The following is a 144,179-nucleotide window of genomic DNA, read 5'->3' as shown; positions in this document are numbered from 1 at the left end:
TCAAGTATGATATTGAGGTCTTTAATCCATTTTGATCTGACTTCTGTCCCTGCTGTTAGAGAGAGGTTTAGACTCATTTTTTTTTGCATGTTGTATGCTGCCCTTTTTTTCATATTATCTTCTCTCCAAATTTCTCAGTCCCTAGACTCATTTGATTTACACTTCACCTCAAGTCACCTAAGGAATCCAAAAATAGCACAGCATTGATCTGTACTTATTCCCATTCTGTGTCTCCATGAAGCCAGTCATAGAATCATAGTGCGTTATTTATAGGCTACCTTTGAGTTTGCAAGAATTAATTGGAATCATTTTTTGAGGATGACAACTATGAGAATTGAAACTGTTTGTATAAATGCAGTTAAAATATTTGTGACCAAGAAATGCCTGCTGAAATTATTTTTATGCACTCAATAAATATCGAACAAATGAGTGAACTATGTGAAATAGAAAATCAGGGTTCAATGTCAGCATAGACCAATATTATGAACAATTTACTAACTGAACAACCTCAAATTAGTCACATTTTTTCTCACCTAGCAAATGAGAATAATAACTATCTTTCGTGATAGTTATATAGAGATGATGACTTGTCATCATGATAGTTATATAGAGATGATGACAGATGATGACTCTGTCAAAATGACTTGAAAGTAGATCAAATATTTAACAAAAATTCATTATTATTAGACTGCTAATTAATGATCAGAGTTGGGTTAATAATCAAGAAACTTGAATACAAAACTTAAAACTCCCTATTGTGTTTGCTTTACAGTGAGCTAATGCATCTGTATAAGAACATGTATTGCCTTTTGGAACACAGCTATGCTTAATTTGAGTCTGTATGAGCTAAGAAAGAAAAAAGTTGAAAAACTGGTCTCACAGTACTGAGTTCTGTTTGAAATATGACTAGCAGGTCTATATGTTAGATATGTTTGGTAAATATTGAATCAAAACCCAGACATATTTTCTGGGTTATAATTTAAAAGGTGTTTTGATAAGTTCAAGGCTTTTATTCTTTAATGTGAGCCATTTTCATAAAAACATCATCCTCCACGAAAAAGCAATCTTCTTTTTCTGAGAAAATCATTCTTTGGAGAAATAATCTATTGGTTTTTAAGTGCTCAAGCCTACTTAAATGATCTGAATGATTATCCACTGGGAGGCTTTTCTAAACTATTTTCTTTTAAATGTGTTTTCATATATTATAGAGTATTTAGACTAAAGGTAGCTTTACCTGGCACAATTTCATTCTGAAGAAACTCACCATTCTAGAAAAAATGTCTTGTCATTGCCAACACATCACAATAGTTCTAGATTGCTGATGCTCAATTAAATTCACATTTATCTTAATTTCTATGAATATGAAAGCTCAATCACACCTTAAAAAATGAAGCAGTAGCATACTGCAGTGATTCGTCGTGATAAGTTATATTTATATTTAATGTCACATGGCAACAAGGTTAGTTAAAAATATATACTGATGTGAAAACAAAATTCACATCTGTGACTAGTCCATAGGAAATAATCAACAGTTGACTCAAACGCTAAGATATTTAAATGCATATTCAGATTTTTCTGAAAACACTTGAAAGTTTCCATGGTTCTCTGTCATCTTTCTCTCTGGCCTCTTTAAGCTTTGGTGAATTCACTTCTACTTGTAGGAACCTGGCTGTTTTTCAAAGACTATCTGAAGAGAAAGGACATTCTTCATTGGATTCTTTTGCTGATTTTATTTTGTTGTGTCCATAATTTTAGCTGGTTCTGTTTTCCCACTGTAGCACAGAGCTAAATTCTGCATCGATGATTGCTGAATCACCTTTCTTCCTGCCTTGGCTGGTTCTTGAAGCTATTATACAATGTCTCTTCACCTTGAATATGCTGAAAAATACAGTCTCTGCTCAGTGCCTCCTTTTTAAAAGCACTGTTGAAGTTGGGGTGTAGACATCACTCTAAATATTACCTGGGCTTTATAGGGCTTTAAGAAATCATCTGTCAGCTTTCCTGTCCCCAAACAAGGCAGTTAAGGTCTGCAGCTGTCTCTTCCCTCTGCTGGACGTGCACATGCCAGGAACATAGTCGGTCGACAAACTCTCAGACACTTTCCAGTGTGACTATTAATTCCTTCCTGATTTGCACCCCAGCCCGCATGGCTTCCAATTCTAGAGTCTCTTAGGGTCTCTGATTTCTCTCTCTCCCATTCTGAGTCTCTGGGCATCTTCCCTTCAAGACTGTTTTTCTGTCTGGTCTTACCTCCTGCACCCCCACCTGTGACCTCAACTCTCTCAGCTCTTTTGAAAAAAAAAATCAAATCTCAAAACTATACCTGAAACTTTGATTTAGTCTTTATCTTTTAGTTTCAAATTGTAGTATCTTAGACTCAGTTTATCCTTCCCAAACCTCTTCCTTGTGAGCTTCTCCTATTTCTATTATAGCTAGATTGATTACTCCAGTTGCTGAAACTTCATACTTGGCGGCTTTGACTAGAATTGTTGGTTGACTTGACTACTGTTCAGCCCATCACCAAGATGTCTTCATCTATCCTTTATTGTGGAAATTGAAACCCTTCTCTCCTTTCAACTTCCCGTTCAATTTCTGATTTTCTGTTTGTCTTTATACCTTGGTCTATATAGCCCTAATTTTCAACCACCCCAACCAAGATAATTCCTACACCCACTGTCATTTGTCTGCAACTGCTCATGGTAACAACAATTAATCCATTTGAGAATTTTTTTAGCCTTTATTGTGATTCTTTATGTATGTATACTGGGGATAGGTAGGGTGCTTGTCTTGCATGCAGATAATCCAGGTTCAATTCCCCCAAAAAAGTCTTCTCAGCACCGTTCAGGGGTGATCCCTGAACACAGAGACCGGACTAAACCCTGAGCCCTCAGGGTATGGCACAAAAACGAACAAAAATGCACATATCACCTCAGTTAACTGTCATGAGAATCCTATGTGGTTGATTCTGTTACTTTGATTCTCTTTTTAAAAGTTGGAAATGAGAGAGAGGGGGGAGAGAGAGAGGAAGAGAGAGAGAGAGAGGGGGGGGAGGGGGAGGGGGGAGCCTGCCATAGAGGCTGGCAGGATGGGGGTGGGAGTGGGGGTGACAGGAGGGAACCTGGGACACTGGTGCTGGGAAATGTGCCCTGGCGGAGGGACGGGTATTGGAGCACCATATGGCTGAAATCGATCATGAACAGCTCTGTAAAGATCTATCTCACCATGATTCAATAATAAAGTCTAAAAAATTTTTTTAAATAAAAGCAGGAAATTAAGACTCAGAGAGGTTAAGCCACTTGGCTGAGTTCACAGAAGGGCAAGTAGCAAAGCTGGAATTCAGAACTGGCCGCCTGCAGCCTGAAACGCAACTGTCAGTAACTGTAAGTCATGGCTCTTTGATTTAAAATATATCATTAATTAAAAAAAAAACACACAGCGATGTCTCTCCGGCCAAAGAGCATGTCTAGAGGCCTGGTGGTGGGGAGCCACCGTCCGTGTGTCCCTAGGCATCGGCTTCAGTGCCCGCCTCTGGCGCGAGAGGCCCCTGCCCACCCAGCCCTGCGCCCCTCTGCAGTGATGAAAGTGGTGGAGCCCAGCCCCTTGTCTTCCTCCTTGCTGACCTATTCTTGGCATTCCCTTCCACCCACTGCCACCACAAACACTCACACACACATCTACACACACACACACACACACACACACACACACATCAAAGAAGTGCCCATATACGACTCAGCTGCTATAAGACCTCAACACTGTCCCCTGGGCAGGTGCCTGCTCCTAGACCTCGGGCCCTGGACATAAGCATGGATGGAACCTTGGTTGTATTTGAAGTGTTTGCTGACAGTAGTACCCCCAAGGCCCGTCTAATGCCCGAGGCTGCTTTGCTGGTCCGGATATTGTTCCAAGCTGAGACAGATTGGCTGTGGCACCACCCGCCCCTCCCGTTTCAATATCCACACTCTCTGCCCCTCCTAGCACAGCCCCAAGCCCTGACTCAGGGCTGCTTTCCTTCCTCCCTTTCTGTTTCTTCCACCTCGGGAAGTACTCATGTTTGGAGCCACACATGGTGGTGCTCAGGGCTTACTCCTGACTCTGTGCTCAGAGTCACTCCTGGAGGGGCGTGGGAGACTCTTTGTGGTGCCAGAGGTCAAACCTTGTGAGCTGAGTGCAAAGCAAGTGCTCTACCCACTGGACCATCGTCTCACTCCAGCACAGCGACCACTTTCCGCAGCCAGCCTTCGTTCTCGGGGTACAGGAGAGATGCAGTGCTCTGCCCACTGGAGGCAGTCCTCTCAATCCTCTCACAGTGGATGGTCAAAAGCTCCACTGGGTCAGAAGCCTCACAGTCACCTGGGAATTATTCAAAACACAGACGACAGGTTTATGCTGAAGTCACACTCAGAGCCACAGACCAAAGATTCTTCAACTCTGCAATAAATAGCCCTTTCACATGATAAGCAATAATGATTCATCATAGCCTGAGTTTTTTATTCTTTAACAAACTCATAAATTATGTACAATAGATTTCTCGGTCCAAAGCCTAGCCATAATAGGTATTCAGAAAATTCTAATTATTTTCCCTGCGAAAATAAAACTCTTTTATTCAGCACAGGTTTTATAGACTTCATTTGTATAGATAAATATTTTAATGGATTTATATTTCTTATATTTACTCCTGTTTTCTCAAAGGTTCCCTAATTTAATTCTATATTCAATAATCTCTTTTAGATTTTACTGTGACATTTTGACTAACAAATTCATTTGTTAGTCTGCATATCTCTCAAATTTATAAAAATATTCAGCAATTTTAAATTTTGTAGTCTTGATTGCTTTTTATTTACATTTTGCTTTTTTTTCTCCCAGGAAATAGTGACATAGGCTTTGAGTAGATCTTGGAGCCATTGGTTTGATATGTTTTTATAATATTTCAATGTTGAATGTTATTGGTAGACTTTAGAGTATATGAAAATAAAAGCTCTCCAGATTATTAAAACAGCCTATAAAGATGTTAAAGATAGGTGAGAGTTTCAAAGAGATGAAATATTATCATTTTACTTGTTTTCATTTTACACATGAAATACCTGAGGCCCATGGGTTAAACAAGTCATCAAGCTCTTATTGCTAAATATTGACAATTTTTTAGGGGTGGGGATAGAGGGAAACAGAGTATGCATAAAAATTAAAATGGTGGGGCTGTGAGTTAAATCAGCAGTAGAATAAATGCCCTGCACGTGTGTACCCTGGATTTGATCTTTAGCATTGGGGAAAAAAAACTTAACAAAAATCTAAATAATACAATGATTTTGACATGTGTACTTCCTACTTCAGGGAGACAAGGAAGCAGTTTCAGTTCCCACTTGAAACCCTATCTGATATTCTTTTAAAATACCAGAGAGGTGGGATTGGAGTGGTAGCACGGCAGGGAGGACCTTGGCCTTGAACGTGGCCAACGGAGTTCGATCCCCAGCATCCCACATGGTCTCTTGATCACTGCCAGGAGTAATTCCTGAGTGTGATCCAAAGAGCCAAAAACAAACAAGCAAGCAAAATACCAGACAGAATTGACGGTTGCAATCGTAAATCTCTAATACCCAGTGATGGGAATGTGTAGCATCTCTGAGAAGTCTATGTGCAGATATATGTACTATAACTGGTACTTGCCAGAGCTTGAGAACTATAACTCTAGCTGCAAGAAAATATTTTCCAAAGAAGTCATGAAATTTGCTTATAAACGGATGGACACAGAAAGTGTCATGCTGAGTGACAGGCTGATTGAGCCTGATTGAAGTCATTTGTGGAATATAAAAAAATAGTAGGAGACTAATACCCAAAGGAAGTAGAAATGAAGAACAGGAGGACCGGTCCATGTTTGGAAGCTTGCAACAGGTGTGTGTGTGTGTGTGTGTGTGTGTGTGTGTGTGTGTGTGTGTGTGTGTGTGTGTAGGGGAGGGCAGTTAGGACAAAGAAGAGACCTCTATGATACTGATAGTTGGAAATGATCACTCTGGACAAGTACTAAGAGCTGAAAGGAGGTAAAGGGATATACAAGGTAACCTTTCAGTACCTATATTACAAATAATAATGTCCAAAAGAAGAGAGAGAGAGAGAGAGAGAGAGAGAGGGAGGGAGGGAGAGAGAGAGGGAGAGAGGGAGAGAGAGAGGGAGAGAGAGAGCGAGCAAGAGAGAGAGAGAGGGAGGGAGGGAGAGAGAGAGGGAGAGAGGAAAGGGAGAGAGAGAGGGAGAGAGAGAGGGAGAGAGAGGGAGAGAGAGCGAGCGAGCGAGAGAGAGAGAGAGGGAGGGAGGGAGAGAGAGAGGGAGAGAGGAAAGGGAGAGAGAGAGGGAGAGAGAGAGGGAGAGAGAGGGAGAGAGAGAGAGCGAGAGAGCGAGCGAACGAGAGAGAGAGAGAGAGGGAGGGAGGGAGAGAGAGAGGGAGAGAGGAAAGGGAGAGAGAGAGAGAGAGAGGGAGAGAGAGAGAGGGAGAGAGAGAGGGAGAGAGAGACAGCGGTGTCTACCATAGAGGCAAGCTGGGGATGGGGGGGGGTTGTGGAAAGGAAACTGGGGATGTTGGTGGTGGGAAATTACACTGCCGGAGGGACGGATGTTGGAACATGGTATGACTGAAACTCAATCATGAACAACTTTGTAACTGCCTGTTTCAGAGTGACTCAACTTAAAAAAATGTATTTTTCTCTTCATTGCCAAGAAAGATATTCGTCCCTCCAACCCCCAATCTACCCGTGACCAGTCACGAAGGGTCCTCCCGACCACTCTTCAGGACAGGTTTTTGTCTGTGACCTGCTGCAGACCTTGAGCCAGTGATGAGGAGCTGGGGCGTAGGGAATCAACAGAGACAGCCTGATGGTACTCAGTGCCCACAGTGCTCCAGGGGTCAGCACCGGAGCTGGGACTGCACTCCCGACTTTGGAGCAATAAGAGATGTCCTTTACCCCTTGACCTATCTCCCCGTCCACTTCATAAATAAGTCACAAACATTGAGGGAGGCTGGGCTGGGGAAATCCCCGGGACCACAGAGGCACCCTTGCACGTACCTGCCTCAGGGTAAGATCCTGGCACGAGATCTCCCTCCCCCACGCTTCCAGAACCATCCTGGCAGTCCTTACCATCCTGTCCCCATGGTCCCCCGGAGCACTGGGCTCAACCCAAGACATGCGAGCAATTTCTCCAAATCAGCACTTGCCTTTTTGCTATAGACTTCATTTCTTTCCTTTCCTTTCCTTTCCTTTCCTTTTCTTTTCTTTTCTTTTCTTTTCTTTTCTTTTCTTTTCTTTTCTTTCCTTTCCTTTCCTTTTCTTTTCTTTTCTTTTTTTTTGGTATAGGAACTCTTTCACTCGATCGTTTATTTCTGCTTCCCCCACCCACCCACCCACCCTTGCCAAAGGTGTTCTGTCATTGAAAACCACTCAGGTCAATATTGTAGAGAATTTTCCTAAGTTTTCTTCAGTTTTTGGTAGACACAGGTTTGATATTAAGGATTTCCATCCAAATTAGTTAACTTTTTTGAAGAGTGTGAGACAGAGGTTTGATTTGCTTTCTTTCTTTTTGCTTTACTTCTTTTGTTTTGTGTTTCGCAGGCAGGGTTCATTCTTCCTGAGGCAGCTGAAGAAGCTCCTCCTGCCCCACTTCATACGACTCGGCCTTTGTCGTAGATTAACTTTCCCTCCGGCTGCAGACTGACTCACGGACTCTCGACTTTACTTCTTTCGTCTGAGAATGCCTTGTCCCGGGACCACACCGTGTTTAGTCCAACAACAAAGATCCAGCAGAGCCTGTGCATTTGTAGTGTGGCAGGCTGCAAAACCAAACTTCAAAGCTTGCCCATCAAGGAGAAGGGCAGCGGGGCGGGAAGAAGCCGGGGACACCGGTAGGGACAGTGACACTGGTGGCGGGGTTGGTGCTGGGACATGACATGCCTAAGTCACTTTGCAACCCACAGTGTCTTAGTAAAAGAAAAAGAAAACAGAAATCCTGTATTCATTAGTCATTGCAGAACTCACTAGTCACACACATTCTTCACTGCTGCATTTTATTTCACTTTATTGTCTCATCGCCTACATATTATGAGGACTATTATTTATATGCTCAAGTCACATGATATCCTGACATAGTTTCCACTTCTAATATTTCCTCTCACATTTTCATTCATATTTTCTTATTAATCCACACATAAATCCGCTCACATTTTATTCACATTTTCTTATTAATCTTATTAATATTCTGAATTACTGTTCAGTAAAAAAAACAACAGGAAAATACATATATTTTTTACTTAAAAATTTTTTTATTTCAATGAATCACCGTGAGAGACAGTTACAGACGTACAAACCTTTGTGATTACATTTCAGTCCTACAGTGTCCGAGCACCCACCCCTCCACCAGGCTCCACCACCCATGTCCCCAGTGTCCCTCCCGCCACCCCCACCCCTTCCAGCCCCTGCCTCTGGGGCAGACACATTCTCTCTTATTCTCTCTCTCCTTTTGGGTGGTATGGTTTGCAATACAGGTACTAAGCGGCCATCAAAAACAGGAAAATATTATTTTAAATGTTATTTTAAATATTATTTTAAAATATTATTTTAAAAACAGGAAAATATAATTTAAAATATTATTTTAAAACACTTAGGTTATTTCATGTAATTAAGTCACCAGTTTCAATGAAATATCTTGTCAAACTGTTCTGAGTATGAGACATTATCATTTTCAGTGAATGGGGAAACTAATGTTTCAGATGTGCTTAGTTGTAAAGACTTCCCCAAGGCATGTACTTATAAATGTTCTAATAGTATCATTTTCCAATATATTTGTTATTTGTATAAATTATAAAAAAGAGAGATTATACCTAACATTTATTTATTTATTTTTTCTCAGTCTGAAATTATGACTATTTTTTAAACAAAATTCACATTTTCACGCCCTCGGCCCAGATAAATCCGGAGCCTCTGAGCGCGAATCGGACCCTCTGCGCCTAAAGACTTTGATTCCAAAGATGTAACACATTTGGGCATCCAGCGCAGCATCCGATAGCGATGCACTGGGACACCGAACTGGGCTACAACTCTGTGCTGCGCTGGACTTTTTTTCCTCCCCACCCTGTCTTCCTGCACGGAAAGCGGCAGGCTGGCGGCACCCATGTGGCAGGCGCCATCTTCTGTGACTCCAAACCCACAGGTATTCGGTTTTTACTTTTGGGGCTCCCAGGAACTCATGGGAAGGGGGCGTAACCGGCACGCCCTCGGCCCAGATAAATCCGGAGCCGCTGAGCGGAATCGGACACTCTGCGCCTAAAGACTTTGAATTCAGAGACTTCTTACAGCAATGCACTGGGACTGTGAGCTGGGCTATGTAATTTCTGGCAGAATTTTCCCTGGACTTTATACAGAAATCCAAAACCTGCTGCTGCGTCCGCGCGACTTAACATTTATAATTGTCAGCAATGTGAAACGGTTCCATTTGAACAGGTCTGACTTGGGGGGGGAAACTCCAAATAATAACAGTAAGTTTTTGTTCAAATATTGAAGGTTTTTAATGTAGCAGCCACCTCTGGACTGTGAACTAAGCAAAAGCCCCACGCTGGCCGACGCGGCGTGGCGTACACCATACTATGAGGTGCAGGAAGGGGGATGAGGGGGAAAAAGAAAAAAAAAGAGAGAGAGAGAGAGAGTTATGTACTTGTAGCAGTGGGGCTACATATCTCTTCATTTCCAGCAATGAAAAACTAATTATCAAATGTAGTAGGTCTGTCTCTCTTGGTTGGAAACTCCAACAACTATAGTGAGTTTTGTGTTGAATTATGGAATGTAATCAAGGTAAAGAAAAAATGAAGTGAAATTCATTAGTTATACAGTAGGGGGTAGGGGGTGGGGGCGGGGGGTATACTGGGGTTTCTGGTGGTGGAATATGGGCACTGGTGAAGGGATGGGTGTTTGAATATTGTATAACTGACATATAAACCTGAGAACTTTGTAACTTTCCACATGGTGATTTAATAAAAATTTAAAAAAAAATTCACATTTTACTTAGGTTGAAGTAAACTATACAAAATTGATTTTCTTCACCAAAAATATAGCAATATTTTCATATCATCCCTGGGAAACCACAAAACAATAATTCTTGTAGGTTTTTCAATTTTTGCTTATGAACCAAGATGAGGCAGTAGATACAGTCATGGAGAAAAGGCAACAAAACAAAATAAATCCATTGTCAATATCCATGGCCTCTGACCTATCTTGACCATGAAATATAAGTGTCCAATAAAAGCTTATGTAGCTCAACACAGGAGTGTAAACAGCAACAACCAGGTAAGGAACAACAATGGCATTCAAATTGTGATTTCTTTGTCCATTCAAACTGTAATTTCTTCCTTTAAACTCATTTGCTAAAGACAAAATCTATGCTGAAAAACTGCGCTTTGACAAGCTTGCTCTCCTCTGGTAATTCTCTTAACAGCCCATTGCAGATTTTTAGCAGTAAAACAAAACTCCTATCAGTCAACGCTCGGCTGTGCATTTCATCGTAACATTTTATAAAATGCACTCCTTCTTCCCACACATCTGCAAAATGAATTTCTTCAAGAAATCGATAGTTCCAATACCCGAAAATTGCATCCACAGTAATAATGTTGTGCCTGAAATAACTTAACTAGAAACAACTCCAAAGTGTCACTAGCAGGTTTCACCCAGGAATGTGATGTGACATCTTCAATGCTCTCTTTTGGAAGACAGTTGGGTCTTCAAGCATGAGTTCCACCCGGAGCCACTGAAACAGGCAAATTCTGAATGAACATACTGGGTGACGACAGATCTGCTGGTCAAGGAAGTGTTGGTGGCCTACAAACATCATAGCTTTCGCTGAGATGTTTCCAATGGAAGAGAAGCCCTATTTTAAAAGTCTCTTAGGTATTTGCAATGGTTTCAGAACCATCTGTAGGAAGCTCCGACTTAGTTGTATAGAGTTTGATATATGTGTCCACCATTAAATCCAAATCATGTTTTATATCAATATTTATATTAAGCCAAGCCAAGTTACTCGACCTTTAGTGTGTTGAAGTGATGCTCGGGTTAAACTTTGAGCTGCTGCTGCCCATTTTCATGGCGTTCCTTCTCAACTTGCATCACAGCAAGAAGACACAGGACCTTGTCTGCATAAACACGGGGAAAATGTGATGTCTGGCAAAAAGAGGGCTTCACAGACGAGAGGAGGAAGTTCTGAGTCTTTCCCTCTGTTTCCACTTGCTTCTCCCACACTGCAGCTCCACTGAGAAGGTGTCAGGATTCACAAATCACCCCTTTCCAGGTCAGCATGGATTGAATTTGAGCTGACCCATGCAAGTCTGAAATTACTATGGAGAATGTTTCGGTAGACCAGAGTTTATATAATTTGTGAAAAATATTCATTTATATAAAAATTTCATTGGTGACCCATGAATCTTTAAATACTGTAAAGAAAACACCGTTCTTTTGAATTTGTATTTTCTTCTTCTTCTTTTTTTTTTCTTTTTGGCTTTTTGAGTCACACCAGTGAAGCTCAAGGGTTAGTCCTGGCTCTGCATTCAGGAATCACTCCTGGTGGTGTTCAGGGGACCATATGGGATTCGGGGGGCGGAACATAGGTCAGCTGTGAACAAGGCAAACACCTTCCCCTCTGAACTATCGCACAGGACCCTGTATTTGTATTTTTTCTAACTGTAATAATGATTTTGTCTTGCTGGACTCACTGTCAGATGAAAAAGAAAGGTCTCTTTCACCAATTTAAGGCACTTTATCATAACGAGATACCACTATTAATAATACTGTAAACCACAGAATCTCAATTTAAAAAATTTAATAGAGGTGTATCATCAAATAACATTGTTTTGCTATAAAACAAGCCTCAGAAATTGCTGCTGAACCTTAACTTAACTTACATGTTCAGTTCAAATACATCAAAGAGACTGCTCCTTTTTCACGTGGCCCACCTGAATTTGAGCCTTAGCCCACAGAGGGTTCCCTGAGCCCACCCAGGAGTGACCCTGAGCACAGCCATGTTTAGCCCCAAAGCAAAAACCAAGAGGTGAATAAATAAATAAATAAATAAATAAAGCAGAATATTCCCCCTGACAGGAAGGTATTCTGCTCGTTGCTTTGCAGATGGGTGAAACCAACACCATGAAACAGGAAAGAGGAGCCTTAGACAACATCCATCTGAGGCTTGGACCCTCTAGGTCATGGAGTTCAAAGGTCGTGGAGTTCAAAGGTCGCTCTGCTCTGCACCAGCTCTGCCACAGTCAACAGTGAATATTGAGATGTACTTCTGTCTTGGACACATACAAATCATTCTGGTAGGATCCAAGTGGATTCATGAAAAATTTCTTATTTCTGTTATCAGTGGAGAGATGATAGAAATGGCACAAGGAGACTTCTGAGCTCATAAGCATAACCTACAATGTTAACTATGGAAGAAAGAAAGAGAAAAATAGATAATTTTTAATTCATGTAGTAATTTTGGGAATATTTTTCTAACCAATGCCAACATTAGTCAGGTTGAATAAATATATTCTTTTTTTATTTTAAAACCTATTTTGATAAATAATGCACCTGTGTTGTGGAAAAAACTGCTGAAATATTAAATGTTCACAGATAACCTGTTAATGCTGAATGTGCTCTCAGAAAAGTCTAAATATTTGATAAGTAAGAATATTGATACTTTGGGCTTCTTGAAATGCTTCTTCATTGTCACATTCAGATTAAAGTATAAAATTATACTTTCCTCATAGTACTGCCTTTATCACAATATTGTCTCGGAATTAAAAAATAGAAGAAAAACAGATAGAACATAAGCATAAAAGATAAAAGCTACATAAGCTCACCTCTAGTTTTGGAAAGCATTTAAAAATTCTTCAGGTTTGGCCCATTTCTCCGCGCCCGCACCCCCAGAATGACTGACGAAGAGGATGGAGCTGCTTGGGACACCGGCAGCCCACCAGCAACCTGCAGTATGTGACTTGAGAGTTTCCGCCAGGTCCCCCAAGCGGGGGCCTGGCGTTTCTCTTTTTTTTTTTCTTTAATCTATCTCTCTTCCCCTCAACCTCTGGGCACAGCACAGCATCTACCCCACTTCTGAGCACAAAATGGAGAGACGCACCCAAGTGCGCGGCGCGGCTGGCGGGGGATCGAGGGCGGGGAAGTACCGGTCTCCGCCCACATCGGACACTTAAAGAGAGTGCAGCCACGTGGGCTTTCCCATTTCTCCGCGCCCGCACCCCCAGAATGACTGACGAAGAGGATGGAGCTGCTTGGGACACCGGCAGCCCACCAGCAACCTGCAGTATGTGACTTGAGAGTTTCCGCCAGGTCCCCCGTGCGGAAATCTCTCTCTCTCTCCTTCAACTTTTTCCCTGGACTTTAGACAGAAACCAAGAACCGCGCGGCCGCTGCCGCGGCCGCTCGACCTAATGTCATCTTAGTATCAGCAGTATGTAATGGTTCCTTCTTAATGGGTCGGACTTTTGTGGGTGATCCTAACAAGAATAGTAAGTATTTTGTTGAAATATTGAAGGCAATCAAAATGGTAGCCATCTCTCTAGACTGAACTAAGCTATATCCCCACGCTGGCTGAGAAGAAATATCCTTCTTTCTCGGGAAGAAACGTGGCGTGGTGTCAAACATAGTGTGATGTACATTAAGCAAACAGACCTGGTGGCATGGGAATGGGAAATAAGGGGAAAAATTAGGTACATGGACCAGCGGGACGCTGGTGGTATCTCGAGCCGGAGCCGATATCAGCGCAAGAGCTTTGGTTCCAGAAACTGCTTCCAGACACTCTACTAGACTATCAACTAAGCCAGAGCCCCACGCCGGCTGATGACGGGAAATAACCATCCTCTTCGGTTTTTTTTCCCTTTGTCAGACAGCGTGGCGATTACTAAACAGGCGTGAACTCGGTGGCGAGGGGCAAGGGGGAAAAAGAAAAGTTATGTAACAAACAGCAGGACTTAATATCTCTATATGCTTAGTAATGGAGAATTATCAAATGCCTCATTGGCAATAGGACTGTCTTTTTCTTTTTGGGGGGAAACCCCAGCAACGGTAGTGAGTTGTGTGTTGAAACATGGAATGTAATCGAGATAAGCGCAAATGAAGTGAAACTTATCACGTATAAGGGTGGGGACTAGGGAGGTGGGAGGGGGCGGCAGATATACTGGGGGGGTTGGGGATGGAAGATGGGCACTGGTGAAGGGAGGAGTGTTTGAATATTGTATAACTGACATAATCCTGAGAACTTTGTAACCCTCCACTTGGTGATTCAATAAAAAAAAAAATAAATAAAAATAAAAAAAAAATTCTTCAGGTTTGGAATGCTTATTTCCACTTTAAAGTTTTCTATTGATATTCTGTGGTTTACAGTGCTATTAATAATGGTTTTTCATACACACGATTCCAATTCCAAAACCATCCTCAACGTATCCCTCCCTCCCCTAAGGACACCCCTCCCAGTCCCCCAACTCAGATGTGGATCAGTTCTCCCATTGTGCTGCCAGTGGACCTTTATTTCCACTTATTACGTTGAGGAGTTCTGATTGAAGTCTTGGGCATGAACATTGCCATCACAGTTAATGTCACTCTTCAAAGTAAAATATTAATATTGCTGTTTTGTATTGTCAGTGTTACTACACCATGATGACCACAAAATACTCATTTTTTTGGACATTTTCCAGAGTTCCTTTATGTCCCTGGCTTCCTCACATCACCCTTCCACTGACCTATCTCATCCTTTATTTTAAAGGAAGGTCTTAGAAAAATATTTTGCAAAAAGTCTAACATATAAAAGATAGTCCTTCAAGAGACAATTTGAAATAAGTTTCTATATTATTAAAAGAAAATGAACCATGAACTTTTTTTTTTTTGCTTTTTTGGGTCACACCTGGCAATGCACAGGGGTTACTCCTGGCTCTGCACTCAGGAATTACCCCTGGCCGTGCTCAGGGGACCATATGGGATGCTGGGATTTGAACCCGGGTCGGCCGCGTGCAAGGCAAACGCCCTACCCGCTGTGCTATCTCTCCAGCCCCAAGAACCATGAACTTTTAAAAAAAGATTATTTAAATTAGCCAGAGGCAAAAAATCTATGCCTTTATAAACAAACCATGATGCCTATGAGTTGATTTTTTTTAATAAAAAGATCCAAAAAGTTATTCACAGATACTAGGTTCTCTGTTTCCAGAAGTTTATGTCTCTACCATTTGATCAACTAAGCAAGTTACATGTAAACTTAAATATTTCCAAATTAGCTCAGAGGAAAATGCTAGTACAAGAGTGGTTAGATTCTAGAACATACTCCCAAATTATTCATGTGATCAAATTACCTGACACCATCTGTTGGGAAATGAAGCAATATATTTAGGTAACATGAGGGAACTTGAAGTTACCTTGACTTCATCAACTAATATTTTCTCAAACATATGTTTAATTTATCTTTTTAGATTTGAGACTTAAATATTAATGATAGAAATGAATCTTCTTTAAAATATCAACGTGCTGGCAGTTAATGAGAAACTCTCAGGACAAAGTGAAGGTAAGAGAATCCAAATAGTTGAAAAATTGATTTGAGATAGAATTACTATCTCAAAAGGGGTAGAAAAATTAGTCTGAGGTGGTCCGCAGTGGGGAAAAATGTATAATTCTGTTAATGAAGCTGAGATTCAAAGAAGCTTTTTCAGCAAAATGAAATTGAACATGGAATAAGCTGTCTCTTATCTTGCAAGTTCAGTTCATGCTATCTATGTGATTTAAGAAATCTCAATCATAATCTTAAACAAGATCGGATACAGCAGAATTGAATTGAGATCGTTTTCAAAAGAAAAGTGATATTACTTAAATAAACCTTCATGTTCCATCTAGAAATTATATTCAACACTCATTAAAAAGGATATGCAAGGTTACATTTAGAGAAACTGAGGGAAACAGCTGGTAAAAACAAACCCACTAAGATTCAAGATATTGCAATCACTAGACAACAAACTAAGGGAACTTGCTGTGCTTGCATATATATAAGCAATACCCACAAGAGAATATTCACACAAGACAATAAAAAAATTGAAAATTATTTTCTTAAAACTTGATTAATAAAATGCTAGATTACAAATTAGATAACCAAGTTAAAGTTTAGTTGCTGTATAAAGCTAATCATGGGGCTGGAGCGATAGCACAGTGGGTAGGGCATTTGCCTTGCACTCAGCTGACCCGGGTTCTATTCCCAACATCCCATATGGTCCCCTGAGCACCTCGAGAAGTAATTCCTGAATGCATGAGCCAGGAGTAACCCCTGTGCATTGCCGGGTATAAACCAAAATGCAAAAAAAAAAAAAAGCTAATCATATACATATGACAAATAGTTTTTATTTCCTTATACAGGTTAAAAATCATATAGAAATAAAAAATTGACTTTTAGTGATTTATTTTCTGATCATTCTACGTTCCATTTCTTTAAGTTTTGCTCCAGACTGCTCATAATTTCTAAGAGTAATAACTTTTTACTCTAGACAAAGAGAACACCAAAAAGTATAATTTTTGAACTCCAAACACAAAGGATATTTTTCTACTAGAGACATAAAAAGTGAGGTTGAAGCTATAGTATAGCAGGTAGGGCATTTGCTTTGCACGCGGTCCACCTGGGTTTGATCCCCAGCATCCCATGTGGTCCCCCGGGCACCGCCAGGAGTGATTCGTGAGTGCAAAGCCAGGAATAACCCCTGTGCATCACTGGGTGTGGCCCAAAAAGCAAAAAAAAAGAAAAGAAAAAAAGTTAATAATATAAGATTCTTGGATTTTATGGAGATACAAACTACAAGTTAAGCCACTTTACCAAGCACCAAACAGAGGGGCCCATTTTCTTTCATTTTTTCTACACTTGACCTGTCCTGAAGTGTAGATTTGTTATTATTGTACATGCATCGACATATATAACAATATTATTACTATTTATTTGCTGATTAAAGGGAACGGGCTCTTTGTTAAGTATTTTGAATGTTAAATATTATGTAGGCTGTATAGGAAATTGACAGTAACAAATGTTCTTACTCCACAAATAATACAAATAAAAATACTAATATTTTCAACTTAAGTATTCCAATAAAATATTCAGTTAAAATAAGTCAAGATTGGTCCCAATATATCTTTCTCTCAATATCTGACTTTATTTTTTAATTACAATGAATGGATAATATGTAAAGTCCAGTCCACTTAATGTCTTGGCTTTACTTTCTTATACATTAACTATACTAAAACATTCATGCCAGTATTCTATTTATTTTTCAGCTGATATATATACAACATTTTTATTATCATATGTAATGGAGTCAGTTTTAGTAAGACTCAATTGAGATAGGCCAATGGAGCTAAAATTTTATCATCTACTATAAATCTTGTATAGAAATATTTATATTGTTTGCTACAGGCTTGCTGACATACTTTGCTTCTTCCATTTTCAGTTTATAACCTTGGGAAGGGTAAGATTAAGTTTAGGCAAGGACACTTATGAAGGATGCCTCCTCATTCTAGTCTAGCTCAGATGAAGAAGGAACATTTTCCAGTGCTTGTAGACTTCCAATAGATTAGATCAACTAAGTTGTGAAACAAGAATAGTAGATTTTTTTCATGGATACTTCAACTCAGACCTCCACTATGTGAAGCAATGACCAAGGTACGAGGCTAGAGGGGGAGTTTCTTCCACACAAAAGGAAGGCTGGAACTTTCTTTTTATCAGCCACCACATGCCATACCTCCACGAGAAAGCTCTTAAAGATGTGTTCATGGGCCATCTTTGCCTCAGGGTAATCCAAGAGTCTGTTTGGATTACTGAATCCCCCCAAAAAAATCATTCACTGGACAATTCACGGACAACAGAAACTTATTTGCCACCATTCTGGAAATCCAGCATGAGTGTCCTCTCTGATCCCAATCAGAGAAGCCTTCTGACTCACAGATACTGACTGATACTGACCCCCGTCACATAGCAGGGGCTGGCACGTCTGGGTCTCTTGTAAGGACAACTGATTTCAGCCATGGTACACTTTTCTCGTGAATAAATCACCACCCAAAGGCCCTACGTGCCATCGTCTGCAGTATCTAGCATTTTGACCTCTGAACAGGGACAGGCATAGACATTCTGTGTGAAAAAGTTGAGAACTTCCCCTTGGGAGAGTCACTGATGCTCATTTCTCTACTTCTGCTCCTACTCTTCAGTTGAGGTTTGTTTCCGCTGTCCCACTGGACCTGCTTTCAGTAGGGTCGACAATTGATTGTCATACCACCCGTGCCTCAGTCCTCTTAGCATTTCTCGATTCATCCTTCATCGGTATTTGACTGCTGCTTCCTTATTAACTTTTTCTTCCCTGCTCTTCCAAGTCTGTCTCTGTCCTGTGTGTCTCCCTTTTTCCTACATAGAAACCTTTCGGTCTCCTCTTTTGTTAGAAAAATGAAGCAAATGAGGCATGAGTCTATTGAATCCGCTGTTGTTACCTCTGCCCAACAGGCAAGGATTGAACACTCACTGGTATTCGTCTCAAATTCTTATACATTAAGTTGCTCTCAATGCAACCCAAATCTGTTTTGGTTATTTTTTAGCCACGTAGAATTTCTCTGTTTTGCAGAGCCTGCAAAATTGCACCCTGCATCTGCTAACTATAGATGAAACGACTCCCAGGGCTACACGTGGCCTTCAGCCTTGCTGTCCTTCCTAGCCCTGACACAGACTCACTGCAGGGCACAAGCGCGCCAGCCATCTGCTCCCAGAGAGCCTCCCCGCTCCGCCCCTGCAACCGCATCCTGCATCTCCTGCATCACTGGCCTGGACAGGCTCCTGCTGAGAGCTCGGTCTCCACTTCTGCAACTAGGCCCAGAGCACCCTTACAGTGTGTTGTGTGTCCCTGTGTGTCCCTGTTGGGTCCTGCCTTGTCACTGGCTGGCCTCGGAATCCTCAGAGTCACTGTCTGTCTTCCCCTTCCCACCTGTGCTCCTCCTCCTCCCACCCTGCTCATGACAGACGTCTCAAGGTTCTCTTTCTTTAGGTAGTGCAATCAGGGCCTTTGGATCTGCTTATTTGCTTTGGGGTTCCAGGCCATACCTGGTGCTGCTCAGAGCTTACTCCCTGCTCTGCACTCAGCGATGACCCAGACAGTGTTCAGATGGGGGAGGGGGTTGAAACAGCCTGCCCCTAGCCTATTTCTTCAGCCCCATTGGCTAAAACTTAATTCTTCCCTGGGATCTGGCAGCTGAATCACACATTACTTCCCATCACTGTCTTCCTGAATTCAGGACACTTCTTCCAGGCTCTCCTCTCCTCCAGGCTTGTATTTACCTCACAATCTTTATGGTTCTGACATCTTGATAGAATATTCTTCACCCCGATAGTCCTAAGTCTCATTCCTTTTCAGCATTTCACCTTTTCCAAGAGGCATTTCCCATTGCCTTCTGAAACACCAGGCCTTTCTGTTTTAACGTTGCTCTACCCTTCTCTCTTTTTATCATTTAACAACTCACTTTCCAGATTTATCTATTGGTTCATTAGTAAGCTAAAGAACTGGATGTGAATCCCACAAAAGGTGGTCCCGACCTGTCTTCAATGTTCCCGTATCCACGGTCCTAAGGCAGGAGGCCCAGGGAACAGTGGTCACCAGGATGCCCATGTTAGCCTGTCCTCCTTATTTCTTTGGAAAGACCCATTTGTTTATTTCTGGGGGCTGCTGTAACCACTACAAACTGTCACTGTCACTATCATCCTGTTGTTCATCGATTGCTCGAGTGGGCACCAGTAGCATCTCCATTCGTCCCTGTTGCGTGCTAGTGTAGCCCAATGGTGTCTGCTCACTCCAGGAACATGAAGAGCACGTTATTGTTACTGGTTTTGGCATATCAAATATGTCACAGGTAGCTTGCCAGGCTCTGCCATGCGGGCGGAATATCCTCGGTAGCTTGCCAGATTCTCCAAGAGGTATGGAAAATGAGTCGGGAGTGTCTGATGATTCGCGGCTGTGCGGTCCAGGAATATGTTCACTCATACGCAAAGCTCAGCCCTAGCGTGTGGGAAGCGTCTGGAGTGTGGCGGCGGTTGGGTTGTGGAGATCGGCTGCTGGGGCTGGGTCTCTTGGGGTGAGGAGGCCTCTCACCCAACCCCCTCTGAGTGACACCCGGAGTGAAAGCAGCCTGGCACAGAGTCCGGTGGCATGGCTATGGGGGCCTCATTTTATGCTCCCTTCCTGGAGAAGCAGCCGTGAGTCTGGAGAAATAATCTCCTCATTGACCACCGTCCAGAACTCACTTCCAGAACTATCAGCAGTAAGAGCTAACATGAAAAAAATGTGTTGTCTCATAGTTCTGAAAGCAGAAGCCTGACAATCAGGTGCCAACAGAGGTAGGGCCCAAACAACCCGCAGGGAAGGTCTTTCCCGCCCTCTTCCAACGGCCTCAGCAGCCCCTTCACTCGGGGAAACATGATTCCAATCATCCATGAGTCGTTGTTGTTGCTGTTGTTGTTGTTATTTGGGGGCCATGCCCAGTAGTGCTTGGGGCTTACTCCTGGCTCAGTTCTCAGGGATCACTTTTGGTGAGCTGGGGGGGACCACATGGGCGCGAAGAATCAAAATAGGAACTGCCATCGCTTGTATCACTTGTGGTCCCGTTGATCTTCGATTTGCTCGAGCGGGCACCAGTAACATCTCCATTTGTCTCTGTTGTGTGCTAGTGCAGCCCACTGATATCTGCTCGCTCCAGGAACAGGAAGAGCCTCAAATCGTTCATTCAGGGATTTGACGAAGAAATCTGACCATCTCGTTGGTAGGCGGCCACAAGGTCTTCTGATGTCCCGTGGAATCCAGTCGGTAACAGCTCTAGTCCAGCGGTCGTCTCTGAATCGCATTACATGACCGGCCCATCTGATTTTTGATGCCTGGGCAAACGAGACAGCGTCCCTGATTTTTGACCGTTGACGGAGGTCAGAACTCCCAGGAACTGCCATGTGCAAGGCAAATGCCCTCGCTGTATCATCGCTCTGGCTCTGTTCGCCCTTTGCACTGTCACACAGACCTCACTCTGCGCACCATGCGTCTAAATTTCCCCCTTTTTGAAAGACAATACACACCAACACACACATTAGGGATAATGCCAATGAGCTAGTTTTACTTTCCTGACCTCAGTAAAAATTAGTTCCGAGTTTTAACTCTATTCTGAGGTGCTGGGGTTTATTAGTTCAAGAAATATTTACAAGGAAATAATGCACACCGAAAGATTCCAGTAACAGGTAATGGCAATCGTGTTTGGGTTACTCAAGTTTCATGTAGAATTTAGCCCTTTTTCAGCTGCTCTCTGTTAGCAGGGCTTGGAAAAATTAAGCGCAAATTAAAGTGGGACCCCAGACTTCCATAGTTTGGGTGACTAATCAGCCTCTCTCTTATCCCCTCATTTCTTTGTTCTCTAGTCAGGTTTCTAAGAGTCCCTTCCGAGTCCCGGGAAGACGGTGTGTGCTGTGTCTGTAATGCAGCTCTGCACTGCGGAGACCCATCGCTCAGGGCTGTTTACCGTCCCTGTGCTCACCGATGGCTCCCCAAACAATCCGTCAGGGAGGAAGTCTTTCCGGTGACATTTACAGCCAGGGACCATCTGACTTTTAATTACACTGTAATTGGTATTGTGGAAGCTTCAAGCTGCTTGGAAATTTTAATTTAAATTAAAAAGTAACATGTTTACCCTTTTCTCTGCATTCTAATCAGCATGTTGGAAACAGAGTCAAATAAAATCATATGTTTTAATGTCTAACATGCCCACATGGTCATTATATATGTTTTAAAATATATTTTTAATTTATATTTTATATATCACATTGAAGATCATTTTAATCCTGGCAAATATTCTACAGTAATTAGTTCAGAAATCATTCCGTAGACGACAGACCTCAGGACAGGATTCAGGTCATTAAATCTAATTTTTTCCCCTGCCTTTGAGTTGAATCATTCTAGGCAAAGTCTATTACCATGACTAATATTTTTAAGGTCAAAATGCAAAAACAAATTGCGTGGGTAATGGACACGTCTGAAGCAACGGGTTAGTCATCTGCATGCTCCGAGGAGCCCTTCCTCAGAAAGGTGTCCCCATTAGCTGGGAAATAACAGACTGATTTGGGGCTGGAAACAGTGCTTCTTAGAAGAAAGATTTTTTTAATGTATTTTTTACTATAATGCTTTGTTTAATTAAGAGCAATGATTTGCAAAGTTGGTGATGTTAAATTTAGGCATAAAATATTTTAACAACTACCACCAGTTTCCACTTCCCTCCAGCCATGTGCCCATACTTTATCTCCACCCCCACCCCTCCCTGCCCTCTCCCTGGCCCTGCCTGTCCCCTCCCTGCCCTGGCCCTGGCCCTGGCTGTCCCCTCCACAGGTACAGGACAAACTCCCGGCAGTTGCAGCTGTGACCTCGTGCTTGAGCGCTGCCGTGTTTGTGTTCTGGGCATGGGGCTACTATATCACTCTCCCCATCACCGGATGACGGGAGCCCAGGTCCTGTTCCCCTGCTTCTTCCCTTTCTCTTCTGGCCCCCTTGGTTTCTCCCCTTTTCTGTCTTCCCTAAACTCTGGCCTCAAGGGTGATCTAGCCTTGCCACCTTTGCTTAGAAGAAAGATCTTAGTGCTTATTCCTTCAGACCTGTCTCTGGCTACTAAGGAGGGAACCAAAGGACACAATTTCAGAAGTTGTGTTGTTCTGTATTGCAGAAACACTCTTGGACTGGCCTTACACAGTCAGGAAGACTCAGAAGGGCTGTAATAGCGAGAGTGGCTTTACGTAACATGGCAGCTTCCGAAGCACTTTGCTCTACATTATCTCTTTTGGTCCGCAGCCATTTTCCTGTGCAGTAGTAGGAGAATGTTGTCATGCTCAATTTGTAAGAGAGAACACTGTGTCTCGTGCAACCTAAGCATAGTTTTGAAGGTTGAGAAGAATTAGAGTTGGAACTCAATTCCTGTAGTCGTTCTAAAGGCTCAATTCCATTCAGCTTAGTTCTCTTCAACATTGCTTGGATACATTTTCATTTCATAATATGTCAAATTCAATTGAGTACTAAATTCAACAGGATGAATGAGATGAATAATTAAGATCAATCCCCAGAATCTAGAACATTTACTTGCCATTAAGAAGATACCCAACAAACAGTCCTTTAATAATGAATAGGTGGATTAAAGAGAAGTATTAAGTACTTGACCTATGGCTCAGTAAATAGTAGTTATTAATCACTGTATCACTGTATCACTGTTGTCCCATTGTTCATTGATTTGTTCAAGCGGATGCCAGTAACATTTCCATTTGTCCCAGTCCTGAGATTTTAGCAGCCTCTCCTTACCCACCTTTCCCAACGGTGCTGTATTGGAGGTTCTTTCAAGGTCTGGGGAATGAGACCTGTTATTGTTATTGTTTTTGGCATTTAGAATACGCCACAGGAAGCTTGCCAGGCTCTGCCGTGTGGGCCACATACTCTCAGTAGCTTGCTGGGCTCTCCAAGAGGGACGAAAAATGTACTTTACATTCATTCTCGAAACATATAGGCATGAAATTTAATCATGAACAACGTTGCAACTCATAGAAATCCACCCAAAAAAACTAAAAATAAGACCCCAAAATCTAATTTTAGAGAGTATTTTCTGGTATCTAACAATTATCTCATTCCTCTGGTGCTCTATAGTATCAGGGGTAAAAATAATTGAATCCAGTCCACTTATTGGATTCTGTTCATTTGTGCAGTGGGTAGGGCCACACCCTGCTGTTCCCAACACTGGCACCCTGTCCAGTGTGAGTCTGAGAACTGAGAACAGATTCCTGTTCCGATAGTTTGTGTCCTGAGGCTCTCCCCACCCTCTCCCTCGACAACAAGAGCCCTTTCAAGCATTTGACAGGGGTAAGGTCCTTCAGTGATGACCCCCAAGAGCAGGGCTCTGAGTTTCATGGTGACCTTCTGGGTGGGGAGTCACACACAGGACAGAGCAGGCTCAGGTGCTTCTGTGCAGGCCGAGCACACCAGGGCATCTGGGAAGAAGCTCTTCCCTGTCCCAACACAGACTCTTCCCCAGGGAGCACTCACGAGTCTTCCGCTCAAGGGCCTTGCATGTTTCAGTGAAGCAGTGACAAGTGAAAGAATTTCCATCAAAGGTGAGTCTGTGAATAAACTGCTGTGAATTTTATCCACTATGGATTGGACTTCACTCTGTCTGAATTGCCTGAACAAATGACAATGGCCGTTTGCCCCAAGTTTTGAGTTACAGAGGGAGACTATTTGAGAACACACAGGGACACGGAGGGGCAGGGGCCTGTCTATGGGGTAGAGGCCCAGGCGGGGCTGGGTTTGGTCATCAGGAACCTGAGACACCGGGACTCTCCTCCCCAGCTGCCGTTTCCCCCTCAGCAATTCCTGTGTCCTGAGACTCCTCAGCACATTTCCTGTGCTGGAGGAAGAAGCCCGGCTCTGACAGGGCCCGAGGGACTGGCCTGAGTGCTCTGAGCACAGTCAGCACCTCCTCCCAGGGAGCCCACACACCAGCTTCCCCTGGGTCCCCTCCTTTCTCTACAGAGGCTCCCCCATGCAAATCTGCTCTCGGGACCCAGGGTTAAAAGCACGTTCACACTCACTCCAACTCGGGCTCCCTCTCCCCCTGACACGGTGTCTGAGATCATGGACCTCATGGGCAGGAAGGTGCATCAGCGCTGGTTCCTCTTCTTTCTGGTGGCAGCTCCCGGATGTGAGTATCTCCTGGACAGAGGCTCCAAGGTGGGCATGGGGCCTCTGAGCCCGTGACTCACTGTGGGTCTCTGTCCCCAGGGGTCCTGTCCCAGGTACAGCTGCAGAAGTCAGGACCAGGCCTGGTGATGCCCCGCAGACGCTGTCTCTCACCTTCTCTGTCTCTGGATTCTCCAGCTCTGCAGTGCACTGGGTCCATCGGGCCCTGAAAAGGGGTTGGATTGGGTTGGTGCTATAGGGTATGATGGAGTCACAAACTCCAACCCAGGTCTTCAGCTGCGACTCAGCATCTCCAGGGACACCTCCAAGAATCGAGTTTACTTTAAACTGGGCAACTCAGTAACTGAGGACACAGTCGTGTATTATTGTGCAACAGAGACACAGTGAGGGCATATGAACAAACGATGTACTGCTATCTAAAAGAGATCTGATTCTTCTTTTTTATAGATATTTTTAGAAGATGAAAGTTTGTATTTGGTTGGAAAATTATTGCAACTTAATAATATGATTTTTTAATTTAAGTAATGTTGACTTTTTTCTCCAACCAAGAAGAGCATGTAGGTGCTTTAGTCATTTCATATTTAGTTGCTGCATCCTACAGGTGAGCCCCTGAAGGGAAAGAAGGGAAATGATCCTAACAGTGGCAGTTAAATAGGATTCAATTTCACAGAGAGTTCACAGGGATACAAACTGTGAGACTCACAATTATTTGATTTTTTATAGTTAAGAAATCCAGCATAGCAGCGGCATAAAAATGGAGAGATGATTCTTAGCCAGAGTGCCACAAGCGAGGCATCTGCAGAATACAGAAAGGTGAGCACGGAACAGCCTCAACATAGGGCTAGACCAGGACGCACTGGCACGTGCCCCGGACACCTCAAATCCAGGAAGTCTATGATTGAGACGTCACAGGGGTTTGACTCTTTGTGGGCATTTTGGTCCATTCCTGCTGTGTTACTGGTCCCAACTCACAGTTTTAGGAATGTCACTGAAACTCACCTTACTGATAAGCAATGCTCCCAGTCAGTACACATTACCTTACACTTGTTTCAGACTCAAGGCCATAGAGCTCTGTTCTCAATCAGCAGATTCTACACCTTGACCACAGTTCGTGTAATTCTTACTTTAGAACATTTCGGATCCTACAGAGCTGCGAGAATGAGCTCCTCTTGTAACATCTCCTTGACTCATGCTCACAGTCTGCTCACCACAAAACAATCCCATTGTTCAAACTCAGTGATCAGCTTTGCAAGTATGTATCATAAAATAGACAAAAAATACATAAATTCCAAACATCTGATTTATTTTTAATTATGCATTTTGTGGTGCTAGGGATTGAAACATTCCAAACATTTTACATGGCCTGTTAATGTTTGCTGCATTTTATTTATTTATTTTTTTAAATTTTATTTTATTAAATCACCGTGTGGAAGATTACAATGCTTTCAGGCTTAGGTCTCAGTTATACAATGCTGAAACAACCATCCCTTCACCAGTGCCCATATACCACCACCAAAAAAAAAAAAAAAAACCCACACAGTACACCTCCCATCCCGCCCCACCACCCCCTACCTTGTAACTGATAAGTTTCATTTTACATTCTGTTTACTTTGGTTACATTCAATATTTCAACACAAACCTCACTATTGTTGTTAGGAGTACCCCACTAGATTCAGACCTACTGTGAAGACAAATAAGGTCGCGCGGCCACTACTGCCAATTTCTGTACTTTGAATTTCTGTACTTTGAATTTCTGTACTTTAACAAGAAGTCCAGGGAGATTTCTTCCAGATATTAGATAATTGCAGGCTTGAAAACCCAATCTGTGGTCGTCTTAATATGGCAGCCACCGCGCCCTTCATCCCCGGAGAGAAAGAGGCGAGAGAGAGAAATACCTTTCCCCTCCTGGGCGGGCACGGGGCCGAGGCTTAGTTCTCAGGCTGGAGACATTCTGCGAGGAGTTGCCCATGCCGAAAGAGGTTTTGCTGGGTCTGGATTCATGCTTGTGCAGCTGCGGAGAGGCCGCACATGCGTGCGGCCCCCGGGATCACATCTCGGCGGTGGGGTGTTTGCTGCATTTTAAAATGGGCTGCTATAATTCTTTAATAATAGCAGTGGGAATTTTCTTGAGTTTTTTATATCTTATTTATAATTATTTTCCCTCCTAGTCTATGGTATTCCAGACTTTCATATATCTGGTGAGTGATAGAACTGCGGTGGATTTATCATTAATCAAGATAAAAATAAACCTTGGAGAATTACTCTCCAAAGAGGTAATACTCCAAAGGGACTGTGATTGACCTATCAAAGTATTTGACCATGGACATCAACACTGTTTGATTTTTTTTAGCTACAATGTTAAATTGAACTATGATTCTCATAGTGTTCCTTATAACAGTATCACACAGAATTGGATGGATATAGGAGATAATATTAGCCAGATTTGACTACACTTATCTTACTACTTACTACTTATCTTATTACTCTCAACAGGGTCTACCTCCTCTCAACTGCAGTGTTACTCCTGAGAAGAGGATGGGTTGATATCACATCTCTGTTTCAGGATTTCAACCCTTTGGAGGACACAGAGAAATTCTTTCCCAGAGAATATGTGATTTAGCACAATGATAATTCTCAGAGGTAGTCCATGAAAGACTCATCCGTTTTCCACAAAGAACTCTTCTCCTGCGTTCAGTGCACAGGAGTTATCACTTGTCACTTGTCATCCCGTTGTTCGTCGATTTGTTCGAGCGGGCGCCAGTAACATCTTCATTCGTCCCTGTTGTGTGCTAGTGTGGTCCAGCGGCATCTGCTTGCTCCAGGAACATGAAGAGCCTCAAACCGTTCATTCAGGATCTTGATGAAGAAGTCTGACCATCTCAGGGGCTGGAGCAATAGCACAGTGGGTAGGGAGCTTGCCTTGCACCAGGCTGACCCAGGCTGACCCAGGTTCAATTCCCAGCATCCCATATGGTCCCTTGAGCACCGTCAGGGGTAATTCCTGAGTGCAGAGCCAGGAGTAACCCCTGTGCATCGCCGGGTGGGACCCAAAAAGCAAAAAAAAAGAAGTCTGACCATCTTGTAAGTGGACAACCACGCGGTCTTTTGACATCCCGTGGAATCCAGTCCATAACAGCTCTAGTCCAGCGGTCATCTCTAAATTGCACTATGTGTCCAGCCCATCTGAGTTTTGAAGCCTTGGCAAACGAGACAGCATCCCTGATTCTTGATCATCGATGGAGGTTGGAAATCCAGATTCCGTTTCTCACTTGAGTGAAATGTGATATTCCAAGTACAGCATTTTTGATTCCTCTTTGGGAGACCCGAATAGCGTTCTCATCCTGTTTGCGTAGGGCCCAGGTCTCTGAGGTGTATGTTAGTGCAAGAAGAATGGTGGAGTCAAAAAGATGTGCCCAGAGCCGGAGGTCCTTCATCCTCTTAACCACTTCTTCGACACTATTGAAGGCATTCCATACCGCTCTCTTCCTCCTGTGCAGCTCAGGTGCCAGGTCATTCATCATGTTCAGTTCTCGACCTAGGTATACATAACTGCTACATTCAGAACATCAGGAACTAGTCCATTTCTCATGAACATTGTCTTTGTGAGATTCAGCTGCAGTCCGACCTTTCCACACTTGCGGTTGAAGTCGGCCAGCATTGGTGCCACTTGGCTGATATTTGGTGTTATTAGAATGATGTCGTCCGTGAAGCAGAGGCGGTATAGTTACCAACTGTCTATCTTCACTCCCATCCCTTCCCATTCCAGTCGTCGCATGACGTTCTCGAGGGTGGCACTAAAGAGTTTCGGTGAAATGGTGTCGCCCTGCCAAACCCCTCTCTTTACATCAATGATCACTTCCTTGTAGAAATGTGAGATCTTGGTAATACATAATATAGCTCAAGGAGGATCCTGATTATTGAATTTGAACACCCTGTTTGGCTAGGGCTTCCATGACCACTTCAGTCTCAACAGAATCAAAGGTCTTCTTTAAATCGATGAACATTAGACACAGTGGTATCTTGAACTCTTGCGAAACCTCAATGAGCTTGGTCACTGTGTGGATATAGTTGATCATGCTGAATCCTTTTTGGAACCCAGCTTACTCACATGGTTGTCCTTCGTCCAGTGTTCTGCCAATTTTATTCAGGATGACTCGAGTGAATAACTTGTAGACAATGGACAACAGGCAGATTGGGCGATAGTTGCCAATGCCATGGATGTCTCCCTTCTTGTACAACAGAATGGTCCTGCTGGTTTTCCAGTGGGACAGAACCTTGCATTCAGACAGGTAGCATGTGAGGAGCTGAGCCAGTGTATTGATGAGTACTGGCAGCAGATTCTCCAGGTGTTTGGGTCTGACATTGTCTGGACCAGGTGCTGTATGCGTCTTTACTGATGAAATGGCGTGTTGGATTTCGGAAGGGAGAATGCTAGGAACGACATATTCATCCTACAAAATTTGGTATGTGGGCGGATGGACATGGCTCTCAAAGAGATCTGAGCAGAAGTTGTGGATAACCTTTTCCATTGCCCTTCTGGAAGATGTGATAGATACATCAGGACATTAGAGGGCAGTCATCTTGGTCCTATAGTTGGCGAAGGACAGGCGGGTGTTGTGAATACCTTTCCCAGCTTCTGCCACATCAGCCAACACTGCTGCTCTTCTCTCTTTGAGGTCTTCCTTTATCACTTCTCTGCACAGCTTTGCAAGCTCAGACATTAGATTGTGATTGCCTGAGGCTCGTGCTAGACCATGTTGGTGAATGAGCTCGAGAGTTTCCGAAGACAGGCGACTTTTTGTGGCTTTGTCTCTCTCTGCATTCCTTGAGCAATCATGGAGGTGCTAAACTAATTGATCATATTCCTCGTCGATGTTTTCAACAACAGCATCTTCCCATATTGCTGTAATCTTGCCAAAGAGCTCCCAGTTGGTCGTTCTGGGAGTTCTCCTCTTAAACTTTGCAGCTCTTTCTCCCCGCTCTGTGAAGTAGAATTTTGCATGAAGGAGATGGTGGTCTGATCCTGTTTGGAATTTTGGAACAACAGAAACATGGGTCAGGCAAAACCATCAGTTGAATATGATGTGGTTAATTTTGTTGTGGAGGTGTCCACCGGGAGACTCCCATGTCCAGCGTTTATATTCGGCCTTCTGGAACTGCGAGTTACCATGGATGTTCTTGGTCAACATGATGAACTCAGACAGTCTCTCACCCTGTTCATTCCATTCTAGGCCATGGGTCCTGATGTGCAGTTCTTCGGGCAACCTCCTAGGTCCTATCTTGGTGTTAAAATCACCGACAATGACCTTGTAGAAGGTGTGGTCTTCTTTATAAAACTTCTCCAGCTCCATGTAGAACTTCTCAATTTCTTCCTCCTCATAGATGGATGATGGTGTGTAGATAACTAAGATAAAAACTGCCGGCAACGAGCCACATCTGTTGAAACGTAATAGTCTGATTCGGGTTGTTAGGTATTCGAATGAATCAATGCTCATGGCCAAGTTTGTGTTGATAAGGACACCGACACGACCGACGCCTCTGTTGTACAGGCGTTGTACCATCCTGGACAACAGGAGTTGTACCATCGGGGAAAGGCTAGCCTTCCGTCACAGAAGCTGCTGAATGGAGCTCCAGTAACTTGCATCTCGTGTGATAATCTGGACCAGGGGACTCCTCTGGTCTGCGGCTGTGGCCCCAGTGTGCTCTCAGGGTTGGAGATGTGCAGATGTACTGGTGAATGGTGCTCGGCCGTAGAGGATCAGTGGTCACAAATAGCCCCAAATCTTTTGGTCTTGCTGTAGTGAAGGTATTGTTCTGGCTTATAACATTGTCAACGTGGCCAAGGAGACCCTGGCACTCCTCCTACCAGCTACCTGATTTTATTTCACCGCTCAGTGAAGAAACCCTCAGTGATTTACTCTCTCAAGCTACCTAAGGGCCTATTCCAGACTCAAGGTTACAACAAGGCAAATGTGAGTATGTGTGTTTAACGTCCTATGAGTTAGCAGAAAATTGAAATGTATTTCTCCTATTTCTAATTTAAACTGATTAATGGATTATATCATTCTATGGTTGCTATTGCACAACTAAATAAAGAAGCATAAAGAATTCCTTATTTCTTATTGAGTGATAATACTTATCTAATATAGTACAAGGAAGCCATAAATGTGTATATATATATATATATATATAATGCTCTCTCATTTACTTTGGAATAACAATATCTGTACAATACTCTTAAGAAGAAAATTATAGAGAAAATAAGTTTATTTCTGTTAAAAGCTTTTTATTTATCATATTTGAAGCTGAACACAGAACAGAGAAATTCTCTTTATTATCTTTATCATGTGTAATTCATTATAGTTGGCAACTACAAGTAATGTTTTTATTCACATAAAAGAACTTTTACTTGATGCTAAATGCTTAACATTTCAAAATATCTCACAGTCCTCAATCAATAAATTAAAATCTTTCATGTCGTATTCATTCTCTACTTTTGATTAGAGAGAAATCATGTCAACACAAGTATACAAATACCATCAAATGTGTTCTGTCACTTTTGTCTCTCATTCTTCACTAAAAATAAGACTAAAAAAAACCTCCTCCCCAAACATGAAGCACAATATCACACTTATCATAAATATAAGAATATCCAGCTTCGAAAGTAGATAAAGGACCAAACATGATAACCTCTCAGTATCTGTATTGCAAACCATAATACCTAAAAGTAGAGAGTATGGGGGAAAATGTCTGTCAGGAGGCAGGGGGAGGGTGGGAAAGGGGGGGTATACTGGGGACATTGGTGGTAGGGAATGTGCACTGGTGGAGGGATGGGTGTTTGATCATTGTGTGAGTGTAACTCAAACATAAAAGCTTGTAATTGTGTTTCATGGTGTTTCAACGAAGAAAGAAAGAAAGAAAGAAAGAAAGAAAGAAAGAAAGAAAGAAAGAAAGAAAGAAAGAAAGAAAGAAAGAAAGAAAGAAAGAAAGAAAGGAAGGAAGGAAGGAAGGAAGGAAGGAAGGAAGGAAGGAAGAAGGAAGGAAGGAAGGAAGGAAGGAAGGAAGAAAAGAAAGAGAAAGAAAGAAAGAAAGAAAGAAAGAAAGAAAGAAAGAAAGAAAGAAAGAAAGAAAGAAAGAAAGAAAGAAAGAAAGAAAGAAAGAAAAAGGAAGAGAGAAAGGAAGAGAGAAAGAGAGAAAGGGAGAAAGAAAGAGAGAGAGAAAGAAAGAGAGAAAGAGAGAGAGAAAGGGAGAAAGAAAGAGAAAGAAAGAGAAAGAGAGAAAGAAAGAAAGAGAGAGAGAGAAAAAGAAAGAAAGAAAGAAAGAAAGAAAGAAAGAAAGAAAGAAAGAAAGAAAGAAAGAAAGAAAGAAAGAAAGAAAGAGAAAGAAAGCGAGAAAGAAAAAAAAGATAAGGAAAGTTAAAAAAAAAAAAAACAAAGAACACCCAGCTTCAAAGTGGTTAGTGTTTAGTTGACAGCCTCCTGCCAAGTCTCCTATCTGTGTCCCAGGGCATGAGCGTGTTCCTGTAATTGGCCTCAGCGAGGCGCTGGGCGGCTGAGAAGAGCACACACAGACCCTGAAGACACTCTGGGCCTGCTCAGACCCAGTTCCCGCGCTGGGTCTCTCCTGAGTCTCACCCCGGCTCCCTCCTCGCTCTGACCTCGAGAGGTCTCTGCTTTCCTTGTCTTGGGATCACAATTCCTTGACATGTCTGTGTGGCACTTGGCCATAAGACTTCCACTATTCTGGTCGGAATCATTTCCACAAACTGCTATTTCCAAAATAGTATTTTGGAGCAATTTTATTCTAAAAGAATCACTTGCCAAAGACGACCACCCCACCCCACCCCCAACCCGCCAAATCAGCAACAAATACTAAATTTGCGACTCTTCCGATTTCTCTGTCCCCCACTGCTTGGACGACCAGGTGCTTGCCAGCACCCTCCACTCTGCTCTTCCCACTTTCTCCCTGATCTCCTTCAGCGTTTGCTAGCTTGAAAACACCCTAACCCACCAAGAGCCCCATTCAACATTAAAGACAGAATTGCAATTATGGCTTAGAATGTGACGAGTTTCTGATTAACTGCATCTCAGGGAAACTTCGTTATTAATCCCTATCTCAAAATATTATATTGTATAAACCGAAAGTTATTTTAAAGCAAGTGACTCACAGCAATTACAGGGACTTGTAGGCTGATACAGGAAACGCAAAGCGTTCCAAATGTAAACATATAAATCAATAAATCTAATTACAACGTGAAAACACGTGGTAATCCAAAGTAATGTGAGTCAAAGGAGATGAACTGTGAGAGGCAGCACAAGGAAAACGGAAGTTCACTTATACAAGATCCCCCGGAATATTCAGACAGGATCTCAATGAAAACACTGCAGGCCAGAGGGGATCAGGGACCCACAGTCCTGACGGGCAATAGCCCTGAGCAAGAATGCTTTACCTGCCATCTTATCACTTAGATTCAAAGCAGTGATAAGAGTATCTGGGGGGCAAGATAGATAGCACAGTGTGTCCTTGCTTGTGAGGGACCTGGGTTTGATACCCAGCGCGTTATGCAGTCTCTCACACACGGCCGGGAGTGCCCAGCAGACAGCAAAGGCAGACACTAGCTCCGACGAGAGGAATCTGGCTTCCAGGCACCAACTTCTGCCTATGCGGTATACACCACGTTTATCTCTAGAATCTCAACATCAAGGTCTTTTTCCCACCAAAGATTATTTTGGAAAATCAGATCATGGAATTAGTACTTGTACACAAAAGTTTATCCAATACTGAAGAAAAGGAAACCTCATTACTTTGCTCTGTTTTGTTTGGGAGGGTCACACCTGACAGTGCTCAGGGGATACTCCTGGCTCTGTGCTCAGGGATTGCTCTGGGCCGGACTCAGGGACTTTATGGGGTCCCAGATGTCGACACTGTTGATGGCTCGGAAGGCAAACACCTCACCCGCTGTACTGTCCCTCCACCCGGAGTCCTCATTCCTAAGAGATGATTAAGCTGCGACAGAATATGAGTTAGAGGACAGAAGGTTTGGACCCGCAGTGATGAGGCACTCGGGGTCTCTCAGGATGGGGGTGAGACCCTTTCCTTCCCCCGTCCCAGTGAGACCCCGAGTCGCTGCCCACGGCTCCTCTGGCTCCTGACCAAGTTGCCTAACGACCATGATCCCAGAGACTCAGAGACTCTCGTGATCCCAGAGACTCAGAAACAAATCTCAAAACCCAGTGCTTTGCGCAGAAATCCCTCCAGATTTAATTATTAAAATTCCAGAATTCCAAAATTGTGCACACGACATCATATGCTATTCCTAATCAGCAATAGAAAACAAAGTGTCTGATGTTGCCTTTTTCGGCAGATCTATGTCTTGGGGAAGAAATCTCAAATAACAATGGTGGGTCCTGTGTCAAAATATTAAATGTAATCAAAGTAGAGCGAGAGTAATGTGGAAATCGTCTGCCACACAGGCAGGGGAGGGTGTGGGACGGGGGCATACTGGGGTTTTTGGTGGTGGAAGTGTGCACCGGTGAAGGGACGGTTGTTTCATCATTGTACGACCGAGACTTAAACCCCAAAAAGCTTTGTTAACTGCTCTCACGGTGATTCAACAAATAAATTTTTTTTTAAAAAATGTGACTTTCTCTATTGATTTCTAAACATGTTAAGTTATATTAGTTATGTAGCTAATGTTAAATAATAATAGCCTAATTAAATATTTTATAGTAAATATGTATTGTAAAAAAACAAAAGAATGAGTTAGAGGGTAAAAACGCCATTTCTCAGCAAGAATGATTGAATAGTTAGGACCTGAAAAAGGAGTTTTGCCTTTACATAACAAAAATAAAGACTAACTTGAGGAAATACTTTATAGTCGGATTTCAGAATATGTAACTTAGACAGATGTTCGCAAATTAAGGAAGCCTGCGTTCCATCCCTCAGGTGAGCCATTTCAAGTGCTCTATCTACAAAGAAAGGCAAAAAAGGAAAAACCCTCTTTCTCTTTCATGGACTTCCCAAACTATATTCTATTCAGTCAGAAGGTGGAATACGTAGAATTTTGTAGGCTAGAAGAAATTAAAAACACCCAGAGCCATGTGACTGGAAGCCATGTGAGCTGTTGACATTTACCTTGATTCACTTAACAATTACCTTGATTCAAATTTGAAGCAGGCAGAAAATAAACTATTCCATTCCTTGAGCAATCATTTTTATAGCTTTCTGTGTTCAAGTCACTCTGACAATAAATCTATACAAATATAGAAACTTTAGTGTGGAAAAATTATACAATTCATAAATGTGAACTTTCAAATTTTACTGAATGTCAGTGTAATATATTTAAATTGTAAGTATTGGTGTAATTTTTTCTTGCACAAGAAAATGTGTATTTCAACATTTGTTTGAGGGCATTGTTTTATGAACATAACCAACATAAAGGTCTTGCTTTTTTGTTAATTTAAAGTCTGGAAGAAAAACATTTTCTTCATTATAAATAGAATGAAGTTGGTGATAAAATGCTACATTTCTTACCTCATGTTTTTTCTAGATAGAATATGTAAGTAGAAGTTACACAAGGATAATTAAAGGCATATGGTAAAAGTTGACTTTTCAGGGAACCAGATATGCTGAGGAATTAAGTATTCATAGAGCAGATGTTGTGAAGGAAAAGATAAGCAAAGCATGCTTTGATATTAGAAATTGCAGCTTTGTTTTCCCATTCATGAAAGGCAGTTAAATGAATGGTGGTTTCTTGTATGCATTCTGCTTTTAATATTTATCCTCTTTTGCTTGTCTTCTTTCTATACACAAGACTAGCAGGAATTATTGGACTTCCGTAAATATATATATATATATATATATAAAACAATAATAAACTTATTTTAAACAAATTTTGAAGTACATTTATACTAACTGAACTGGAGACCATGTGTTCATTTAATAAATTATGTATATGTTAACAGTATTGTGCCCAAGCAGGATTTTTTAAAAGTTTTTAAAATACTGCCTCTGTATTTCAGCTTTCATACACACACACAAAATTATTGCCTTATAGTTTTTATAAATTTCTATCTTTTGTTATATTCATGATTATTCTGGGCAGGTTGACTTGAACCACAGAGAAATTTCACTCAGTTTTATTGACTGTGAAAACAATCAAGAATCCTGATTGAGTTTCTCAGGGTTTTATTAAATAACTCGTCATTCCATCTTTTCAAAGCATTGCTAATACATAAAAATTATGAGATAAAGTAGATAAAATCTGTTAAAAATAAAGATATAATATTATTTTATGAACTCAAAATTTGAAATTGGGAATTTTATAAGTTAGATCCAATATCAATCAAAATTTACTTTTTCCAATATCAATGTCAAATATATTATTATTTTTGTTTTAATTTAAAACAATTTGAATCAGCTACAAAGCAAATTATGAAGCCAGTAACTATTACATACTTCTAATTTAATTATTTTGGTTTTGATTTTGGGTCACACCAGTAGTGCTGAGGCGTTACTCCTGGCTTTGTGCTCAGTGATCACTCCTGGCAGTGTTCGGGGGACCACGTGTGGGCAGGGATAGAAGCTAGGTGTTTGTACAAAGGACAAGCATGTTACCACTATTCCATCTCTCGGACCCTGAGTCTTAAGCCTTAAGGTGGGAGTCTTGTGTAAGAAAGACTTTTTGTAGCAGATAAGATTATATTCTGTTGAGCAATTTGATTAATATTCTGGCCAGAGGATTGGGAATAGGTCTTTTTTTAAAGATTTAGGGAAACCAATAAAACCATCAGGGCCTGAGGTTTTTGTTTTGCTTTGTTTTGCTTTTTTTAAAAATTATTATTAGTGTATCACCATAAGGTACAGTTACAAACTTATGAACTTTCATGTTTGCATTTCAGTCATACAGTGGTCGTTTACATCCCTCCACCAGTGCCCGTTCTCCTCCACCAATGATCCCAGTATCCCTCCCCCATCCCCACCCCCACCCCCACCCCCACCCCCACCCCCCCACCCTGCCTCTGCGGCAGGGCATTCCCTTTTGTTCTCTCTCCTGTTGGGTGTTGTAGTTTGCAGTAGAGGTATTGAGTGGCCATCATGTTCGGTCTATAGTCTACTTTCATCACGCAGCTTTCAACCCGAGTGGGTCCTCCCAACATCCTCTACTTGGTGTTCCCTTCTCTATCTGAGCTGCCTTTGCTTTGCTTTTTATTGAATTACTGTGAGGTAGATCCTTACAGAGCTGTTCATGATGAGGTTTCAGTCATACAGTGTTCCAACACACAGCCCTCCACCAGTGCCTGAATTTTTTAATTGGGAAATTTTTTATTAGAATTTCACTTTTCTTGATAGTAATTGATCTCTCTCTCTCATTTTTTTTTTCTTTTTGGGTCACATCCGGCGATGCACAGGGGCTAACTCCTGGCTCTTCACTCAGGAATACCTCTTGGCGGTGCTCGGGGGACCATGTGGGATGCTGGAAATCGAACCCGGGTTGGCCACATGCCAGTCAAACGTCCTACCCACTGTGTTATCACTCCAGACCCAGTAATTGATCTCTCCTGATGCTCTATTTCCTCTTTTTTTAGCCTTGGAAAGTTATAAGGGTATCAAAAATCTATTTTTTCTAGGTTCTCAATTTCCTGGCATAGCAAACTTTATAGTAATCTCTGATTATGCTTTGAATTTTTGTGGTTGGTTTTGTGACTCCCCTTCCACTTCTGAGTCAGTGCATTAGTCTTACTTTATTTCTTTGTAGTCTAGTTGATGTTTGTTAATCTTATTTACTCTTTCAAAGAATCATTTCTTGCTTTACCAATCTCTAGAATTGCTATATTTTGTTTCCAATTCATTGATTTTTTCCTTCTGCTTGCTTTTGGGTGACATAATTTATTAATCAAAATTTTATTAAATAATATACTTGGATAATAAAATAAATCAATCATAAATGTGTTTACTGAATTTATGTTTTTGTAAATATATTAACGATACAAAAGTTTAAGTCTAGAGTATCAGTTACCAGTGAGACCAAAATAATTTCCAATATTTAATTTTTAGATCAAAGTGTTAAAATTTTATTGCCTCTGAAATAGAAAATTTTATTTTGTAGTGTATATTGTGTCTACCTATAATCAATACAACTTAAATTAATATCCTTATTCCTCAGATATTTTCTTCTAATCACCACCTGTATCAAACATCAAATGATTAGACTTATTAGTTGTTTTATTTGCATTTTTATGAATAGGTTTTCTCGCCAATAACGATTTGTTAATCTAATAAAAAGGTTCAGAGTTTTTAAGTGTCCTTTTTATCCAGGGAGCTATCAACAGCTTTTATAGGTTTAGTAATGGGAAATTGCCTTGGTAACATCTCTGGGAATTTAGGTTAAGTTCATTGGTGTCCTTAAAACACTCATTATTATTAGGAAGAGCACAGAATATCACAACCAAATATTTGGGCCTTATTTTGTGTCCTATAGTCTGTTCCCTTAATGAGGAAAATGGAAAATATTTTAAAATGTACCTTTTTTCTTTTTTGTTGACGATAGACTGGTGAAAAACATTTAAAATAATAAAATGGCATTTTAACTATCTATACTTGTGGCAATTATATGGATATTTATATACTTTCATGGTTTCAGCCCCAAGACCTCTAATCATTCGCTTTACCATATAAAACTGCGTGGGTGGTCGTGCAAGAGTGCCGGCTACCATAGTGGACTGCAATGATAGAATAGTGGTAGGGCATTTGCCTTGCACGTGGCGGACCCAGGTTCAATTCCTCTGTTCTTCTCGGAGAGCCAAGCAAGCTACCGAGAGTATCCCACCCGCACAGCAGAGACTGGCAAGCTACCCGTGGCTTATTCGATATGCCAAAAACAGTAACAAGTCTCACAATGGAGACGTTATTGGTGCCCGCTCAAGCAAACTGATGAACAACCAGACAACAGTGCTACCATGCTACTTTCATAGTACTGACATACTATGCTTTATTTTTAACACTTTTAAAGATAAGTGCCTACTACCAAGCAATTAATTATATATTCAAATGATGCTTACGATTTCTTCATGAATTGCCTTCTTGTCTTGGAAAAATAAAGCAAGAAGCTGTCTTAAAACAAAAAAAAAAAACAACTAAAAAAAAGACACACAAACGAATCTCGGATCCGAGCAACTTGTGGCCGAGAATGGCCCAGGACTTTGCAGTGAGCCTTCTCCGCCGGGCTGCTCCAGACGGGGGCAGGTGCCGTCCCTCCGCCTGCCCTCTAGGGACACCTCTAGAAGCCAGAGAGAAGCCCCAGTACCAGTCTTGGTGACAGCAAATCCCAAGTCTCGTGGGACAGGGGAGGAGTGGCCCTCTTCCTTCCCCCGCCCCACGGGACTCTGAGATGACGCCACATCCGCTCTCTGTCTACTTAAGCTCCCACACGGCCAGGATCCAGAGACACACAAAAGAATCTCGGACCCGAGCAACTTGCTGCAGCCATTTCTTCAGACCCCAGCTATTAAAATCTTAGAATTCCTAGAGCAAGGGGGGGGGGGCACGCAACATTATATTATATCCATAATAAGCAGGACAAAACACATTGTCCAGCACTACATTCTCGGCAGGTACGAGGGGTGGTAGGACTGGTCTCCAAATATCAAAGGTAACCAAAGTAGATAGAGGGTTTTGTGAAAATTGTCTGCCACACAGGCATGGGGAGGTGTGGAATGGGGAGGGGGATATAGGGGATTTTGGTGTTGGAAAACGTGCACTGGTGAAGGGGTGTTTGATGACCGTATGATTGAAGTTCAAACATAAAATTTATGTTACTGTACCTCACGGTGAATTAATAAAAAAACAAATTAGAAAAAAAAACTAGAAAATACTTGAAAGTTTGCAAAACATATTTTCTGCAGGTTCTAATCTGGAAAAGAGGTGATCAGAGCACAACTGTGTCATAGACTTCAGAACAAAAGTGTTAAATCTGTGGGAAGAAAATTCTAAATATTCCCAGGGCTGGAGCAATAGCACAGCGGGTAGGGTGTTTGCCTTGCACACGGCCGACCCAGGTTCAATTCCCAACATCCCATATGGTCCCCTGAGCACCGCCAGGGGTAATTCCTGAGTGCAGAGCCAGGAGTAACCCCTGAGCATCGCCAGGTGTGACCCAAAAATGAAAAAAAAAAGTTCTGTTTAAAAACTCTAAATATTCCTAAGAGACAAAAACAGAAGTCAGCGAATAAAGAGGTAAAGTGTGTTCCTGGAGAGAAGGACTCGCTCACTATAATTTGCCCTAACTGATGTATGGAATCTTGGGTCGGACCCAGTTCCCTGGAGACTCCAGTCTCTGTGTGCAAGGAGCTGCTACTACTTTTGGTTGCCTGGCCCGGGGGCTCAAGCTCTCTTGAGAACCAGGGCGAGGAGCAGAGAGGATGCTGCTGAGAAGTCCCAGGAAGAGTAGAGCGTTTAGTGCTCTGAGGGTCCCAAGCTACAGCCCTAACCGGCATCACTGTCCTGTTGAAGGGAACTTCAGACTCACACAGGAAGGAAACGGAACACCAAATCCCCCTTCCACGGCAGGACAGTGGACGGGCAGCCCCAGCCGACCCACAGAGACGCAAGCCACGAGAGATCCTTCCCTCTCTTAACTCACATCTGAAAACCTACGGAATAAAAAAAAAATGTCCTGTAAGTGACTTCAGTTTTGAGAAAAGAGACTCAGAACCAAAAAAATAAAAAGCACTGGTGGGCCTGAGGATAGTACAGTGGGTAGAGCATTTATTTGCCTTGCACGTGGCCAACCTGGGTTCGATGGGTTCGATATCCAGCACCCCATGTGGTCCCCCAAGCACTGCTGAGAGTAATTCCTGAGTGCAAAGCCAGGAGTAACCCCTGAGCACCGCCGGATGTGAACCGCACCCTCCCCCACAAAAAAAAAAAAAGTCAAATAAGTAAAAACCTCAGTTAAGGCTCAAGACAACTCATGGTACAACTTAATTTATAAATTCATTTAAACTCAAAATAGGGAAACTAGGGACATTGGTGGTGGAAAATGTTCACTGGTAAAGGGATAGGTGTTGAAACATTGTATGACTGAAACCAAATCATTAACAACTTTGGACTGTGTATCTCCATGCTACAATTAAAAAAAAACCTTAAAATATGAGTAAGGCATTCAGAAAAAAATATCAAATAAATATTAAGTTTCTACTTGATATGAATTCCCAACTCAGCTATACAAATTATGTACTCAACACTTAAGCACTATTGACTAATATAAATTTAGATCATTAAATATTAAAATATACCAGGGGGATAATGGTTGACTGGAAAGATTCTTATTTTATTTTCTAACCTGTACTTTTACCAGTTTCATCATATTTAAAACCATATCTCACTATAAAGCCATAAACTGTATCTCACAGTGATCTAATTAAAAACATTTTTAAAAAACAAACAAACAAAAAAAGGGACTCAGAACTAAACACATCTTCTCTAAATCAGGAAGGATTTTCTAAGTATGACTGAAATGCCATAAACATAACAGAAAATGTTCATTTGTCTAATCTCAGAAAATAATAAAAATAACTGAGGGGATGCCATATTTGAAAACCTTTTAGTGGGACATGTTTTAAGCTGTGAAAAATATTTATGCTTGTATTTTAATGAAAAGGACCTTATTTTTAAATTTAGGTCATTGTAGGTTTTAGGGAAAAAATAAATTAAGACTAGTAACCCAAATAAAAATACAGAAATAATGAGCAATTTCATACTAAAGATTAAAAATGTCTCTCCCAGATCCTGGCTATAAAAAAAAATTCTCCAATGAAACCAGGTACGCATATGTCCTTTCACTTTAGTGTCCTTTGTGTTCTTGGAGGATACACCCAGGAGTGGAACTGTAGTGTCAAATGGAAGATCCATACTTAACTTTTTGGAGAAGACGCCAAACTGTTTTCGAAAGAGCAACAACAATCCCACCAAGAGTTAATACGAGTTCCCTACTGACACGTCCTCACCAGGACTTACTGTAGACAGACGTCTCTGCATCAACCATTCTCAGCGGTGTTCGATGCCATTTTAATTGGCATTTTTGGCATTTTAACTGGCGTTTTGGGTATTTCATTGGCATTTTAGTATTATAATTGCATCTGTATGATAATCAGTGATGAGGGGTACTTTCTGGTATCGTTGTGGGCTATCTTCATGCCATTTTTGAGGAAGTGTCTGTTTGATCTCATCTCCCCATCACTTGATGGGTTGTTTAAGCTTAAAAATGCTTATATATCTTGGATGGTAACACTTTGATGGGCGTATGCAAATATTTTCTTCTAACCTATGGAATGTCTTTTTATTGTAGGCCTCATTTCTTTCTCAGTGTAGAAGCTTTTTAGTTTGATGCACAATAGCCAAGATCTGGAACCAATCAAGCACTAAACAAAAGATGAGTGGATCAAGAAATTGCGGTCAGTATACACAATGGGATACTACACAGTTATGAGAACAGATGAAAATTTGTAGTTTGCTTTAACTTGGATGGTATTAGACAATGTCATGATAAATAGAGTGGGGCAGAAAGAAAAATACAAACACCAGATCATCTCGCTCATCTGCCATAATCACCAGGAATCCTATATACCAGGAGTATAAAGAAATGAAAGGAGGGACGAGAAGGCCGGGTGGAAGCCACTGTGGGATTCAGTCACTAGGGCTGTGACCTCAGGCCACCTCCTCAGCCGCCCCGTGTTCACTCACCTGCCAGCCCTGCTCTTCCAATTCCTGACTAAAACCCTGAGGAGATACAAGTCAAGAAGCTAAAATGTGTGGAAACACAGTGCCTGTGGCTGAGGAGTCGCGGTGCTCTCGGGAGAAGGAGAGGGTGAGTAGCCGCCTTGCCACAGGCCCCACAGCCACACCCAACTGCAGCCGCGCCAGGGGTTCAGCTCCACCAATCAGGATTATTCTCTGCAGAGATGCCAGAGCACACAGAATGTCGGACGCCCTCAGCCCAGGCTGAGGACTCTGGCGTCTTCTCAGAGTCGAGGAGGGCAGGCTTTCCCAACCCTCACCTCTGAAAACCCGACAGCGTGCCCAGCTCCGTGTCTGCTGCCACATCACCTCATTGGCCCAGGCCCTGTGCCCTGAAGTCTCTGGACACCTCCTAAGTCCTCAGTAGGTGGACTTCCAGTAGGACTGCAGCAAATTAGATGGGAGAGTAACATAGAAGCTCGACAAACAAAAGCAATAGCACAGAAGACTTGATGAGAAACAAAAAGCTTAGTAAATTTTAGACAAGGACATAGCAACCCCAGAAACAGGTATAACAATTTTCACCTAAAATTTTGATTTTTTAAGATAATTATTGATTTTAATATTAGAACTTTGTTAACTGATCAATTTCAACTCTAGAATTCTATCAACAGTTGTGGCTTTTGCCTACATTAAAATAGATTGAAAAATTAAAAAGAAACAAAGACAATAACCCGGAAACCTCAACTAACAGCCAACAGCTGAGTAAATTCTTAGGCAAGGACTTCACAAACCCTGTGATGAGAAGCGAGAAATAATAATTTTCTCATCAAAAATATCTTTTTATACTTATCGATTTTACTGTTGGAGCTTGTTATCTAATCAATTTCAACTCCAGAATTGCACAATTGTGGCTTGTGCAATTTTATTGTCAACATTAAAATAAAATTTTAAAAAAGAACTGTGATCTCTGGGTTTGGAGGGGGGCGTGGAGGACTCAGGATGGTGGTGGTGGAATCCTGACACCCCAACGTTGAGCGCACTCCCAGAGCACTGTGTTATAATGCTGCAATAATATTGTGTTGCTGTTTAAAGAAAGAAAGAAAAAGACAAAACCAAAGGTTTGTTTCAAATTGCTCTGAAATAGCACTGGGGGTGGTGGTGGTGGGAGAGGACCTACATTTTGTTTTCTACAGCCCTATTTGAATTTTCCCTTTGTTCATCATCATCATCATCATCATCATCATCATCATCATCCCGTTGATTGTCGAATTTCTTTTTTTTTTTTTTTGCTTTTTGGGTCACACCCAGCGATGCTCAGGGGTTACTCCTGGCTTTGCACTCAGGAATTGCTCCTGGCAGTGCTCGGGGGACCATATGGGATGCCGGGGATCGAACCCGGGTCGGCCGCGTGGCAAGGCAAACGCCCTACCCGCTGTGCTATCGATCCGGCCCCTGATTGTCGAATTTCTTGAGCGGTCTCAGTAACATCTCCATTCGTCCTGTCCCTGAGATTTTAGCAGCCTCTCTCTACTCGGCCTTCCCAACAATGCCGCATTGGAGGCTCTTTCAGAGTCAGGGGAATGAGACCCAGCTTGTTACTGGTTTTAGCATATGAATACACCATGGAGAGTTTGCAAGGCTCTCCCATGTGGGCAGGAAACTCTTGGTCACTTGCCAGGTTCTCCCAGAGGGAGAAGTAGGCTATAAGATATTGAGTGGCCGCTTTGCGCCGGGGCACTTCCGGGAGCTCCCTTTTAAGTCTCTGGATGTGGGCTGTTGATGGGATTCCATGGTGCTGGCGGCAGGCCCCGGGTGTGACCGCCTAGCTACTGGAAAGTGGAAGAGGCCCAGTCTCGATTCGAGCAGGTTTGGAGGTCTCAACCCGATGTCCCACACACTTGGGTTCCTCTGCCGGTTCCTTCACGAGTGAGGCTCGTCCGAACATGTGGAGAGGGGCCTTGAGCATGGCTGTGGCTGGGCTCCGGAGGTCTTTGGCCACCAGGAGTGCTGCTCAGGGCGGGGAGGGAAGCTGGAGCCCACCCCCTCCGAGGGGCCCCGGGGAAGACAGCCAGGCGCTTTGTTAACAACGGCATTACTAGGTTAAACAACAATAAAACAATAAAATGTTTTAGTAAAGAAATAAGATTCTGCTGGGTCTGGAGAAGGCGCAGTGGAGGAACACACGCTCAGCATTTGCAGAGCCCTGAGCCTGGTGCCTCAGCACTGCTGGGCCACGAGCACTGTTGGGTATGCCCCGGCCTCCTGGAATCACCAACCCGGTTATGGAAAAACTCACTTTAATGTGTGGGACAATGTGCACTTTGTTGTTTATAAGATGAATGGGTGAAAACTGTCTTGGTACTATTTTATACATTTCAAATAGAAAAGAACAAGTACACGATCAATACTTTAAGTGAAATCAAACTGTGGACTTGAGTCTTCCCTTACTGAGTGATCAATGTGCAGAAAATAGTGTTAGATCCTTTTGGCAGGTTTATTGATAATTGTCGGTCATTTCATTCTAGTACTTGTCTTTTTGCAGTCAGAACCATGTCATAGCTAACAACCATCCTAAATATTTTGATACTATTATGTGGGGGACTCGTTCATAATCACAAGTTCTTTCAACCGTGAGTGTAAGTGGCTTCATCATCCTCAGCAGAATCACAGTGCTCTGCTGGCAACAAGCTCACCAGGAATCCTATTTGTGCATTTGAATGCGTGCTGGGAGGCAGTTAAATCTATTCATATATTCATTGTCTATACAGCCCATGATAGGCAGTGGCAAGTGCTCCCAGATACCGCACGAGAGATTATCTTCCATCAACTCCCCCTCACAGTCATCTGTACATACTGGGGTCATTGGTTCCCTGTAGGATATCACTGGTATGTCCTGTTCCCCTTGCCACAGGAAGCTTAGGCTTATCAGAGTGCTCCTGAGGCACTTCCATTCCACTGTATTTATCTGTAAACTCCTCTCTATGCTCTCTTCCCCAACCGGTCTGTCACCTTTCCCCCCTAATCATACTCTGTTAACTTTTAAGGTCAGATTCCTCAGAAATCTATGGTTTTATATGTATGAGTGAAATACTACCTTTCTCCTTTCTTTATGTCTTTTGAATAGTTTACTTTAGAGCAATGTCCTTTTTGTATGGACAAAGGAAGACAGTTAATACTATGCTTTTGTAACTTGGGAGTTAAGACTCTGAATAATATTCCTTCCCGGGCATCTGCTTTCTTGACTTAAGCCTCAATTGCCCTTAGTTCCTAGCACCCCAAAGACAGGGTCCCGACAGGGGACTGAATGGACCCAGGGCAAGCTGTGAGTTACCCTGGCATTGAAATGGGCCAGGGCAAATCCCCATGATTCTTAACTATAAGTTAAGAGCTTGATCATGGACAAATGCTGTCATAATTCAAAAGTAACGATGAGACTAGGACCCTGCTAGGGATAGGAAAGACTAATCTGGCCTGAGCACTGTAGTCTAAGATCAAGATGACCTCAGGAGAGCAATTCTATAAGCTTAATGAATCTCTTATTGTGTCCATGCAAAATGACTAATATCATGAATGTATGCTTGTTGGACTAAGGAAAGGAGAAAGGCACCCCTAGATGGCATTTCACCCTTAGGCAGGTCATCTTGCTGTATGAGAATCTGTCCTAGAAGCAGCATCCCCTGGGGGAAAGAACTTTAACCCTACTGATTGTGACCAGACCTATGTGTAAGCCCCAATCTCTCATGCTTGGGATTTAACTAGGCTTGTAAGTAACAAATAGATCAAATTCAAACTACAAATATCAGCATGCATGAACATAAACAAAATTGAAAAACAATGCAGACTGCATGAGGTTAGCTGTGTATCCAGTGCTAACATCTGGGGCAGGAATTTTGGTACATCTGCCCAATGAGAAACCTGAACCTAGATGATCATTTCTCTTGTATCACTTGTCATCCCATTGATCTTCGGTTTGCTCGAGCAGGCTCCACTAACGTCTCCATTTGTCCCTGTCATGTGCTAATGTAGTCCACTGGTATCTGCTTGCTCCAGGAACATGAAGAGCCTCAAACCGTTCATTCAGGATTTTGATGAAGAAGTCTGACCATCTCGTAGGTGGGCAGCCACTGATCATTTAGGAGAACAAGATATAAGCATGACTTTTTGGTTTTAAAGTAGAACTGAATATAAATCTTGAATATATTTACTCAGTAAAGGAATGATTCTAAAGTTTTATTGTAATAATTGCCTCTGTTTTTTTAAACTATATAAATCATCTATAAAAGCAGTTGAAGACCTCTGGAACCCAGCCACAGCCATGCTCAAGGCCCCTCTCCACACGTTCGGCCTCATGCATGAAGGAACCAACAGAGGAACCCAGGTGTGCGGGACCTGGGGCTGAGATCTCCAAGGCTGCTTGGATCAGGTCTAGGTCTTTTCCACCCAGATTCTCCATTACCCAGTAGCTAGGTGGTCACACCCAGAAACTGCCCCGGCACCACGTAATCCCATCAATGGCCAACATCCAGAGACTATAAAACCAAGCCTCCAAAAGCCATGTACCCATGTGACATCTGATAGCCCAGTTCTCCCTCTTGGAGAGCCTGGCAAGAGAGTTTACTGCCCACACGGGAGAGCCTGGCAAGCTCCCCATGGCATATTCATATGCCAAATACAGTCTCATTGAGATCCAAATGATGGGTCTCATTCCCCTGACCCTGAAGAGCCTATAATGTGGCACCTTTGGGAAGGACAAGTAAAGAGAGGCTGCTAGAGTCTTAGGGCTAGGACGAATGGAGACATTACTGAGCTCGAGCAAATCGATGATCAATGGGATGACAGTGATACAGTGATACAGTGAAAAAATCATATTGCTACATTGAGCACTAGTTAGAAAAAACAGAATTTCTTTGTGATTATGTTAAACTTCCCAAAGCAAAAATTTTGACTTGCATACTCCACATAATCTTATTCTCAAAAGAACACTAACCATAGCACAGGAAGGAAGAATTGATGATTCATAAAATTCTGCGATCTTAATGGGCATAAAAGTTGAAATATCAGGTAGATGACTAGAAAGCCAACAATTTCTAATTTTCCCTTCTGAGAAATAGCTTTTTTTAAAAAACTTACAGCAACAATCCCCTTGAAGATACCAAACTAATAATATTTACCAGAAATATTTTAAGATAATTTTTTTGTTGTTGTTTGGGGAACACAACCAGCTGTATTCAAGCTTAGTCCTGGCTCTGCGCTCAGGGATCACTTCTGGCAGTGCTCAGGAACCATGTGCAGTTCTGGGGATTGAATCTGAGTCAGTTTCATGCAAAGCTAATGCCTTACCCACTCAACTGTCTTTCTGGAACCTGGTTTCTAACTTTTTAATATAATTTTAAATTATAGGAGAATATAGAACTGAGATTCTATATTCAGTTCACTATTTTGTGTGTGACTTTGATAAAGTCATTTTGAATGTCATTATTTTTATTATTCTAGCTTAGATAACATGTAGACAGTGGTATTGTTTATGGTACTGATGTTCAGAGTTAACATGTCTCATGACTGGCACGGTGCCCACGTTTCTCCACAGAAGACCTAATCTTATTTCTAGTCCACTTCATAACCCCTCTCTCAACAATTACCTTTCACGTGTCAATCTCAGTTTTGTAATATAAAGCCAAGATTTTTCAACACTTGATACTGTCTATCCCCATTTTTATCTCCTTATATATCACATCGCATGGCAGAGCCAGGCAAGCTCTCTGTGGCGTATTCAATATGCCAAAAACAGTAACAACAAGTCTCACAATGGAGACACTACTGGTGCCCACTCAAGCAAATCAATGACCAACAGGGTGACAGTGCTACAGTGCTATATATCACAGACCAGTGAGGTCATCTGATATTTTTCCTTCTTCCTCTGATTTATTTTGTTTAGCATATTACCTCCAGTTCTATCCATATTATAGTCAACTCCATGATTTCATATATTCTTTTGGCTGTCTAATATTCTGTTGTGAATATATCATGACTTTGTTCATTCATCTATTATTGGACATTTGGGCTAGTTTCATCACTGTATCACTGTCATCCCGTTGTTCGTCAATTCACTTGAGCGGGCACCAGCCCTGAGATTTTAACAGCCTCTCCTTAGCAGCCTCATCTTTCCCAACGATTGGAGGCTCTTTCAGGATCAGGGGAATGAAACCTGTTGTTACTGTTTTTGGCATATAGAATACGCCATGGGTAGCTTGCCAGGCTCTGCCCATGTGGGCGGTATACTTTTGGTAGCTTGCCGGGCTCTCTCTATGATTTGTTGCCTACTGTCTGAACTCCATCAAGTATGGTGTGGTAATTTTGGAAAAGGGGTGTCTTATAATATATTGGTCTGGAAAGGGGCCTGGAGCATGGCAGCGGTTGGGTAGTGGAGGTCGGCTGCCGGGGCTGGGTCCCTTGGGGCGGGGAGGGTTCTTACCTGCCCCCCTCTGGGGAGCCCTGAGTGAAAACAGCCTGGCGCGCCGGGCTAGTTCCATATCCTGGCTATTGTTTCAAGTATTACAATGACTATAAGTCTTTATTTTTTGAATTAATGTTTTGTTTGTTTTCAAGGTAGATTTCAAGAAGTGGAATCTATAAGTCATAATGGAAGCTCTAGTTTCACTTTTTAAAAACAATATAGACATTCCCACCAATAGTAAATGGGGTTCCTTTTCACCACATCCTCAGCAACACAGTTTCCAGCCTTTGTATGATACATGCAATTCTCACTGTGTGAGATGATTTCATGTTACAGGAATATAGAATGATCTCAAAAATACATTTTAAAAAATCAAATAGAAATAAATCAACATCACTCCCATTAAAAAATGTACAGCAATTCCTGCATATCAATAATATCCCAAAAGTCAATGAACTAAAGTATCTTACCAAAAAACAGTGTGGCTGGATGAATCAGGAAACAAAATTCAATATTCTGCTGCTTCCAAGAGACACATTTGAACACTTAGACTAACCTCAGCATGAAGGTTGTAAAGTAATCACACAGGTTAACAGTAGACTAAAAAAATTCAGGGATGGCCATACATATGGTCAGGCCAAATAGTATTCATGCTAAAGAAAGTAATAAGACATAGATATTAATATTATGTAATGGTCTAAGGGATCAGTAAATTAAGAGGACTTAATTTGTCAGCACAGATGAACCAAATGAAGATGTAGCAGATCCTGAGAACAGACAGGGGAAAGAGAAGCATCAAGGGCAATATTCTAACCACTAGACATAGCAAATAGGCTTCCTTAGTGATGAATTAGAGTAACAAATTAATAAACATGTATAAGACCATCTGCTCTTCCCAAAGCCAAATATATATTCTTCCCTAGTACACATGGTACATGTTTCAGGATAGATCACATGCAGGGACACAATTTAAATGTCAAAAATATCATGAAGGTAGAAATCATAACAAGTATTTTTTCAGACCATAATGCCATGAAAGTAGAAATTAACTATTCAAAAAGGTTCAGGAAAGCTACAATATTTGAAATTGATCAACATACTATTAAATAACTATTGGACCAAAGAGGAAATCAAAGAATAAATTAAAAATGATTCCTCAAAATAAATAAAAAAAGAGATTCAAACAATCTTTAAGAAACAGCAAAAGAAAAAAAAAACAGCAAAAAAATATTGAGGAAGAAGTTCATAGCAACAGAGACTTACATTAGGAAACCAGAGAAAACAACTAAATAACCTATCCTCACAGCTTGAAAAACTAGAAAAGAAAGAAAAACAACAAATATATCCTAAAGTAAGTAGAAAGAAAGAGATAATAAAAATCGTTTTTTATTGTTAACTGGACAAAAAAGAAATTGTAAAACATTAATATTAATACATTTCCTCTATAATATGAATTATGATCACACACACACACACATACATCCCACCATGAGGGTAATATAAGAAACAGGAAGAAATACCACAAAGAGTTCTTCTTTCTTATGGTGGCCAGTTGTTACAGAAAGAGCTTTCTAATTTTTACATACTGATTTCTCAGCTCTGAACTTTATTTGATCTGTTAGTAATGCTCGAGGGACTTCATTTCATTGTGTTACTCAGGCCCTGCAGAGATTATGTATGAAGTTTCAGGTTTTATTATTCCTATGTACTGAAGGTCATAAAAGATTGATAATAAATTGGAGTAGCTGTTCGTAGCCGCCATGTGCTCTGCGTCTATCCCCCAGGGCAGCCCGTCTCTTGAGCAGTGAGGACAGTGGCTCTATCATTGAAAACTTGCTCAATGAGTAGGAAATAAAGCAAATGTAATAGGGACAGCTTTGAAACAACCACTAACATTACACACAAAAATGAATTCAAAATGACTTAAGACTTGAGTGCCTAAAATTATAAAATAGGAGAAAACAAGGTTATATAATTCTTAAGAGATCTCTTTGTGTATATTCTAACAGCAGGGAAACAAAATTAAAAATAAATAAGTGGTACCACATCAAACCAAAAAGCTTTTGCACATATGTGCAAGCACATATCATAGTTAATATGTTCAGATGATACAAAATATATAAATACATATTTACTTATCTTAGAAAAACAGAAAATATAATCCTACATGATTTTTGGTTGATTGCTTTTTTGGGGTCACTCCCGGCAGTGTGGAGAGAATACTCCTGGGTCTACACTCAGGAATCTCTCCAGGACTGACTTGAAGAACCGTCTGATGCCTGATAATGAACCTAGGTCAGTCCTCTACAGTGTTCCTTTGTGTGTGTTTCTCCCTCTCCTACTCAGAGAAAGAGCTGGATCTTTGAGCTCCGTTTCCCAGTAGAAAGAGCTCTCCCGTTAGCGTAGCAAGCTTCAAGCTTCTCTAAGCTTCTCTCCAGCCCCCGGGCTAACCTGGTGCTGCGGGATGCACTGCAATTACAGTTTGGGATTGCAGTGTGCCTGATCAAGGGACACAGGGAGTCCAGTTCCTGTCGTTTGCCTTGCTAATGTCATCTGGACTCTTGAAGTTGGAAAATAATTTACCATTTGCAAAATGACCATGGGCAGCACAAATAATAAATAATTTTCAAAGCATCATTCTGAAAGTATCAATCCAGTTCAGTTAAGATTAACACTGTGTCAAAAAGGCCTTAGTAGAATGAGATCATAACATGCTCCACTGTTCCTTGTTAAATGAAGTTTATGAAAGCCAAAACAAATTGAATTTGGTCTAGTATTTCCACATTGCTGAGTAAATTATACAGCAAGAATCTATGAATCCAGGACTGTGTGTCTTAGTCAGTTTACAGGTGATTTAGAGCAAAGCCTTGTAAAGAATGGGAAAAGGATGAGATGGTCAAGAAAACAGAACTCTGAAAAAGAATACTGTAACTATGTTAATATAATCAGAGAAATTTGCAGCTAGCACACCCTGAGAAGTCTTGAAAGGTTTTACTCTTGAGAGTTTAAGTACAGCAAATTTTTTTGGAGAAAAAAAATGTGAAGGCCCCATTCACTTGTAATGTTTCATTCGGCCACTATGCAAGTGGATTTTCTGACAGTATCTCACAAAAAAATCGTCCCTGTAAAAAGTGCCTCATGGCTACGTAACTCTTGGCCTTGCCCGGCAGAATCCACCGTCCTGCCAGCAACCACTCCGTTCCCTTGGGTTCTAATGCCATCTCATCTAGCATTCTGCTGTGATTAATTTTGCTCAAGTGGCCTAAACTTAATAATTTAGGTTTTTACCTAAATTACCAACACATGTGGACACTTTCCTAGGTCTAGGAAAATCCTCCTATAATAAGGAAATAGTGAGAAGGGCTGTTTTTATTTTTTTTTTGCCAAGTTTCAAATTTTATTTCTTAAAACTTGCATGTATATTTTATTGTAGTGATACGGATTTTATCTTAATATAAACTTCATAATGTTTCAGAGAAACCACAGTTACGACATTCTTTAGTTGGTAAGAATCGCTGATTCCTGTATGATTGAAACCCAATTATGAACAACTTTGTAACTGTGTAACTCCCTGTGTTTCCATTTCAAAAATTCATTAATTTTTTTTAATGGTCAAATCATTCTATGATAAAACTTAGAATTTCAGTGCATGTTTGGTCTAGATTTCCATTCTGCCTTGCAGTAGGAGCAAAAGGCAGTGACTCAGTGAAGGAGGGATGGCATTCCTGAGACGGGGACATCCCACAGAACCTGGTGGAGACAGCGGCTTTCAACAGGGACGCGGTAAGTACAGATTTTTGAGAAGTGAACGCTTTAAAAAATGGGTTTTCAACTGTTTTAAGGAATTTTAATAACCCATAATCTTCATTTGCAGTTAAATAAAGAACCTTTCACCTCAGCCGCGTCTACAAAGCCCCAGACTGGCTCCCACACTCCTGTATACTCCTTACCGGGCCCTGTGGTTCCACTTAAAATGTATCTGTATTTTCTATATGCCAGACAATTCATTTATTCATTATGCTATTTCTTTATTTCTCTACTAGAATATAAATGCCACAAAAATAAGTTACTCATTCAAAAAATTGTTTCATATGTATGTTTAGGCCCATATACATATATATATATATAAAACAATGTTTTGAATATATATATACCCGGCAAGCTACCGAGAGTATCCTGCCTACATGGCAGAGCCTGGCAAGCTACCTGTGGCATATTCAATATGACAAGAATAGTAACAAGAAGTCTCACAATGAAGACATTACTGGTGCCCGCTTGAGCAAATCGATGAACAACCGGATGACAGTGATACAGTGAGTGATATATACATACATACACATATATACATATATATATATCACTTTAACTGAGGAAGAAGTATATATATATATATATATATATATATATATATATATGGGCCTAAAATATAGTACCATGGTTAAGGCACTTGCCTTGAACACCGATGACTTGGATTCACTCTCAGGCACCACATATGGTTCTCCAAGCCCTGGCAGAAATGATCCCTGAGCACAGAGCCAGGAGTAAGCCCTAAGCAGCACTGGGTGTAGTCCAAAAATAATTGTCTTGTGTACATCATATTTCTAGAAAAATGCAAATGATATAGTAGGCATGTGATACATAGGATTGAATCCATGAATATATTTTAACCTCTAAAAGATAGATTTTTATTTTTGATCTTGTAGTCATTTGGGAGAAGGAGCATAGGAATTTTGTAGGCTTTGAATTATAAAAATAACAGATAAGATTGAGGTAGCCTCCTTTTAATAAATTGCTCAATTAATCAATCAGCAAGCATTGATTGAATACTCCAGAATAATCACTGTTACAAGTTCTTTATAAAAGGATCCAGAAAAAAAAAATTAAACAAGCTACTTGTAATCTAGCTAAGGGTAGCACTGTAGTGCTGTTGTTCATCGATTTGCTCGAGCGGGCACCAGTAACCTCTCTATTGTGAGACTTGTTACTGTTTTTGGCATATTGAATACGCCACTGCAAGCTTGCCAGGCTCTGCCATGAGGGCGGGATACTCTCGGTAGCTTGCCGGGCTCTCGGAGAGGGACGGAGCCCTGTGCAAGGCCAACATCCTACCCACTGTGCTATGGCTCCAGTCCCTAGCTAAGGGTGCAAAAGCAAAATAAAATAAAATAAAATGAGTAGTGCACATTGCCAACCCTAATATAATTGTCTCAAAGCGTATTGATTGAATCCAGGGAATAATAAGGTCAATTACTGAGCACGCAAGTAGGAGCGGAAGCTCCGTGAAGACTTGAGACTTGATTTGATACTGTTGCTGTCCACACGCAGGTCACCGGGCTGGCCCAGAGGCCGGGGGTCAGCGCTTCTCCCTCCGGCCTTGCACAGGGAGGGAGGAGGCCAGCAGCCTCAGAGAGGGCGAGGACGCAGAGGCGCCAGGGCCCTAGAGAGACAGCCCACCTCCTGCCCACCCCCTGCAAGCGGGCGCCCGCACACCCCACAGGGGCGGGAAGCCACCGTCTGGGGGGGCTCAGGGCGGGCCTGCACACAGCAGAGAGCACCCTGCACCCAGGAAGAGCCAAGCAAGGCAAGGCGCGGGGTCCTCTGGGCCGGACCCTGTGCCAACGGTCCCCTGGCGCTGTTCCACAGAGCTCACGCTCACCCCAGGGGAGGGGACCCCAGGGGAGGAGACTCCGGATGGGAAGCAAGAAAAGAGCTTGGGGGAAGGGTCATCTCGGGGCTTGACCCTCACCCCCAGCTGCCCCCAACTGTGCCTCCCAGCGTGTCCCACAGAGTACAAGCAGAATTTGAATTAACCCTCAATCTTCACTGTGCTTTTACGTGGTAGGTATTGCTCCCTGCCATGAACACGTATAAAATCAAAGAAGATAGATAAGCGATCCGAGACTACACAAATACTGATGAAGTCGGGATCTGAGTTTGTGTGCCGCACAATGAATGAACACACAACGCGGAATACTACATTACAACACAATATAGGGCAGTATGATTTGTAAGTTTAATACAAGACTGCATCTGAGTGACATCAGAGTCAGTTGAGAAATATGGACACAAGTATGTTTTTAAGTGGAGGCTTCCTAGCAAAACTTAGGAAATTGCACTTGACCTTAACAAGCAAGGATGAGGACCCTGAACTCTCCATGAAGTCACATATCTGAGTATAATTTTTCATTCCCCTACTGCTTAAAGACTAAGAGCCTGCTATAAATCAGAAGATAAATGGCAGATTAGCAAATATTTTATTTCTATGGCATACATAGTGTTCTTACAACCAAGTAGGGGGAAAAATGCATTTACAGAACTAGACTGCATTTGTCAATAGAAAAAGTTGATTCTGTTTTCAAGGTTACTCACATGAATAGAGGTGAGGTTAGGATGACTAAACGGGGAAAAACTTGCGTTTACCTCCTCCAACGATCATAGCAAATCTACTCCAAAAACATAGATTAATCTCCACAGCAGCTAATCTGAAGCTGCCCTGAACAAAGCTTCACAGCAAGGTACAAAAGGAAGACCTCCTGATGGAGTTAAGACAGAGACCCTCCTTAAGAAAGAAAGCCCAGCGGGGTAATAAGGAAGAAATGAGATGCAGGGAGAAGTAGTGCACCAGATGCCTAATATAATTATCCTATGGCCTATTTCCCACAATACTGAATAGTATAGAAAAAAAATCTATATGACACACCAAGAGTTAGAGTCACTGGGAGGCGTCATCTTGCCAACCTCCCCCCAACTTTTCAAAAGCACCCCTGGTGGACACCAGTGGAAATTCGGTCTTATACTCCATCCACAGTCGTAGACTCTGACGGTACATCGCCAGGAACTCCGCACACCCTCCCCCAAGCTGAGCAACTAGGTGTGGGAGGAGCACTATTCAGCGTGCATTCTCCCGCACAGACACACCTGTACTCGGAAAGCCACATTCCACTGAGCGCATACAAGCCATACCCCTGTAGAGAAAGCCCCCTGCACTTGTCCCAAAGCACAGGCACTTAGCAGGGGGCTCAGTGGCCTCTCTGCTCCCCAGTGGGTGCTCGGATAGCCAGACTCTGCTCTCTGCTAGTCTTGAGATTTACAATGTGTCACCAGTTGGGACAGAGGCTCACACTTTCTCTGACACCTATACAGTTCTCCAGCTATCAGCCAGGCCTGTGTGACCAAGTCTGGGGTCTGCTGGACTCGGGTGGCCACCAACTGACAGCTACCCAGGCCTGCTCAAACAAGTGTCACAGCAGGGGGACGGAATCCCTGCTTGACCCTGAGGAAGCTTGACCTTTGGGCTGCAACCGTCCTCACAACCACAGCTGCACGTACACTGCCCAGGAGTCAGACTCAGGGTCACAGTCCGGGCCAGCCACTGGTGACTGCAAACTGCCCAGTCAAAGCCACGAAAACTCACACACCGATTCTCAGTCCTCCCCAGGCCTGTGGAGGGCGTCGGCATGGTGGGGAAATGGAGTAACGCACCTACACGGAAGATACAGATTATAGAAGACGCAAGGATGGCCGCGCTGGGCAACCCCCCGTGGAAGATGTTAGAACAGCAGCTCTAGAGATGCTCGGTGAAATGAGAGCAACAAAGTGAGCCTCAGTGAAGGGAAAATAGGAGGCAAGTTTTGAGAAGTCTAAAGAGAAAATTCACAGAACTAAAGAATGTAGTAGCTACACTAAAAAAGTAAAATGGGGGATCAGGGGGTGCTTCACAGCAGAATGAAAGGAGCCAAAACTCTTATCAGTAAGTTTGAAAGCAAAGTAGTGGAAACCGTGTAAAAGTATGGCAGGAAGAGGGGAAAAATCCCTCCACCATTATGGCCATCATGATCTCGTTTGAGTCTGCGTTATCACCACCACCACCACCACCACCACCATCATCATCATCATCATTTGGAAAAAGTCCAGCTGCAGTGATGCAAGTTAGTGAACAGTGTGAAGCTGTACCTTCTCAAAAAGAGAACAGGGGATTCAAGAACAAAAACATCTTGGAACTGTGAAATAACAAAAAATGATTTTTCTTAATTTTATTTGGAACCTCATGCATGAGTGAAGAAGGCCCACAGAACTAGGTAAAGCAGAACTTTGTGACCTTGGACTCCAGGCTCAATGAGACCCGGAAACAAGATCCTCTGTCTGGTATAGGTAAACCTCTCGGAGAGCCCTGCAAGCTACTGGGAGTATCCCGCCTGTACGGGCAGAGCCTGGCAAGCTCCCCATGGCATATACGATATGCCAAAAATAGTAACGATAGGTCTCATTCCCTTGACCCTGAAAGAGCCTCCAATCATTGGGAAAGACGAGTAAGGAGAGGCTGCTAAAATCTCAGGGCTGGGACCAATGGACACATTATTGGTGTCCACTCAAGTAAATCAACGAACAACGGGATAACAGTGGTACAGTGATATGATACTTTATTTGGAAATAGTAGAGAAATAAGGATTAAAACATATACTTAAGGGTTGCTTATTAGTCTTTCATGAAGAAATTAAATTGTATAATTTATAAATTGTAAAATCTTGCAAGATGTGACCGGGGTTTCTCTTATCATGGGTCTTTTCAGGAATTTTTTTCTCTCTGACTCATAGAGGTGGTGGGGGGTGGTCAAGATCTTTGCTCAGTTTGGAGTCCACCCTCTGCTAAATTTTAATCCCCTCCCTGGATTCTGAAAATTCTTTCACTCCTCTGTTCCCATGAGACTAAAGGAAAATGAACATAATTCAACTAGTGCATGGCGTGGCTATGTTTGCTTGGCACGTCCAACTGGCATGGTGAAACCGGTGGCTAATGAATTCCCTTAGCTTCTTCTCTTTTCCAAATTGTTGTGTAGGTATTTCAGATGTGAATTGCACTCCAATTGTTATAGAAAAAGTTACAACAAAACCAGCAGAAATACTTTCTGTTCTTTTATAGTGTTAGGTCACTCTGTAATTAAAGTACCTTCCGTTATTTTTCTAATGATAAGACACAAACTCGTTTTCTAATCATGAGGATTTAAACACACAATTGCTGCCTTATCTAATGATTACATAACTTTCAGATTACAAAGGAAACATAACCTCCATGAATCTCTAGTCTCTTGATTAACTGTCTATCATTCTATTACAGGCTAGAGGGGGGTGGGGCTTCCCACACTGCAATCAGTGTATCTAATTATGAGTAGCCTTTGGGGCAAAGTTATGAACTTGCTTGGCTGTCAGGCAGAGTAGTCATTATAGAGAGGTTGCTAAATAAAATTCATCCTTCTGGCTGCAGTGATAGTAGGCAACAGCATCGAGTTATAGCTAAATCCAACTTTGACTTTATGATATGTTTTTCAAAAAGCTAGTATCTGTTATATAAATAGTCTCAGTATAATTCTCTGTGGTTGCAAAGAAGTTACCTCATTTTCTATTAAATGGATACAAGGAAAACTGCAACAGGAAATTTCCATATTTTTCGACAGGCTTCCCATTGGATCAGTGATTATACCAGTGGTAAATTTCTTGTCCTTAAATATTATTTTTTTATTTTATTTTGCTTTTTGGGTCACACCTGGCAATGCACAGGGGTTACTCCTGGCTCTGCACTCAGGAACTACCCCTGACGGTGCTCAGGGGACCATATGGGATGCTGGGAATCGATCCCGGGTCAGCTGCATGCAAGGCAAGTGCCCTACCCTCTATGCTGTTGCTCCAGCCCCAAATGTTATTTGTTGAGGGGGCTGGAGAGATAGTACGGCAGGTAGGGCACTAGACTTGCACAAGGCCAAGCTTGGTTTGAACCCTGGCTCTGAGCCCTGCTGGGAGTGAGTCCTGAGATCAGAGTCAGGAGTTAGCTCTTAGAACACCCTGGTGTGGCTCAAACACCTCCAACACAAACAGCAACAACAGAAAATCACATAAAAAGTATTTTATCAGGACTGAATGAAATTGATTTATTCTGTATTATATAAATTAGAGGTGGGAACACAGTATGCCTGGAACCCTGTTATAAATCACAGTGTCTAGATAAAATTTAACTTAAAAAGTATCACTACCGGGGCCAGAGCGATAGCACAGCGGGTAGGGCGTTTGCCTTGCACGCGGCCGACCCAGGTTCGATCCCTGGCATCCCATATGGTCCCCCAAGCACTACCAGGAGTAATTCCTGAGTGCAAAGCCAGGAGTAACCCCTGAGCATTGCTGGGTGTGACCCAAAAAGCAAAAAAAAAAAAGTATCACTACCAGGGCTGGAGCTACAGCACAGCGGGTAGGGTGCTTGCCTTTACACGAGGCCGACCTGGGTTCGATTCCCAGCATCCCATATGGTCCCCCCAGCACTGACAGGACTAATTCCTGAGTGTAGAGTCAGGAGAAACCCCTGAGCATCACTGGGTGTGACTCAAAAACAAAACAAAAAGAATAAAATAAGTTTGTTACTAGGTATATGCTTTCACTAGATGTAATGTTTCATTATTCCAAAATAAAAAGCTTTTTAATATTTTACTTATTCCTAAAGTACTTCTAAAGGAATTATATAGGGTAAAGTTTTCCAGTTAGCTTCTCAAAGATCTTTCATGACAAGTGAACTTAAAAAATCATTGCTCAAAATCTTCCCTGGTTAATTTAAAGATTCCTAGGGGTCTCAATGCTGTCCCTATTCATATAGATGAAATCACGATCTTGCCACAACCAGCAGTGAAGAATCTGGGCCATTCCAGCAGCACTGCAAGCTGGAAATTGCTCCGGACCCCAGACTGGGCCAACAACACCAGGGTGCAGACGGAGAAAGTACAGCCAGCACGCCTTCTCCAGATGGAGCCCCGGTGACACTGAGCTTCTACTAACACGGCTCCAGTATGCAGGACTGGGACATCTCCAAACCACGCAGCCACTTATGTGGCAGCACGACCTCTCCTGATATACAAAATACATGCTCAGGAATGGCTCCACCACCCCTGAGTGTCCATTATCCCAGAGGCACAGAAACCAATCTCAGAATGCAGCAGCTGCTGGCAGTTATACTCCTGGACTCTGAAATAAGATATGGCCTCATGAAGTTCTGGGAGGGGAGGGGTTTCTGTCCCTTGGCCTTTTCCTCCCTGGTCAGCATGGCGATCACCACCGTTCAGAACCAATTGGACAGAGAGGTAGGAGTTTGCAGTGATGGTACGGGATGCATGGGGAATCTTGCAATGGGGGAGGCAGAACCGGCCCTGCCTCCTGCCCAAATGAGACCCCGAGCAGTTGCCCATGTACAGCTCCTCCACTCCAGAACAGTCATGATCCCAGCACACAGAAACCAATCTCGGAATGCAGCGGTGCTGGCAGAAATACCTCTGGACTTAATACCAGAATTCCAAATCCAGGCGGCCACTTTCGAGACCGTGCAACATCATATGCTCTTTGTTACCAACAATAGAAAACATACAATCTAATGATGCCATTCCGACGGGTCTGACTGCTGGGGGAAAAAACTCCAAATAACGATAGTGAGTTTCCTGTCGAAAATTGAATGCAATCAAAGTAAGGAGAGAGTAAAGTGAAAATCATCTGCCACACAGGCAGAGGAGGAGAAGGAGGGGGGGTATGCTGGGGTTATTGGTGGTGGAACGTGCACTGGTGAAGGGATGGGTGTTTGAGCATAGTATGACTGAGACTCGATCCTAAAAGCCCTGTAACCGCTCTCATGGTGACTCAATTAAAAAATAAAAATAAAAAAAAGAAATCACTGCATTGCTTTAATTGTGTTCTACACTACCTGAACAGGTACATGTTTGAAACATTGATTTTTGTACAATTCATAGCACATGGAGAATGGACAAACATGGAGATTCTAAATGAGAAACTAGTCATATCTCATCATTAAGAGTTTGAAATTTTCATGTGATCTTACCAAGTATTCCTGCCATTAGAATTTAGCACTTAGTTTTTTCAAGACTATTTGGATTACCTTGGAAATAGATTTTTCGGCTGACTTTTGCATTAAAAGGGATTCGTGAAAGTGAGGTTTGTGAAAGTTGCAAATAAAAGAAAACATGATTAAAACAAATTATCACAAAGGCCCAAAGAGGCTTGAAGAAAGTGAAGAACTTGTGTGGAGTGCTCAGGTGTACTGTTAGTGGGAGGTTCCTATCGGTAGGAGCAGGGGAGAGAGTGGCAGGGCAGCAATGTCCCTCTGACCCTACAGTTGGTCTTCAGTTGCAGAGGCAGCTCTTGCTAACCACAGACCATTAGCATGGAGCCAAGTGAATACACCTTGACTTTTTTCGTTTTGGCCCTTGATCTATCCATGCCCTGCCCCCCTCCCGAAACAAAGCAAAACAAGGATATAGAATGCAAGAGCATAAAAGGAAGCTGAGAGCTTCTTAAGGAGGAGAAAAGGATAAAGATGGTGATCGCTAAACATAGGCAAGCCATCTTGGAGAGTGTTCAGAACAGTCTTCTCCTGTGGCCCCTCTCCACATTTCTTCAGGAAGTCAAGAGCTCTTGCGTTACAGGGGGAAGCATGGCGTGTCTCAGTGAAGGGTCATGCAGATTCCTGTATCACCTGAAACGAGACGAAAGAAGATTAAGTTAAGTCAGACTCTTTTCTGAAACCTCAAATGTTACCAACAGTCAATCAAATGCATAAAATAAGGAGGGGAGGAGAGCAACAGTAATTAAACAAGAATTCACTTCTCTGGTTTCTAAATTAGTAGTTGATCATCAACTCTAGTTTGAAATCATAGCTGCAAATATTCACAGTTGATTATCTTCATGTTTCTCTCGCTTAGCTAGAAATTGGCTGAAAAATAAGGATGCCCAAACTGATCCAAATTTTTATTAGTACAGGCCTGAGTCCTTGGAGGTCTGATCTGTCTTTACTGGGTTACGACATTTTTCATTAAGTACAGTTATTTCTCAGGGGATCGTGGCCACCCTGGGAAGTCTCTTGGCTCCCTGACATAGTCTTTTCTGGTTTGGGATCTACAGCCTAATTTTAAATTTTCTCCTGAGTATAAAAATCTCCATGCACTTTGGCTGCTTAATGGGAATAACTCCACGTGGCAGGGAACCAGGCTCCCTTTCCAACTTAACAGAACCAGAATTGAGTCCTGCTAGAAGCTTTCTTTCCTAATACTTGAATCTGCAAGACTATTTAACCCAAAGTAGTGGAAACAGAAAAAATACATTCTTATGTGGGTTATTAGACTTTATAATTATTAAAGTCATTCTTTCATCTGCTCCTTTCCTCATTTCTTAAATCAGAATATTCTGGATGGAGATGCAATGAAACCATAAATTAGTTTCTAATGGAAAGCACACACTACATTAGTCTCTAATTGAAAGCATATACTACATCCTGTAAAAAAGTGCTCCAAATTCACAGGTTTTATATCTTAGATAATAAGGTAAGTGAATGTCTATTGATAATTCCACCATCTCATCAATCTAGCTTTGTGAGGGTGATTGTACAGTAAATATACATTAAATCTGGAAAAAAATATAATTTGATCAAGACACATTTTTTATTGCAGTATGGTGTTGATTAAGAACGCGTTCTGCCAATGAGACAGAGGAAAGGGACATGAAAAAAGCAATCCCGTTCACAATTGTGCCCCAGAAAATCAAATACCTTGGAATCAGCTTAACTAAAGAAGCAAAGGACCTCTACAAAGAAAACTATAAAACGCTACTCTATGAAATAAAAGAGGACATGAGGAAATGGAAACATATCCCCTGCTCATGGATAGGGAGAATAAACATGGTCAAAATGGCAATACTCCCAAAAGCATTATACAGATTTAATGCGATCCCTATAGGGATACCCATGGCATTCTTCAAAGAAACGGAGCAAGCAATCCTGAAATTTATATGGAACAATAAACGCCCACGGATAGCTAAAACAATTCTTGGGAAAAAGATGATGGGAGGCATCACCCTCCCCAACCTTAAACTCTACTACAAAGCGGTAACAACTAAAACAGCATGGTACTGGAACAAAGGCAGAACTGCAGACCAATGGAACAGGGTGGAATATCCCCACACACAACCTCAAATGTATGATCATCTAATCTTTGATAAAGGTGCAAGAGATGTGAAGTGGAGCAAGGAAAGTCTCTTTAACAAATGGTGCTGGCACAACTGGACAAGCACATGCAAAAAAATGGGCTTAGAACTCGACCTGACACCATGCACAAAAGTCAGATCAAAATGGATTAAAGACCTCAACATCAGACCACAAACCATAAGGTACATTGAAGACAAGGTAGGCAAAACCCTCCACGATATTGAAGATAAAGGTATCTTCAAGGATGACACGGAACTAAGCAATCTAGTAAAAACAGAGATCAACAAATGGGACTACATTAAACTAAAAAGCTTCTGCACTGCAAAAGATACAGTGACCAGAATACAAAGACTATCTACAGAATGGAAAAGGATATTTACACAATACCCATCAGATAAGGGGTTGATATCAATGGTATATAAAGCACTGGTTGAACTCTACAAGAAGAAAACATACAACCCCATCAAAAAATGGGGCGAAGAAATGAACAGAAACTTTCCCAAGGAAGAGATACGAATGGCCAAAAGGCACATGAAAAAGTGCTCTACATCACTAATCATCAGAGAGATGCAGATCAAAACAACCATGAGATACCACCTCACACCACAGAGGCTAGCACACATCCAAAAGAACAAAAGCAACCGCTGTTGGAGAGGATGTGGGGAGAAAGGGACCCTTCTACACTGCTGGTGGGAATGCCGGCTACTTCAGCCCTTTTGGAAAACAATATGGACGATTCTCAAAAAACTAGAGGTCGAGCTCCCATTTGACCCAGCAATACCACTGCTGGGAATATATCCCAGAAAAGCCAAAAAGTATAGTCGAAATGACATCTGCACTTACATGTTCATTGCAGCACTGTTTACAATAGCCAGAATCTGGAAACAACCCGAGTGCCCTAGAACAGATGACTGGTTGAAGAAACTCTGGTACATCTATACAATGGAATACTATGCAGCTGTTAGAAAGAATGAGGTCATGACGTTTGCATATAAGTGGATCAACATGGAAAGTATTATGCTAAGTGAAATGAGTCAGAAAGAGAGAGACAGACATAGAAAGATTGCACTCATCTGTGGAATATAGAATAATAGACTATAAGACTAACACCCAAGAATAGTAGAAATAAGTACCAGGAGGTTGTCTCCATGGCTTGGAGGCTGGTCTCTCATTCTGGGCAACTCAGAGAAGCGAACACCAAGTAAAATGTGGTTGGAGGTCATGTGGGGGAAAGATGATGTGGGCCGAATATAGACTAGAGACTGAACATAATGGCCACTCAACACCTTTATTGCAAACCACAACACCTAATCAGAGAGAGAGAACAAAAGGGAATACCCTGCCATAGTGGCAGTGTGGGGTGGGGGGAGACAGGACTGGGGAGGGGGGGAGGGATGTTGAGTTTACTGGTGGTGGAGAATGGGCACTGGTGAAGGGATGGGTTATCAAACTTTGTAAGGGAGAAACATGAGCACAAAAATGTATAAATCTGCAACTGTACCCTCACGTTGGCTCACTAATTAAAAATAAACTATTAATTAAAAAAATAAAATAAAAAATAAAATAAAATAAAATACAGGAAAAAAAAAAAGATCGCGTTCTGCTCATGAGCTGTGCTACAGACAAGAAGGGTAAGTCAAACCTGAGGTATGCCAATAACCCATTTGCAACCAGCCCATCGGTTTTGAAGATTGAGAAGTTTCTGTGGACAGGAAACTTTAGGAGACATGGCTGTCAGGTTAATACTGGGGAGAGAGTTTTTGCTGCTTGTTTGCCAGATGCACGAGCTCCGTCCCTGTTACTGAGTCTTCTTCATGAGTGAAGCCAGAGAGCGCACAAGAGGGCGACAGAAAAGGAATGTGTCATCATTCTATTTCTTTTTTTTTTTTTTTTGGTTTTTGGGTCACACCTGGCGATGAACAGGGGTTACTCCTGGCTCTGCACTCAGGAACCACTCCTGGCGGTGCTCAGGGGACCATATGGGATGCTGGGATTTGAACCCGGGTCGGCCACGTGCAAGGCAAACGCCCTACCCGCTATGCTATCACTCCAGCCCCAATTACTCTATTTCTTGACCCTCTGGCTCTGTCTGCAGGGCAATCTTTTCTGGTGGGCACTGTTTACTATCAGTTTGTACAGCATTGATTTCAAGAAAATGTGACCCAAGTATTCTCCCTAATGTCCTTGCTCATCTCAAATCACTGCTTTGCTGAAGAACTTACTGTCCTTAAATTTCTGTGGAGCGTTCGCTTAGATCATCTCTTCTATGTAGGATAGTCAACCATGTATATCGCCCATCGCTCTGCCCCCGGGGGCCATTCCCTTTGAGGTCTTCATTTCGGAATCCCTTTAAAATGGGACTGTGAAGACGGGGCCATCCCCATCGGGCTGGGGTCAGGAAATGTTACATCTTCATGCATAAATATGCCCTACTCTCTCCTGTTAGTCTCATAGGAACTTTCCTTGAGATTACAGGCATGAATTGAGGGAGAAATTCCAAAGCATAAGAGATTAGTCAGAGAGTGGATGGTGTTGGGCTCATTATTGAGAGGGCAGTCTCATCCAGCCAGGGAGGAGGTTGGAGCATAAAGACTCCGCAATCTCTCTTTTTTTTGCGGGAGGGGGGCACAGCTGGCAATGCTCAGGGGTTACTCCTGGCTTTGTATTCAGGAATTACTCCTGGTGGTGCTCGGGGGACCATATGGGATGCTGGGAATCGAATCCGGGTCGGCCGCGTGCAAGGCAAATGCCCTACCCACTGTGCTATTGCTCCAGCCCCTGCAATCTCTCTTTAAGGTACATCAATATTTCATATTGACTCACCAAGTCCTAGTCCATGGAAGCAAATGAGATTAATGCCATGTTATAGATACGAATATGTAGACTAGATAGTGGACATTCAGGGACTGCTGAGAAATATTTAGAACAAAGTTCTACATTTGAATATGTTCTTATTTGCTTTCTTCCACTTTTTATCTTCTCTTTCTCAGTCTCCCTTTCTCTCTCTCTGTCTGTCTCTCTCTCCACACACACACACACACACACACACATACACACACACACTCATACATACAACACACAGAGAGCAAATTCATGCATGCATGAGCACTGAAATAATCTTGTTAATTTATAAGATGAATGTAATTTGTTTCCCTCTGCAACTGCAGATGGGCTTTATGGATCATTTATGGTGCCCTATAACGTGGCTCATCTGAAAATTATGTAGAACTTCTGGCTGTCTAAAAGCTTTTTATAACATTGCACTTTGGAAAAGTCAGAGTCTGAGCACAGTGTCTCCGTCTAGTGATTTGAAATGCCCCTAAGGAAACATTTATTTTAGGTGGCAGACATTCCTTTGACAGCTTGTCTCATGGGGAAGGATGAAAATCATCAACATATTTTAAAATCCTGGTGCCATTTACATTTATTTTAGTCTCTTAATTGAATAATAAATGATTCTGAGGTATCAGACTGAGGGCTGAGTTGACTCCAGAGATGATCAATTTTCTACAAAACTAATCACAGAGAGCTTGGAAATTTGTTCTGTGTTAATTAATCTAAGCCAGAAAACAGAAAAATGACCTCGAAGGATGGTCTCAAAGAACATATAACAAGAGGCCAGGGAGAGAACAGCAGGAGGTGCCTGCTCTGCACGCAGGTCCAATCCCAGCATCCCCCATGGCCCCTGAGCCCACCAGGAGTGACCCCCGAGACAGAACCAGGAGTCACCCCTGAGCATTGCTGGTGTGTGACCCCCAAACAAACAAAAAACAAATGAAACAAAAGGAAATCAAACTCGGGAGTAATTGCCAAATTTATGAAAAAGACCCCCAACATTCAAATGATTTTATTCATAGAAAGCAAATATAGCAGAAGCAAGTGCAAATGTAAGCCCATGGTTTAATCAAATGTTTTTCTTCAAAGCAGCTTACAGGGCCAGGAGCGCTCGAAGGGCTGGAGTGCAGACTTTGCATTGGGTACTGGAGGCTGGGTCCCCTACTCAGCACCACGGGGGGCTCTGCTTCTGGGAGTGACCTCTGAGCACAGGACTAGGAGTGAGCACTAGGAGTGTTGTAGGTGTGGCCCAAACGACAAACAAAATTGCTCTTTGTTATTTAGATAAACATACAGGAACTTACACATTGTGCTTCTTTCATAGTTACTTCTACCGAAATAACTAAAGGACACTCATACATTCATAAATAGGAAACTATTAAGATGTTAAATCTACCAAGATCACTAACTATTCCCCTGGAAATGTGGCCTTCACTTGTCAATAGGGAATTTTCGAGTCAGTACTAATGATGTTGTTTTTTCATTCCCCACGGAAGATAAGATAATCTGCTGCAGGATCTTTATCTGTTTTCCAGGGGCTGCTTATTTAAGCCTGAAATAATTTCCTCTTTCTTTGTTGATTCCTCTTATCTGTACAAATATTTTGTTTTTTACAACTTTTGGAAGCATCTTTTTTCTTACTAGATGGAATGGTTCCAAAATCATGAAATTTTGAATAAAACAAGTAGATCTGGACCAAAAATCACAGCACAGCAGGTAGGATACTGGCCTTACAAACAGTAGGCCTGGGTGTGACCCCCAGCATGCCATACAGACCTCCAAGCACTGCCAGGAGCAATTCCTGAGTGCAGAGCCAGGAATAAACCCTGAGCATCCCTGGGTATGGCCCAAAAAGTTTAAAAAAAAAATCTTTAAATACTAACTTGGTTGGATTTTTGCTATTTAACCCTATAACATCACAAAAGTAAGCTTTAGTTTTGTGACATTATAGAAGGCTGAATATATGGTTCTAAGTGAAGTTGTGGATCTCTTTTGGTGAATTTTACGTTCACCTGTTGGTCCATAAACTCTCACTTAACTTTTAAGGCTGAAAGATGTGACTGTCAGTATTGCATTCAGCACCCTTGGATGACAACTTCCTTGAGCTGCTAAAGCTCACCACATTCAAAGAATTGGGGGGCTGGAGCAATAGCACAGTAGGTAGAGCGATTGCCTGGCATGCAGTTGGCCTGGGTTCGATTCCCAGCATCCCATATGGTCCCCCGAGCACCGCCAGAAGTTATTCCTGAGTGCATGAGTCAGGAATAACCTCTGTGCATCGCCGAGTGTGATGCAAAAAGAAAAAGAATTGGGTTTTTCCTCACCAACATCTAAGAACCAGACCTTGACCTTCCTTTCTTGGAACATTTACTAAAAAGAGTTTACAACTGGGAGTCCTCCCGCTGTCCCTGCGAGCATGTAAGTATCTTCTGCTATGTGGGAATGTCCTTATCAAGCTTCTAAAGCCTTTCTCTGAAAGGGTAATCATCATCTTCATCATCGGTAACAACAGGGCTTCTGATTCCCGTCTGCAAGAGAATAGAAATTCAACTCTCCTAAGCACCTGCCAATACTCAGCTGCCCTAATCACACTTTGCAACTTTTGTCTTCCTCATCACCCAGCCAGCCCTCTCCCAACTCTCCGCTTTGTTAAATCAAGGTCATCTCTGCACAAATCACACTGAATCTCAGTTCTATGGTTAGCAGTCATCAAGGTAAGTGGTTTCACTGCTTTAATGTTCGGCTTTCCTCTTTTACAGACCAAACCTCTTCTGGGTAACAGGGGAGAGGACCCTTGTGCAATCTGAAGTCACAATCCTTGCCCCTCAAGGAGTTTCTATCTCCTATTCTTTCCAGTTTATCGCATCTCAGAAGCAAAAACTTTAAAATGATTTTAAAGTCAGAGCTTAAAATCTTCCCAGAGAGAGGAGTGAGTATGTTTTATAATTATTTGCACCCAATAATTCATAGTCAGTTTGCAAAATAAATGTCCTTTTTAGTCACTCAGTTTATTTGGAGGAAGTAGAACCTGTCTTTGGAACTAGTAGTTGAGAGCCACAAGCATGTCAATGAGAAAAAGCTGGCGTGTCTTGCTCTCCCTTGACTCTCGTGAACGACGCATTCTCCTGATTCTCTTGAGATTTTAAGGCGAGTTTTCAGTCACAGTCAAATGTAGAAACCATCAACTCATTTACTAGAAATAAAATGGTATGTAGTAAAAATGGAGAGAGAGTGATTAAAAAAACTGGATTTAAATTATCATTTAAAGGCTCTAGAGAGCTTTGGCAAATGCAACCAAACATTTTTAATCTTTTCCATCTGCTAAATTGAAAAAGGAGCTATGATATGGAATGAGAAAATACTTTTTTCTTAAACATCACATAGTGTCATTTACCTGCAAAATTTTTAGTTAACAGTGTCATCTTTATTTGCAATAATAAAAGCTTTTCACGATGTAAATTCAGATTAACTCAAAATATGTTTAGGCTAATTATAGTGTAAAACATAGGTATAAATTCTGTGTTAAGCAATGTTTAATTAGATATTGTTTAGAATAGCTTATTTTTAAAATGAAATATCAGGTAAGGCACTTGGTTTGCACGGTCACCTGGGTTCCATCTCTGGCACTAAGTATGGGCCTCGGAAAACTGTCAGGAGTAATCCCTGAGTGTGGAGCCAGGAGTAAGCCCTGAGAAGAGCTCAGAGTATGGGAGAGAAGAAAGAAAGAAGGAAAGAATGAAGGGAGGAGAGAAAGGAAGGAAGAAGAAACAAGAGGAAGGAAGGAAGGAAGGAAGGAAGGAAGGAAGGAAGGAAGGAAGGAAGGAAGGAAGGAAGGAAGGAAGAAGAAACAAGAGGAAGGAAGGAAGGAAGGAAGGAAGGAAGGAAGGAAGGAAGGAAGGAAGGAAGGAAGGAAGGAAGGAAGGAAGGAAGGAAGGAAGGAAGGAAGAAGAAACAAGAGGAAGGAAGGAAGGGGCTGGTCCTGTAGCTGAAGTCAGGTTGGTTCTCTTTTTCCCAGAAGTCTCTGCTTTCAGTCCGTGAAGCACTAGGGACCAATGTCTCTGCATCTACTGACTCTCAGATACTTTCTGCTAAAAATAACATGATGTCCAAAAAGTTCTATCTGTGGAGGGCATGCTTTGATTTCCTAAGAGTGTGGACTCTGGCATTGGGCCTACTGCTAACCCAGTACTAATTGTGACTCTATACACTAATATTTATGTTAACTTACTTATGCTTATTTACCTTCTACTTCTCAGAACAAAAAACTTTCTGCGTAGGGCTCTCTTGAAAGTTGTATTGTCAACCAAAGAGTTTAAAAGTAGATCTACACTACAATAATAATGTGGCATTTGCAAACTCTGTTGACATAAGTCCAGAGTGTTGAAACCACTCTTGCATACAGGCTGCACCTTTACTGGAAGGGGTTGTGGCCTCCTGGTGTGAAAGGAGAAGTACGGGAGAGTTTACAGCCTTTTACAGAGCTACAAAAATGCTGCGCCTTAATGTGTCCCTTGCTGTTAAAACTATCTTTTTTTTTAACTTCTTTTATTTATTTATTTTTTAAAAAAAATTTATTATTGAATCACTGTGAGGTACAGTTACAAGCTTATGAACTTTCATGTTTGCATTTCAGTCATACAGTGATCGTTTACCCATCCCTCCGCCAGTGCCCATTCTCCTCCACCAATGGTCCCAGTATCCCTCCCACCACCCCCACCCCATCCCCCACCGCCCCACACCGCCTCTGTGGGGACCCGCACCAACCTCACGCATTAGTTCACTGACCTGCTTATCCTCTCTAGGTTTTCTCTCCTTGGAAGCGAAAATATTCTCCTGTGCCTTGTCACTTCATTACAAATTATTTTTTGTCATGAGGCTAATAAGCTTCGATTCTAACCGTGCGTGGAACTCCTCATCACTCAGTCTCTCCTGCTTATACTGCACACATCTCTTTACACACACAAAACTCCTGTTTGGTTTCCTACCTTTAATCTGTCTTTTGTCAAACTAATTTTCAGTAGGGTAAAAGGAAAAAAACAAGGCTCATCCCTAGCATACTCTAATCATTGAAGAGTTTGATTTTGCAAAATAATTTCTTGATTTGTTTATTTTTAATTATTTTTTCTTTGAACTTCCAAGTTGATCCCTTCAGTATACTTATCAGCCAGGATTTTTGTTTTAAAAATAGCTTTTATCATGCTATTATGAAATATTCTGACATCTGGATATTTTTGCTATTTTAATCTTTCATTCTATGTCAGCCAGCATGTTCTGGCACTGCAATTATACCTTTTGGACTTGTTTTATCTCCTCTATTGAATAACACATCAGAAAAACATCTCATAGCATCCCTAGCTGGTTTGACAGCCAACTCCAGAAACATGAATCTTTTCAACGGAAATTAGTTCCAATGTTTCTATAAATATCAGTTCCACAAATTGATAGCTTGCATAGATCTGAATAATTCCTGTGAACTCATTCCATATCCTCATTAAAATATTCAAACAATAATTCTTAAACATGAATAAAATAAAGCAGAATCAATTATTTCATGATTTTATTTTAAAAGTACTTTTTTTTATTCGATATTTGAGAACCATGCCAGTTGGTACTCAAAAAGTACTCTTTTTGGTTAGGAAATTGACACTGTTTAATCAATAAAATTTGTAAAGTAAGCTGATTTTTTAAAATTTCATTTAAATTTACATTGCAAGATAGTTTAATTATACATTATGTAAAGTTATTAATTTGCTACAATGAAATCTTTACTCATTAGAAAATTTATATCTCACACATAGCAAAAATTTAGCGACAAATTCAGACATCTGCATAGTATTCACATATAATTCGTAATGTTAAACCATTACAAATAGTGTTGCAATAACAATTTACCCATCCCTTTACTCTTATCTGTTATCTTTACCTCATTTTATTTGATCTACTATGATTTATCATGTTAATGATAGTTTTATGCAACCATTATTTTACCTTCACACCCACCATCAGAGTATCTCTTTCTTCTATCAAGCCTTGGACCCTGACCTTCTCTTCCTCCAGGTAAGCTCAGTTCTGTAGACCCACTCTCCACTCACAGTGTCTTTGGCCATTTGTTGCTTTCTTACTATGACCTTTATATCCTATGATTTTTATTTTTTCTTTTCATTGAGTGGTATTAACATGCATGTTTAATTTAACATGTTTTATATAAATATAAAAATGCATTCTAAATGAATGTTTATTTCAGCCACAAGCATAAAAGATAATAGGAAAAAACTGATATCTTTGTTATTTATGGTGGTTTTGATTATTTATTTTTTAAAACCCTGACTTTATATTATAAAATCCAGCTCCTTTGCATACTTGGTAATTTTAGATAAAATTCCAGACACAGTTACTGTTATGGTTTGCAGTGTTGTAATTTGTTTTGACTATTTTAGAGTACTATGGGCTGGAGCGATAGCGCAGTGGGTATAGCGTTCGCCTTGCACGCAGTGGACCCGAGTTCAATTCCTCTGTCCCTCTCGGAGAGCCCGGCAAGCTACCGAGAGTATCTCGCCCACACGGCAAAGCCTGGCAAGCTACCCGTGGCGTATTCGATATGGAGTATTCAACAGTGGAGACGTTACTGGTGCCCGCTTGAGCAAATCGATGAACAACGGGATGACAGTGACAGTGATTTTAGAGTACTAAAATGTATTCTGACATAGAATAGCTTTTCAGTCTTAAAAAAAAAGACACTGTGGCACTGTTCTCCCATTGTTCATCAATTTGCTCGAGTGGGCACTAGTCACATCTCTGTTGTGAGACTTGTTACTGTTTTTGGCATACCGAATACAACCGGGAAGCTTGCCAGGCTCTGCCATGTGGGAGGGATACTCTCAGTAGCTTGCTGGGTTCTCTGAGAGGAATGGAGGAATCGAACCCAGGTCGGCCTCATGAAAGGCAAATGCCCTACTGCTGTGCTATAACTCCAGTGCAAAATTTTTTTAAAAGATACTGCTTTTTAAAATTCTGTAAATAGACAGAGTTTGTACACTGTTCAGCTCCTACCCAGTAAAGATCTTGGTCAAAGCAGGTATCAGAACCCCATTATCTCTGACCTCGAAGAGGCTGAGGGTTTGTGTCATACCGTGTAGCTGTCTGTTTGCCCTTCTAAGCATGTGTATAATCTCTGATTAAAAAAAAAAAATCAAAGACTGTCATTATCCAAACACGGTCCTGTGTGAAATGTACAGCTGTCCTCAATGGAACCATGGTGTCATTATGCATCACAAGTCAGTGTGTGTGGGGAATTTCCAAAAAGGGGAAATGTCGAATTGACATTTGGGTAGCCATCTGCCTCCTACTCTCAGCGAAGCCTCTGGCATTTCCTGAGAAGGCGAGGTGCGCTATCTGCCCATCTCATGTCGGCTGCAACATGATTCACACTTGTCTCCACATTAGCCAAACCCTTGCAAGATCATGTGAGGCACTTTTATGTTTGGACCACATAAGGTAACTCTGATAAAGACTAGCAGGAGAAATATATTATACTGGTTTTGTAATTTTAAAAGCACTCCTTTTTTAAACTAATTCTTCAAATCCAGTAATTTTTCAAATTCTTTTAATAAAAACCATCTTTTATTTTATTTTAAGCACCGTGGTTTACAAAACTGTTAAGGCGGGGTTTTGTGTGTAAACCATTCCAGCACCACACCCCCCACGCAGGAGGGTAACTACTCCCCTCCACCACCACCCGGGGCCCCTCGGACCCTCCTGGCAGCTCCCTACTGAAGACCAGTTCTCAATCTCTGTCGCCTTTGAACGTTTGTTATTCCCCGCCTATATTTCTTATTATCCTGCGTGTGACATATGAGGGAGATGATTTTGTGTGTGTGTGTGTGTATGTCTCTCTCTCCAAATGACCTGAGAGACTAACTTCTGACTAAATTCACTTAGCATGATGTTTTCCAGATCCATCCACATAAGAGCAAATTGCATGGATCAATTCTTCTAACTCTCTGGATGAGGCTTGCTGAGTTGGAGAGACACTGGCATGGGGGTGATGGTTTTGACTTGTCCAAAGCTCACTGTATCTTGAGGAGATGTACAGAAAACATTTTATCTTCAAGAAAACGAAATGAACCAATGTCCTGAAGGGCCCATTCTGAAACCCAATATTTATTTTTATTTATTTTTTGTCTTGGGGGGGCCACAGCCGGTGGTGCTCAGGATTTACTCCTTGTTCTGTGCTCAGGGATGTTTCTTGGCAGGCTCTCGGGATCGAATGTGATGCCAGAGATCAAAGCTAGGTTGGCCACAGGCAAGGTACACACCTTACCCAGGGTACCATCTCTCCAGCCTACTGGACACAATTTTAAATGGAGTTGCTTTTCACATTTCTCTCTCCTTCGTATAATTATTTGCTTATAGAAATTCGACCAATCGTTATGTATCAATTAAGTAGGCTACTCCTTTTTGCAACTGTCTTGGAGCTTTGTAGAAGACTCTTTGGGGTCTTCAAGTATATTCTCTTTTTGTTTTGTTTTGTTTTTTGTTTTTTTAAAAAGGGACATCAGAGTCGAGAGGCAGGGCAGTGGTACTGGCCTTGCAGGCACATGACCCCACCTCCCCACCCCAACTTTATTTTATTTTATTTTGGGGTCACACCCAGTAATACACAGGGGTTACTCCTGGTTTTGCACTCAGGAATATTCCTGGCAGTGCTCAGAGAACCATATGGGATGCTGGGAACCAAACCCAGGTTGGCCTCGTGCAAAGCAAACACCCTCCCCGCTGTGCTATTGCTCTAGCCCTTCAAGTATATTATCATGTCATCTGTAAGTATTGATAGTTTTTATTTTTGGAAAAGTTTTTCTTTTTCAATTTTGATCCCATTGACTTTATTTCTTGCCTGATTCTTGTAGCAAGGACTTCCAAGACTATATTGAATCATAGTAGAGGAAGTGGACTCTCTTGCTTACCCTGATCTCAGAGGGAAGGCTCTTGGCTTTTTATCATTGAGCATGATACCGGCTATGGATTTGTTATAAATGGCCATAACTAATATGAAGTATGATCATTTTGTCTTTACTTGATTGAGGGATTTTTACATGAGTGGATGTTAAATCTTGTGAACTATCCTGGATAATATTCCATGAGCACGAGAGAATAATGAATATTTGGCTTTGGAGTGGAGGGGGAACTTAGACTCTTTTATATGTCTGTTAATCCTAGGTTTTCTAGTTTCTCACTTAGGGTCTTCTTTCCTTATTGATGGTCTATTTGATGATCTTTCCAATGACACAAGTGGTACGTTAAGATCTCCCACTACTATTATATTTGCATTGATGTATTTCTTCAGATTTATTACCATTTACTTCGTAAAACTTTTTTGCACCTTCATTTGGTATATGTTGACAAGAATTAAATCCTCTTGATCTATATATCCCTTAACCAGTATAGTATGACCTTCTCGATACTGTGACTATTTTTAGGTTGAACACTACTACTTTTGATACAACTATAATCGCCCCGCCTTTCTCAAAACTATTATTGTATTTTTATATTTGTTTTTCATCTTTTATCCAAAGCCTGTGTTTATCATGCAAATTCAAAAGTATATCTCTATTTTGGCTCTTTACATTTTTATCACAATGCATCTTGGTGCTATTCTGTTTGACTTAATTTTATTTCTCTCTCTCTGTTGGCCTTATGAACAGTGCCTTAGTTTACCTCCTCAGACTGAGAAGTCCTTGGCTATTCTCTCTTCCACCAATTATTCTTCCCCTTTCTCCTTTTCCTTTTCATCTGGGATTCCCATAATTCCGTGGTTGGTCCTCCTGTCCACCAAAGATATTAAAATGTTCTTTTTATTTTTCTTCTTTAAAAAATTTCTTTTTGTTTTAGCAGTTACACCAGGGCTTACTCCTGGCTCTATGCTCAGTTACCACTTCTAATATGTGGTTACCAGGAATCAAACATGGGTCAATTATATACAAGTCAAGTGCCTTAACTTCTGCACCATTTTTTTACTCCAAAATCTCTTCTTCTTTAAAAATTCTTTTGTTCTCCTATCTCTAGTTCATTGACTATGCTATGTGCTTGTCTTGCAGTCACTGGTTAATTTTTGGTTTCTTCTATTCTAATTGTTGAGTCCTGCTAATTTTGCATTAGCTCCTTCAATTCTATTTCAATGAGTTTTTCATCTTTTTCCATCAGTGTTTCTTTAGCTTCTTGAGTATTTCTTCAAATGATTTCCTCTGCTCATTTATCTTGAGCACCCCCCACTGCTGTGACACTCAATGGGATTTCTAGATGGGTTCAGCTCTCTGGGATAAAAATCAGTTCCACTTAATTTAACCAATGATCAGACTCTGATAGAGGAGAGTATTCACCTACTCCTGTGAACCCTTGAGGCCGAAAATTCCTTTTAAGAAAAACTAGATTTCACTCTTCTCTTCTAAAAGTTAAGTAATGTGTCTTTTTTCAGAAGGCTAGCAGAAATAATATCTAACACTCTCTTTTATATGAAACTCATCAAAATAAAAAAGAAATGAACAAAAGTTTATACTGTGGCTTTTTTTACTTCCTGAAACACTCCCTGGTCTAGGGAAGATTTTCTTTTCCAGGGCTTACTTTATTTTTTAATTATCTAATATATACATTTTTTCTTTCAGATTGATAACACCTAAACTCCCCAAATCATCACATGGGCCCCTTTAATAATAAGAGAGCGTGAAATTTAATTTTACAGGCTAGCAGGAAATAACTATGGAAGATGGAGCTTCACCCATGTACCTGCTTATCTTTTCAGTTTAGGCACCATAGTTTACAAACCTATTAATGCAGGATTTCATCAATAAAACATTCCAACAACCCCGTCTCCACCCAAGTGTTTGCTCCCCTTCACCAGTGTCCTGGGGTCCTGCCCCACTCCCTCTCCTAGGGTAAGCTTCCTCCTGACAACCGTTTCTGTTGCCTTTGAACATCATTTATCCCCCCTCCCTGTTTCTTTATATCCCGTGTGTGAGAGAAATCCTGCTATATCTGTCCCTCTCCTTCTGACTAGCTTCACTCAGCATGACAATCCACGCATGTCTGAAGATTAAAGGGAGTGAAATCTCTGGAGGAGAATGTTGAAGACAGATAGATAGGAGATACTTAAGATTAGACTCTTCCCTCTTAGTTTTATTATTTCTCCTTTCCAGTGTTTCAAACAAAACAATTCCCTACTTTACACCTCTAGAGAATCCCATGTTTTCTCTTGAACACGTATTCCTCACTTTTTTATTTGTCTCCCTTCTAATTTTTCTGTAAAAATTTTTAAATAAAACTATTTTGTTTCACTAAAAAAGAAGCAAATAATGCTTTTGAGTAATAATCAAAGTGTTTCTGCCTTCCATTGAGGTTGCACAGTTGACAGTCCCACCAACTGTGAATGAGGATTTCTTTTTTCCACATCCCTGCCAGCATTTGGTTATTTCTAGTCTTTTTGATATATCCCATTTATACTGGTATGAGATGATATCTCATTCTTGCTTTGATTTGCATTTCCCTAATTATAAGTAAAGATAAAAATATTTTTCATATTCCTATTAGCCACCCATATGTCCTCTTCATGGAAGTGCCCATTCATCTCATCATTTTTGATGGGATTATGAGTGTTTACTTGCTGATTAACCAGACATATTATCTGTATAATTTGCCCCCACACCTGACTGTCTTCACTGGGGCCCCTCGGAGGGGGGGCAGGTTGAGTTTCCCTCCCCAACCTGAGCAGAGCCCCGACAGCCGAAGACCTCCAGAACCCAGCCACAGCCATGCTCAAGGCCACTCTCCACATGCTCAGACAAGCCTCGTGCATGAAGGAAGCGGCAGAGGAACCCAGGTGTGTGGGACCTGGGGCTGAGATCTCCAAGCCTGCTCGGATTGGGACTGGGCCTCCCCCACCCAGGCCCCCCATTTTCCAGTAGCTTGGCAGTCACACCCACAAACTGCCTCCGGCGCCGTGTAATCCCTTCAACAGCTAATATCCAAAGACTATAAAACAAAGCACCCGGAAGCGACCTCTTATTGTCTAGTTCTCTCTCTCAGAGAACCTGGCAAGCTACTGAGATGTCCTGCCTGCACAGCAGAGCCTGGCAAGCTCCCCGCGGCATATTCGATATGCCAAACACAGTAACAATGATAGGTCTTATGACCCTGAAAGAGGCTCCAATGAGGCACCATTGGGAAGGATGAGTAAAGAGAGGCTGCTAAAATCTTAGGGCTAGGACAAATGGAGACATTACTGGTGCCCACTCAAGCAAATCAATGAACAATGGGATGACATTGATACTTGCTGATTACTGTAAAGATCATATTTAGCATAATAATCCTCTATTCATTGTATTGTGAGCAAATATTTTCTCCCATTCAAAAGTATATCTTTTAATTTTAGCCAGAGTTTCTTTTGCTATGCAAAACCTTTTAAATTTGATGCAGTACCTTTTCTTGGGCTGGAGCGATAGCACAGCGGTAGGGCGTTCACCTTTCACGTGGCTGACCCGTGTTCGATTCCTCCGCCCCTCTCGGAGAGCCCGGCAAGCTACCGAGAGTGTCCCGATCACATGGCAGAGCCTGGCAATCTACCCATGGCATATTGGATATGCCAAAAACAGTAAGAATAAGTCTCACAATGAGAGACATTTCTGGTGCCCACTCGAACAAATTGATGAGCAACGGGATGACAGTGATACAGTGATACTTTTTCTTATAAGTATCACAATAGAGACGTTACTGGTGCCTGCTCGAGCAAATCGATGAACAACGGGACGACAGTGCTATAGTGCTACTGTTTCTTAATACTTGTTTTTTTTTCTTTGTCTATTGAGTCAAATATTTAAAGACATCTCTGAAGTCCGTATACTGGAGAGCTCTGTACACTATGTTTTCTTCAGTGTATTTTATGACCTCTGGTCAAATCTTGAGGTCTTTAATACACTTTGAATTCTTTCATGAATACTCCAAGATACAAATTCAGTTTCACTTTTTTTTATGTAGTTATCTAGTTTTCCCAGTACCATTTGTTGAATAGTCTTGCCTTGTTCCACTACAGTTGTTAGTCTTATATCATCTTTGGGCAGGTAGGGCATTTGCCTTGCACGTAGCCAACCCAGATTCGATTCTTCCGCCTCTCCTAGAGAGCCTGGCAAGCTACTGAGGGTATCTCACCCACAGGGCAGAGCCTGGCAAGCTCCCCGTGGCATATTCGATATGCCAAAAACAGTAACAAATCTCACAATGGAGACATTACTGGTGCCCGCTCGAGCAAATAAATGAATAACAGGATGACAGTGACAGTATATCATCTTTGGGCATTGCTGAAATTCAGGCAAAGTACATCGGCTTTTTCGATGTACCTAAGGACTTATCAAAACTTCTGCCCCATCAATTGAATCAACCAAATTGCTTCATTTTTCATCATCCCTGGTTCACTTTGGGTACTAGAATGGAACTCTGAATCCCCAGGGATATGAGCATGAATTATTCTCATAATATAAAGGGAGTACTTGTGACCACTAATTTTTGGCAACCACAGTTGCCTGGTGAAGATTTCTTGGCAGGGACAGGACTGGCTGTGAAGAAGTTAGCTCCCAAGCTCTAATTAGGTGTTGTTTGGGGATTGGTCTCTGGTATTTCAAGAGCTTGGGGGATCACAGCAGGTCAGGGAATGAGCAAGCAGAGAGGAGTAGAGAAAGAGCCCTAAGACACGTTGACCCGAGACCAGACAGGGAGTGGTCCAAGGAGGTACAGGAGGAGGTAGGAATACCCAGCTGCTAGCTCCATAGAGCAGGGCACACCAAGGACCTGGCTACATGTTGAATTTTCTTCATTTCAATTGATTGTGTGCTCCAGTGGACTTTGAACCTCACACTCTCACCTCTGGTGGTACTCAGGTCTGGAACACACGAGCTCCTTCAGAAGAGCACAGCAAGCTTCCAAGCATCGTGTATGACTTTGAGCTAAGACGGAAATAGATCAAAGATAGAAAGGGGTGCAAGGTTAAAGGACAGTGTGGGATAATTGATGCTCCTTATATGGACACAAAGGTGTGTGTACGTGGGTAAGCAATCTTTCCTGCCAGTCGGATATTGAAAGTCTCATTGTCACACAACACAAGCAGACAAACCAAGACAGCTGAAAAGAGGAACATTTTCCCTCTCACGTGCTGGAGACAGACCACATAGCTTCACAGGGATAATGTGGTCCACGGCCAGATAGACCCCCTCCCCCCCACCCCACTAAGCCTTAAGAAAAGAGTGAGGCAGTGGCTAAGTTTTGCAATGTCCTCACAAAAGAATATTTCCATGAGAAAGAGTCTTCTGGTCCTTTCCCTACTGAGCACAGTTGTTTACCACATTGGCAGAGCCATTCTCTTGTCTCTACCACCTTTACTCATGCATTTCCATTTTTGTTTCATTAGCATTTTTCTCTTCTAATGTGCATTTAATGGACCTCATTAATTTTACTCCCAATGATTATTCAAACTTCATTGTCTTTCAGACTTCCATTTCCATGTAATTGCCACTAGTTTCTGAGAATGTTCTCTTATTCATTCTGTCACAGGATTCAACCTTTGGGGGCGTTTGCTTTTTTTTTTTTTCAAAGCAGAATTGCGATTCTAATTTTTTAAATATCTGTTTTGATTTTCAGGAATTCAGGTATGCAGCAGGGAGCTGGTCGGAAAGACAGAATGAGAGTGAAATATTGGTATCCCTCTATTCTCAAGACCAGAGTTGTCTTCTCCCCAGGATCAGGAATGGTGGTCTCCAGTCTCACCCTGAGGTCCAACCTCAGGTCTCTGCTCTCAGTACAGCCTACTCTGGAGACTAGGTTCTGTGAATTTCTCAGTCTTCCTCTTTAATACAGATCTCCTTCAGGGGGGCCCAAGGTGCAGGGTGGGTTTCTTTATCAGCAGCTATGGCGGCATCAATGGTTCATTGATGGTGCTAAGGTGTCAGCAGGTGAGGTGGGCACATGGGGCGGGAGTAGTTTTGTTTGCATGCTATGTCTGCTACCTTTGCTAGGACTTTATGTCTTGTTACAGCATTCAGCTTGATGTGCTTGTGTGACTCCGTCTCTCTCCCTGAAGCTTACTGGTGCCGTGAAGATTTGCCTGTCCGAAAGTCCAATGCTCACCCCTGCTTGGACCATAATCCAGACAATCACAGTATCTTCACTCCAGGTCCATCTGGGCTGCAGAGGAATTTTCTAGAGTATAGTGGAGGTGTCACTGAAGCCTGGAACTATAGCAGGGACATCCCAGAGACTCCGCTGAGACCCCGACACCACCCTGCCTCATCGTCTGCAATTCATGTTCCTGCAGTTCACAGCTCCCCACTTTGATGAGACATTGGTGGAACCCCTCTTTACACTTCCCACCAATACTATTAAATTTTGACCACTTAACTTCAAAATGTGACTGCTTCGATGGATTGATAAACTAATCAATGCAATTTGTATGAGATACAGTATTTCTCATTGTTTTTTATTTTATTTTATTGAATCACTGGGAGATAGTTACAAGCTTTCATGTTTGGGTTACAATCACACAATGATCAAACACCCATCCCTCCACCAGTGCACATTCCCCACTACCAATATCCCCTTTCCCACCTTTCCCACCCTCCCCCTGCCTCCATAGCAGACAAGATTCCCCATACTCTCTCTCTACTTTGGGGCATTATCTCATTGTGTTTTTTTTTTTAAGTAAATAGATTTTATTTAGAGGTTTCTGAGGGAAGGAGGAAGGGATAAGTGGGAGAGAGAAATAGTAAGAATAACGCGCTCAAGGGAGAACGCAGGCTTCTCTGAGGGTGGAGGAAGCCCCTACACATAACCGAGCTTTAGACACAAAAGTATGAAAGCATAAAAGTACACATCTCAAGAGGGGAGATGCGGGCGACACATGTGCTCGGCCACGTGGGCGCAAGCAGCACAAGGCTCAGGCAGCATATGCGCGCCTATCTCATTGTGTTTTAAAGGATCTTTCCCTGAAGCAATGTATTCTGCTGTGATTTATGAGCATGTCTTCAAACTTTCTATGTCCTCAAGTTAAAATCATTACTAAGGTGATGGGCATTTATAAATTGGGAGTGTTTGCTATTCAGGTTCTCAAGCAAGTCTCTGAATGTCTGCTTAAAAAAGTCATCATAAATCATAAGAAAGACAGTATACACTGGATAGTGTTTTAAATAATTATTTGAGCAATCATGTAATTCAAGCTCCAAATATATTTCCCATGAAATATCAACAGTAAGTCAACAAGACCATTTAGCGACTGAATGTTTCAAAACACTCAAGATTCTGTCCAAATCTGAAATAAATTGTGGGCATTTCCAGATTTATTTCTTCAAGAATATTGTAGCCTGGTGGTGAGAATGACAATCGCTTGTCATTAAAATAAAATGCATACGAAAAAATTGTTGAAGACTGTGCTTCTGGGGTGGGGGTGGGGGAAGTATTTCAAACTAGGCTATTAGAAACAGTGCATATGGCAAGGCACGTGTCCTGCATATAGTCAGCCTGGGGTGGATTTTGAGCACTATATGTTCCCTCGGCACTCCGGAGTGTAACCCGCAGGGCCCTGAGCAGCACCCACCTGACTAAGAATTGCCAAGGGCAATCTCCACATCTCCGGGGCACCACTTGGGAAGCACCCAAAAGAGGACTTTTAGAGATGAATATGTGCCCGTACTGTCAGACTCAAAAACATCACCTTATTTCTCCCACTGGACTATATTCAGTAATCATAAATTCATTTTTTTCTGATACAGAAACTGCCTCATTCATCAGAGAGCTCCATGGAATGCCAGCAATTGTTCCTTCCTTTGCTTCTATTACCTCTTTAAAATAGACAGCAAGTAGACGTTTCCTAACTGTCTCAGGGGACCGGGGTGCTGAGGATTCATCTACACCCATCATTTAGTTTCTTGAAACTTCTTGAATAAGAGTTCTAAATCTTTATGGTTCTTAATATACCAAAGACATTGCATGACACATTAACTATTTGCGTAATGATTGACTTATAATTAAAGATGTTCCCATATCATTACAACTTATCTATAAAAATGAAAGTGATAGATTGTATTAATATTTTCCAGCATTTTCCAAGTTCTACACATAGCCTGAAGCTACTCGGCATATCTAATATTCTTAATAATCACTGTAGCTCATGGCAGGATGAAAACTGAAGATAAGATTTGAAGGATTCCACTAATGTTTCGTAGATCTATAACAAAATTCCAGAGGAAGTTATAGCTTTGCAAAAGTTCATAATTAAATTTATTCCTTAATTTGACATTTGTTCTGTGTAGAAATTTCAGTCGGTCAGATAGAAATGAATTTGAATCTTGAAGTTCTCTTAAATGTTCATTATTGCAATATTTTGTAAGCTTAGCAATCTGGTGAAACGGTGACTTAAAAGTATTTTTATAAAATTTCACATTCCTTATCATTTCTTTCTGAGAATATCTATGTAGAAAATGTAACAGGTAGAATCTTCCAGATAACTTAAATATTTATGTAGCTTCCCTAATGACAAGGTATTTTGTTTACTTTATAGAGTCTGGCTTTCTCTAAGAAATTTTTTTCAATATTTATTTATTATTTATTTATTCAGGTCATTTATCTGTTCTCTATTTAATTTTGGTTTTCACTAAACTAATATGTCACATGTTTCTCTCATGGCTGTGAGATAGAATCCAGGGTCACTGGGAGAAAAATCTCCCGTCTCATTCTTCTCAGTATCCCCAACAGTACGAATATGCTGTGAACAGGTGCCGTAAGCCAAAGAAACAAGAGGATACTGGCAAATGCATTCTCTATGCAACTCTATGCATTCCTGGAAAGGTGCTGATAAATACCATTGCCATTTCAAATCAGAAATACCGGTTTTGAATTTGTTGTGGTATTCCAAGAACATAAAAAAATGTCCTGTCCAAGGAAATGTCCAAGGAAAATAAATATGAACTGAGGGAAGGAGACAAATAGAAAAAAAAATTCAGAAAAGTTCCTTTGTATGAACACAAAGAACTATTTGTATGGCATGAAGCAATTCAGATATTTCAACAATTTTATTAAATCTGTTTAACACAAAACATCTGTTTAATACAAAACATGTTTAATACAAAACATGATGCTTTAGTGTAATAATTTAAGGAGAGTCTTTTGACTGTTTGGCTTCAGCTAAACTTTATAGTGCCTCGTCAGATGACAGTGGGGGTTATGGTTATTAAATATGAAGATAAGTAGCCAATGTGAGTATTTTTAAAAGACAATAAATTGTCTATTGGCATGAATTGAACATAAAGCAATAACTCAATGGAATGACTTATCAGCATGCTTTTAAAATTTCCCACTAAAGGTAAGACTAAGATATGTTATATGGTTAAATTTGTCAATTATGAAATAGTGTAATAAAAGAACAAAATGACTAGTTTCATCTGTAATTTGATGAGTCATCCCTTCTGAAAGATCAAGCACTAGAAAATATCCCAAAACCTTTGTGAACCATCGCGGTGTCCCATTTACTATAAAAGGTCACATACCTAGGACACCGCCGGCCTTGGGTTATCAACAGCTGCTTCTGAGGAACTCTCTCTCGGAGAATCACCAAAATCAGAGGTTGTCTTTGTCTTAGGAACTCAAAAATGATATATTTGGCCAGGGAGATGACCCCAGAGCACTCTGGGTGCCCCCTCCCTCCCGCCAGTACAGACTGCTATATTTCCTTTATCTCCCTTTGCTGGGAAAACATCAGGAGAATGAAGCACCAGAGTTTAGGTATTTTGGGACTCAGGGGCCGTGAAGGCTCAGAGAATATGCAAAGGTGAATTCTGCCTTTCCTCCTGCCTCCCTCCCTTATGGTCAGCAAGTTCTGGACCAAAGAGGACTGGTATGCGAGCAGTATGCCTCCATCCTTCTCTCGCTTCTATATTACCCAGGAAAATCTTCTGGCTCCAAAGAATACATTCCACACTGTGAGATGAATTATATAGCATTCATGTGGAAGGCTCTTTCCCGTAAGAGTGCTAATCTTCATTACAACCCAATTCTAAAAATAATGTAATTATCCCACTTTTTCAGATGTGTAAAATAAGACCAGAGATCACAAATTTAATAAGTAGCAGCATTAGTCTTTAAATACAGCATGCTAGCTTCTATACTAATTGAATAGGTATTTCCTGCCACACGTTAATTACCAAACATGCTTTTGTTTCAGATCAGTATAATTTTATATTTTCTAAAAACCAACTATGAGTAAGCATTTCCCAGCTGAACAAAAGGTAACAAGAAAAAAATTACTGTTTTCCCCTGGCAAATGACAAGCACTTAAAGTAACTAAAGAAATAAAAGAATATATTAATAAGGATCCACAGCTCGTTTTTCAGTTTTGATTTAGTAGTTTCCTCTCATACTTGAAGTTCCTATCAATCATTCCAGTGAAGATGATTGTACTCAGAAACGTGTATTAGACTATTCTCAGGTTTAATTCTATGATCATATTTCTCTCCCAATTCGGGGAACCAATGTTCTCAAGCTTTGGTTGATAAACTTTCTAGCATGTCATTGTATTTAGAAAGGTCAGTTGAAATATGTGAACTCATTAAAATTTTAGCCAATGAGCCTTATCTTAGGTACAATTACTGCTAATGAAAATTTATCAATAAAATGGTTTTGTCAAGAAAAAGATTCATCTGAAGACCTTGAACGTGTTCTTGTAGAAAGTGTCTGGAGGACAGGGGAAAGTAGCGTCAGCAAAGCTAGGACCACCGCAGCAGAAAGCTCTGTCTTCTCGGCGGTCATGGGGAAGGTCCCTAGGGAGATGCGTGGAATTACCCACCTGGATTCACTTTCAACTCTGGGTCGACCCCGTCTTTACAGAAGCCCTTGGCAAACAAAAATGCTGGGCAATGTTAGGGGGATACTAGGAGGCTCACTTCCAAGTGTCACCCCTGGGAGCCAGCTCCCCTCTGCCCCACCACACCATGGAATACTACTAGAACTCATTCTTTGCCTCTGTCATTTCTTTCCTTTAGAAGTCAGGTAAAGGGACCCCACTGGCAATGAGTTTGGGGGTGATAAAACTAACCTATGGCTACACAGTCACAAGCCCTTTTGTCAGCCCCAAGGCATAAAGACTGGACCTCCTTGGAGATGATTCCATAGGGACAGAGGCTAGATACGATTCTGAGTGAAGTCAATAAGCACCTTCAAAGAGGAGAAACTTGGGTAGAAATGCGAAGACTGAGAAAAACACCACCCAAAGTCTAAAGTCCTAGTTCCTTGGCAACACGCTACCAAGGGCTCTTATCCAGCCAGTGCAATTTGGGGGAAAAACCTGTAAAACCAGCTTTGAAAATTGCATGTGGCAAGTGATTCCAATTCTGGAGTCAACCACATCCCAGATTGGGGTGTGCAGTTCGTTCTTTCTACTTTACGGGCTCTCCTCTTCTTTTCCTTTCTCATGCTTCCTAAATAAAGTTTACTTGGTTCGTTATTTGTTTTTCCTATAAAATGTTTTGCTGTGAGAATAAACAATTAATCTGGGAAACCTGGGATCAAGGTTTTAGAGTAGTGCTTTTACAGATTTTTGCCAGTCCTGGTCTGATCTCCATAGGTGCAATGTGCAACGTCTCTCTCTCTCTCTCTCTCTCTCTCTCTCTCTCTCTCTCTCTCTCTCTCTCTCTCTCTCTCAGTTTCTCATGCTCCCAAAAGCAACACTTTTATAAACTAGCACTAATTTTAGATTCAGTAAAACTTATTATTGGTATAGAATTTTAAGTATGTGGTATTTTATAGATTTTGTTCTGATCTCAAGGTCTTTGATCCATTTTGAATTGGTTTCTATGTGAGGTGAGAGATATGTATCTGACCTCATCATTTTTTTACATGTGCCCATCAAATTTTCCAAACACCACTTGTTTAAGAGGCTATCTGTACTCTACTTCATGTACCCATCTATTTTGCTGAAAAATAGCTAGAAAAAAAAGCTGAGGTTTGTCCTTAGGAAATTGATTCTAGTCCATTAGTTAGAAGATATAGTCTTACCTCAGTACCATGCTGTTTTGATCACTATAGCTTTGTAGTACTTTCACTATAATATCGTTTGAATTAAGAACCTTAGTATTTTTATGGTACCTTAAACAAACAATTGTCTTGGTTGACAACCTTTTTTTTTAAAAAAAATGCTCTTGATTACTTTAAAATGTGACCATTGGTTGGAGAAATAGTATAGCAAGTAGGGTGCTTATCTTGATCACGATCAAACCAGATCCAACTCCCAGAATCCCAGATGGCCCCCTGAATCTTCCAAGAATGATTCCTCAACACAGAGCTAGGAGTAAGCACAGAGCAATGCTAGGGGATGGCCTCAAAATTCAACAAAACAACGATTTTTTTATTAAAATCGCTTTTAATAAAAGCGATTAAGTTTAAGTCTCAGTCATCTAATGCTCAAAACCCCATCCCTTCACCAGTGCACATGTTCCACCACCAAGAGCCCCAAATATACCCCCCTCCCACACCCACCCTTCTACCTGAGTGGCTAATGATCTTCACTTTATTCTCTCTATACTTTGAATACATTCAATATTTCAACAGAGAACTGACTATTATTATTTGGAATTTTCCCCCAACAGTCAAACCTGCTGAAAAGGCATCATTTGATAATTTGTTTTCCATTGCTGAGAATGAAGATTATATGAGTTTTAGATTTCTGATATTTTAGCTCAGCTCACAGTCTAGATACATTTCTATCAGAAGCCGCAGGGTGCCCAAATGGGTTAGTATGGGTTAGTAGACCTCCCGGATCATAGTCTTTGAGGAGCAGAGGGTCTGTTTCGTGCGCAGCTGCTCCGGATCTCATCTGGGCGGAGAACATGCTGGAAACACCCCCACCCCATGGTCTCCTGCGCACCACGTCACTGCAAGCTCATACCTCTGGGTTGTGAGTTCTAGAAGATAGCAGATGCCATGTGGGCACCACTGTTGCTGCTGCCATCTCCCCGCAGAAAGAAAGGGTTCACTTAAACTCTACTACAAAGCAGTAACAATTAAAACAGCATGGTACTGGAACAAAAGCAGAACTGCAGACCAATGGAACAGGGTTGAATATCCCCACACACAACCTCAAATGTATGATCATCTAATCTTTGATAAAGGTGCAAGAGATGTGAAGTGGAGCAAGGAAAGTCTCTTTAACAAATGGTGCTGGCACAACTGGACAACCACATGCAAAAAAGTGGGCTTAGACCTTGACCTGACACCATGCACAAAAGTCAGATCAAAATGGATTAAAGATCTCAACATCAGACCACAAACCATAAGGTACACTGAAGACAACGTAGGCAAAACCCTCCACGATATTGAAGATAAAGGTATCTTCAAAGATGACACGGAACTAAGCAATCTAATAAAAACAGAGATCAACAAATGGGACTACATTAAACTAAAAAGCTTCTGCACTGCAAAAGATACAGTGACCAGAATACAAAGACTATCTACAGAATGGGAAAGGATATTTACACAATACCCATCAGATAAGGGGTTGATATCAATGGTATATAAAGCACTGGTTGAACTCTACAAGAAGAAAACATCCAACCCCATCAAAAAATGGGGCGAAGAAATGAACAGAAACTTTCCCAAGGAAGAGATATGAATGGCCAAAAGGCACATGAAAAAGCGCTCTACATCACTAATCATCAGAGAGATGCAGATCAAAACAACCATGAGATACCACCTCACACCACAGAGGCTAGCACACATCCAAAAGAACAAAAGCAACCGCTGTTGGAGAGGATGTGGGGAGAAAGGGACCCTTCTACACTGCTGGTGGGAATGCCGACTAGTTCAGCCCTTTTGGAAAACAATATGGACGATTCTCAAAAAACTAGAGGTCGAGCTCCCATTTGACCCAGCAATACCACTGCTGGGAATATATCCCAGAAAAGCCAAAAAGTATAGTCGAAATGACATCTGCACTTATATGTTCATCGCAGCACTGTTTACAATAGCCAGAATCTGGAAAAATCCCGAGTGCCCTAGAACAGATGACTGGTTGAAGAAACTCTGGTACATCTATACAATGGAATACTATGCAGCTGTTAGGAAGAATGAGGTCATGACGTTTGCATATAAGTGGATCAGCATGCTAAGTGAAATGAGTCAGAAAGAGAGAGACAGACATAGAAAGATTACACTCATCTGTGGAATATAGAATAATAGACTATAAGACTAACACCCAAGAATAGTAGAAATAAGTACCAGGAGGTTGTCTCCATGGCTTGGAGGCTGGTCTCTCATTCTGGGCAACTCAGAGAAGGGAACACCAAGTAAAATGTGGTTGGAGGTCATGTGGGGGAAAGATGATGCGGGCCGAATATAGACTAGAGACTGAACACAATGGCCACTCAACACCTTTATTGCAAACCACAACACCTAATCAGAGAGAGAGAACAAAAGGGAATACCCTGCCATAGTGGCAGTGTGGGGTAGGGGGAGATGGGACTGGGGATGGGGGGAGGGATGTTGGGTTTACTGGTGGTGGAGAATGGGCACTGGTGAAGGGATGGGTTATCAAACTTTGTAAGGGAGAAACATGAGCACAAAAATGTATAAATCTATAACTGTACCCTCACGTTGACTCACTAATTAAAAATAAACTATTAATTAAAAAAAAAGATATTTTGGTGAATGTACCTTGAAAAAAAAATAAAGAAAGAAAGGGTTGAGAGAGAGGGAAAGCTTTGTAACTTTTTTCATGGTGATTCAATAAAATAAGAATTTTTTAAAAAAAGAAAAAGAAAAAATAAGTTACAGCGATCAAGGTGGAAATAAATGATATTGGTAAGAGGATAGGAGGGGAAATGTTGCAAAATTTAATTCTTTTGCTCAAGGGCAACAGGAAATTGTGGTTCCCCTCCCCAACAGTAAGATGTGACGGCCAAGGCAACAATGAGTTTACATGTGTAATCGCACCTAGTCCTCTCTGTAAATGCTCAATCAGAATAAGGCATTTAACTACCATTTTCTTCTATGACTTAACAAAAAACAGTTTCTACAATAACGTAGATTCTAGACCAGACATTCTGTTTTCAAACCAGCAATTACGCTAGTCTCCTGCTTATTAAGGAAAGTATTATGGCCTTTCATTTCCAGATCTATGCCAGACTTTAAGAAACCAAAAACTGGAACAGGGGACATATCAAATTTTACAATAATTTTATCTTAAAGTAGGATGTATATATAAAATAAGCATACATTATATCAGATTTTCAATTTCAAAAAACATATTAGTCCCTCTCCCCAGATACTCTAGTCTATAAATCACTTAGTAGATGAACAGCACGTAAGTGGCCATGGCATACTCCCTGGTTTTACATGTTCAAATTGAAAGGATGAGAGATTAGAAAAGTATATGATTCTGTGAACAAATGGAAACATCTTAAGGTCAATGTTGCTGACTTGAAAAACGCCAGGGGTAAAAAAGAGGTCTTAGGAATAGTAATATGAATATCAATTAATTTGAGTAGGGAAGATTAAGGAAGACTCGTGGCTCATGTCATAAGAAAAACCTCTCAGAGCAAACATAGGGCGTGTACGGTCTGAGTGAGTGATAGAGTTCTAGGGATTGGAGCGAGGAGAGAGTCGCTTCTCACATCCTGGGCACTTGGCAGTTGAGTAAGAAGCGACAAGTATCGGGGCTGAAGAGGTAGGAGGGCCAGGCGTGGGCCTTGTGTGCACCGCCCCAGATTCCGTCTCCCAGGCCTGAGCAGGGATAATCTCTGAGGACAGATCCATGTACGCCCTGAGCACCGCCAGATGTGGCCCAATGCTTCCCCCCAAGTAAGGGGCAATCAGCAACGTGCAAAAGTCTGAGAGCACTGGTGTATGGGCTCAGAGGCTAAGGTGAATCTCTCTCATGCCTCCGGCTGCGAGCCCCAGTCCCAAATGGTAACGACAGCATCTCAACGGAGAGTTGTGAAGAAAGGAACTTTCTTGTTTAAGTATCTACAGATCCTATGTACTTCTCACAGTGTGTTTCCCACGTAACTGATGAAATATAGCACTGTAGCACTGTCATCCCATTGCTCATCGATTTGTTCGAGTGGGCACCAGTAATGACTCCATTGTGAGACTTGTTGTTTCTGTTTTTGGCATATCAAGTAAGCCACGGGTAGCTTGCCAGGCTCTGCCATGCGGGCGGGATACTCTCGGTAGCTTGCCAGGCTCTCTGAGAGGGACGAAGGAATCGAGCCCAAGTCGGCTGCATGCAAGGCAAACGCCTTATCCGCTGTGCTATGGCTCCAGTCCTTATGGAATATATGCTCCATAAAGCTAAGTTTCTCAGTCAGAGAAATGTATCAGAAGTTTGTATTTGATATTTCAGTTTTAGCAGTGGAGATCAGATTCGGTGAACTGTTTGCCAGTTTCCAGACCATGAAAACTCAAGAATTTAATAAGACTCACTCCCTTCTCGCCAGACTTAGAAGTTATGGATAGGAGTTGTGTTTCAAGGGCAATGAGCCCTCATGGAAATATTTCACACAGCTCTGCCAAGGCATCGTGAGCAAAGAAATGGACTCTTTCAACCCAGTCTGCTTATATAATAGTAGAGATTTATAAACAGGGACAATATATTTCACTGGCAGTCTTTTAAGATTTATTTTCTTAAAAGCTTAACCTAAAAGTCATTGGTATAAGACATAGTATAGTTGTTTTTAGAATGAATAACTTTAAGGAGTATTTCTCAAACGAATATAAAAACTCCTTTTCCTTAAATGAAACAAAGCAGTGAAGGGAAATGACACAGGAAATAATTAGGCAGAGGGGAAGTAGTCAGGGTAAAATTAGAGGGGAAAAATCTATTTACCCTGAGAATAAAGGTAAACGGATGCCATGAGTCGGGGCTGGTGATACCAAGGGCCAGGAGAGGGCGCTCTACCCTCTGCGGCTGTCCTTGCCTTCACACCAAGGGCGGAGAGGTCGGAACACCAGCCAGCATCCAGGCAGAGGAGAAAATCCTGAAAAATTGCTGGTCTTCTGCCCAGTTAGAGAATTGTGAAAAGAAACAGCCTCTCGGGTATGATCGTTCACTCCTGGGAGACCCTGCCACAGTCTGACTTCTTTGTTTCCCCATTTTTCTCCTTTTAAATTTTTTTCTTTAATTTTCCCCCCCTTTCTTTCTTCCATCTTTATTTCTTACCTTTTCTTTCTTCTCTTCTCCTTCCTTCCCCTCTTTGCTTCCTTCATTCTTTTTTTCCTTCTTTCCTTCCTTTCTTTCTCTTTCTTTTATTCTTTCTTTCTTTTATTTTCTCTCTTCCTCCTTCCCCCACTCTTCCTCCTCTTCCTCTCTTTTTCTTTCTCTCTATCCTTCCTCCTTCCTTCCCACCTTCCTTCCTCCTTCCTTCCTCCTTCCTTCCTTCCTTCCTTCCTTTTTATCTTCCTTCCTTCTTATCTTCCTTCCTTCCTTCCTTCCTTCCTTCCTTCCTTCCTTCCTTCCTTTTCTTCTTTCTTTCCTCCTTTCTTCTTTCCCTCTTTCACATTTACAACAAAAACTTCTTGAGTTCAGCCAATTTTATTTACCACAGTGGCTAGAAACAAGAGTCTGAACAGAATAGCAGCAAAGGGAGGGAAAAAAGAATAGCAATGTTATACAGTTGAAAATAATGATAATGCGTGTGCTATAAGTAATTTTCATTTGTCATAACTCTTATTTAGAAATGTTAAAGGATCAATAAACTGATCTTTAAGGATTCAGCAAAACGTCGTTAATGCAGGGGCTGGAGTGATAGCACAGCGGGTAGGGCGTTTGCCTTGCATGAGGCCGACTCGGGATCGATTCCCAGCATCCATATGGTCCCCCAAGCACCGCCAGGAGTAATTCCTGAGTGCATGAGCCAGGAGTGACCCCTGTGCATCGCCTCGCCGGGTGTGACCCAAAAACCAAAAAAAAAAAAAAAAAAAAAAACACGTCATTAATGCAAGCAACATAAATGTTTAAGAACACTATCTGAGTGTGAGTAGCCACTGCATGGTGCTTGCTTTGTAGGAAGCCAACCTAGGTTCAACCCGCACCACCACATATGGTCACCAGAGCACTGCCAGGAATTGCTACTTATCTTATGATCTCCTTCCTTGTACAAAGTAAGCTCTTCTCTCATTAATCTGCCTGGGTTTTGGAGGGTTTTTTGGGGGTTTTTGTTTGTTTGTTTGTTTTTGGGTCACACCCGGCGATGCACAGGGGTTACTCCTGGCTCATGCACTCAGGAATTACTCCTGGCGGTGCTCGGGGGACCATATGGGATGCTGAGATTCGAACCCGGGTCGGCCGCGTGCAAAGCAAACGCCCTACCCGCTGTGCTATTGCTCCAGCCCCCAATCTGCCTGTTTTTAATTGAGTTTGTTGACCCCATATGTGAATGGAAGATCATTAAGTAAAACTGTTTCTCTCCCCAACAAAGGCAAGGAACTGGATGCACATCTGTAGGTGGGGGTCGCAGGCCCGTGAGCACTGCTTGAGGACCCCACTCCCCTGGTGAAAACTGTCCCATGAATTTAATTTGTATTTGTTTCCTAAAATTCAAAAAAGAAAAGGCCTATCTGGACCAGAGAGGTGGGACTGGGGTAAGGCACCCGCCCTGCACACAGCTGGCCCTGGTTAGATACCAGCATCTCACATGGGCCCCGAGCACTGCCGGGAGTGCTCCCTGAGCAGAGAAGGAATGAGCCCTGAAAATGGCCAGGTGTCTCCGTCCTCCCAAAAATAAATAAACAAAGGAGAATAAAAAAAAATAAAGAAAAATTCTTGACCTTCTTTCAAGTTTATTAGATTATTATGGTTCACTTCCAGGCATCTAGTTTCCAAATTTCACTGTGATTCCAATAACGAGCAGTAGCTTGAGTTTCTGGAAAGCATGAAACGCTGTAGCTGGCATTTAGCAAACCTCCATGGAAGCACAGCATGCGCCTCTGCTGCGGCTCCCCCCAGCTCCTCCTCAGACCCACCCTGGCCCCTGCTGCTGGTAAACTTGACGACATGTGCCTACAAGTGTTTATCCCTCCCCCATCATCAACGCTTGGGAGTCGCAATCAAGCTTCACATCTTCAGGCTTTCATCATCCCTTAAAGCACATTTGAAAAACTCTATTTCTGCCCTGTCATTCAACAAATTTGTCTTTCTTAAAATGTCTCTTTCCAGTTTAGCTTTCCACTCTCATTTTCATTAACCCAAGATCATAGACTCATATTTATAATTTTATTAGATATCATTGATGTGCAACATTCCAAAATTTAAGGAATATAGCGGAACACCTCTATATATGTATAAAATTCACTGAAATTGTTACCAATATTCCACTGTCATCCTAGGAGCAGAAAGACAGTTCTAGGGCTATAGAGGTAGTACAGCACTTAAGGTGCTTGTCAAGAAAGCAAGCAAGAAAGCAAGCAAGCTTGGTGGTCCCTTCCCTGAGTTACCCAGAATGAGAGACCAGCCTCCAAGCCATGGAGACAACCTCCTGGTACTTATTTCTACTATTCCTGGGCGTTAGTCTTATAGTCTATTATTCTATATTCCACAGATGAGTGCAATCTTTCTATGTCTGTCTCTCTCTTTCTGACTCATTTCACTTAGCATGATACTTTCCATGCTGATCCACTTATATGCAAACGTCATGACCTCATTTTTTCTAACAGCTGCATAGTATTCCATTGTATAGATGTACCAGAGTTTCTTCAACCAGTCATCTGTTCTAGGGCACTCGGGTTTTTTCCAGATTCTGGCTATTGTAAACAGTGCTGCGGTGAACATATAAGTGCATATGTCACTTCGACTATACTTTTTGGCTTTTCTGGGATATATTCCCAGCAGTGGTCAGAGGTCATGTGGGGGAAGGGTGATGCGGGCCGAATACAGACTAGAGACTGAACACAATGGCCACTCAACACCTTTATTGCAAACCACAACACCTAATCAGAGAGAGATAACAAAAGGGAATACCCTGCCATAGTGGCAGGGTGAGGTGGGGGGAGACGGGACTGGGGAGGGGGGGAGGGATGTTGGGTTTACTGGTGGTGGAGAATGGGCACTGGTGAAGGGATGGGTTATCAAACTTTGTATGGGGGAAACATGAGCACAAAGATGTATGGATCTGTAACTGTACCCTCACGATGACTCTCTAATTAAAAATAAACTAATAAAAAAAAGAAAGAAAGAAAGAAAGAAAGAAAGAAAGAAAGAAAGAAAGAAAGAAAGAGAGAGAGAGAAAGAAAGAAAGAGAGAGAGAGAGAAAGAAAGAAAGAAAGAAAGAAAGAAGGAAGGAAGGAAGGAAGGAAGGAAGGAAGGAAGGAAGGAAGGAAGGAAGGAAGGAAGGAAGGAAGGAAGGAAGGAAGGAAGGAAGGAAGGAAGGAAGATAAAGAGGAGAGAAGCACAGAAATAAATGGTGATTCTACTCATTTCTCCCACCTCCTCTTTCCCTCCAGTGTCTTGGTTTGTTTGGGGCTCGGGGTCACACGGTGGTGCTAAGGGACCACTCCGGGCCCTCTCCGGGCAGCAGCAGGATGGGGTCAGATGGCAGGAGGGTGGCAAGCGCCCCCTGGGTGCTATGTGTCCTGCTCTGAGGAGCTGGTTTAGGCATTTTGTCAGTTTGTTCGCTGTAGCTATTTACATACCACATGTAAGTGTGTGTGTGTGTGTGTGTGTGTGTGTGTGTGTGTCTGTGTGTGTGTGTCTGTGTGTGTGTGTGTGTCTGTGTTGGGGGACGTGTGCTCTGGGGAATGAAACAAGGGCAAAGCATGACCTGGAGAAGCACAAGATGCCCGAGTGAGGAGGCAGCTCCCGGCACCCCTGCCCTCCCCGGGCGCAGGCGCTGGCCGCCTGCACACCTGAGGGCACACCTGGACGCCGGGGGCCGCACCTGCAGAAGCTGCCGCTGGGGCGGGACCCTACGAAACAGTGCGGGGCGGGGATTGGTGAATTCATTCAGTTGTTTCAGCTGCTTTATTGGTTGAGTCTCTGATTGGTGCTATTGCTAATAAAGGTTTCCCGGGCACGTCACTCCGACGCACAGCCTCTCCAGGGTACCCAGGTGGTTTTTCCCCGCTGAGGGCTGGCTCCTGGCTCCGCACTCCAGAATCACCCCTGGCAGCCTCAGGGGACCGTCTGGGGTGCTGGGGGTCCAACCTAGGTCAGCTACATGCAAGGAAGATGCCCTACCTGCCGTACGACCACTCTGCCCCCACCCAGATAGTTTTAAAAGGAAGTATAAAATCTTAATTCTGAAAATAAAACATTGATTTTTAAGTTAAAAAATTTAATTTATTATTTTTTGAGGTTTTTATTTTTTACCTTTTTGAAACATGTTTTAGCTTTAATTTTTATTTGTTTATATTTATTTTCCTTACTTACTTTATATGTACAAGAAAGAAACAGCTCAGGTAACCAGTCCGGGCATCAGGCTAGAATAAACAAGCACCATCTGCGTCATCCATGACTGACAGAAGAGCAATAGCCCCAAAAAAACCCATGTTTATAGATGGAAACACTTCACACTACTCAAATGACGTGTTAACCTATAAATGTAATGTAGTCCCTCTCAGAGCCAGACCTGCTTCTTTTCAAAAATTAACAAGTGATCATAATTTTGAAACAGAAACTGTGAGGCTCTACTCCCCCGACAGTGCTCAGCCCTTTCGGAAAAGCACAGCTTTGGCCAGTAACTTTCAGTGGAACCAGGTAACACCCCTTATGGGAACCAGCCGAAAGGACAGAGCTTCTCCCACCCACTTCTGGGGACAGCTAAAAAAAAAAAGCAGAATTACCCCTGCATGAAGTCACTGGAGATAACCACGGAGCCACTCAAGGAAAAGCTCACCGGGGGGCGCCACAAAGCCCCTTGTGACTGTAGAGTACGAAAGGACCCTGGAAACAAGGGGAGGGGCCACTCTCCCACGGGCGGGGTCGGCCCTGTGCGCTCAGCTTTCTAAACTCCATACTTGCAGGTAAAATCTCACACTGCTGAGCTCACTGCACTGGGTGGCCTCTCGGACCCCAGGCCCTAATGTAAATCCCAGGCATTCCTGTAGCTAAAACAACATGGAAAAGGAAGCACAAGGTTGAGGCACTTAACTTCCTCCTTACGAAGCCCACTAGCAATAATAAACAATATCTGAAATAAGGAACAGACAAGTAGATCAAAAGCATGATTAGAGGTAAGAAATATGCCCACCCCTACATTTACAATAAGCTGACTTACAATATTCTGGCAGAAAAAAAAGTGAAAAAATAGTCTTTTTAACAAATTCCTCTAGAACAACTGAATAAAAAGATTTGAGCTCAATGCCCACTTTATACTATATCAAAAGTTAATAACTCAAAAAATTATTAATGTAAGCAGTAGGACTGAGTGCTAGTGGGTAGGGTACTTGCCTTGAATTATATTGACCCTGGTTTGATCCCAGGCACCATATTTGGTCCCCCAGAGCCCTGTCAGAAGAGATCCCTGAGCACAAAGTCAGGAGTGAGCCCTGAGCATGGGGCCGGGAGTGAGCCTTGAGCACAGAGCCAGGAGTCAACCCTGAGCACAGAGCCAGGAGTGAGCCTTAAGCACCACTGGGAGTGAGCCCTGAGCACAGAGCCAGGAGTCAGCCCTGAGCACCACTGGGAGTGGCCCAAAACAGCAACCACTACCAAGAAAGAAATGTAAGCAACTCTCTTCTAACTCTCTTGAGACTGAATATGGACTGTCTAAGGCTCATGGGTTGAGGGGTCGTGATGAAAGCACTAAGATTTACTGTGATTTTTTTCAATGTAAAGTAAGTGAAAATGTCAAAATTATGAATTGTCTGATACATAGATTATATCTAAAATATCTTAAAGTCTTTTCAAAAACTTTAAGGATAAAAGGATTAGAAAAATATTAAATATTTAAAGTGTTTCAATTTCTCTCATCTCGTGAATTTTAAAAAGAGTAAAAATAAAGATATTGAAGATAGAAAAATTAATAAGAAGGATAAACTAAGTTTTTTATGGTTATAACAATAAATCAATACCAAAAGACTGTATTTGTTCCATACATGAAAAAGAAGAATTTTGCAAATGATATTTTTGTTGGCTTTTTTATAATGCCAATAGTCTCTGGTTAAAATGCATATTTGAGAAAACTATCTCAATGTTTTAGAAAAGAATATTGCTAAATTTTTTACAAATGCAATAAGATTATAAAATAAATTCCTAAAATAAGGTTAAGAAAAACAGAGCTTATTAAAAATCTACACCGGGGTCCCATTTCCAGGAAGAAGAATGCACACAAATCTGTTTCCTTCTAACCATTTCCTCTCCTGTAATATAATTCCAAAGCTCATTTTGTCATATCTCCTCCTCTCTGAGCAGCAAACCGTGGTCCTCTCCTGACAGCTCAGCTAAATCTTGTCTGTGCAGACGTAATCACCACCCCGAAAACGGCCCAACGCTTTGATGAAAACAGAGGCTATGGTACCCTCCCTGAACACTGGACTGACTGATGAATAGCAGCTAATTTACCAAAGTATACTAGTACTTGTCCACGGTACTCCCTGAGAACGGGTCCATCAGACGCAGGCATCCCCGAGGGGCCTGGACAGAGTCTGCTGGTGCACACACACACACACACACACACACACACACACACACACACACACACGCCAGCCAACATCTCCAATCCAGTCCTTGTCGACGCGGTGGGACATGGGAGGGAGGGAGGCCAAGAGTGTTGCAAGGAAACGGTGTGGGAGCCTCCTGCAAGCATGGACACGGAGAGTGGACACGGGCAGAGCTGGGGCTGAGGGGCAGGGAGGGAAATCAGAGACCAGAGGGAAAGGGACTGGCGACCCAGTGCCCGTGGAGGAGACCAGCGTGAGACGGGAGTGTGCAGAGCGTGAAGGTCCGTACCCTCCAGCTTCACACTGGCCCTCTCTGAAGGGGACCCTTGTGGGCGGGGGGGAGGTCTTGAGGCTCCCAGCACCCTGGGGTACGCTGGATGCAGCCATTCCCCAGCTGAGCTCCGCCCAACAGAGTTGCATTCCAGACTACAGCCACCAGGACCAAACCTCAGCGCCCCCTCTACGGCTTCAGGGATGCAGTGACAAGTGACAAGTTGGTGGCTTCCGCCAGCTCAGAACTCAGAACGCAGAACGGGCGCAGCAGACTGACTCTCTCGCCCAAGATGCGAGGCACCCTGTGATGCAGGCTCCACAGGAACTCGCTGGGTGCCTGCCCCCACTACATCACTGACAGGACCCAGCACGGACAGGGTGCAGGACAGCCCAAGAGCTGCGGGGGGCATCGGTTCTTCAGAGCACAGATGGCACCAGGCACCCTGGAGGCGAGTTCTTCCCGCAGACCCTGCCTCAGGGCAGCCGTGACCTCGCTGTCTGGCACACTCACCACGAAGGCCGGCTACCCAACAGCCAGGCCTGGGGACACGAGCCACAACCTTTAGCCATCGCTCAAGTCGGTCACACCCATCAGCAACTATGAGCCCTGGGCCAGGGCCCAGCCTGGGTGCTCCAGCTGTGAACCGGAATCTCCTGTCGTCACCCTGCTACACACCACTCAGAGTCACCAGCACCAGCCCCCTTTATCGGACATTAAAACGATACAAAGAAAGAAAACTCACAAGACATCCGTGGATGCCGGAAGTAAGAAGAGTCATGGGGATATTGCGGACGAGAGCACAGGATGCTGCTGGGATTAGCTCGATCAGGAGCAAGGAGTCACACATGCAGACACATCAGATATATGAAATCTCTAAGCAAGAAGATAACTTAATAAAGTATTAAATAAATATCCAACCAAGAATCCTTTACATTAAAAATCATACTTGAAGGAGTAATAAAAACATACTCATACAAAAAAACTCCTGAGGGATCTGTTACATCTAAACAAGATCTGCAATGGATACTGACTAGCTTCCAATAAATGTCAAGGAGCAAAAATAACCAAAATTATCATTTTAAATGACAACAAATTCCTTCACATCAATATCTCCAAATGTCAATGGTCTGAACTATTTTCCAAAACTTCACAGAATGGCTGGATGGGTGAGGAAACAAAATACAACTTTGTGTTGTTTCTACAAGACACATTTAAACACTCATAATAAAAATAGGTTCAGGGTAAAAGGTTGAAATAAATAAAAATATTCCTTAAAACAACTGAGATTGATGACACAAATTATCAGACCTCTGAGACACAACAAAAGGAATGCTAAGGTAGAAGATTATACAGACTTGTCAGGAAATAAGAAAAACTCTATCTAAATAACCTAACCTCCCTACTTGAGAAAATAGAAGTAAACCAACAAAGGAACTTCAAAATAAGTATGAAGAAAAGCAAGAATAGAAATGAGAACAGAAATCAATGATACAGAAACCCAAAAGATAGTAATCAATGAATAGGGCCAATGAATCCAAGAGCTAGTTTTTCAAAAGAGTAAACTCTACCAGCAAGCACTATCTGGACTCCTGAAGAAAAAAGAGAAAAAACGGAAGTTACTAGAGGTGCCCCAGAAGAAAATGACAGGCTACTCTAAACAGCTTGATGCCATTAAGCTGGGGAACTTAAAAGAAAAGGATGAAATCAGGAAAGTAAGAAACCTTAAAAGTACAATCATGGGGCTGGAGAGATAGCACAGCGGGTAGGGCGTTTGCCTTGCACCTGGCCGACCCGGGTTCAAATCCCAGCATCCCACATGGTCCCCTGAGCACGGCCAGGGGTAATTCCTGAGTGCAGAGCCAGGACTAACCCCTGTGCATCGCCAGGTGTGACCCAAAAAGCAAAAAAAAAAAAAAAAAAAGTACAATCACGAATGAGCAAACTGAAACAGTAATTTAAAGACAAGAAAAAACCTCCAAGCCCACCAAAAAATGGGGAGAAGAAATTAACAGAGACTTTCTCAAAGAAGAGATTTGAATGGCCAAAGGCATATGAAAAAAAAAATGTTCTTCATCACTAATCATGAGGAAGATGCAAATCAAAACGACAGTGAGAGAGCAGCTCACACTACAGAGACTGGCACGCGTCCAAAGGAATGAGAGCAACCAGAGCTGGCAAATGTGGAGAGGAAGAGACTCTCCTTTATTGTTGATGGGAATGCCAACTGGCCCAGCCTTTTTGGAAAACAATCAGGGCACTCCTCAAAAAAACTAGAAATTGAGCTCCCATATGACCCAGCAATGCCCAAAAACACACAACAGAAAAACCATCTGCACTACTGTGTTCATTGAGGCACTATTCACCATAGCCAGAATCTGGAAACAACCTGAGTGCCCAGGAACAGACTAATGAATAAAGAAACTATGGCACATCTGCACAATGGAATACTATGCAGCTGATAAGGGAAAACAGGGCCTAGGAGGACTGGTCAGCGGTTGGAATCAACCACAAGAGCGTGTGTGGTGGAAGACGGGTACAATAGGGAAGGGGCAGGGATGACTGTAATAGCAGGAAATGATCACTCTGGATAAGAACTGAGTGCTGAAAGTAGGTAAAAGGACATACTAGGTAACTTTTCAGTATCTATATTGCAAACCGCAATGCGGAGCGAGAGAGTGAGAGGGAGGGAAAGAAAGAGAGAGAGAGAAGAAAGGCATCTGCCCTAGAGGCAGGCTGGGGTGTGGGTGATGGGAGGGAAGCCGGGGACACTAACAGAGGGATGGGGGTGTCGGAACACTGTGTAACTGAAGCCTAATTGTGAACAGCTTTGTAAGGGTCTATCTCACAGTGATTCAATGATAAAATCTTTAAAAAAAATAATAGGTCAAAGCAATATTATTTCTACAAAGCTCAGCTTGTTACTGATAAAAAATGATTATTGATATCAATACTTTAAAAAACAGAACCACCAAGGTAGTCGCAAGTTGGAAGATCCTAAACAGAAAAAGGCCATGTACTTAACAAGAAAAGAGCACTCAGAAACCCTGTGCACTGTTCAGCTTGTGGGCGCGGCCTCGGGGCCCAGGACAGCCCAGCCTTGCAGTCTCACTTGGCTCTCCCTTGTCCTGTCAGGGCCCGTGGCCCGAGGAACCGGACAGAGTCAGAAGTGCAGCAAAGAAGCGCTTCATTCGCGCCAAGCACCCAAACTGGCCGGCCAGGTGCCCTGCCCAGAGGGCGCCCCGTCCCCCTGCGAGCGTCTCTTTCCTCCCCTTACCCGGCTCAGACCTTCCTGCCTTGGCGGGGTCCCTCCTGGGTCCCCAGAGTCCTGTCTCTCCTTGACCGGCTTCTCCCTTCCTTGCCGCCTCCCCTGCGGGCTTAGATCACCCCGTGGACTCCCTTTCCCCTTGCCATGCTGCAGCCTGCCCCTTTTCCTCCCAGCCCTGCACCCGCACGGCTTCTCCCGCCTTCCCAGAACTGATGCAGTGACTGTTAGCGCAGCCAAAGACTAGCCTGGGTACCCTGTCCTACACCTGCTCAGCGTTAAGTCGTTACAATGTGGCTGATATGGATCCCTCCTGTTAGTCCTTGCAGCCCTCCTCAGCCACTTAGCTCGCTTCCATCCCTGCTCGGCCTCCCCTGGGGAACAGCGTGAGAGGTTGTAACAGTATTAAAGGCATCCCAACCCTGGGGAGCAACAGTGAGAGGTGGTAACAGTATTAAAGGCATCCCAAAGGGACCGGCCTCAGCTCCTGTTTCCTTAAAGGCTCCGTCCTCCCGAAGAGCTTTTCTGCTCCAGGACCTAGTAGTTCTTTTTTAAAAGTGTTTGTCTAATTTGTCTGATTTCTGGTTTGTCGATCTGTCTGATAGCTCTGGAGTCCAGTTGGACCATTCCGTAGCCCCTTCGTGTTGCAGGCGGATAGGGGCGTTCTGGTAAGGAGCGTCTGGGAAATCAGCACCATCATCATCCCATTGATCGTCAATTTTCTTGAGCAGTCTCAGTATCGTCTCCATTCGTCCTAGCCCTGAGAGTTTAGCAGCCTCTCTTGACTCGTCCTTCCCAACAGTGCAGCACTGGAGGCTCTTTCAGGGTCAGGGGAATGAGACTCAGCATTGTTACTGGTTTTGAGACATGAATATGCCACGAGGAGCTTGCCAGGCTCTGCCATGCGGGCAGGAAACTCTCGGTAGCTTGCCAGGTTCTCTGAGAGGGAGAACTAGGCTGCAAGATGTCTCATGGCCGAGAAGCGCTTCCAGGAGCTTGGCTTTATAGTCTCTGGATGTTGGCCATTGATGGGATTACACGGCGCCGGGGGCAGTTTCTGGGTGTGACCGCCTAGCTACTGGAAAATACTGGGAAATAATAAAACTTAGAAAGATTTCTGGGTGGCCAGAGAGATCCAGAGTGGGGCACTTGTTTTGCTGACCACAGTTTCTGCAGGCCCCACAGGGTCCCCGGACACTACCAGGAGTGACCTTGACTCAGAGGCAGGAGGAAGTCTTGAGCACTGCCGGGTGAGGTTCAAACACAAAAAGAAAAAGAAATTGCCTGGCCCTGGAGGGCAAGAGATAGCACAGTGGGTAAAGTGCTTGCCTGGCACGTAGCCTACCCAGGTTTGATCCCCGGCACCCCATAGGGTCCCCTGAGAAACCGCCAGGAGGAATCCCTGAGCACAGAGCTAGGAGTCAGCCCTGAGCACTGCTGGGGTGTGCACTCTCCGGTAAAAACAAAAACAAGATACAGAAACCAAGTGCCCAGCAGGAGGAAGCAGACCCCTCAGAAAAGGCCCGTGCTCTTTCTTGAACACTCTCTCTCTCATCCCTTCCCTTTAAGTTTCTCTCAGTAAATTTCCTTTTAGCAAAGTTTTTAAAAAAGACTGTTACTTGCTGCCGTGGAGAACATCAGACGCCGACCCTGCTTCTGAAAGAGAAAGACTCAGTTCCCCTTGCCAGCTGCTGGAGCAGTCCCGCTGTGACCGCGCCTCTTACATTTCTGACTTTTTGCAAATTCCTGGGCGCGTTCTGATGAACAGGAAGGCAGCAACTGGCCATCCTAAGCCTCTCCCGGGAGCTTAGGCTCACCTGGAGCTGAGACAGGGCAACACCTAGGCAGACGGACAGACAAGGACGTCTGCGGGTCCCTGCCTTCTCTCCAACTCTCCATCAGTTGATGAGAACCTACCAGAACTACTTTCCACTCCAAGGGCCGACACAGCCAACCCTTCTCTCTGCCCACACAGCCCCAAAAGCCAGCGTCAGCTCAGTGCTACGCTAAGTCCCTCCCCACCGGGAGCGCCTTTTCCTTTCTCTCCTACTTTCCAATAAACTTTTCTACTTTCAGCTCTGAGTCTGAGCATCTTTATTCTCAGTATCTTCATTCTGAAAATATTGAAGAACTTGGGAATCGCGAGCAAGCAGAGCCCCGCTGTGTGGAAGCTCCCGGCCCCGGGAACACTCCTGGGTGCAGCCCCTCAGCTCCAAGCCATGGGGCCTGAGGCCGGGCAGGAAGCGCAGCCCTGCATCTGGGATCTTGCCTGATGCCCAGGCCAGCAGCCTGAGGACCAGGCCGGCCTCCTGGGCAGGACTGGGGAGCCCCTCCACCTCCTCAAACAAACCAACGTGATGAGCCAATTTCTCATCTCTGGATTGTCTTCAGAGAAAATTATTATTCACAACAGCAACCAAACTCTGAAACTTGGGTATAAATTATTTAAAATTATAATAAATTGAAGTGAATGAACGGAATTAACAGTAATAATTAGGAAAGGCCAAAAAGAAAACATGAATAATTCATGAGATAGTATTAAGTTCATAAAATTTTTATAAAATTTTGCAGAAATAAATTCTAAAATTCTATGAAATATTAAGCTCTAAGAATATTTAAGATAGCTGAGTAGAGTATTTTAGTTGGAGAAATCATACGTCGGGAAAGGTGCTTGCCTTGCACACTCCTGGTCTGGGTTTAATCCCAGGCACAGCTTATGGTACCCCAAGTCCTGACAGGAGTGATCCCTGAGTGCAAAACCAAGGGTAAGTCTTGAGCAAAACCTCCCCCAAAAAAGACAAAAGAAAACTATTTGAAGCTGTCCTGTCTCCGAGATGATTCTGAGCAGGCTGGGGCACATGTCTGCATGCAAGATTCCCAGATCCAGTCTCCAACTCTCTCCAAAAACACTAAGCTCAGAGAAGTCCCAGGGCTTGACCCAGAAACAAACCCTCCCCACCAACATCGTACCTGACAAAAGGAATCATTTTCAAAGTATTTAAGTAATAAAATGCAAAGTAGAATGTAGGATAACATAGCCTCAGGTAGTTTAGGTTTATTGGGTTACTCCCGCTACAGTGCTCCCACTCCTCTGTGTTTATTTGTAACTTCTTTCTTAGTGTTCTGTTGACTTGCAAATACTGTTTTTCTCTTCTCCTTGAGTCCTTTGCATAGTTTATTCAGAGCAATGTCCTTTTTGTATGGACACAGGAAGACTTAGCAAATGCTATGCTTTTGTAACCTGGGAGTCATTTGACTCTACATGATATTTTCCTCCTGGGCATCTGTTCTCTAGACCTAAGCCTCAGCTGCCTTTACTTCCTAGCACCCCCAAAAGCAGGGTCCCGCCGAGGGACGAGACTGACCCAGGGCAAGCGCGGTGAGCTATGTGCTACCCTGGCATCGAGATGGGCCTGGCCAAAGTGCCTAATGCTTAACTATAAGTTAAGAGCTTGATCATGAACAAATGCTGTCATGATCCAAACAGTGATAACTAGATTCGGACCCTGCTAGGGTGAGGAATGATTAATCTGGCCTGAGTTCTGTGCTCTGAGCCTGTGACAAGATGTTGCCAGGAGAGCTGCCTTGCAAGCCTCAATGTATCTCTTACTATGTCCATACAAAAATAACTAGTATTAAGATGTTAATAAGTGTTTGGACTAAGGAAAGAAAAAAACCATAAGAGTCAGGAAAGGCTTTGGAATGCCCTGCCCTCAGGAAGGGCTTTCTTATGTTGATTTTGCTACCTGGCTGGGTGTAGCCTAGAGAGCAAGGTGGGAGAGACAAGTAGGAGGAGAGGAGAGAAGCCAGAGAGGCTGGAGTAGATCCAGAGAGAGGACGGAGCTGGGAGTGCGGGAGATGAGAAAGATGGAAGATTGAATAAACGGTACTAATCAGCAACCAGCTTGGTCCTCGTTCTTCCTTCGCCTGTCCTTGGCCAACGGCCGTCCCGATCCAGCCCATACACAGCAGTTCCAGAGCACCGAACTCGGGTGGTGAGACAGAGCCGCCCGGAGAGCCCGAGAGTGCAACACGCCCGTCGGCGAGCTTTAGTTTTATACAGTAGAAGAAAAACATAGAATTTTTGAAAGATGGGTAAGGGCTGGAGAAAGAGCACAGTAGTTTGGGTGCTTGCCTTGCACACGGCTGAGCAGAGTTTGATCCCTGGCACCACACATGGTCACCTGAGTACTTCCAGGAGTGTTCCCTCAGTGAAAGGTCAGGAGCAAACTGCCAGATCTGGAACAAACTGCCACCCACCCCCAAAAGAAAATTCCCAAAAAAGGGGGTTAAAAAAAATAGGCAAGAAAAGTCCATTTTCAGCTAATGAAATAAGCTGAATGTTAGAGATGGTAAATAGATATAATAAATTTATAGACAGCCAATGATAGGATGTAAATAGATATAATAAACTTATAGACAGATAAAACAAAAAAGTTGAATTTTAAATATTCATGTCAAATTTATTTATGTTCTCCAGAGAAAAGGAACAGAAATAGGTTTGGAATTATAAGGATATTTGTGGGCTATTTAATATTTTTCTTCTATTCTTTAAGCTTAAAGAATTTTACAAAATACTGACAGAAATTGACAAAGTGTTGGCATTTGTCAATTTTCTATTAGTGTATCTATGACAGTATTTAAAAATATTTTTTCAACAAAAAGTCATAGTTCCAGAAGTGAAAAAAGAATCTTCATTAAAAGACATCTAGCTTGTGTTAACAGCCTTAGAAAAATGAAGAAATTGATTTTTGTTCTTAAAGAATCAGAAGTAAACAGAACCACTAAACCATTCAAGAAGATAGAGGTAAATATCAAAAATAGAAAATCCTATATAAATAATCATGACAAGGTAGTAGAATATAAGTAATATTAACTAGAAAAGAAGCAGTGCCGTCATGAAGACAACAAACTATAATACATATGATTTGGGCTATTCTAGAACTTCTGTAGATGTTTTTAATGGCCAACACACTATACGCTAAACTGCCTTTAGATAATGACTGATGGCTCCACAGCCCCCAAAATCCCTGCCATGCTGAAATTTAGAACAGACACATCAGAAGAAATAAAGCTTAAAGGACTCGTTTGGAAGAACATTTTCCCCTGATAAAAAGAATGTACAGTTTGATCATAAAAGGAATTTTCACATCCCTCTTCTCAAAACTCACAGAACTAAGAACAAATAAAAACAATCCATGATGAAACAAAATGGGAATGCATTCATCAATAACACCACTCCAGCCAACACTATTGCTGTGTGTAAATTGTTTTCAATTAATCTTTGCCCATAATGGGTCAGCATTGTTGAATTCTTCATATCTTCACATCAAAAATTAAGTGATTCTTCGGGGCTGGAGCAATAGTACAGCAGGTAGGGCATTTGCGGCCAACCTGGCATCCCATGAGCCAGGAACAGTTCCTGAGTGCAAAGCCAGGAATAACCCCTGTGCGTTGCCGGGTGTGACCCAAAAAGCAAAAAAAGAAAGAAAGAAAGAAAGAAAGAAAGAAAGAAAGAAAGAAAGAAAGAAAGAAAGAAAGAAAGAAAGAAAGAAAGAAAGAAGGAAAGAAAGAAAGAATTAGATGATTTTTATCAATTTAAAGTATATTTAAGACTGTGTTCCATGAAAGATTACCCAAGATCATTTAAGTCAGAAGTATAGCACATAAAAATTTCAAGTGTCAGAAGCCCTAACATGTAAAATAAATAGAGGTGGTAGGATAAGAATGTTTTCCTGATAATTCATAACTAATTATCAGAGAAATTTTGCAGAGAAATTGACGGTATGAACCTCAGTGAGAAAGGGAAGGAAGGCAAAGACGCCATCACACAGCTATCCAACCTTGGTAAGAGAGGAGATTCACTTTGCGCTGGAGACCAGCAAAGCATGCAGACAAGCAAGAGGTAGGAGACAGTTAAAACATAGCTCCCCAATATATTCTGAACTTAGGACTTATACATATTATGAGCTTAACCAATACATTTAATGATTATAAATAGAGAGGACTGGAGCGATAGCACAGCGAGTAAGGTGTTTGCCTTGCACAGGGCCAACCTGGGTTCAGTTTCTCCGTCTCTCTCAGAGAGCCCAGCAAGCTACCAAGAGTATCTCGTCCGCACAAGAGAGCATGGCAAGCTACTGGTGGCGTATTGGATATGCCAAAAACAGCAACAACAAGTCTCACAATGAAGACATTACTGGTGCCCGCTCAAACAAATCGATGAGGAACGGGATGACAGTGCTACAGCGATAAATAGAGAAGAATTTAAGAGAAAAGCAGAACTCAAGGTTTTTGACCCAATTAGAGAGTTAGAGTCCCCATTTATTAAGTTGGAGAATATTCACAAAGAAGATTTGAAGGAAATGTCATTAAAGTTAAAATGTCTACTAGATTTCTAATGTCTGAAATGTCATGTGTGCAAATGAAAATATGCATGTGTATGAAATGATATGGAAATGAGGGAGTGGACTATACATGTTTTCATAAACATGTATAAATCATAAACATTTATATGAATTAAATAGCACTTAAGTCATGAGGCTAGTTGAGATCATCTAAGAGCAAATGGAATATGGAAATACATGAGATCTAAGAATAGAGCTCTCAAAAATTCTAAATTTTTATATTGTAGAAATGAAAGGCAACTAGCAAAAAAATCAAAATGTTATTGGTCACCATTGCTTTTTGGTAATGGAGAGGTATGGTAACTGTACACCAAAACCATCAATGTAAACACTGTTGGAATCACATAACTGAAAGTATAATAAATGTTAAGGAAAACAAAAACAAGCCAGATAAGTAGGGAATAGGAGCTTGCCTGTAATGCACCGGAGTGTGTTTGACCCCTGGCACTGCCCGCGGTCCCCCATGTGCCACCAGGAGTGACCCCTGAGCACAGCCCGTGGGGTCCAACCCCGCCTGCCAAAATAAAGAAAAAAATCAGTGCCTTTGAGCCAAATTAAGAATACCTCAAAAAATTAACTGTGCCAAAATGATTACAATAGACCAAGTAAGATAAAAATGAGAAAATAATCATTGACTTTTTTTGCCACATTTTTTTTCACTACTCACTGAAGCAACAATTACTGGGTTGGCAATTCAGAGTGAAAGCCTTGCTTGTGTTGGTGTTGGTCATGAGGGAATACAACACTTCTTTTTCTGGCAAAGTTTCTCTTCTTCCAATTCCCATTAGAACTAGTAAATAAATAAATATAAATATGTAAATGTATAAAAATATACTCGTTTATTTACTAGTTCTGCTTGAGCGATAGCACAGCGGTTGGGCTTTCGCCTTTCATGTGGCCGACCAGAGTTCGATTCCTCTGCCGCTCTCAGAGAGCCTGGCAAGCTACCGAGAGCATCGAGCCCATGCGGCAGAGCCTGGCAAGCTACCCGTGCGTATTGGATATGCCAAAAGCAGTAACAATAAGTCTCTCAATGAGAGACGTTACTGGTGCCTGCTCGAACAAATCGATGAGCAATGGGATGACAGTGACAGTGACAGTGATTTACTAGTTCTAATGGGAACAGAAGAACAGAAGGAAGAGAATCTGGCATATATACATATATATGCCAGAAAATATATATACATATATTCTTTTTAAAATGACAAATGTCAACCATCCAATGAGTCCAAAAGATAGAATAAAAGTGGCAGTTTATTCACACAGTGACTTGAAAGATAATTTGGCACTAGGTACCTAATTGTCTTATCCCTTCATGCGTTCACCTCATATACCACCTCATACATTACATCCATACAAGGTCATACATTATGTCCGTACAGCACCAATGAAATGGATAAGAAAAACTGAGAAAAAAAAACTGAAAAAAGGTCAAAAGGGTTAACAACACTTCTGGCATTACCTAGCCTACTTCAGTCAGGCATGAATAGCAAAACTGAAACTGAAGTGCTTCCTCATGCCTCCACCCCTGAGGTTGCTGTAGGTGTAAGCTCTGGGCTGACTTACATCTCGCCCTCCTGCCCCAGAGACACAAAGGGCAGTGCTCTGGGCTCTGGTCTGCGGGGTGGGTGGAGTTACTGCACTCATTTGTGGCATGCAATGAAAATCGTAACATGAGACTGATACCCAAGGGCGGTAGAAATAAGGGCCAGGAGGACTGGTCCACGTTGGGAAGCCTGCCTCAAGTTGGGGGGCGGGTGGGAGAGGCGGGGAGGGCAGTTGGGATAGAGAAGGGACCACTTTGACCAAGATAGCTGGAAACCATCACTCTGGGTAAGAGCTGTGTGCTGAGAATAGGCAAGGGAACGACAGGAGGACCTCTCGGTGTCTGTTTGCAAAAACTGTAATGTCCAAACAGGAGAAAGAGAGAGAGAGGGAGAGATGGACAGAGAGAGAGAGGGAGAGATGGACAGAGAGAGAGGGGGGGGGGGAGAGGTGGACAGAGAGAGAGAGGGAGAGATGGACAGAGAGAGAGGGAGAGATGGACAGAGAGAGATGGACAGAGAGAGAGAGGGAGAGATGGACAGAGAGAGAGAGAGGGAGAGATAGACAGAGAGAGATGGACAGAGAGAGAGAGGGAGAGATGGACAGAGAGAGAGAGGGAGGGAGAGATGGACAGAGAGAGAGGGAGAGATGGACAGAGAGAGAGAGATGGACAGAGAGAGAGAGGGAGAGATAGACAGAGAGAGAGGGAGGGAGAGATGGACAGAGAGAGGGAGGGAGAGATGGACAGAGAGAGAGAGAGAGAGAGAGAGAGGGAGAGAGAAAAGGAAAGTGCCTGCCGCAGGGAGACGGGCTGGGGGAGGCAGCCGGTGGCGGGAGGGGAGGGGGCACCGGTGGTGGGGAATGTGCACTGGAGGAGGGACGGGTGTTGGAACATTGTATGACTGGAACCCGAGCATGAACGGCTTTGTGATTCTCCATCCCACAGTGATTCTAATTTAAAAACCATTCTTTTAAGAGAGAGCTGTTTGTCTGGCATCTCCCAGCTGACAGGTGCAGGCAGCACGTGGGTCCCCGAGGCCCAGTGGGTTACAGGCAGTGCTGTGACTGCACAGTCGGGCAGCCCCGCCAGCAGAGAGCACGAGACCAGCTGCCTGCCCAGCCCACAGCACAAGGCTCGAAAGCACCCAAGACAGGCCGAACGCCAGAGACTGCAGCTCCCCTACGCGATGAGGACAGGCCAGCAGGCGAGGCTGCCGCTCCCACCAGACAGCAGAGACCGACAGAGATGCTGACGCAGGAGGGCTTCTGGGATTCTGCTGTTCTGTTCCTGCCAAGGGTGCATCAGCGAAGAGCTTCCCGTTCAGCAAGAGAGTAGGTTGGGGATGGATCGATAGCACAGCGTGTAGGGCGCTTGCCTTGCACGCGGCTGACCCAGGTTCGATTCCCAGCATCCCATATGGTCCCCTGAGCACTGCCAGGAGTAATTCCTGAGTGCAGAGCCAGGAGTGACCCCTGTGCATCGCTGGGTGTGACCCAAAAAGCAAAAAAAAAAAAAAAAAGACTGAGTAGGTTGGTTGCGGCGCTTGGATGGTCTCCCCTGCAGGGTACGGCAGGAAAGCGGGGCTTCCCCGCCACCGGCCACACAGCAGGCTAGAGAAATCCCCCTCCTCTCCCGCCTGTCCCCCGGAGGCCTCACTGACACTGGGCTCTCCACTTACCCAACCCCCCTCGTAGGGGCAATTTCAGACGGGGAGAACGAGTTTCTGTGCCCCAACAGAGATGCAGACTAGAGCCTTACTTTCCCCAGGACTAAGGGAAAAACAGAAATTTTGTCCCAATTATCTGAAGCAAGGCAGGCTGGTTCAGTCTGTGTCTTGCCATAATAGTCTCCACAAGTCCACCAGGAAGGTAAACACACAGAACTATCAAACACTTTGTGCTACACATCAACAGGAAGGGCGCCTGTTGGAAAACGATTAAGCAGGATTCGGAGACTCATGATATAATATCCAAAAAGTCCAGGATACAATCAAAATCTATTTTCATTCCAAGAATGAGTAAAATTATGACCTAATGAGAAAACATCATAAACAAAGAGCATCACCAATATGAAGCAGATGTTAGAATTATTTGGAAAGTAGATTAAAGTATCAGTTATAAGACTGCATCGATAAGCAATTGCATCTCCTCATGAAACAAATATAGACGGATTTGAGAACAACAAAATCACTAACATTTGTTTTATCGGAGTCCTAGAAGGAGATGACAGAGAGCATGGGGAATGTAAAAGTGAACAAATAACGACAGAAAACTTGACCAATCTGGCAAAATACACAAACCTGCAACATTAGGAAACCGAATGAATCACAAACAAGTCTACCTCAATGCATGTGATAAAACAAAACTCCGACCTTCTCAAGGTTGGGACGGCCAACCCCCACCACCTCCCTGACTTCTAGATGTTCCAGAAACCACACCTGCATTCCACCACGGCCACTATCTAAATTCACTGTCCAGAAAAGATTCTGGATTTTTCTGAAGCAACATCTCCAAACTCTACAACTCTAACATCCCATAGGAGCACCGCAAGATTGGATGGGAATGTAACACAGAAGTCAAGTAAGCTCACTGTCACTGTCACTGTCATCCCGTTGCTCATCGATCTGTTCGAGCGGGCACCAGTAACGCCTCTCATTGTGGGACTTAATCAATTAAGAAAAGACAGTAACACAGAAGGCTCAAGCAGCAGCAGCAGCTTAGGAAACCCTTCAGACAAAGACTTAATGTCCCCATGGGGAGAGAGAAAAATTTTCACAAATTTTATTTTACTAGACTCTTATTTTATAATTTCACTAGTTATTTGGTGGTAACAAACAATGTAAAATAAATTATTTTAGCCTGCTAAGGGCTTGAGGGGTGGTTGGGAAAGTGGGGACAGTGGTGGCGGGATGGGGGTTGGAATATCAACTTCCTGTAGCAAATAAATAAGGAACAACCCTGCAAACCATAGTGTTTGAATAGAGTGAAAAAATAAATACTATATTTAGAGCTACAGTGGGCTGGAACGCTAGTACAGCGGGTAGGGCATTTGCCTTGCTTGTGGCCAACCCAGATTAGATTCCTCTGCCCCTCTCGGAGAGCCCAGCAAGCTACTGAGAGTATCTTGCCCACACGCCAGAGCCTAGCAAGCTCCTTGTGGTGTATTCAATATGCCACAGACAGTAAGAGTAAGTCTTACAATGGAGATGTTACCGGTGTCCACTCGAGCAAATTGATGAGCAATGGGATGACAGTGATACAGTGATAAAGCTATAGTAATCAATACTGATGCTAAAATATAGACTCTCAGAACAGCAGAAGAGAATGGAGACCCCAGGGATAAGCCCTCAGATATGTAAACAGTTCATCTCTGACAAAGTGAAGCAAAGAAAATATGTTTCACACCATTCACAAAAAAAAAAAAAATTCAAAGTGGATGGAACACCACCCTCCGTTGCTGAACGCCAATGATCCCAGAGGCCAACTACCTACTTTTGGCACCAGCGGCTTCTTGCAGAAACGTCTCTAGACTGTGAACTAAGCTAGAGCCCCATGCCACCCTGGGAGGGGAAAGGTTTTCCTCTCTCGGATTTTCCTTTCCCTGGTGGCGGCGTGGCAACTGCCATCTTCTAAGGCCCACTAAACAGAGGTACAAGCTTTTAATGATGTGATTTCTGGCAGAAATTTATCTGGACTTAGTTACTAAAATACCAGAAATCCAAAACCACGTGGCCACTGCACGACCTCATATGCTCTTCATTCTCAGCAATTACTGTCACTGTCACTGTCATCCCATTGCTCATTGATTTGTTCGAGCAGGCACCAGTAACGTCTCTCATTGAGAGACTTATTATTACTGTTTTGGGCATATCCAATACGCATGGGTAGCTTGTCAGGTTCTGCCGTGCGGGCGCGATACTCTCGGTAGCTTGCTGGGCTCTCCGAGAGGGGCGGAGGAATCGAACTCCGGTCGGCCTTGTGAAAGGCAAACGCCCAACCCCTGTGCTATTGAATGGAAAACAAATTATCAAATGATGCCTTTTTGGCAGGTCTGATTGTTGGGGGAAAATTTCAAATAATAATAAAGAGTTTTCTGTTGAAATATTGAATGTAATCAAAGTAAAGAGAAAGTAAAGTGAAAACCATCAGCCACACAGGTGGGGGGTAGGGGTCGGATGGGAGGCATACTGGGGTTCTTGGTGGTGGAACATGTGCACTGGTGAAGGGATGAGTGTTGGATCATTGTGTGACTGAGACTTAAACCTGAGAGCTTTGTAACTTTTCACATGGTGATTCAATAAAAAAATTAAAAAATAAATAAATAAAATTTAAAAATAAAATACAAAAAAAAGTGGATGGAACACCTTGAGATTAGACTAGAATCTATAAAATACATTGAGAAAAATATGAGTCTTCTCTGAAGGAAGTAAAGTTCATAAGTGACTTGATTTTCATTTGCAAAATCAAACAAAAAAGTGGTAAACCAGAGAAATAGTACAGCAGGTAGGGCTTTTGTCTGAACTTCTTAAAGACAGGAGCTGTGTATATAACATTTTGTGTATAATATCAACACTTTCATATTTAAATATTAACATTTTATTGATAAGGTGTATTCCACAAACTGATTTGTGGAATCAAATATATATTGATGACATATCAATATATATTATTGATATAATATATCACTACATTGAGTAAAATATAGGCTAAATACTACTGAATCTGAACCTCAAAGATGTTTTCAATTACATGATTCCATTGGCAAAGATAAAAGAAATAAAAATAAACATATTGCTCAACATCAAACAGTAAAACCTTTTCATAGTAAAGAAGACTAAAGCAAAATATTGTAAGACGCTCAAGTAAATGGGAGAAGATGTTTGTATGCAGTACATCTGATAGAGGTCTAAGATAGGCAAAGCTCTCACAAAACTCAGCAACAATGAAAACAATAAGACCATAAAAAAATGGAAAGAGGAGGTGAACATATACTTCCCAGAGGGGACATACAAAAACTTGTTCATCATCATTTACTAGTAGGATAATTCAAATCGTAGCAACAATTAAATGTTATTATCTCACCAGTGAGAATGATATGTATACCTTAAAAATAAACAAGCAATGTTGGTTGGGGTGTGGTAAAAAAAATATGTATGTGGGGCTACAGAACCCTCAGCCCTAACCCACAGAAATGTCTCTGAGTCCTGGCAGTAACACCTGATGTTAAGCCTGTGACAGCTGGTAAGACACAGCTCCTGCCTTTAAGACACTCAAAAATGTTATCACTATTGTAACCATGTTACCAAAACTACAATAGTGTTTTTAAAAGACAGAGCAGGAATTATAATTAATAAGCAAGATGCTAAGTGCTACGATGTGATGATATCAGGGTTCAAGAGATAAGTATTGGATTCAATTTGCAGCATCAAAGAGGCTTTGTAAAGGGATGTCTTCACAACTCCAAAATGATTTAATCTGGTAATTATTTCAATTTAATGATCATTTATTTCTAACACTCATCAAATCTACATAATTAAATCCCAAATTGCAAGCAATTGCCAGTGTGTCACCTTTATTTCTTCCTGAATGGAACAGAAAATAGTAAATGCCAAAAAAACGTGAGCAACTTACCTGTGTCTGTTAAACAATAATTATATTCACAGTGTGCTAAAAAAACCTTTTTATTTTTCATGTAGAAGTTTATCATTATAGTATTTTAAACTTAAACCCAATATACTTTGTAAATTGTTAAATATTTTATATATGGTAGTACCAGCTATCATAGTAGACTGGAGTGATACCCCAATTGGTAGGGCATTTGCCTACATGGCCAACCCGGGTTTGATTCCTCCATCCCTCTCGAAGAGCCCAGCAAGCCACCGAGAGTTTCTCTTGCCCACATGGCAGAGCCTAGCAAGCTACCCGTGGCGTATTGGATACGCCAAAAACAGTAACAACAAGTCTCACAACGGAGACTGAAATTTGCCTGCTTGAGCAAATTGATGAACAATGGGACGACGATGCTATATTAATCTGCATTTCAAAATATAGAACAATTAGCAGATAATTAAAAAGATACATCAATTGAGAAGTCATATTTAGCCCTAATGCAAGCACTCTGTGAGACCTAATCTTTGTAAACTGTAATGCTTTCAGTTTGAACTTCCACTGGGATCCTTTTAGTAATCTCTTGGTAATAAGATGGCAGTTATACCTTCCTTGACTCTTATAAAGTACATGACTTCTGCAGGTCTCACTCTATAACTGACCTGTTTCTGCCATCTAGTGAAAGTTTATGAAGCATCAGTAGAGAACAAAATCTAAGGAGTTTTTTTGTTACAGACCTATGACTTAATATTTAAATCGTAAAATATTTTCCTAAAACTAACTCATGTTTATTTCTACAGAATAAGTATTAAGTGCCTTTCTGTAAAATTCATAGTCTGAAAAATAAAGGTTTCATAAAACTAAAATAGAAAATACCTGTGAAATAGGACTAAGGGTTTTCATTTTTATGAAAGAGACTTTCCATTGTATTTTACATTTTTTCTTTTTTTCCTAAAATCTAATTTTATGAAAGCACCGTGAATCAGATAGTCATGTTTTACTTTTTTCCTAAAGTATTTCCTTAATAGTCACAGTCTGAGGGTGGGGCCAACATGAAAAACCTAAGATAAAATTATGTTTATCTAAGTTCCTAGGACCACAGAAAATCTACCACATATTTGGATTAATCCATACATAAATTGACCCTATTCTGAATGAACAAAGCTTTCGGAACAAGGGGCAGAGGGTCCAACCCAGATGAACTGAAGGCAGGGAATTCCCTGCCAAGTCCTGCTGTGGAATAACAAGCTGCAGTCAGAAGGAACGTCTACGGGGAGAGCTTTCCCCTGGGACCGGCCGCTGTGCTGGTACACGCAGCACCCAGCACCCCGATTCTATAATCCGATACTCAGATAATCCGATAATCAGAACTGGAAGGCAATGAGTGAGACTCTAAGGTGCACCCATGAATCAAAATTACTGCAGGTTCTGGACAACCTCTGTGGTGTTCCCTGTTTTCACTTTCCGAGGTAAGAGAGGCTAGAGCGTACACCCCCTGCCTCACTGGCAAATCTCTAACCTAGCTCGGAATGAGACCCACTTACCGAGACTGTGCTCATCCAGCTGACAGATGCTCACTCTCAGCCTGGATCAACGTCCTCCAGGCTAGACAAGAATTCAAATGCAAAATGAGAAAAAGTAGAGGTAGAATTGAACCACAAAAGTGTGTTTTCTTTTTTTTTTTTCTTTTTTCCCCTTTTAATGGAATCACTGTGAGATACAGTTACAGAGCTTTCGTGTTTGAGCTTCGATCATGCAATCATCGAACACCCATCCATTCACCAGTGTACATTTTCCACCACCCAAACCCCCAGTATTCCCCCCCTCTCACCCCTCCCCCTGCCTGTGTGGCAGACAATCTGCACATACACTCTCTCTACTTTGGGTACATTCAGCATTCGACACCAGTCCCAGCACCACTCACACCTGCCAAAAAGGCAGTGCTAAATGGTTTGTTTTCTATTGCTTGTTCTGCATAGAATATAGAGCTGCACGCTCTAGGGATTCTAAAATTTTAATAACTAGGGTCTGGAGAGGGCTGGAGCGATAGCACAGCAGGTAGGGAGTTTGCCTTGCACACGGCCGACAGGGGTTCGATTCCTCCATCCCTCTCGGAGAGCCCGGCAAGCTACCGAGAGCATCTCGCCCGCATGGCAGAGCCTGGCAAGTTCCCCGTGGTGTATTCGATATGCCAAAAACAGTAACAACAAGTCTCACAATGGAGACATTACTGGTATCCACTTGAGCAAATCAATGAGCAATGGGATGACAGTGATGGTGACAGTGACAGGGTCTGGAGAGATCTCTACAGGGAGCCATTCAGTTTCGAGATTCCTGTGTGTGTCTCTGGATCATGGCTGTGTGGGAGCGTAAGTAGCTTGAGGTAGTTTGTGGGCGTCATCTCAAAGTCCCAGGGGACGGGGTGGGGGGGAAGGAAAAGGGCCGGCTCCTCCGCTGTGCTGTGAGGCCAGGCGTTTGCCGCCACTGCCACCACATAAAGGTGCGTTTTCAATGATATGATTCCACTGACAAAGACAACAGCAACAAAAATAAATAAATAAGTGGGACAGAATCAGATTAAAAGCTTCTGCGTGCCAAAAGAGACTTCGGATAAAATTAAGAGAACCTACTGACTGGCAGAAAGGTTTGCACACAGTGCACCAGTTAGTATCCAAGGCATATAACACTCACAGATATTCAACAAGAACAAATTCAGTAATCCCATTTTTAAAAAAATGGGGTGAGAAGATGAAAATCACACTGGTGGCCAATAGGCATATGAAAAAGTGCTCAGTGGCACTTATTATCAGGGAAATCCCAATACAGACCCAACGAGAGGCCATTTCACACCATCTCACACATATCAAAACAGCTGGATACAACCTCTGTTGGCAGGTGCCGGGGACCAGGCCTGGGTGGACGGATCCGAGTCAGGGGCACCACAAGGACTGAAAAACAAGACAGAAGAGAGAAAAAGATGGCATCAGGGACTCACAGTTTCTTAGACTGAGAACCCCAATTCTTTGTCAGACTCTTTATTTGTTCTCCTAGACCAACAATGACGAAAGAGCAAGGACGAGCATTTACAGGCGTTGCCCACCTGTGATGATCTGACGAGGTTAAGATTTTACATATCACAGTGAGTGATGGCATAGAAGTCTCTAAAGTGCATTGATCTCACCTCTGTAACAAACTACAACACCCAAAAGGAGAGAGCAAGCAAATGGGAATGCCCTGCCACAGAGGCAGGGTGGGGTGAAGGGGACAGGGTCGGGGTGGTGGGAGGGATGCAGGGACCATTGGTGGTGGAAAATGGGCACTGGTGGAGGGATGGGTACTTGATCATTGTATGACTGAAACGTAAGCATGAAAACCTGTAAGTCTGTAACTCTGTCTCACGGTGATTCACTAATAAAATAAAATAAAAAAGAAGTGCATTGATCTCAAAGGAATCTTCCCTGGAGAGGCAACAGGGCTCAGAGGGGTCCTAGGACCCCCCCAGGACTCCCCCTGTGGGGCTGGCTGCTCAGAAAGTCCTGTTCCATGAAGCACTCTGAGCATCCCTCCTCAACCTCCTAGCCAGCCTTTTTAAACTAAACGTAGCCGTGTTTGTCTGTGAGTGTGCGGTGCATCCCGCAGGGGGGACGCTGTGAGAGGGGAACTCCTCCACTGCTGGGCGAACTCGTCTGGATCAGCCCCAGTGGGAACCAGAGCGGAGAATCCCCAAAAGTGTAACAAAGAGAGACAGTGACAGCTGCTTGAGGCTCTCGGATCTCCGTCATCCCATGGGCCATCCCGAGGGTCTCCCACTCCCGAGGGCTCCTGGACGCACCCTGGGGGCCTGGCCACTGAGACGGAGAATGCTGTGAACCCTCCAAGTTAGCTCCTCAGATACCACGGCAGACCCCACAAAAGCACACAGCAGAAACACCACCTGCGCTTCTATGTTCACAGAAGCCAGAAACTTGAAACAACCCAAGTGCCTGAGAACAGGTGCCTGGATAAAGAAACTATGGTACATCTACACAGTGGAATACTAAACAGCGGTTAGAAAAATTAAAGAAAAAAAAAAGGAAAATTTGAAGTCATGAAATTTACTTATAAAGGATAAACATGGGGAGTATCATGCCGAGTGAAAGGAGTTAGAAGGAGAACAGACATAGAAAGTCTGCACTCATTTGTGGGATATCAGAAACATACTATGAGACTGACACCCAAAGACAGTGGACACAAGGGCCAGGAGCACTGGTCCATGATTGAAGCCTGCCCTGTTTTATCTGACCTTGGATATTAGTCTCATACTATTATTTTTTAATTATCACCAATGGTAACATTTTTGATGGAGATGACAGCAGTATGGGTCCTTCTTGACTCTTGGTTTTAACCAGAGGCCAAGCCAGAGGAAATAAACTTTCTCTATTAGCAGTTGCAAGCCAGCCAGCCCGTCCTGATGAGGAAACTGTAGCTGGATGTCACTAACAAGAAAAAATATCAAAGAGAAATCTCACAAAACCAGTAGATTTAAACTCAACATTAGAAAAACCTATGTGTAAACATACATATATATATACTTGTACTTGGACATACCAACATATGTATGTATGTAGTTATACGCACTAAAACACATTATAAGTATACACACACAAAAAATGTCATATCACCTGGCCATACTTTCTATGCAATGTTTCCTATATACTTCTCTCATCTAAAATATAACTTCCATGTGTATTCGGTCTTGTCTGTCCCATTAGTTTATTTCCAGTGTTCAGAACAGAATTGTGATATAGTTTATAGTAGCTGTTTGTTGAGTAAATCAACACGCACAATAGTCTCCCACTGTTCTCCAAATAAAACAGAGTTTAAAAAATATTCAGATCCAAAAAAAATTATTGAGATGTCCGTAATGTGAAGAGAAAGAACAGTGGTGAGATTAGCGTGGTGAAAACAGGATAACCAATGTAAGGGACTTCATACTAGAAGCAGAGCATGCAGCAAAGGAATGCATCCAATTTCTGGTATGAGAAGCTGCATGTGATTCTACCAAAACCAAAGAGGACCACTGAGAACTGAGACTGAATTATCAATTCATTTCCATAATTTAATGAAAATTGCAAAAAAGAAGATCATGAGAGGCAAGTAGAAAGAGCTGAGGTTAGAGTCTTATTTATGCCATTTTTATTGAGGTGTATAATTTATATTACTGTTAATTATACTTTTTTTGTTGAATCACCGTGAGAACAGTTACAAGCGTTCAGGTTTAAGTCTCAGTCATACAATGATCAAACACCCATCCCTTCACCAGTGCACATGTTCCACCACCAAGAACCCCAGTAAACCCCCCTCCCACTCCCCACCCTGCATGTGTGGCAGATGATTTTCACTCTACTCTCTCTTTACTTTGATTACATTAAATTTTCAACAGAAAACCCACTATTATTATTTGGGATTTTCCCCAAACAATCAGACCTGTCGAAAAGGCATCATTAGATAATTTGTTCTCTATTGCTGATAATGAAGAGCATATGGTTTTGGGATTCTGGTATTTTAGTAATTAAGTCCAAAGGTATTTCTGCCAGCAGCCACTGCATCCTGAGGTTGGTTTGTGTGCCTCTGGGATCATGGCCATTCAGGGGCGGAAGAAAGGGTGTATATCAGGAAAGGTTGCACGGCCACATAAGCAGCCACGTGGTTTGGAGAAATAGTCCTGGTCCCCACATACCGGAGCCATGTTTGTAGAAGCTCAGTGTCGCCAGGATTCCATCTGAAGAAGGTGGGAATAATTATACTTTACATGTATGCATCATTCCAACACCACACATATCACCAGAGAGCCACACCCCACTCCCCACCCTGCCCAGCCACACCCCTCTTCCCACCTGTAGAATTTGTCTTAATTCTATAGACAAAGTCTCCATTTCCGAAGACTTTGACCTTTTGTTGTTCCCTTATTATGTTTCTTTAAGAATTGATTTATTTTTTGAGAGTAGAGGAAGACTTCCCTCTCCCTAATAATACTTTTAAAACTATAATTATCAATTGTAGAGTCTCTTGCCGAAGACCTCCAGAACCCAGCCACAGCCTTGCTCAAAGCCCCTCTCCACATGTTCGGACGAGCCTCATGCATGAAGGAACCAGCAGAGGAACCCAAGTGTGTGGGGCCCAGGGTTGAGATTTCCAAGCCTGCTCGGGTCAGGACTGGGCCTCTTCCGCCCAGATTCCCCATTTTCAGTAGCTAGGCGGTCACACCCAGAAACTGCCCCCAGTGCCGTGTAATCCCATCAAAGCGACCACGTGACATCTAATAGCCTAATTCTCCCCTTTGGAGAAACTGGCAAGCTACCAAGAGTTTCCTGCCCACATGGGAGAGCCTGGCAAGCTCCCCATGGCGTATTCATATGCCAAAACCAGTTAACAATGATGGGTCTCATTCCCCTGACCCTGAAAGAGCCTCCAATGTGGCACCATTGTGAAAGATGAGTAAAGAGAGGCTTCTAAAATCTCAGGGCTAGGACGAATGGAGACGATACTGAGATCGCTCAAGAAAATGTACGATCAATGGGATGATGATGAAGAGGATGATGACTGAGGGTTAACCCAGGAAGACCATCTAAAGTCAGATGGGCCGTGCAATCCCGGCCAAGATGCTCTGGGTCCTTGTAAGTGTGCCATGCTGGGGGCGGCAGTTGTCTCAGATAGGGATCAAAACCAGGGCCTCGGATGGCATCAGCTGACATTGTAACTTCTGTAAACTGCTGACCTCCAGACTACAAGAGAGAAATTTCATTCCTGACCAAAAGATTCCTTATATGAAGATGAATTTACTTGGGTATTAATTAAAGGAGGTTATATTTACATTGCATTTAGAGAAATGCAAATGCTTGAGAGAAGATAAAAATAACATACAAATAGGGCAGTTGATAAACAAAGGTCCTGGTGCTCCAAAGAGACCTGAACCTTCTCAGCCGCATCCCCTTTTCAGAAAAACATAACAGTCACTCCGCAGGTTAGATATCCTTGACACCTGCCCTTCCAGCCCTGGAGGTCGAGCCTCTCTAGCGCCCCCATCACTGCCCTGTCAGCCCAGTGTCCCCGGTGAGCACTGCTAGGTGTACATTTAGGATCAAAATTAAAATTTCCCAACAGTTACATCCAATCGTGTTGTCGAATACTGAGCAATACACAAATGTTGACGTGACTCTTAGCTTTGTGAGAGCTTGTATCTTAATGGTATGAATCTAGGGAAGACCTTGAGTACCAAAGGGATAAGACCCTTGCCTTGAGTGTCGCTGACCCTAGTTTAAACTCCCCCCAGCTCCTCTGAGCCCACCAGGAGTGATCCCTGAGCACAGAGCCAGGAGCAAGCCCTGAGCATCAGGGCAATGACTCAGCCCCTACCCCCAAAGTATCAACCTGCCTGGCTATTTTTGCTTTACCACATCAGGCATGGTTACTGAGTCATACATACAAAAAGGAATCCGGGTCTGAAAAAGCGCGGTGCAGTTCTGTGAGAGACTGCGGGCCTCAGGAACTCTGGGCGGTGGGGGTTTCCCTCCAAACGTGATCCCAGGGCTCCCTCTGGTGTTCCTCTCAAAAACAGACTTTTTGTTTGCTCCCAAAAGTAAGCCTTCTGCTACTCTCATTGAGACGTCTTAAATTTCCATTTTCTATGGTAATTTAACTTGACCACCTTTTATTTTAAAAAATGAAAGAAGCTAATATTTATGTTGTAGGAGTACATTTTCTTTTCTTCTTTTAAATTTAATTTAATTTGTTTAAGTTGTTGGCAATAATTTATTCAGAGTTCCAACGCCAATCCCACCACCATTACACCTTCCCACCACCTAAGAATATTTTGAATTTTCCCACCAACGCCCAAGCCTGTCCCAAAAGCAGGTCCTAAATAACTTATTTTGTATTGCTTGTTATGAATAATCTGCTAATAATAATCAAAAAAAGTTTCCTTCAAGAAAAGTGTGTGAAGATTGTTTATCTCACCCTGGTGCCATTAAGCCCTTGTATAAGAGATCACGAACATGTTGTTACAGGCAGCACTGTAGCACTGTAGCACTGTCGTCCTGTTGTTCATCAATTTGCTCGAGCGGGCACCAGTAACTTCTCCATTGTGAGACTTACTGTTACTGTTTTGGCATATCAAATACGCCGCCACCGGGAGCTTGCCAGGCTCTGCCGTGCGGGGTTGTTACAGCTACTAATATATATTATATAATATAATGGGTAAATATTATATCATTTATGATCACACATAAATGATTATATATAATCAATATATCCATATATATATCAGGATGAGATAGGTTGTCTTCTAGTGTACATTGCAAAGTACAGCTCAGTGGGTGTGCACACATGTGTTGCCGTGTCCGCCACCCACACGGCAGCGCCTCTCCGGCTGCAAGCCATCGGCACGAGTCCATCCTTGAATCCCCTCCCTGACCGCCTTTGTTAATTTTATTTCTATTTGCTTCTTCCTTATTTTTATTTTCCATTCGCTTATCACTAAGATTACTCTTAAGTGAGTAAATATTACTTTCTTGCATTTCTCTTTCTCTAGTTCTTTAAGTATGGGAATGCAAGAGATCTTTGCGTGTTGCTTTGCGGGCTGCCACGTGACCGCATGGTCAACTGTCCCTGAGAGCCCTTGGTGCTTTCATGCACACGCTCAGCCCCTCTGCAAACAATAGTACTTCTTTCCCAGATTGAAGTTCTTTTATTTCCTTTTCTTTCTTTTTTAATTTTTTTTCTTTTTGGGTCACACCCAGCAGTGCTCAGGGGGTTCTCCTGGCTCTGCACTCAGGAATTACTCCTGGTGGTGCTCAGGGGACCATATGGGATGCTGGGAATTGAACTTGGGTCGGCCGCATGCAAGGCAAACGCCCTACCCAATGTGCTATCACTTTAACCCCTTATTTCCTTTGTTTGCCTAGTTACTTCAGTTAGGGTTTCCAATATAATGTTGTATCACACTGATGAGAGTGGGTAGCCTTGTTTGTACTTGGTATCAAAAGAAAACCTTTCAGTCTTTCACCATTAGCTGTGGGCTCATCATATATGGCCTTTATTGTGCTGAGATATATCCCTTTTATTCACATTTTAGTGCAAATTTCTATGATAAATGTCATAAATATTGTTGATCCTTCTTTTCAAACATTTACATAATGAGATTTTTTATCTTTCCTGTTGATGTGGCATATTTCATTTTTTCAATTGAATCACCATGAGAAAAGTTACAAAGCTTTCAGGTTTAAGTCTCAGTCATACAATGATCAAACACCCATCCCTTCACCAGTGCACATGTTCCACCACCAAGAACCCCAGTATACCCCCGATCCCAACCCCACCCCCCCCACCTGTGTGGTTGAGGATTTTCACTTTACTCTCTCTTTACTTTGATTACATTCAATATTTCAACAGAAAACTCACTATCATTATTTGGAATTTGCCCCAACAATCAGACCTACCAAAAGGGCATCATTTGATAGTTTGTTTTCCATTGCTGGGAATGAAGAGCATATGAGGTTGCGCAGTTTTGGATTTCTGATATTTTAGTAATTAAGTCCAGAGAAAGTTCTGCCAGAAGTCGCGTCACTGCAAGCTCATACCTCTGTCTCGTGGGCTCTAAAAGATGGCGGTCGCCCTGCCGCCACTGCAGATAAGACAGGCTGAGGGACAAAACCTTTCCCCTCCTAGGGCAGCATTGGGCCATAGCTTAGTTCACAGTCTAGAGGCATTTCTGCAAGAAGCCACTGGGTTCCAATAGTAGTTAGTGGGCCTCCGGGATCAGGGTCCCTCAGGAGGAGAGGAGTCATTCGTGTGGGGCCGCTTGGGGTCGAGTCTCATACTTCATTCTCTGATTCACTGATTTCTGTAAAGTATGCATATATTAGTTGATATTCAGATACAAAGTAGAATTTTAGGAAAATGAGTTAATTGTTGAAAATATTAAAATATTATAATGTTTGGGTGGCAATAAAATGTGGAGGCAGATAATTTATTCTTTTCCATGCATTTAAAAGATTTTATTTTATTATAATTTTTTAAGATTTTATTATTGAGTCCACAACAAGCTCCCCATGGCGTATTCGATATGCCAAAAGCAGTAACAACAAGTCTCACAATGGAAACGTTACTGGTGCTCACTCAAGCAAATCGGTGAACAACGGGACGGCAGTGCTACAGTGCTACAGTGCATCATTGAGTCACTGTGAGATAGACCCTCACAAACCTGTTCATGATTAGGTTTCAGTCTTACAGTGTTCCAACACCCATCCCCCAACAGTGCACATTTCCACATTTCCCAGCACCAGTGTCCCCAGGGTCCCTCCCATCACCCCCACTGCAGCTGCCTTTTCTTCTCTCTCTCTCTCTCTCTCTCTCTCTCTCTCTCTCTCTCTCTCTCTCTCTCTCGCTCTCGCTCTCTCACTCTCTCTCTCTCTCGGCATTGTGGTTTGCAATACAGATACTGAAAGGTTATCACGTATATCCCTTTACCTACTTTTAACACTCAGTTCTTGTCCAGCGTGATCACTTCTTCCAGCTACTATTGTCATCCTGGTCCTTTCTCTATCTTAGTGGAGGCAGATAATTTAAAAGAGAACACAGATAGACCATTGTATGTCAAAAACCCAACTACGAACAACTACTGTCAATGTCACTGTCACTGCCATCCTATTGCTCATCGATTTGCTCGAGCGGGCACCGGTAACGTCTCCAATGTAAGACGTGTTGTTACTGTTTTTGGCATATCAAATACGCCACAGGGAGCTTGCCAGGCTATGCTGTGAGGGCGAGATATGCTCAGTAGCTTGCCAGGCTCTCCGAGAGGGGCGGAGGAATCGAACCCGGGTTGGCTGTGTGCCTATGGTGCCTTAATAAAATAAAACTTGAAAAAAATAAAATAGAAAATGAAAGTTAAATTTTAGAAAGATAAAAAAAGAAAAAAAGAGAATGTGGATATAAAAAGGGAGTCAGCCTTGGGGCAGAGAGATATGCAGGAACGAGGGGTTTGTCTTGCCTGGGCCAGCCCAGGGTCAGTCCCCAACACCCCACAGGCTTCCTAGACCCTGCCAGAAGTGGCTTCTGGGCAGAGAGCAAGGAGTAAGCCCCGAGCACAACCGGTGTGGCCCCCAAATAAAAAAAAATTAGCAAGTGTCTTTCGAAGGTGCGACAGGGAAGGACGGAGAGCACATCTGGCCCTGTTGGTGTTGGACAAAGGAGGATCTTCACGTGACAGTAGAGAAAAGGGAAAATGTAGGGACTTTGAGATGTAAATGTGAGAAAATGAGAGAGAAACTCCAGTTCTAGCCCATCTGGAAGGAAATTATAGCAATGAAAGAAATATTATGTAGGGGCTGAAATGATAGCACAGAGGGGAGGGTGTTTGTCTTGCATGCAGCCGACCCGGGTTCGATTCCCAGTATCCCATATGGCCCCCTGAGCACAACCAGGGGTAATTCCTGAGTGAATGAGCCAGAAGTAACCCCTGTGCATCGCCGGGTGTGACCCAAAAACAAAAAAAAAGAAAAGAAAAAGAAATAAAAGATATGCTTTTATATATGCTTGAAAAAAATGTCCATCACAGTAAACAAGAACTTATGAAAATTAGAGTAATTAAGAGACAGCCACCAGGGGCCGGAGAGATAGCACAGCGGGGAGGGCGTTCTCCTTGCACGAGGCTGACCCGGGTTCGATTCCCAGCATCCCATATGGTCCCTGAGCACCACCAGGAGTAATTCCCAAGTGCAGAGCCAGGAGTAACCCTTGTGCATTGCCGGGTGAGACCCAAAAAGAATAAAAAAGAGAAAAGAAAGAAACAGCCACAAAGCAGGAGCAATCAATTATCAAGGCATTTCCCATCTTTGTGTCATTAGAAATGAAAGTGAAGAAACTTAAAGAAAAAACTGCACCCAGAAAGTAAAAAAAAAAAAAAGTCTTTGTTTTCATAATACAATATAACTTAAAAAAAAAAAGAAATAAAAAGCTAATGCAGCTCTGGCTAGAACTGAAAAAAAATGGTTTTTTTGGGGGGAGGGTTGTCTAAAGATGTTCTTAAGATATCAGCAGGTTTATAGACACTTTAAACAAGGAAGGAAGAAAAACTAGTTTCTGTAGTAATTTTACAATAGTTTTCCTCCCGAAAATAAAAAGAATTACACCAATTTTCCTTTTCACTTGCTGAGCATAAATTATTATTCACACAGAGAATATTTATCTTCTGGATTATTAACAGTGAAATGCATTAATGGCTAGGAAAAAATAGAGCTGTGAATCATGCCGGCAGACTAAAGACTAAACATCGGACTATGGGGTCTAAAACCATGAATCCTGACAGTAGAGAATGACAAGCAGAGCACCAGACACCGTCACTCATCTGAGGCACAGGGCACAGTAAAGGCTGGATCCCATCCATAGATGGCAAACCCCGGGTCTCAGGGCACAAGCTGAGAGCAGCAGACTGGGGGGGGGAGGGGACGGAAGGCGCAGGCGCAGGGCACTGGGGTGGGGGGTAGCCTTGGAGATGGTGAGACGAGGTCACCGTATACAGCGAGACAAAAGCAACGCTGTTGTAAGCACATGACCTAGACGATAATAGCACTGTCGCACTGTCCTCCTGTTGCTCATCGATTTGCTCGAGCGGGCACCAGTAACGTCTCCATCGTGAGACTTGTTGTTACTGCTTTTGGCATATTGAATACGCCACTGGTAGCTTGCCAGGCTCTGACATAGGGCAGGATACTTTTGGTAGCTTGCCGGGCTCTCCAAGAGGGACTGAGGAATCGAACCCAGGTCAGTTGTGTGCAAGGCAAACTCCCTACCCGCTGTGCTATTGCTCCAGTCTCTGGACTATAATAAACTTTCAAAATAAATTTTTAAATTTTTCAGGCTTCTCTGTGCCGGGAACCCTAACAATTAATATTTTGATATTTGAGACACCATTATTTGTCACCAAGGGTTGCTAGTTCATTTTTAGAAAATATATCATTTAAACTGGGGACAGAGAGATAATATAGCAGGCTAAGTGCTTGTCTCGCATTCAGTCAGGCCTGCTTCGACCCCCAACACTACACATGGTGCCCTGAGCCCTGCCGGGAGTGACCCTGGGCACAGAGCCAGGAGGAAGCCCTGCGCATACCGGCTGTGGCCCCCCCAACACACACACACACACACACACACACACACACACACACACACACACACATGCACAGACGCATGCATGCATGCATGCAAGAAAAAGTGGAAGAAGGCCTTATTAAATGAGATAAGACCTTATGAGGTGAAATAGGGCCTAATCAAGATCTTGGAGTAAGGCCAATTCAAACAGGCCCATTGGCGGCCACTGCACGGGCCGGACCTAACACAGCCACAGGGTCTACACAGCGATGCCACATGCCTGCGTGGCTCACACGTAGACATGCCAAGACTCGGTCTCTGCTCCCAGGCGTAGCACTAGGACTGCTCTGGGGTCCAGGCGGGGCTTTAGGCAGGAGGGTCTGGCCGCGGGGACAGAGCCCCTGGTGCAGCCTCCTGCCCCTCTGCCCAGTGCTGCCCCAGGGGCCACCCGAGGTGCAGCCCCGCGGTGTCATCTGTCAGAAGTGGCTTGTGTCTCCTTGGCAGACTATTTGCAAGGGCGCCTGTCGTAAGGAAACCCGCTTTTAATTTCATCTGCATTGACTGTGACTCTGCAGTTTGCCATGCTGTTAGAAATGGTTTCTGATGCCCAGGATTCCAACACCATCCCCAGGGAGCACCCCCTCCCCAAGGGCCTGGACATCCCACCATTCACACCTTCCCGCCAAGTCTTATGTGTGGGTCGGTTTTCCTATTTCGTCGCCTTTGACCCTTTCTGCTGCCTTTCCATGTGACTCTAAGCTCCACGCAGGAGAGGGATCATCCCATATTCATTCCTTTCCTTCTGACTGGAGGAAATTTTCCCTCAGCATAGCCTCAGGTGCCATCCGTGTTGCTGCAAATGGCATGATTCTGTCCTTCTTTAGCGCTGCATAGGTTTCCATTGAGAACTATAAAAAGATGTTGAGGGGAAGGAAGAGGGAATAGTTGAGCAGCAAAATAAAGAGTATCTGAAGAGGAGCGTGCCTGCTCTGTCCACTCTGGTCTGCCTCAAGGCCAGCAGAGAGGCCCGGACCCCACAGGAGCTGGGGGCAAGCTTTGGGCTCTGAGCAGGGAACTGCAATGAGGGATGCATACGTGAAGTGTGGAAATTGCATCAAAACCAGGAAGGCTGGCGCCACTGCAAATGTGTGAGCTAAATTTTTAATTACACTAAATTAAAAAAAAAACTTTTAAGGTGTGTATGAGAGGGTCCCCCCCCCAAAAAAAAAGTTCAAAGGCTGAGGACATGGGTTTTTCTTTTTTCCTTTTTGGGTCACACTGGTGATGCACAGAGGTTACTCCTGGCAGTGCTCGGGGGACCATATGAGATGCTGGGAATCGAACCCAGGTCAGCCACATGCAAGGCAAACGCCCTCCCCACTGTGCTATCACTCTGGCCCTGGTGTTTCTCTACCCATAAGTACACAAATAACAAGAAAGTTCACCATCTCACAGTTTCTATACATTTATAATTAGAGTGCTCCTGTAAAAAAGAACTAGCAAAAATATAGTAATTGGGGTGGCAGTTTCCCTGAGAGAAAGTAGTTACTAGAATCAAACGAACGTCTTGTGAGAGAATGTGGGTAATAAACTAGTAAACCAAGAGAAAATTTACATTTTTTTAATTTTATTATTTCCTTCATCACAACTGTCCAAAAATAGGGCTAGTCTCTTTTTTTCATCATTTAGCAGATAAGTAATTGAGGTCTAAAATAAATTAATTTGTCAACTGAGCAAACTATTTAAAACATCCCCTTTGTTGCTGCTATTTAGCATTGATAAACTGTAAGTTCTTCTCCCTTGGGAAAACTACCCACATCTCCTGCTTTGTCACCACACGTGGTTGTCAGTGAAACCACACACAGCCTCTCCACGGTGAACAGCGGCCTGTGCATGCAGCCACGGGCTGGAGACCCTTGGCAGGTCCCAAAGCCCCGTCGTCTGTCAGGGATGGATGCTGAGCTGGCAGCCCGTCAGAGCCGTCTGGGGCAGAGTGTGCTCGAGGCCTGGCGGGGGGCAGAGTGTGCTTGAGCCCTGGCGGGAAGCACACCCTGTCAGGCTGCCAGGCCGTGATTCGTCGACAGAGCGTTCCTGCTTTGGCTGGAGGGCTGCCTGCAGCTCAGCCATCTAGTTTCTCATGAATCCTAATTTTCCTCTCATCTCCACTCCTCGTTTCCCCCCTTTTAATCCAAGTGAGAGGATGTCTTCAGGCAGCCTAGTGAGATCTGGTTTAAAGATGACTGTAGCCTTGAAACATCATGGGGAGTACCATGCTGAGTGAAATGAGTCAGTCAGAGGGACAGACAGACGCAGAAGGACTACACTCATCTGTGGAGTGTAAAGTAACAGAATGGGAGACTAACGCCCAAGGATAGTAGAGACAAGGGCCACGAAGATCGCTCCAGGGCTTGGAAGCCGGCTTCACATGCTGGGGGAAAGGCAGCTGTGAGAGAGAAGGGACCACTAAGTGAATGATGCTTGGAGGTATCACTCGGGATGGGAGACGCGTGCTGAAAGCAGACTATGGACCAAACATGATGGCTACTCAGGACCTGTATTACAAACCACAACACCCAAGAGGAGAGAGAGAGAGAGAGAGAGAGAGAGAGAGAGAGAGAGAGAGAGAGAGTAAAAGGGAATGTGCCTGCCACAGAGGCAGGGGGAGGGAGCGGGGGATGGGGGATAGCAGGAGGGATACTGGAAACATTGGTTGTGGAGAATGGGCACTGGTGGAGGGATGGGTTCAGTAATTGTATGGCTGAAGTGTAATCATGAAAGTTTGTAAGTCTGTAAAAAAAAATATATATGTATATATATATAAAAAACAAACTGTCATCCCATTGCTCATCAACTTGCTCAAGCGGGCACCAGTAATGTCTCCATTGTGAGACTTGTTACTGTTTTTGGCATATCAAATATGCCACGGGGAGCTTGCCAGGCTCTGCCGTGTGGATGAGATGCTCTTGGTAGCTTGCCGGGCTCTCTGAGAGGGGCAGAGGAATCAAACCCGAGTTGGCCATGTGCAAGGCAAATTCCCTACCCACTGTGCTATTGCTCCAGTCCATGAAACAAACAAATAAAATAAAGTAAAATGTAGTGGGATTGCTTGGAGCACATAGACTAGAGACTAGAGACCAGCGTGGGACAATGAACTTTGTATGACCTGCACTGGGGGCTTGGGAGAGTCCTGTGCAGATGGCCTCTTGAAAGAGGGGCCTTGAAGGTAAAACCTACCAGCAAGATAAGCAGGACACATCCTGCACGTACATACTCCTCGTGCTCTAAGTAACCTTGGGAATGATCTGACTTGGTATTTTTAATGAGAACATCTTGAGACAAACACAAAATATGTCTAACTCATGAGAGCATCTTTTGACTTGGCTACGTGCCTGGGCCAAGGTATGTAAATAATATAAAACTGCTTGCTTGAGAATAAACGGGGCCTTCAGCCTCGATAGCTGCTGGTCAATGCATCATCTCTGAGTCGGTGGTCTTCATGCCGGAGCTGGACTCCGGCAGTAAAAAGACAACTGTACCTTGCCCTCAACTCCAAGGCAGCATTGCCTTTTGCAGCCTTGCTCTGTATAGACGGTTTCCACTGCCAGAGTTTGCTTCCCCCATGACTCTGGATCCCTCACTGTCACGTGTGGAAATCCTACACACTGCCCGTGGTGTTTTGCCAGTTGAGTTAGGGGTGCAGCCAGTCCCGGACGAGGGATTTATTCTTCTCCAACCCTTAATGTCACCCAGAACTTACAAAATGGAGGTAGGGTGAGGTGTTTTGTTTTGTTTCATCTCATTTCCCCCCTCTTGGTACCACACCCGGCAATGCTCAGGGTTTCCCCCTGGCTCTAGGTTCGGGGGTTACTTCTGGCCAGCTGAGGTAACCAGATGGGGCGCCAGGGACTGAACCTGGGTCAGCTGCATGCAAGGCAAGTGTGTCCATCCCGGTACTGTCCCTCTGGGCTCATTCCCTTGACTCTGGTGCTGGCCTCTGCAGAAGTACCGCGGCAGCTCGGCCAACCAGACAAGGGCGGCAGTGACAGGCCCGAGGATGTGGTGCTGCTTTCGGCCTGCAGTACTACAGACAGACCCCCCCCGACCCCCAGACTTATACCCACCGGTGCTTGGGGGTCCACGTGGGGACTCGATCCCCCTGCCATCCCCCGGGCACGAGGACTGAGGCTTTCTTCTTCAGTCTTATTCTAGCTTTTGGATCTTCCTTGATCTCTTAAATATTTCAAAGACAGCAATTTGGTGTGTGTGTGTGTGTGTGTGTGTGTGTGTGTGTGTGTGTGTGTGTGTGTGGTCTGATAATGTCACATTATGCATTGCAAGTGGTTTCATCTCTGGCGGCGGGATGATTCCCTATGAAACAAGCCATATGCTTCTAATCTGCCATGCCTGATCTTTATGCATCTGACTAAAATCACCCAATTCTTTGTATTTCACTTTCTCTCTCTCAAAAAAAAGTATGAGTGCCAGAGTCTGAGATCCCAAGCTCTGCTGATGGGAGAGCATTACGTGGACCGCTCTCTGCTCTCAGTCGTGACACAGACACGCAGAGGTGGCAGCATCTCTGAGGGACATCCAGCATGCCTGTGCAGGAAGGAAAGTTAGGGGCAGGGCATTTCTGCTGAAATCTATCACCTGGGACCTATTTGTCTATGCCTGAGCATTCTGCGGGCTGATAGCAATGAGTCTGCTAATAACTAAATCGGTCTCTTTCTTCCTCACTCTCCACATCTGCTCCTCAAATATGTCTGATTCCATGGGCGTGAGGAGAAAGCTTAACCTTTATCTGCCTGGCAAATACTCTTGTGTTTCCCTTGCCCTCAACAAGGAAAGTGCTAATCAGTACTTTTAACCTCTTAATAAGCTTAACATGTTAAAAGTCACTTTCATGTCTTAATCTTATTGTGTAAGACACTTTTAATTTGTGCACTGCTTATTGAAATAATTTTAACAAGGCAGTATTAAAATTGATAATTCACTATCAGTAATTTAAGATGACTGAATTTGATATGCCGTGTCCCCAGAAAATTAAATATTCACTTCTGATTCAGAATGTTTTAGATTTTATTTTAAACCTAGTTTCTCTGCAATTTACTAGCAGAGTTTCTACACATTTCATGAGAAAGTTGAACTTGAGCACATGCATGAAATAACTTTACAGTATCACATAAAACCAGTTAGGCACTGAGACTTAAGCCTGAAAGCTTTGTAACTTTCCACATGGTGATTCAATTAAAAAAAAAAAGTTAGGCAGTTTAAATACCAGAAGCAATAGACATAGTTACATGAACACTGCAAGAATTTGATCCAGAATCCAAATCTTTTTATGCATTAAAGTTCTACTTTTGCAAAGCTATTTACTCATTGATCTGCCTCTAATCTAAAGCATAAAAAGATGTCGGAGGCATACAATCTGGAATTCTACAGGCTAAAGAGAAGTCAGCAACCTAGAAATTACAAGACACGTTATCCAATTACACAGAATGGCCTGGTGCAAGTAACAATTGCATCTTATTTAATTGTACACATAAAGGCTGCCAAATGATCATATTTGTCGTGACCAGTTTCATGATGTGAATCCAAATGTTTTTCTCAGCCATTCTCTGCAACAGACTGAGATGCCTTCGGGTTCATCTGTGATTGGGCCTCGAGCTGGGGAGAGAGGTCGCTGGCTCTGCTCTCATCTGTCCCCAGAGCACGGCCACCAGCTCATGGGGCGAGATGAGGTGTCAACTCCACACGAGGGCTCAGGACTAGCTCTGCCTGTGGCCAAATGCACATTTCACTTTATTCCCTCCAATGTAAGGTCCCAGTTACTCTACACTTAAAGCCTTAACTACTGAAGATTCACAGAAGAACGGTAGGACTCAAAAACAAATACATAGGTTGTTTCCAAGCAACGTGTAAGATATTACATTGAACTTCATGAAATCTATAAAGCCAAGGCCAGAGAATGGTTAAAACACCACCATGATATGCATTTGGGATGACATGCAGATGAAAAGCTGCTCTACTGTGATTTGACACCAAGTGTAGTGTCTAACTGTGCATTTTTCTAAGATTATCACTATGAATTATATCACTGTTCCTAATAATTTTGGTAACTAAGGCTGCAGGTCCAAATTTTCTCACCAAAACTAGAATTAAGTTGCCTCTCCATTCAAAGAAAGCCATTCAAAAAATATATATATATATATAGTGTGTGATGGTCTTTTATTCTTTTCATTTTAATTTTCTTTGCTTACATTTCTTTTAAAATATATTTTAGAGAATTCTGAATCAAAATATCAATTAATGTTCACTGTTTATTTATAAATTGTAAACTAAGTCAACAAACTCAGCAACACTCATCCCCTTTCCCATATGTAACACCGAGCCATCAGCAACAAAGAAGTTCAGAAATTTTGTTCTTTTTCTGCCATTCATCCCTAAGAGGTGGGGAGCGCTTCTAAAACACCGTGATTAATGATCATACTATTAGGCTCGCATCTGGCATGTAAACTGGAGGATCTGGGCAAAAGCAACTTTCTACCCTCGCTCTCAACTCTTTTCTGTCTCCAGATAAGGTCCAGGAGTCTGTCTGTTCGCCTGGCAGCCAGGTGCCGCTGAGATGCGGGACGAAACTCCGCAGGGGCGGCGCGCGGGTTGTTCCCGCTTGGGACTGTCCCTCGGGAGGAGGGGGCGGGTGGCCCGAGGAGGAGCTGGGGCCAAGGGGGGCGGTGCGCTCACGCTCTTACAGAGACCTGAGAGCTGTATTTATAAAGCCCTCGGTGCTGAAAACACCTGCACGAAGGACTGGTCCACAGCGTGCCACCTGCCTCCTGGGGAAAGGGCTGCGGGGGCCGCGGGCGGTGCGCGGGGATGCCCAGGGCAGCGGGGCTTGGAGGGGCGCGGCGGGGAGGACCCTCGGGCCGAGCATCCCGCGCCACGAGAGGGCGTGCGGGGTCTTTCCAGGCCCGGTCAGGGGGTCCGAGAGAGGAGGAGGAGGAAGAGGAGGAGGAGGAAGGGGGGAAGCATGGGGAGGAAGGAGACAGGGGAAGAGGAAGGCAAAGAGCACAAGCAGGGCGCGGGCAGGAGCAGCGGGAAATGGAACTAGGGGTGTCCGCGCCCAACCTCCTGCACTCGAGGCCCGGACCCTCCAAACCAGGGTGGGGACCCGAGTCTTTCCTAGGGAGCCCGGCTGCGCGCCTGGTGGGCGCTCGGGGGCGCGTCCCAGGGCTCCTGTCCAAAGGTCGGGCCTGGGGGGAGAGGGAGGTGCCGGGCGCCCGGGCGCCGGGAGAGCCGCGCTCAGCTCTCCAGCCCCGCGGAAAAGGCACGGCCAGTGGCCGCGGGAGAGCGACGCGGGCACACGGAAGGTCTGTCCGGGCGGGCGCGCAGGTCAGCGCCGGGGAGCGCGCGCCGTCGGCGGGTGGGCTGCAAGCCGCGGGGGGGGACCCCCTACAGGGCTGGGACCGCGCATCTCCTGCGGGTCCGGGGGTTGGGGCGCATGTGCTGGGGCGCGAACAGCGTCCGGGGACATCTGGCAGGCGTCCTGAAGGCGTTCTTCGGGCGTCGGGGGGCGTCCTGGAGGCGTCCGGGGGGCGTCAGGAGGAGTCCTGGAGGCGTCTTGGAGGCGTCCTGCGGGCGTCGGGGGGCGGGGCGGCTCAGGCCGGGGGCCGGCAGGCCAGCAGCCGGCGGAGGCCCTGACGGAAGCCGTCGTCCAGGAAGGCGTAGAGAAAGGGGTTGAGGCAGCTGTGCGCGTAGCTGAGGCTGGTGATGAAGTAGGAGGCGGCGACGACGGGCGGCGTGTGCGGGAGGTCGGTGGTGAGCGCCACGACGGTGCCCAGGTGGTAGGGCGTCCAGCAGAGCAGGCAGGCGGCCACGATGGCCAGCACGAGGCGCGTGGCGCGGCGGCGGGCGCGGCCCAGGGCGCGCGCGGGGCCCGGGGGGCGCGCGGCGCGCAGGCGGCACAGCAGCGCGCAGTAGAGGCCGCAGAGCGTGGACGCGGGCAGCACGAAGCCCAGCAGCAGCGAGTAGAGCCGGCTGGCGCGCCACCACGCCGCCTCGGGCCGCGGGAACACCAGCACGCACTGGGGCCGGCCCTGCTCGTCGTCCAGGCGCGCGAACACGGCGAAGGGCAGCACGACGAGCGTGGCCAGCGCCCACACGGCCAGCGACACGGCGCGCGCGGCCCCGGGGGTGCGTCCGGCCGCGCGGCGCGAGCGGGCCGCGGCCAGCACCACGCGGTAGCGGTCGGCGCCCAGCACGGCGGGGAAGTAGAGGCCGCAGAGCGTGTTGTACTGGTCGGCGGCCACCACCAGCTTGCAGGCCAGCTCCCCGAGCGGCCAGCGGCGCAGCAGCAGGTCGGCGATGTTGACGGGCAGCACGAGCGCGCACAGCTGGTCGGCGGCCGCCAGGTTGAGCAGGAACAGGTGCGTGACGGAGCGGCGCGGCGCGCGCAGCAGCACCAGCAGCACGGCCGAGTTGCCCGCCAGCGCCACGGCGCCGATGAGCGCGTACACCACGGGCACTGCCACGGCCAGCGGCGCGGGCAGCGCGGGCGGCGGCGGCGGCGGGGCTGAGCCGTTGGCGCAGCCGCTAGGCGCGGGCAGCGCGCACGACCCGTTGGCGACGGGCCCCGACGACCACGACCCCCACGGCCACGACGACGCGTTGGGCATCTCGGCTGCTCGGCGAGCCCCGCGTGGGGCGCGCGCGGACTCGCTCCGGGATGGGGGGTCCCGGGGTCGCCCCCCACCCGGGTCCTCTCGGGGCGCGCTTACCTCGCGGGGCTGCAGAGCACACGCGGGAGCCGCGGGGGGACCGCGCCCGGGGGCTCCAGGGCCGGGGTGGGCGCGGCGCTCCTGGGACCTGTTGAACGCAGCCCCCCGCCGCCGAGGGACGCGGGGAGACGCCAAGCCCCTGTCCGGCCGCAGGAAGGACCCGGCGAACCGCCCCAGGGACGCGGGAGACGCCAAACCCTCCTCCGGCCGCAGGAAGGACACGCGCGCTGCCCCAGGTGTCCAGCGGCGGGTCCCCTGGCCGCCTTCCACCCCCGAGGGTCCGCGCGCCCCGGCCCGCGCTTCGCAGCCGCCGCCGCTGGCCCTGCCCGGTGCCTTCGGGGGACGCCGCGGGCGGAGTCCGCTTCCCGACGTCCACCCGCGCGCGCAGCCGCCACCGCGCCGCGCGGACCCCGTGGCCAGCGCCGCGCCCCCCTCGGGAGGAGCCGCCGGGTCCAGCCTCCCCCCGCCCGGGCGGCCGCGCGCGTCGTTCCTCTGCAGAACCCAAGGGCGGGCAAGAGCACGCGTTTCGGAGAAGGATGCGGCGGAGGTGCGCGCTGCAGTTTGCACCGGGGCTTGGTGTGTGTGTGTGTGTGTGTGTGTGTGTGTTTGTGTGTGTGTGTGTGTGTGTGTGTGTGTGCTTCTGCCGGGTGGCCGGGGACCGAACCCGGGCCAGCCACGTGCGAGGCAAGCACTGCTAGTACTCCAACCCCTGGTTGCAATTTTTAATATAACTTCCCCCCAACTCCCTAGCCCCGAAAATAGCAAATTTCAAAGAGAAGCGTGTGCTCTCTCTGCCCGCACAGGGTCTAGTTCCTAAGCCCCTGTTCCTCACGGCTGACAGCATTGGCAGAGAGGATCCATGCCTGGAACAATTGGAATTCCAAGGGATAGAAACGTGGCACTGCCAGGGTCGCTATCTCCTGGAGCAGGAAGGGGGAGGCGCGCTCAGTCGTTGGGGACTTAACAGAATTAACTCAATATTAGTTCTCTCCAATTCCTGTTCTCTTCATCAGTGCTCTCAGGGGAAGAAGCAGTAAACAAAACTCAGACCCTCTCTCTTGCTTCTCCTTCCACAGGAACTGGCAAAAGCCTCCCCCAGAGTCTGTTGTGTGTGGCCTTCCTGAGGGATTCATCCCCTGGACGCCGAGGAGGAGTGTGGACATGGCAGGGAAGACCCAGCAAGCACCAGCCCAGGTAGGAATGCTGACCTTGACCCACCCATGGCCCCTTCAGGATTTAGAGAAATGTGGTTCCTTGCAGTTTCATGCTTTGTGTGAAGAAAATGAAGAGTTATGTCCACGAGAGAAGCAAAATGTGAGAAAACGTTATGTTACATACGGACCAGAGAGATAGTGCAGCCAGTAGGGCACTTGGTGCCCGTGGCCGACTTGAGTTCAATCCCAGGCACCCCAAATGGTCCCCTATCCTTCCCCTCCCCCAGAAGGCCAAGAGTCATTCCTGAGAAGAGAGTTAGGAGTCAATCCTGAGCACAGACAGGTGTGGCCCAAACACAAGAAAGCAAATAAGCAAGCAAGCAAAAGGGTACTGGAACTGGGAAGTTCCAGCCCAGCTTCCAGCCTGCCCCTAACCCTGGAAGTCACACCCTCAGCCCCCCACCCGCACTGCCCCCCTCCTGCACTATCTTGCCGTGCTCAGCAATGAAGAATCCAGGCCAGCGGGCACCACACACCAGAGAATGCTCTGGACCCCAGACTGGGCCGATAACACCGGGGTGCCCTAGATGGAGAAGGTGCAGTCTCCCAGCTTTCTCCAGATGGAATCCCGGCAACACTGAGCTTCTACTAACATGGGTTCGGTATGTGGGGACCAGGACTATTTCTCCAAACCTTTCCTGATATACAAAAAAATGCTCAAGAATGGCTCCTTCACCCCTGAGTGGCCGTGATCCCAGAGGCACACAAACCAGTCTCGGAACACAGTGGCTGCTGGCAGAAATACCTCTGGACTTAACTACTAAACTACCAGAATTCCAAAACCACGCAGCCGCTTTAGTGGCCATGCGACATCATATGCTCTTCATTATCAGCAATAGAAAACAAATGATCTAATAATGCCTTTTCGGCAGGTCTGATTGTTGAGGAATATTCCAAATAATAATAGTGGGCTTTCTGTCTAAAATTGAATGTAAACAAAGTAAAGAGAGAGTAAAGTGAAAATCATCTGCCACACAGCAGGGTAGGGGGTGGGAGGGGGGTATACTGGGGTTCTTGGTGGTGGAACATGTGCACTGGTGAAGGGATGGGTGTTTGATCATTGTATGACTGAGACTTAAACCTGAAAGCTTTGTAACTGTTCTCATCGTGATTCGATAAAAAAAAAAAAAAAGTTCTTCAGGCTTGGATGAGCCTCACCTATGAGGGAACCTGCAGAAAAACCCAGGTATGCAGAACCCATGACTGAGATCTCCAAGCTCGCTCAGAGCTGGACTGGGCCTCCTTCCCCCAGCTCCCTAGTTTTTCAGTAGCTTGGCAGGCACACCCACGGACTGCCATGTAATCTCCTCAATGGCCAAGATCCAAAGACATTGAAATAAAACTCCCAGAAGAAAGTGACATAGAATGGCAAATGCAGTCACACAACCTCTTATACTCTAGCCCACTGATATACCAAAAGTAGCACACATTTGTTTGGGTTTAACATACATGTTAAATGGCTCCAGGATGAAATACAACAATCTTCACACAGTTTCCTGTTATAGTGGTGTTTGAATATCAAATGTAATGAACCATTGTGAACAACTTTATAAAAATAAACTTAAATTAATAAAAAAAAATTTAAAGAAGAAAGCAAGTGAGAAGTAAGCAAACAAGCAAGAAAGAAAGAAAGAAAGAACTACATAGTTTTATGTTGCACAAAATTACAATTACACACATTTAGATAGGTAGCAGATGATAGATGGACATAGTTGCTTAATTACTGAACTTTAGAAGTTGTTGTCACTTGTCAGTGGTCTCTAACTCACTTCCAAGGTGAATAGAGAGCTTGTACAATCTGACTCCAGTAGACAATTTCAGTTGAGACATGACCTGATCTATAGTTTTGTTTGAATCATCTCATGAATTTTTGGAAGTGTGTTCTGTATTTGGTGCAAAGCTCTCAATCCACAAGTCAAAGCTCTATATCACATCTTATGTTTCTTAAACTTCTACTGGTACTTTTCTGAGTTCTTAATTACTAAGGTACAGGAATTAAAATTCCAGTGAATGTGTATTTCTCTGTGATTTTAGTTCTGTCAATTTTTACTACATAATTTTACACAGTTTTAGGGACACATGAAATTAAGATTGCTTTTGTTCTCACATAGAATGGACTCATCACTATAACATGCCCCTATTTAACTGTTACTGCATTTTCCTTTAAATAGTCTTCTTTGTTTGATACTATTGCAGCTACAATAATTGTGTTAGTATAATAATGGAATATCCTTTTTTTAATCCTTTAAGCCTTTCTTCGTCCTTATTTAAAATATGTCCCATGGAACTAATATGAAGATTTTTTTTAAAATTCAGTCTAACAAAATTCAGTCAAGTTTTTAGTACATAGTATAGTCAATGTAGCTACAGATAGCAATGAAGTATATCAGACATATTATTTGTTCTCTATTTCTGTATTTCATTTTTAGCCCTACATTGTTTTTGAGTGAACCTAATGTTTTTTTTTATTTACTTTCCTTTGCTTCACCTACTTACTCTACATGATTGTGTTATTTCCGAGGAATCATAAAAATTACATTAATAAGCCAGGGTATTCTTGACTTACTGGTGTTTAGCTTTAATGGTTATATTTACAACCTTTAATGGACCGTTTACAAGCCACGGAGCCTTCAGTCCTTAGACGGCACCAACTCCTCCTCTGGTGCCTTTGCTCACAGGAACTAAATCTGCATTTACTGCTCGCCCCAATAGAGGGGCACAGTACACTGTCATATGTGCTCTTTTTCCTTCTTTCCTGCACTTCTAGCTCAATGCAGAACCAGCTTTTCATGCAGGCTTTGTGCTCGTACAGGTGGAAAGGCCAAGGAGCTTCTGGAACCGTTTCCCTCTGTCCCAGGGGTCAGCTTCCACACCAGTCCACAGGACACGGGTCCCCTCTCTTCAGCTCCTGACCCCCTCCCCGAGGCTAGTATACATTTACCAACTTCCTGAGTGACTGTTGTTTGTCACCAGGATGCCCGGAGATGTCCGGTAGAATGTAGTATTCTTCTTTTCCCCGGAGCCTGAGTATGGCAGACTTGCTGTTTCCTTTCTGTTGATCTGGGCCCCAGGGTGGTTTACAGAGCTCCTTTCTCCCCCATCTTGGCCCCATAGCCACATAAAGGGACTAGTAACTTCTAAAATTACTCCTAGTAGGTATCCGGTGGAGTTCTCAGCAGAAACTCATAGGCCACAAGAAAATCAAAGACAAGACATATTCAAAGTATGCAAAGCTTAAAACTGTCATCCCAAAATACAACATCCTACTAGAATTACTTCAAAATAAAGAAAATATGAAAAAGTTCCCAGAAGCATGAAAAATCAAGGAAATGTGACATCACTAAATAATCACAAATAACCTGCCATTAAGCAAACATGAAGACATAAATGTCTACAATTTGCTCCATAAATAATTTAGGAATGTTTTGCTTTAAGGAAATTCAATGACATCTGAAAACATAGAAATACAATTTCTTGAAATCAAGGAAATAGTACACTATCAAAGTTAGAAACTAAACATTGATAGAAATATTTATGAAGTACCAAATTCATAATGAACAAAACACAAATGCAACAAATAGAAACAGCAGAATATACCTGATAGGAGATTCAGTGAAATTGTAAGAGCTTTGAAATAACAAAGCCTGAAGAGAAATAAGGAAGAGAAAGAAATGGGATAAAGAAACTCAGAATTCCAGAGTATAGATGACAGCCATTTAAGGCTTCCTATGAAAATGTAAAAACCCTCAAAATATATATTATGTATGCATATATATAAGCAGACCAACAGTAGATAATAGTGAATCAGAAATCATGAACCTCTCAACAAAGAAAAGCCAAAGAAAACATAGTATTACTAGTGAATTCTAGATATCAACATTTATTATTTTTCTTTTTGGGTCACACTCAGCGATGCTCAGGGGTTACTCCTGGCTGTACACCCAGGAACTACTCCTGGCGGTGCTTGGGGGAACATATGGGATGCCGAGATTGAACCTCAGTTGGCCACGTGCAAGGCAAATGCCATACACACTCCACTATCACTCCAGCCCTGCTATCATCATTTAAAGAAAATTAAATACCAGTTTTTCTCAAAATTTTTCAAATTTATTCTAAATACAATCCAACGGAAAAAAATTGATGAATTGGGTTTGATTTTTAAAAATATAAACATCTTCTCTGCAAAGAATAGTGCTAAGAGAATGATAATACAAGTTACAAACTGAAAGAGTGTGTTCTCCAAATACATACTAAACAAAGAACACATACTAAGATATACAAGAACTCTTAAAATAAGGAAAAGGGGTGGAGAGATAGTACAGTGTGTTGGGAACGACACTGGTTCAATCCCTGGCACCACTAGAAGTGATCCCTAAGCACAGAGCCAGGAGTAATCTTGAACACTACTGGGTGTAGACTCAAAAGAAACACACAAAGGGGCTGGAGCGATAGGACAGCTGGTAGGGCATTTGCCTTGCTCGTGGCCAACCCAGGTTCGATCCCTGGCATCCCATATGGTACCCCAAGCAATGCCAGGAGTGATTCCTGAGTGCAAAGCCACGAATAACCCCTGAGCATCGCTGGGTGTGACCCCCCCCCAAAAAAAAACAACAACACTGGGGCTGGAGCCATAGCACAGTGGGTAGGGTGTTTGCTTGCAGCCAATGCGGGTTCAATTTCCAGCATCCCATATGGTCCCTTGAGCACCGCCAGGAGTGGTTCCTGAGTGCAGAGCCAGGAATAATCCCTGAGCATCGCTAGGTATGACCCAAACTGCAAAAAAAAAAAAAAAAAAAAACGAAAAGAAACACAGAAAAGAAAACCAATAAGAAAATGAGCAGGGGGGGTATGGTGCCGCCAGCAGGTCAGCCTGTACCTGAGGGGCGAGTGCATCAGCTGCCTGATGGTGCCTTCAGACTTCCAGATACCCCAAAATTGCTCTGTGCCTTTGGCCAGACCCCAAAAACTTGGGGCCAAGTCTACCAAGAAATTAAACAGCCAAAAGTTAGGTATGAGGGAGCCACACCCACAAACCACCTCCAGCTCAGCTATATAAACTCATTTGTTGACCTTATTTCAGAGACCCATAAATCTCAAAAGAGATAGAAAGATGCAATTAGGGCTTGTAGCCCAGAGGTAGGCGGGAACCCATGACTGACAGCTCCAGGCTTGGATTGGGACTGGGCCTCCTCCCCCCAGGCCCCCTGTTTTCCAGTAGCATGGCAGTCACACCCACAAACTGCCCCAGGGCCATGTAATCTCATCAACGGCCAAGACCCGGGGACTATAAAGCTCCTGAAAGAGAGCACCGTAGAATGTCCTGATCCTGCGCCACACTGTCTTCACCAGGGTGTCCCAGAGGGGTTGGGTAAGAGCCCTCCCCACCCCAAGGGACCCAGCTCTGGCAGCCAAAACCCTCCACAACCCAACTGCCTCCACACTCAAGGCCACTCCCCACGTGCTCAGGCTGAGCCTCACG

At 43.3% G+C, this 144,179-nt stretch overlaps 1 protein-coding gene across 1 annotated transcript; it reads right to left on the bottom strand.

Annotated features, from left to right (window-relative positions):
• Positions 1–136,353: 136,353 nt before the first annotated feature.
• Positions 136,354–137,384, bottom strand: NPBWR1 (neuropeptides B and W receptor 1). The gene has a single exon (XM_055128322.1). It carries the CDS (start codon positions 137,382–137,384, stop codon positions 136,368–136,370), a length of 1,017 nt encoding a protein of 338 aa, XP_054984297.1. The 3' UTR covers positions 136,354–136,367.
• Positions 137,385–144,179: the final 6,795 nt, after the last annotated feature.

The sequence above is a fragment of the Sorex araneus genome, chromosome 2 (genome assembly GCF_027595985.1).
Source record: "Sorex araneus isolate mSorAra2 chromosome 2, mSorAra2.pri, whole genome shotgun sequence".
In the NCBI taxonomy this organism is placed as follows: Eukaryota; Metazoa; Chordata; class Mammalia; order Eulipotyphla; family Soricidae; genus Sorex; species Sorex araneus.
The sequence above is the reverse complement of the archived record's forward strand: the minus strand, read 5'-3'. Positions and strand labels throughout refer to the sequence as shown.

Bases quoted from the DNA above. Each gene is read 5' to 3' on its own strand.
- NPBWR1 (XM_055128322.1), bottom strand. From the start codon at position 137,384: ATGCCCAACGCGTCGTCGTGGCCGTGGGGGTCGTGGTCGTCGGGGCCC.